Source organism: Haliotis asinina, chromosome 12 (genome assembly GCF_037392515.1).
Source record: "Haliotis asinina isolate JCU_RB_2024 chromosome 12, JCU_Hal_asi_v2, whole genome shotgun sequence".
NCBI lineage: Eukaryota > Metazoa > Mollusca > Gastropoda > Lepetellida > Haliotidae > Haliotis > Haliotis asinina.
In genome coordinates, this window is record NC_090291.1 from 36,045,325 (window position 1) to 36,182,947 (window position 137,623).

A 137,623-nucleotide genomic window follows, 5' to 3' on the forward strand; every position below is an offset into this window, starting at 1 on the left:
TTATGAGTGATGTAACGATCAACATCAACGATTTTCAACAACGTAAAACTGTCCTGTTCGCTTTTTGCTGCCTTTGATCACAAGCAACCGCTGCGAAACTAAAATTTACTTAACTGCAAGTGCCTATGCTTGAATTGGAATAAGGAGAGGCTGTCAATGCAGATAAAGATGCTATACATCCTTGTCTACAATCCGTGAAATTTGAAATCAGGATTAGTTAAAAAATCAAACAAATCGCAGGTGGATTATGTATTTATGGACCCTGTCTTCAAGTCAGTATGTCTTCAAGTCATTGTGTCTTCACGTCAGCGTGTCTTCAACACCGACGTGATTGCACCCAGGCAAAGGCACAAATCATCCTCTTAGTTCCTGTCGGCGCCTGTCCGTCTCACGCGCGATGACAGCAGGATAAACAGCTTTCTTCGTTAGAGATGAGAATAGAAAGGGAGAACCGTTTCAATTGAATAGAAATTGACGATCCCTAGTTTCATCATTCGTCAATAAATTATGCAGTGCTTCTCGCTTTTATAAGAAAACATGCTAGTACAAGTGAAATAGGATTTTCTTTGATCAGAAATTCCTTGCATTTCGGATAACGGGCTTTGGCGAGCAGCTGCTGCAGTTCTAACGAAATTCATTTGAAAGGGAAGTAATACCACTAGCTGACAGCTTTACGATACACTTCGGTGGAATCGGCAATGTAACCACCGGGTAGCATTATCTCCCTTTGTGCACACTAAACATTTGGTACTGCTCGGGTTTTCATGTAACAGTGACAGACGTACCGAGAGCTGTGTATTCCGAACGTTGATGTTACGTATGCTTTCATCGATTAACATAAGCTTGTGGAGTTCTTTATTTACAGGCTGATTACTTTCAGCGTTACATTTCACGTATGGCGTTAAGCCTATACCAGTCAGCTCTGTCAGGGCAGTGACTCATCCTGTCAACACACACTTGGCTGCTGGTTAAAACGTTCGCCTTTCATGCTGTAGACCGGGTTCGATTCCTCACATGGGTACGACGTGTGTATCCTATGTCCCCCACAGGGGCGATGTGATAGAATTGTGGTTAAAGCGTTCGCTTGTCATGCCGGAGACAGGGTTTCGAGTCCTCACTTGCGTATAATATGTGAAGCCTATTTCTGATGTCCCCACAGGGGCCGTTGGGTAGCCTTGTGGTTAAAACTTTTGCTTGTCATTCCGAAGACCCGGGTTCGATTCCTCACTTTGGGTACAACGTGTGAAGCCCATTTCTGGTGACCCCGCTGTGATGTTGGTGGAATAGTGTTAAGAGTGGAGAAAACCCAACTCACCCACTCACTGTTGTGTCTCCACTTGTGACATTGCAGGGCTCTTTCTGAAGCGGGATCAAACCGGACTCACTCATTCACTCCGGTACGGCGGTACAGTCAGTTGGTAACATCCGACAACAGCGTGCGAAGCATTTGCACGTGGTGGAAAACCATGTTATCTACCAGTGCATTATAGTTCCGCGTTGTCTTCTACCATTGCATCACTTAACCTTTTGGCGAGCACCTGGTGTCCTCAGAGTTTTTATGACCAATTCGTGTGATCTCTTTCGCTTTATACGTCTAATGTGTTTTGTCAGGCCTCTGAGATTAAGTATTCTCTTTCGTTGACATTTTATTATTTTTGTAATTTTGATGGCGGTGTACCCAATTATCAAATTACCATGCTTTCTTTCATCGAGGCTAGACCCGTGAACATCCGGGTTAGAATCGATTTTCAGTAACTCATGGTTGTCAGGCTCGTTGACGTGGTTGACACGTCATCTTATTCAAATTCTGTAGAACCATGCTCATTATGTTGATCGCTTGATTGTCTGTTGAATGCGGAGTAAAATCAAACTCACTCACTCATGGAGGCTTACTGTGCGGCATTCAAATCGATCAAGGGAACCAACTACGTGTTGTCCCTTAAACAATTGCCACAATTACTCTTGCCCACAAATCTAATTCTAAATATGTTTTTATCAAGGTATAACTTCAGCTTCTTCTTCATCAAAACTCGCAATAGTCTGTCTAAACACATCCCACATGTACAGTGTGTGAAGTCCCTGTCTGGTATGATATTACTGATATTACTTGAATATTGCTACACGCGGTGTGACAACCATACTTTCCGTCCCCTCCCCCCTCCCCCCCCCCTCTCTCTCTCACACACACACACTCATACAGACACACACTCACGTCTAAGTAGATATACACTTGGATAAAAATAGTTAGGGATATACGTAAATTTTGAAATATGAATAATATTTATTCATTGACACACTGATGAAATATCAATTATAAAAGTACCAATATCTCTGTCTTATTTAATTTTGTTCAGTATATAGTCTTGCCTTTAGTGTGTCATGAATATCAAAATATCAGTTACGTGCCAGTGTCCATTAAGGAATGTTCTGGTCCATAATGACATCATGTAACTTATCATACTTTCGGATGCGTTCATCGAAGAACCTGTAGGCCACCGTTGGTGAATGCAGGCATCAATATACAGTGACTCTGCTTCAGCAAAGCTTCAGCTTAACATATTCTTGCCAACCAAGCACTCGCTTTGCCTATTGCCCACCATATGAAGTACGAATCAAATCATTTGTATAAACTATTCTTGGCCGCCAAGACAGCAGCGGATCATGTTCCTTTTAATGGCGGCACTGAAGTGGTATCTTCTTATTCCTATTCCTGTCAGTGGATGTTTTGGAGTAACAAATTCATGTTCATCGACCAACAGAGTGAGTGAGTTTAGTTTAACGCCGCACTCAGCATGATTCCAGCTATACGGCGGCGGTCTGTAAATGGTCGAGTCTGGACCAGATAGTCGAGTGATTAACAGCTTGAACATCGATCTGCGCAAGTAGGAACCGGCGACATGTGTCAACTAAGTCAGCGAGCCTGGCCACTCGATCCCGTTAGTCGCCTCTTACGACAAGCATGGGTTACCGAAGGTCAGTTCTAATCCGTTTCTTTACGAGTATCGACCAACATACTACGATGGTCAATAGAGTACGATCTTATCTCCCAGCTGCGCACTATTGCCCACAGTCTCATCCAACCGGAACACACTACCATCTTAACAATGTAAACTCAAACATTACTAAACACCATTCTTGTCTCCGAAGACATAATTATCACATGCCATGTGGCATGATCTATTGACTGCCCAAGTGCCCACCAGAGGAGCTTGATCCACCAACAGCCTAAATACGAACATACTGAAACAAGAGTCTCATTAATCTATTCAGACAATGACCTACTTTTAAGCCGATCCGAATTTTCTCTTTTGAAAGTGAAATTAGACACCACAATTAACTCCGGTTACACTGAATTCCAATTTCTTGCTTCATAAAAAATGGTATTTACAAATGAATTTTAATTTAAGATTTTAATAACACCGTATTTTTATATTTTATGTCTTGGTTTAGGCAGGAAACCTTAACTAAGAAACCATAGACTGCCCCTGTTTGATGAGGTCGTAATATGATTCACAATGCATCTAGGTCACTGGTTACGCGTGTTTTGTGTGTGTGTGTGTGTGTGTGTGTGTGTGTGTGTGTGTGTGTGTGTGTGTGTGTGTGTGCGTGTGCGTGTGCGTGCGCGTGCGCGCGCACACACAGAATATACAACTGCTTACACGTATCAAATCCTACTGATTAACATTTATGTATCCTGTAAAATGTGTGTGAAACTTCTGGACTGCCTTTCGTACTAAATTGCGCGATAGAACGGAACCTAGTGAACAGGACACAAGACTGTCCTGTCGTCAATGGTTTGAAACGTGTACATGAACATATGTTACAGAAAAAAAGTAATAGAAAACATTATATGTAATGAAAAGGAGCCCTCAGACTTTTCTCATTTTTAGCCTGAAACTGAGGAAATCTAGACTAGCCATATTTTCTAAAGTTGCGTGGGCTTTCTTGGATATATTTGCTTTAGGGTCTGTACGTCAGAGTAGGGCCTCCAGGTGAATGGCATTTTACTGCTGCTGAAAACAAAATTGGGACAACTAATATGCGGATTTAATGACCGGTCACAAGCTGTGTTGAAAATGATGACAGCACTTTCTACTTAAGCTCGTAATTGAAACCAGCATAACGTTGTCAATGCAACGCGTATCCATTAACCTTGAGCACCAGGCAACGCATCTAACTGTTGACTTATTCATGCCGTTTTCTGGTAACAGAAATACATTTCAAAGTGTCCACTTACTAGCGATATTGGCCATGTGTGTTAACGTCATGATGAACAGACGTTTGGTATTTGTTCTCCAAACTACCAAGCAGTATTCATATATATGACGGAATGACCTCAGTTGAAGAGCAACGTTGATGCACGTACGTTTAGGCGCGCGCGCATGTGTGTGTGTTTGCTTGTAATAGGGCTGGGGCGGGTCAACATTTTCTACCCGGGTAACCACACCTATTAAACTACCCTACCCTGACATTAAATTTGAAAGAAATGACAATGCAGTCTTCAGGTTCGAGGACAGAATCTACATGATTTAAAGTTCAGTCTGACTTCGAAGACACCTGTCCCTGCTTCATCACCTTCATGCAGAATACCAAACTAGGTAACATCAAGTATCACCTTTAATTGCTCTGGTAATGCGACCAGGAATCGAACGACCGTCCTTTCACTAGACCATGGAGATCCCATGCAAACATGTCCCACTCTCATGAGGCTGAATCTGTATCCCCAGCAAACCCATCTCCCTGGGGCATCCAATAGTTTAGCAACCTGATCATGATACATTCTCACGGAACCTGTGAAGGTCCAGGATACAGTTTGTCCAAGGCAACCCATGGCTGTCGTAAGTGGCGACTAACGCAATGTGATTTAGTTGGCTGATGTAGTTGTATGCTGACTGCGCCCATTGATATTCATGATGCCAATCACTGGATTGTCTGCTACACTCCACTATCCACTCGACAATACAAACCGCCGTCAAAAAGCTGGATTGTTGTCGTCAATAATAAGTGCGTCATTAAACATTAATCAAAGTTTCTTGGAGTACGTTTTAATGTTTTTTACAAAGGGATCATGTAATGTCTGACTATTCAACGTTTGCTTCAAAGAGACAATATAATAGATTAATTGTTATATGGTCTCTGCTTCAACCCCCAACTCGCCCTGTCTCCTGACACAATTGAATGATGTATGTACACCCCGAAGGTAATACGTAGTCTAATCACAATCCCATTGTTTCTCACATGGTGCTAATTTCAACGTCTAGACCTTCACCAGCCATCAGCAGTTACTTCAAACCGACTGTAACAAGCCAGTCAAACCCAGACATGTACCTGTTAGGGTTACACAAACCCTTCAAAGACCATTTCCCAAGAGCATCAGACACGACAGTCATTGCTTCACATCCCACCACGAACTTCATTGTCCTTGTTCAGGGCCAAACAAACCTTCTCTCGAGCCCTACCCGAGGGGGTCATCAAACGCTGATCATAGAGAACGGCGACAGGAGGCCCCAAAGGAAAACGTCATCAAAGTGGCATCTGATATTGAAACAAAGGAGGATTAATGCTGACAAGGGAGATAGGGATGGATATTACGTGGCCCGTTGAGGTTTGTAGTGTCTAGACTCCCCAAAGTGGTCATCAACAGCTCATAGGCCCTCTCAACTGTCCCCAAATCCGCCGTGATTGAACTCAGGCCTGGCACCGACGTTGTCTTCTAATAAACACAGCTAATCTTATCTCGACTCTCAATAAACAACTCTCAAGAATAGAAGAAGCTAATTCTTCAGATATATCCATTTTGATGATTGGACGCCGATTGGTTGATCCCGAGAGTGTCAGCCATCTATACGTGTACACGTGTAGTACATGCGCATGCGCGAGGGCCGTTACGCACCTTCCGTTATATGTCTCAGGGGGTGATGGAGTGTGATTCCAAACATTAACTGAAATGACCAATTTGTCTGTTGCTAGTTATCGTCACTGGAGATAAATGGCTGTAAGCTGAACCTAATAAGGTTCCCTTCTTCAGACTCTTTCTGTGACACATGACTGTTAGCGGATCAGCGTTGTCCACTGGAAGCTTACAGTCACTGATTACTTCAATGTTGAAGTTTCCATACCGGAAATGTATGGCGTACGTGAGGCCTCGAGGAAACGGCAGATTTGTAACCCCATACCTCCACACACATCAACGTGCATCTAAATAACGGTGTAGATATTCAGTTAGGTTTGATTGTTGCCGCCACAGAGAACAGGCACATCCAGACGACTGAGTAAGTTTATTTTTACGCCGCTTTTAGCAGTATTCAATGAATATCACGACAGGGGACACCATAAATGGGTATCACTCATTGTACCAATGTGGGGAGTCGAACCCGTGTCTTCAGTGCGATGTGCAAACGCTTTAACCGATAAACTACCCCACCGGTCCCGACAAGAAAATGACCAGGTCCGCTCTAGTAACAAGGACTGGGAACTGGTAAAGACGGTCAAACAGTTCAGTATGGTATATCTAGATTTATTTCACAAATGTGAGTATCCAAATAAGCACGTCATTATTTCGAAAAAAAAATTATTGTAATTGTTAATCATAAACATCATCTACAGAGCCAAGGGAAAACAATATATGAGAAAATGAGTACTATATTGTTTTACGCCGCTTTGTTTTACGCAGCAGTATGAGTCTAGAGATGTCACATTGCACTCATGTCGATACATGACTCTGGTATGGTAAGTGAATGCACACTATAGGCTACACCATGGGCAGACATGCAGTTAACCTATTGTGTTCTCACGTTTGGGTAATAACAGAAATGGATTCGCGAGAAGTCACCGTAGCCATAGGGATGATCAGTTCAATTGAGTTTAAAAGACTCAGACTGTTGCTTAATGGCAAAGTATCTGATGCATCAAACTTGAAGGACTGTCCTCGCCGAAACGTCCCGTGGAGGATCCTGGCTGCTGGTTCGTGCCTTATGATGTAGGAATCTAAACTTCATGAAATTCATCTGGTGTGTAGTCGATAGACAAACCCTCTGGTTAGTTCAGTTTTACGCAATATCACGGCGTGGACACCCGAAATTGGCTTCGCACACTGTACCCTGTGGGTAATCGATCTCAGGTCTTGGGCGTGACGAGCGACCGCTTAAACCTTCAGGCTACCCATCGCCTAACATTTGAACGTAATGTGGCTCGATGCTCTTAATATCAACCAGTAGTTTCTCTGGTCTAGCTTTCGTAGCGTTACAGAGGCTGTGAGGTAAACCTGTGGTTATCGTTCGTTCGACAAGCAAAGAGCCGGGGTTGATACCCCCACAACTATGGTGTCCCCCACCGTGATATTGCTGACATATTGCTAAAAGCGGCGCAAAACCATAATCGTCCTAAGAGGCTACCAAGTCTCCGTGTATGTTATTACATCCCTGGGGTTACAAGTGCGCTTTGTGATCTGCGTGCAGGCAAACACTCTGCTCAACTTTTCACAGGTTTAATGTTTGTCACTTTGTCATTTGAAACACTACGAAACACACTCAGTTTTGTCTATCATTACAAGATAAATATTATCCCTCACAAAAATCGAGTCGCACAGGTCGTGGGGATACAGGTCATATCTGGCGCGGCGTTAAAGACGATTCTCTCGCTCACAACCATACGACGGTGGTTATACTATAAAGAAGAAGAGGACAGAATTACTTGGCTCTGTAATGGTGTGCATGAATAACAAGGAAATGATAGAAATTATGTCGCCTTAACTTGACAGCATCATCAACGTTATGGACAAATAAACAAACATAAATAATGTGAACACAAGCGTACTTTGTTGAACAACAGAAACAATCAGCGTATCTTCAACGAACGTATTGCACAAATTAAGGAAATAAATAGCACTGTAATTGCATTTTCTATAAACGAAACAAGTTCCCATGAATGGCGCTAATGTAGTTCATAACACTAACATAATATAAAACTGTTTTCCTCCGTTAGCTATCCTTTATCACTCGATCCCAAACGTCACTCAGGAACCAAACGGAAGTACACACTGCATTCGTCACCACTCGTTTAATTCCGGGAAAATCCGAACTTGTGTCCTGATTGGGAATATATCACACACTGGTTCCGTGTCTGATTCAAGCGGTAAAAGGATACAGGTTAATTGTGGAAGTGGTTGTGATTTGTCTTGTCGATTTTATATGCATATTGTCCAAAAAGTAGTTGCTCACGATGGAAGAAGAATTTGTTATACATTTCGTACATTTCTCAACGTTAACTGCTGGCTATCGTCTTTGTCTTCACTAAGATTTATAACGAAGTTTTTTTTTCTCTTTGCACATTAATCCTACACGTATGAGTATTCCCATTTCCAACAATGACTGTAAACGGATCTTTTTGTGGGTTACGGAAAGATGCGAGTGATTACGGAAAGGTGCGAGTGGTGGCGAACATCTCGCTGGTTGCTGTGACCTTGGACTCGGTCGTGTATAAGTACTGAACCTTCATCGAAAGCCACGGACAAAAACTCGATCCACCGTACAAATTATTTCCCACGCTTTCCTGTGCAAATCTATCTTGAGAACATTTGGGAGTGATTGGAAATAAATTGCTGATAGGTGATCTTAAAATACAATCGAACCCCAATGTCTCGAACTCGGTTGAGACGAATTCTCGGTTATGTCGAACTCATTTATCGGTCCCTTCCGATTCCCTTACATTTATCATTCTTTCAATACTGGCTTATGTGTCGAACACTCGGATAAGTCGAACTGTTCCCTTTGTCCCGACGAGTTCGACACAATGGGGGTTACCTGTATTTACAATTTCAATATGAAACAGACATTTTGATCTTGTAAACATGAGATGGTAAATAATTAGGTGACTGTGAATATGAAGGAGTAATAACCATTAAAAATACATGTATTCAACAGAGACTGAATAAACTACCGTTCCCTGATCTCCGTGCTGTGTAAACGGCTGACTTAACCCTACAGCGATTGATTCAGATCCCCTCGTCTCTTCCATGTTACATGGTACATGCAGTATCGAGCAATAATCTATATATCACGATCGTCTTCAAATTTAACGGTTATCTCATGGGCTTTCATTCAAAGGGCTCTATCCAAATTATCAAGATTCTAATTTTTAACATTGGGCAAATGTGATTCCCTTGATGACAGATACAACCAGTCGCATCAGTGAACAGCCTTTCAAACCCGCTTATCTGATTTATGCTAAAAGGATACGGGACTAACCATCTGATATTTTTGAAGAGGGGAGTATTGATTTTTTTTTAGACTACATAGTTTTACCTACAGTTAAAATCAGGATTCAAAGAATTACAGCTATGATCTTACATTTTTGTGCCAGACAACGGTTTTATGCACATGTTTCTGACAAACATTCTGGGTCAGTTGATTTTTCAGAAACAACTCCTATCGCTTCACCCCTCGCACACTGAATGATCCGTCTCTAAATTGCCTTAATGTCTTTGAATTGTCATTTTAAAATAATGAATGAGCTGTATCACCAATCTACCTTACGGCAAATGCAATAAGCATGAAACGTTCATGAAACATTTGTACAAAGCTGTCTGAGATAGAAACACAAAGTACAGATCTACGTGTATGAATTAAATGTGCTTGACGACACACAACTGGCCTTCTCATGCGATCTCTTGGCAAAGGAGGATTTGTAAGACAAAAATTTGATCCGTCCGACGACACCGAATTGTCGTACAAAATCTCCAAGTCTCACAATCTCAAAAACTTCGGCACAAGATCACAGCCGAACTGTGGAACAATCAGACGCCATATCACAGACATTGGGCGTGGAATGTTGGAGGAAACAGTGCAGTTGTCCCTTCACGAACAGAAGCCATCACAGAAAGAAATAATACTAAACACTGGTTCACAACATGTACAGATCCAGGACCAAGCGACACGAGAACGCGCTCCGAGCACATATCCAATGTTAGGCATTCCGTGACTCTATCTATCTCCAAGCCTCAGAATAAAGAATGTTATCGTGCAAACTTAAGACAACATCTGTGCGAATAGAAGAGTTAATTGAGTAGAAAGACTTGAATAGAATAAACTGTAGCTGAGGAGACGTGTTACACGTCTCGAAGAAAGATTTCAATGCACACAGGGCATTCTTCCGGCAAGCGTTGATTGGAATGTTTTTGTTGGTGGTTTATGTAATGCTGTCTCCCCTTCACTTTCTGGAATTCTTGAACTGACGCATGGCCACAATTTTATCCCTGTCTAATGTGGTCCGATATGAACGATGATTATGAAACGTCTCATTATGAGCTGTCGTACGACCGTATGATTTGTGACTCATATTGTACTATGCCGACGGGAAAGAACACTCATTTTGATGACGCGTTACACAAAGGGCGATGAAATATGAAATTATGACCCGTCGCAAGACCGTGTGATTTGTTACACGTGTACTATGCCGACAGGAAAGAACATACATTATGGTGACGTATTACACAAAGGGTGATGACGACCAAAGATACACATTTTGATGACATGTTACACAAAGGGTAGATTACTACCTCCCGAACGTCCTTTTACACGAGAAACTTTCGTCTTGGTCGCACATGAGTGTCTGGTGATAAAATACTTGTTGAGTTTCAGTGTTGTAAAGCTTAAAGTCCACACTGAATTCCATCTTACAACCACCGACACATTTTTTGTCTATTGATGGCATTGTATTGTTGAACCCTGCCAGGAATTGGTGACAATACACATCACTGTGCTTGTCAAACTCGCTCATCTCCTTTCGACGAGTGTCCGGGCCAATTTCACACAGTTTTGCCCGGGTACAGTTGTTATAGCAACAGGTGTCGTCACGTGTCACCTCAACCTCCATCTTAGTACCGAAGGCGCATGTGGCACAGACGCGCAAGATGTGATCCACGATCCCGCCCCGACTATCACCAGATGGAGCTGGGCCAATATATTTATGTCCCAGTACGAAACGCGTCACTTCCGGTGAGCTAGGACAGTTAATGCGAATCATATTTTGAAGAGTGCCTGGATTTGATTGGTTCAAATATATATGCTGCTGATAGGAAGAGAGTGGCAGGACAGAGGGACAATATGCTGTGACACCTACAACAAGACGTGAGCCACGTAAGACGCCGAGGGTGCTGCTTGTATTCATACACAGACTCTGGTAAATTTCAAGTTTTGATAGACGGAAGTCGTTGGTACTAACACCTTTGGAACCGGACACCTTGAGTGCTACACATGTTAGACGAATGGAATGAAAGATTTTAAAACAGCTGCCGTATATATGGTTATAAAGCACATCCCTCTCATTTTTCACCGTACGAGCGACCTCGGTGCAGATATCGTGGTCCAAAGTCGTATCTGATCCCTCGATCGATAAACACAAGTTTATAAACACATTTGTCCCACTTGAGCAAAAAGATTCCTTCATTTTTTCAACTGACACATTGGTACCTAAGGGAAGGGGTAGAAAATAGTTAGGCATCTCCTTCTGATTCTCGTGACAATTGTCCTGGGTGGTGGGCCAGGGCAGAGCGTCCATCATGACAGGTGCGCCACCGTCTGTTGTTAACGATCCCTGAATGAACGACCCGTGGTACGTGTACTGACCCCCACATTTGGTCACACGGAGGGGGAGACGCGAGTTGCACTCCTCACGTGTGACATTAGTCCGTGACTGAACGTGAGGTTTGATGAGTCCTTTAGAGATACGAAGAAACACTTCAGCATACGTCCCAAGAGGCAATGTCACAATGTGGGACAACGGAACCGACACATCGGCATCCGGTTTTGTCACTGAAAATACTTTACACTCCAGACTTTTAAACCCGTGTGTCCAGTCGTAACTAACAATCGTTCCATCGGGCAACATAACAGATGCGAAATTGTTTTCCCCTTTGAACTGAATATGAGTCAGGTCAGATCCCTTGGCATCTCCAACACTTATAGAGAACAATGAATGGAAACTCCCATCCATGCCCTTATGACCAAACGTCCGGAGTGTGGTTCCGTTACTGAATGTCACTTCAAAAATCTTGCTGCTGCTAGAATCCCTGAAAGACTGGAATTTCTGGATGTAAAGTTCCGGTGGTGGCTTGGGCGTGGGAGACGACGGCGATGGAGGCGGGACCACCAGAGAGGTGTTGATTGTTGTTGAGTTGAGCCACGTAGCAGGTCTCATTGCATTACCTTTGGAAACACTGAAAAACACTCCCACGAATACTGCAAGTATTAGGATCGCCACAAGGAATATTATGATCACTAAAATCCACCATTTTCGCCTTGGTCTCTTGAACACGGAGACTGATGTGGGCTTATCCAAGCCCCCGACTCCAAGGAAAGCTTCGCTTTCAGGCTGGATGTGTCCATTGCCATTGGCTAGACCGGCCTCGTTGGTTTCCGCTGACAGAAGACCTTCCTGTGAGGAGTCGAACGTGGGTCTGTCCGGATCACGTGACCGAATGCCTGTCAGCTCGATGTCCGCCATAGTCTGCAATATAGAATTCAATCAGTCAATCAACCAATAATTCTCATTAATTGATCATGATGGTACAATAATGACTGAAATACAGTTTGTCCAAGCATCAAGATGACCATAACCTTCATGGAATTATTTGGTTTCAACGAGCTAAAGAAAAATACGTGACATACTTTTGACTCATTCATACGTTTGTTTGTTGTTCAACATCGAACTACGTAACGTCTCATGAGTATGCCGGATGTCTCCAAATCATGAGTCTGAAACCCAATCACTCGGTTTCAATGACATGTGTCAGTCAAGTCAAAGATCATGACACCCCAAGCTCGTTAGGGACCTTGGGAAACGGGGCTTCCATGAGACCCAAGTGGGTGCGTACACACGTGTGAAGTTACTGACAAATTAAACCCTTTTCCCCCCTCTGTGTCCATTGGGTGGGCTCATAATAGTAACTGGCTATTTTAACCAGTAAACTTTTCTGTTTACACGATGCTATAAACATCAGCTGTTCAAAGCGGCGTTAAATGCGTGTGACTCACTCATGCTAAAAGACCCCCGTTAAGTAAACCTATGTCAAATCCGACATAACATCTGCTACTCAGGAGTATTGCTTCCAGAAAACGCAGCGAATCTTTGATAAAACAAGGGAAAAGTAAGGTTTGGTCTTCTTTGAGCTCTTTGGACTGTTGACTTTGAAGTCGCAATTACCAGGGTTGCGTGGCGAAATATTGCATTCAAAATGGTTGTGTTATAAGGCAGATAAAACACTTGGGAAAAAACATTATTTTTTTAGTTAAATATCATCAATTGATCCCAACTCTTCCTGGCGAGCGTTCGATCGCTGGAGCCTTCAGCTAAATGAATGACAAAGGGGTGCAATACAGCCACGGGAAGTAATTTCACTACTGCTAAATCATATTAACATTCTTGTAAACATTAATTTGATTTGCGGAAGCGATCCATTTCAGTTGGGCTTATGGCCACGACTGCAGCACGCTATTGATTGTAGCCATTACGTACAACGATCACGGTAAACACTCGACGTATGAAGACCCGTATCAAAGGGAATACTTCGTGGACGATTTCAGAAATGCACTTAAAATCGGGCAGAAAATTGTCATAAATTTTCATGATTGTAAAGGGGATTCCGGTATGACAGTAATTCTCAATATTCCGCCTTTGTCCTTTAAGGTGCATTAACATAAGGCGTTCGCAAGAAGCACCATTGATCTGCGCACACTCATAATGCGGGATAATCGTTTTTTTTCAAGAAGAGTATAGCTGCCATAATTGCACATATCTGGAAACCATAGTTCCTATAAAATAAAAATAGCCCTGTCGTTATGTAATTGACAATATTCCGCTGATGCCCAGAAGGCAATGCAGTTGAAATGATAGCGGGAAAAGCAGTATTTATTTTGATTCTTGCTGTGGAAGCTTTGATTTGTGACCATTCGCGGTCCAGCATGGCCTGGGTGGACACCTTCACCGTCCACAGAGATTTTAATCACATTTTGTGAGTGAGTGAATTGGATTTTCCACCGCTATGAGCCTTACAAAGAGGCAGAAACGATAGACGTTATATGATGGTGTTCGAAGACAGGTATTCGGCGTGAAGGGCCGGCCCCTAAAATATGCCCCGTTTTCGCCCATGTTATAGCCCCATGGTTGCGTAATAGTAACGACATTATATCAACTATTATATCATTATATCCGCTTTTAGCAATATTAAGGCCAAATAAGTGGGCTTCACACATTGTAGCCATGTGAGAAATCGAACCCGGCTATCTGGCGTGACGAGCGAACACTTTAAGCACCAGCACCCCACCGGCCGAGCGTACAGAGACTTGGAAAGAAACTGTAGGACCAGTACATTTACACGAAGGGGAACTAGTTGAATTTATGCAGTTATATTGTTTCCGGATACATAAATCAAAGAATTCCGTGAAGAAAAGGAGCAAAAATAAATTGAAATGACAAATTTACACACTGATCTAGAGAAATGAAACTCGAATGGATTCTTAAAAACATATTCACCTAAAACGCAGACGAGTGTTTCCATATCAAATTAAAAGTAAACGATTTGTAAAAGAAAATGACATTGTCCCTTGAGGACGTTCAACAACAATTACAGCATAATAAAAGTGTAGTCTAACAAAAGCCCAGCTCCAGTCAAATTCAGCATTGAGGACCAATATCATCAGCTGCTAACTTAAGTTCCCCATACACCGTTTATGTGACGCCCGTGTCAAATGAATTGAATTACCTAGCAACCGCATACAAAGTAAAGGTCAAGGCCACGGTTAAAGACACTTCCGCCAACGTCACGTGACAAGACTTTAACTGACGTGTGCCCGCACGGGAGGCCGTAATTGATTCAAATAATCAGAGCTGGGGAACCTCTGGGGATATTACACGGTGACTAAAGCTAATGTCGTCAGTCTCTGAAGCTGTAATTGCCGTTGATGAAGTTGCAATTGTCACTGATGAGAGATGCACAGAATGAACTCGTGAACAGATGAAAGGACTGATACATTTGAAAGAAATTATAGGTAGGTAGTGGAACAGCTGTGTCCCGTTACTATAATTGTTACCGTGAGTAAGCGAGTGAGTGTTACACCGCCTTTAACAATATTTCAGCAATGTGCTCGTGTGGGGAATCGAACCGGGTCTTGTACGCGAGGAGTAAAACCCTTTAACTACTTGGCTATGCCACCGTCCCTTTTTTAGCGTTGTCAATGTCTTGCCCCTTATGCAGTGATGGCTTTAGTTTAGCTTACTGCAAGAAAGTCTTACCTATGTTCACCGTTATATCGAGTTAATAGTTCCTGGAGGATTTCGTCAGTAATGCTATTGTTATGTCAGGGAGGTTTGGATTTAAGAGTTAGTTCAACTAAACCATGTAAATCTTCGACTTACGTCACAAAGACACGGATACATATATACAGACAGACGAAGGTAAGCACGCACAGACACGCACGCACAGACACGCACGCACGCACGCACGCGCATACATACACACACACACACACACACACACACACACACATACATACATACATACATACATACATACATACATACATACATACATACATACATTATGGGATGCCATACAATCAAAATTTCAACAGACATCTTTCCCATATCCTTTCAATGGCTTCTCCGTCCCGGCCAATTGGACGTCCACGCAGATTGTTTCAAATCATCGAAACACCATTTTTTGTCGGCTACTTCAGTTCTTTAAGACGAGTAACAATGTATCGGCTGACGATCTATCACCCAAAATACAGAGACATGCAATTAACCCACACCATCAGTTATAGCATTTCAACCAAAACCTGGAACGGGCAACAGACAGTGTATCCCAAGCCAGTTCCGAGTAGTGAATAGCCATGTCACTTTAAGCATGTTCTCTTCAGAATTTGATGTAAAACAGAACTCCAACAGAAAACTGGTTTTATGTGTGCACACGAACAACAGTCCGCTTCCGGAGACTCAGTTATTCCAATTTACCAAGAACAACTTATGCATTAGTGCTGATCCTAACTATCCGTTGTGGTCGTTCCACAAGGGACTCTCTGTACCCAGAATAAACTTGTGACGTTAATAACAGCGCGCTGTAACGCCATGGAATCATCAATCAGTTGGACATATCAAAACATCAGACTCGTTACTGTGATGAAGCGCAGAACAGAGTATTAATAAAGCAACCTTGATGTGTTCAGGCGAGAAAAGAAAAGTAGTTAAAGTGTTCTCTGCAAGAGCTCGTCATGTAAATACATGTGCTGGACGGGGTAGCCTAGTGGTTAAAGAGTTCGCTTGTGACACTGAAGACCTGGGTTCGATTCACAACATGGGTGCAATGTGCGAAGACCATTTGTTATGTCACATGGTGAGATTCTGATGGCTTATTGCTAAATGCGTCGTGAAATCTTACTCGCTCATTCCTTTAAATACTCCTATGTAAAACACGACACGCTTACGTCCAAGATATGAAAACCACCAACTGTTCACAAGAATCGGACTTCAGTTTGAGTCAGTGAGTGAGCGAGCGAGCGAGTTTGGAATATTGCCGATAATATTCCATTTATGTCATGGCTGAAATTCGTTTCAAACGATATACACATTCGGATAAAGGAGCCGAAATTGTTGCTGTGATGTGCGAACACTTCTCCACTGGGCTCCCTAAACGCCCTTAATACTATGGAGGACTGCCCGTCCTCTTTTAAATACACCCCCCAAAATAACGCAAATGGTCACAACGTTTTCTAAGGAAAAGGTGGTCACTCAACCACCAAGTACATTTCTACGGACAGCGGATAGTAAATCTTTCAATAATAGTGCAAAGACGCTGAAACAGACAATATATAATTTACCATTATTTCTTTTTATCTGTAGCCCCATGACAAAACATATCCGTCCTGATCCACAGTCGTGATTTTCGTCCAGGTTACCAAATCTCCAGGATATATCACGTCAGTGTATCCACGGAGGAGAAGGGAGGATTCGTTCAAACGAAGTAATAATGTATTATCTAGGGACTATGAACCCGTGCTTACTGGCTGCAAATTGTCGAGGGGTTGGATACAATTAAGTGGTACCAAACAGTCAATCACTAAATCTAGTGACACCAAATATGATAAGTGCGCTTATGAAATATGCTAGAATGTCATGGATATGCCAGTACTGCCCCTTCAAAGCCACATAGAACGCTGGCACAGAACATGCTAATGCGACATTTCATATAGGTTGCGTTCCAACAAGACTATAATACAAAACGATAGAGATGGATGCTTGAGGGGAAATTTAGCAATGTTGGTGTGATCAATACCTCGGACTAAAGTGGAGTGGTTCCATAACTGATTCAATTGCCACGGCGTGAGGTGGCATTTCAAACACCACACACAACCAGACAATAGAGGAGATAAAATAAAACAACCATGAATATACCTTGTGTCGGAAAAACATGTTGGCGGTAGTTGTGGAATAACCACTCCTTCTATAAATGGCCCCTTGACATAGTCTTCCAGACGCCGAAGAAATGGATGATTTGTCTTGAGCAGACGACACAGACGAAAGGGCTTACCACCCTTTGATGTACAGCTCTACCTCGTGCAGCTTATTAGAAGCAGACGACATCCAAAATATGACACGGGCAGACGACATCGAGCACATGAAACGACACCAGAGTGAGCAGACGACATTTGAATCTGACACCACTGATAGTAATTTCTTCGTGGATGTAGATTTCTTGCCATTGTTCTGTGTTACAGGCAGACGATGATGCCATGCAGCATGACGCTACTGAGAACGGGAGCTCTGGAACCAGAGCTAGCTTCCTAGGCAGGTGCATACAAATCGCCTCAAGCAGACGACACACATGCTCCTCGAATCTGAAACCGTGAGTTACGCATGCCCTCTAACTTCCGGTCAACAGATGCAACTGAGCGAGGTGTCTGCCAGCACGATTGACAGATCAAATATTAATACACGCAATGTGTCTAAACGCAGCAATTGACATGGTTTCGGAGGAGGTTGTTCCATATTCAAATGATACTGTGCACTTAGACACCACATCGATAGAGGATACCAGGCCACGGTGTCACAACTGCATTTTAATGAGGAATACAGAACAGCGTGAGAAGACTAGGCGATGCAAAGGATTTGCAGAAGCGGGCATGGTATGTTCAAATCAATGAAATGGCACCTCAACTATAAAGAATTGATGTATAACAGAAGAGGTAACCTACACCTACGAGATGCCGCTATCACATATAGAAGGTGCAACAACAGCACATCTCATCACGCTGACAAGTAGGCCAGTATAGTCTTGTCACTTAGGAACACCTCGAGTCGATACGACTTGTTTGTAACATACAGTAAGATGTATAAGTCCAGAGAGGGCATTCTGTGCTGTTTTGCTGAGGGTGTTGGTGAGTTGAACAGATAGCTCACCAACTTCGTTTCGGGGCCAAAGCTGCTACAGGGTTCAACTGTTCCTTTAACGTCAATGCTCTTTGTTAAAAGCAAGGTGATCAATGGCATATAAACTGAACAAACACCAAAATAGCTGAACGCAAAGCTTTTACTGTCGTCCATAGTCTATTAAAGAGTTAGTGGTGTTTAATGCACCTCTTAGTGCGTCTGCAGCAACTCAAGTCACCAGACATGACTGCCCACATTCTGTACTTAAATATTTCGGAGCGAGCAACAGAAGACAGTTTTTGTGCGCAAAGATCTGTCGCCCTGAGGTCGGCCTTTCAAAATTGTGTGTCATTTTTTGTAGCAGGTTCAAATTGCCCTTTTCAGAAGTAAATCCAGCATTTTAGGGTATTAGAACGTGAAATAACGAAAGTATGAAAGCAGATGGAATACACAGAAACTACACTTATCAACACAGAACAAAACGAGGATAATGAAATAATTTTGAAATCTATTGACTTTCGGAATTCGTTTAAATAATTTCAAATTGACATAAAACATTGGGAAAGTAAATATAAGTAACACAACCAAACATTCAGATTAAACTGTCAACAAAATGTGTTGTGTGTTTATGAAGAAGTTCTACACCATTGTAGGTGAAAATGGGTCTCAAACCAATGACGGGAATCAAACAGGTATTTGGCATTACGAGTGGACGCTTTGACCACAGGGCTAAGAAGACGGGGTTCTATTGCACATTGTATGCCAGGTCACACATTGCAGTCACGTGATTCAAACGCTTTCCATGATTCAAGGAGGGCCTATTCGGATCCAGAGTGAGTGAGTGTCGGTTTACACCGCCTTCAGAAATATTAAGTCCCAGGTAGTTATCTGTCTGTTATCGTATATATCGAAACCTGTATTTCTTGAAACACAGGCGCAGCCATCAACTTCATTTCGGTGATGATTCGTGAAATGTTTGTGTCTAAAGGCCTGTTTACGATGTGATTGTGTCTGAAGAGCCCCGTCTCAACCCACCCTCCTCCTTGACATGCTGCCTACAAGTCCACGCCTTAGACATCGGAACGCTGCAGTATAATGGTATTAACTGACGTTCACGTTATTCAGTGACATTACGGTTAATTACCATAGACAGAACCTTAGTCTACAGAGATGGTTAACTCCGTGTAACTTACGATTTCGAACACAATTATCACTATCTGATGGAGGAATTATCGCCAACAATGTCAAATTAGGATGTCACGTATAATAAAATAGACCTCAGTTACGTCATGAAATTAGAGGTCCTCTGACACACATATGCAGAGCTTCCTTTCGAAAATGGCACCAGATCGAAAGAGTGTAAAAGTCACCATCACAAGATTCTAACTAAAATATACACTACTACTGTCATGATATACCAATTGATTTTCAGATTTCCTAAAAAATCAATTACAATTTTTGGAATGGCAAATTGCCCATCGATACACAACACAACTCGTTTTGTCGACTCGCTCGAAGTTAGAGCACTTGAATGAACAGCCTGGTCGCATGGGGCTGCTGTGTAGTGTGGAGCATATAATCTGCAATGTGTTCTAGTGAGGTAGACTGCATTCATAACTGCTCGTGTCATTCCGGCAAGCCGGGAGGCGACTCGTACCCCGCTCATGGCCTTGTTCACGACTGGGCCTTATTTAAGCGCCAACGGGCACGGAGAAGAAAATAGTCTGGTGCTGTTTCCAACGGAGAGATAAATTTCCAAACATGGTCACTCCTAGGATATCCCATATCCCGTGGGCAAAACAGCTATATGGTCATTCCCTTCGTAAAGATAATTTAGTTTTGAAAGTTGTTGATCCTTTTGCTGTAACTTAGTTTACTTAGTTTAGCGGAGTTTCAAAGTTCGACGGTACCGTCCGTTACATGTTTCGAAATGCGTTTTACTGGGCGCGATTTGAATGGTTTGCCACGAATTTCGGCAACAATGAGCCCATGGACAAAACTGTACAGTCACTAAATTCGTAAAGATATTTTAGTGTCAAAAGTTTTTGATTAAATTGTGCTTTGCATAGTTTGGCGAAGTTTCATGGTTCGACGGTGCCGCCATTTTCCTGTTTCGAAATGCGTTTTACTACGCGCGACTTGGTTGGTTTACCGTGATTCTTCACAGCAATGGAGTACTACACCAGCACGAGTCTTCTTGCAAGTCATAATAAGAGGCGAGAAGTTAGTAATACGTATGAGGTAGATGTTTTCGATAGTCTGATGTCATGTATTCTTAGCGAGTGAATGTTGTTTTACGGCACAAACACCAATATTCAGTTACAGAACAACAATCCAAAACATTACGGAAATTGGAACAGGGAATTCGGTTTGGGCACAGAATCAGCAACAACAATCAACGCCTTCGAAGCACAAAGTTACACACTAAGAATATTTTCAACATGGAGAAAATGGACCAAAATATATTCATCAACAGGAAACAGCCGAAAGAAAACATATGAAAACCCCATCCTCAATCAAATATTTGCCAAATCACTCGTTTTCTCAAACTGCTCTAGTATGTCTCACAATTCCTGATCTATATTATTTTCCCTACAGCCTATCCTCAGGTCTGAATCTGTGGTCACCTTCGGACTCCTTTTCAGTTCAGATGGGTTTGTTTGATACTATCAAAATTATATACATTCAGAAACTAAGAATTAGTCTCAAACTGTTCCTACCCTGAATGTTCGCGTTGCTGTAACGCAACCTTGACGAGGAAACCCGTTCCCTGGCTGGCAGGAGATATTGATCAACACATACTAGCCTCTTCAAGCCAACAGAGTGCAACTCCGGTCTCTCATTGACTCACTAATATGTGATCTACAATGCTTCATCGTATGCAATTACAAACAATAGGAAGCAGATGAAAGGGCTTTGAGATGCATGTTTTCCTTCTCGCGAGAAAATCGCCTTGAGAAATAGTTAATGAAACTGTTACTGGAAGGGTGGATTTTTCCAACCCGTTTAGAATCTCAATGAGTGGCGTTTTGTTATAAACCAGTAGCTAGGCCAAATACTGTTAGCCAACAGTTACAGAGTTCCTGCTAAATTAGCCTGGCTTAACTGCCAGTATCATCAGCAAGACCCATTATAGGCTGTATTTGCAAAGGTTAAAAACCAACATAGGGAACTGAATGAGAAAGTGTAACTTAATTGTTGGTGGAGGAAAGTTGCACTGATGTATTCATCCTTTAAAGTTAACAAAGTTAAGACGAATTAGAGTTTGCCAAGAGGCTTGCTTGTCTCTGGTAAGAATGGGTGATGTAAGTCGGCGCGTGTGATGCTCTTAGGACACCAAGGCAGAGTGACCTCCAGGGGATCGAGATGCATAAGACACTGGCATGTTCTTCAGTAATCTTGTGCAGAAACTAACAGTCTGTGTCAGGTTGTCCAAAGCAAAGTACAGTATACCCTGGTCATAATGCCAGCGTGTGTCCATCATTTCCAGGGTGGTGTTGGAACCAGGTTGGACAGTTCAGCCCTATTCAGTCAACAAGGCGACTGAGCTGATGTCTCCTGTAATGAGCCTTGAATGACTGGATAATTCCAGCATCTATGGGCTGCTTGTTGAAGGTGACTTGTTGTAGATGGCAGGAAGTGTATTGTCACATGCGTTATCATATCTCGGAGTACAAGACTACTTAATTTACTTTATGCATTCATGGATTTGGTCAGTTAAGCAATTAAGGTGTATATATTGCATGAAGGCAGTGTAACTGGCATTATAACCATGGGAGGTGACTTTGAAAATTACTTTTGTTACAAAAACAGTTGGCAAATGGAATTATGTCCAGGTTGACATTATAACCAGGGTATTATATAAGCAGGAAATCCGTTCTGGCAAAACATAGCATTATACTGAGGGTGGCATTATCACCAAAGTGCACTGTATATTAATATACCGAGGCAATGATATGTATCGCTGTCCAGTGATGGACCTCATTTCTGTAGTCATTCTGTATTTGGGAAAAACTGTGATCAATATGTTGGTGGTAAAATCTTCGTATTGTATCGCAAGAAATATGAGCGGTTCTGTGGCGGGAAGGAACGTCAAATATACATGGCAATGCAATCAGTGGTTGTCAATATGGCCATGGACCGGGGAAGACATCAATGCTGACATTTGCGATCGTTTCTGAACATAGACAAACATGTCGAGCAGAACATTCTCAAACACGCTGAAACAGTGCAGACCACACTCAAAGAGATTCGCGTCAAAGCTCTTGATACTCTAGACACTGGTAGAGATTCGACGCAAACGCTATAGTAACAAGATTAGATATCGACTTCAAGATAATGATGACTAACTGACTTCAAGATGACGAAAGTAGATAACAGCTGCACAAATCAGGGTTTTTATATGCGCAATCAACATACAGTTTCAGAAGACACCAAGGCTTTTAACTGACACAGCGGAGGGTCTTGATGGTAGATATACTACAGTACCAGACTCAGCCACAATGCAAGGACTCCCACAAAACTTAACGCAACGGCGAGTCAAATTAGGATGTTAAAGTATAAATCAAACAAACGATAGTCGAAACTGCAAGGTCGCTCTCTCCTCCCCCTTGTAAAAAGCCGAAAATAACGCTGTGTACAGTGTACGGGATTTAAACCTGGCTATCTGTCATTCTCCTGCCACAACCAGCAATCTGGGTTTCTTTGCCTATTACAGTGACTGACTTGTGATTTTTCCAATTGCTACCACAATTACCCCAGAATCAGGAAGTCAGAAGAACCTGTGCGAGCCGATATCAACACAATTCCATTAAACTGACATTGGCGTAGAAAGTGTATTTTCTGTGATAGGCATGTGCTATTGATCGTACGTCTCAGTACAGGAACATTTTAACAACTCCGTCTGGTATATCTGCCGCATCTCGCGCTGACTCAAGGTGTTATCGCTTACAGGCCCGCATATCCAGCTCACAATATTAAAACAGGAACATGTCTCTTGCAGCATTTTCTGTGCGGGAAAAACGGCTATTTTTTGCCTAATGATGTAAAGCCTGACCCTGATCTCTCATAAGACTAAAAACTGGACACTTTCTAATTAAACTTCCAGAACCTGACACGAAGCAATTTAATAGCCGATGATCACCGTTGAAAAAAATAGCGCCTCTTTGAGTAGTTCTGTCAGTCAAGAGATGAAGTAAGTCTGGGTTCCAATGCTGCATCACGACAAGGCACGGGGGTAACGTCCTTTAGATGACGAGGTTCTGGTGCGGCTTCTCACAAGGCAGAGGGGCAACGTCCTTTAGATGACCAGGTCCTGATGCTGCTTCTCACAAGGCACGGGGAGTAACGTCCCCTAGGTGAAGAGGTAGTGGTGCTAAAGACAAAGAGACAATGTCATCCATGTAACAAGGAAGGTCCTCCTTCTACCTTACGACATAACCAGAGAAAATAGAAATCCTCCGCAATAAGTGATGAACTTCATTATTTACCAAGATGTAGTTACTTTAATGATCTTAGATTAAAGTATATTCCTTCGCAATGTCTTAAAAGGAATGTGTACAAAGAAAACAGTAGAAAGTTATCAATAAGTTTATTTAGCTAAGTTTATCAATAACACATTATAAATGTTAACTATGCCCCATTTTGTCATTGCTAATGTAACCTGATGCTTTTGTACTCTTGTATCACGCATGGGTGGTTGAAGGAGATTAAAGACGCTGATGACGTTGGTAAGGTCATCCATGTGGCAAGGAAGGTCCTTATGCTGCGTTACGACAAACGGTGAGGGGTAACTGATGCGATATAGAGATAGAAGGAACCACCTAGATGAAACCGCCATGTCCTCTTGTGTCTCGACAAGATATTGCGGTAGGATAGTTAACGTTAATCTTGTGACGGGATTCGCATGCATCATCAAGATACTGAGTGGAAATTAGGTCCTCAAAAGGACAAAGTCGCTCTGCTGAGTCACGACAAGAGAAGAACGAGGTTCGCATGCAGCGTCAAACGGTATGAAGTTAACATCCTATAGATAAGGGGATCCCAATGCAGCTGACTTCCTGGGGTAAGAGTAAGAGTATCTGCCGAGGTTCACGTCACGATACGGAATAGAAGCAGCGTCCATTAAACAAGTGAAGCCACGAAAGGAGATGGTCTTAACTTGTAGCTGAGGACGAGGTCCTCACGCTACGACAAGATACGGGATAGGGTAACGTCCCTCGGGTGACGAGGTCCTCACGATGAAGGATGAATGAAACACCCGCTAAATGACGATGGTGCGTCACAACAAAAGGAAGGGCAACGTCCTCTGAGGAACGAGGTCATACTGATGCATCACAACAAGGGATGGAGGTAAAGTCCTTCAGATGACAAGATAAACATTTTGAACCTTTTGAGAAGGACTGCAGGCAACAGAGGTGACGACGCAGAAGTATGGTTTTAAAAATGACAAGCTCAAAATGCCAACATTATCAGAAGGTTAGATGTAACGAGATCTTAATGCGAAGCAAAAGAGGTAGGAAACCTCTTAGTGATGAGGATAGCAGTGTGAACATTAGCGAGGCGATAAACAGTGACTACAGCATGAGAAGGATTGGAGATAAAGGTTTCCTGGGTGACAACACTTAACAGTTACTTAAGGCCAACGAATGGGGTTAGACAATATTAGGTTGTAAAGTTCAGTTAGTAGCACTAGACGGTTACACAAGGCCAACCCAGTCTACACCTGTCTTGTGAAGCTGAAACACTGATATGACGAGACAGGACAGGATGATTAACACATATAACGTAATAAGAACACTGCGATTGTGTAAAGTGTGTAAGTTCGATATGATTGAAGATGAATTTCACTTAGTTCATTATGATATGTCCAGCGTATAAAACCTTAAAAAGTAAATACCTACCGTTTACTTTACACCCTATGACATAATAACTAGTTTCACAAACCTAAAGGTATATATAATGATACAGACGTTACTATTTAGCTGCAGATGCATGTTCATTATGCACTACGTCTGAGACGCGAAAGGTTGTAACTTGCGTTTCCAACCTGCTGGTTGTATCACATGTATATAGGACAAGGGCCACAAATATTGATTAAATGTACTGAATTGATAAACAAATCTGAATATAACACACAATTACTGATTACAGAATATCAAGCCAAGTGTTAAAACACCTTCAACCCAAAGTAAATTGGCCCTCTATAAGAAAATCGTGAAGAAGTCGGTGCCAACATACTATTCTACCTTAACAGACTACCTGTTGCTTACCTATAGCGGAGCCAGGGCCACCTCAGCATCTCCATATATATGCACGTGTTTCTACCAAGAACACCCTGTGCAGAGCAGCACAGGTAACACTACATGGTTAGAAAGGAGTACGAACCTTGAATATCCTGACCGGGTTATACTTGGCCATTGTTCCGGCGTCAGATACAGTGTTGTATTGATCCACAGGAAATACGATGAAAAAGCCAGTTGCGATGTTCCTATCTTGTGGAAGAAGGGCACGTATCCACCCGCCACTGCCTTCCACAACACACACACACTCACACACATACACACTAACGAGGGGAGTCCCTCATGCGAGAAGAAAAGCCCACACCAGACGATCCAAGAGAATATTGATTGGAGTTGGTCTCCTCAAGACGCCGGGGAGGGTCGACATTTACCCTCGCGCGAGGCAGTCCTGAATTATACTACACTGCCACCACGTGGAGAAGTTACCAATTTTCTTGAAAATCACGTGACACATTAGATACATTTCGATCATGAATTCCCGGCAAACATGTTCAGGATCACAGTTGTCTAATCATCCACCACTTGCGACTTGCAATAGAGAGCGAAACTCATCACATAAACTCAGCAATCGGAAATTTCATTAAGATTGTAGACCCAGCATAAGCTGGCGGTATTCTCGCCCAAGCGAGGTAGGGGACAAACCACATGTAGCTGATCCGTCTATCAACCCAACACCCGTGCATCTCAGACACTACATCAGTGCATCCCAGACACCTCACCGGAGTAGCTGACGTATCAGACACATTTGCCTCCTCAGCTGCAGCTCTGATGCTGACATACTCCACATCGCTCATCAGCAGCGTCCACTACCATGTTAGCAATGAAGGAAAGGATCATATTTTCAAAATTCCAAATGCTTTTAAAAAGGCAGTAAGCTATTGGTTGTACATTGAACTGCTTGCTATTCGAGAGCCCCCGTTTCAAACAGAGGCTTATTGAGTAAGCAGCGCATCCTGCCAAACAACACGTTCGACGGAAGCGATGCTGGAAAACCAGGAAGAGATCACAGCAACAAGCCACGCGAGCAAAAACCGAATTATGTGTAGATTACAAATGTCATATGAGATCATACCTTGTCAGCAATACTATTGAATACATGGTATTTTATCATTGCATGCACACGATCGGGGCGGAATAGACGAATGCTGTATGGAAATAATGTATAATTATGATATAACACTGAACGTCTCTCCGTTTGGTGAAGAAATAGCATGTATTTGGATTTTCGTTCTTGAACCACTGCTTCCTGGAGGAGACTGCAGTCTTAAGGATGGATTTAAATTTGAACAAATATTTATAGCGGATGACTTGAATGGTCATCTTATATCAACGTAAATCTACTCCATCCTTCCGCCCTCAGTGAGCTTATATCATATTATTCGTTTTTCACACAAATATCACATGATGATGTTTCTTTCAGTTTCAGTATGTGAGCTAAAATGGTCACTTAAAACAAGAGGCATCTGTTTGGTTTCCGGAATCGAACATTCCCGATGCCCGCGCTGTATTTTTGCTGGAATATTGCTAAAAGCGGCGTAAAACGAAAACTCACTCACACCGTAATGAAATATATCCGCACAACCTATTCTGGCCTTTTTTTCAAAGTGGAATCGATGTTCTGGCTCCGTGATTGAGTTGCTGGCCACTCATCGTGTCCAGACAACTTTGATCGTTACTCATAGTATCGATCACTGGATTGTTGAGACTTGGTTACATACAGGTCGACGACATATGCTGGAATATTGCAGAGTGCAGCGTAAAACAACAAACTAGCACGTATCTGATAAACTGCAATGTAAACCTGGATATTGTTGACAAACGGCGCTGACTGAATTCAACAACAGACTTCACATAAGTACAAATCAAATCTGTCAACTTACTCACTGTGGTGGCAAACAAAAACAACAACAATTATCAGCAAAATCCCAGCCATAACACCAGATATGATTGGCAACCTATTACCATATGAACATTTTAACCCGGGCTTTGATTGACTTAACCATTGAGCTATTCAGTCACCCAAACCTGAATAAGGGACCTATAGGGCCAGGGGAAACATGCAATCTCACATTCATAAACTAGCGTCATAAAAGTGTTCATGGAAAATTATTACCGCGTCAACACAGCTCTCGGGCTTCGGTCGTGGAGTACAGTATACGATTACAGTATACAATGATTTGTTTGGAATCGAACAGGGTACTTTATGTAGTAGACTGAAAGACACACACACATACACACACACACACACACACACACACACACACACACACACACATATATATATATATATACATTTAGCCGCCTTGCTAACAAGCACCCAGGTGGTGGTTTCTAAAAATCCCTGCATGAACCACAATGCATCAGTATAATGTAAGACGGTCCTGTAACTCCCCATTTCTCATTAATGGACAGGGCGGTAGGTTAGCTAAATGGGTAATGTGTTCGCTCGTAACGTTGAACCCGGGTTCTATTGCCCACATAGGTAAAATATGTGAAGCCCATTTCTGGTGTCCCTTGCCATGACTTTGCTGCAATATTGCTAAAAGCGGCGTAAAACTAAACTAAACTAAACTCACTCACCCATCCACTCAGTCAAACTCAATATATAGTCTGGTTCATAATTATTGAGAATTTTTCTTCTTACTTTGAGCTATCCTAACACCTCAACTGATTCACTGATACTTAAAACTAAGTAATGGTATAAGGGAGGTAACTCATCTTCGCCTACTGAGTATAGTACAATTAGAGTTACCTCCCCTGAATTTGTAGCAGACGTCATTTTCCTCAGCACTGTCAACAATGTCTGCGGAAGATAAAAGAAGGTTGATTTTTGAGTTGTGTAATCAAGGAATTGATGATGTAAATACATTGGCACAGAGAACAGGAACTCCTCTTTCTACTGTGTATAGGATTAGGAAGAATTTTAAAGAGGGAAAGGATTTTGGGCACCAGAAAGGAGCAGGGAGACCCAGAAAATTGGACTTCTCAGATCGCGTCCGGCTGGGAATTTTAGCGTCTAAAAAGCAAAGGGCAAGCATCTCCAACATCAGGTATGAAATGATAGAAAGGGGATCAACAGTTGTATCAAAATCTACAGTTAGAAGAAATTTGATTGATCTTGGATGGGAGAAAAAGACTGGAATTCCTTCTCCTCTCATGAAACAAGAACATAAAGACAGGCGTGTTGAGTGGTGTTTGGCACATGAAAACTTTGACTGGGAAAATGTGATTTTTACTGATAAAAGCTCAATATGGGTATATCCCAATAATGTGAAAATATGGACAAAGTCTGCGTCAGCACCGTTGTATCGACGACCTAAATACAGCCCAAAGTTTCATGTATGGGGAGGGATATCCTTATTAGGAACGACCCCGCTGTGTGTGTTTGAGGGAAATCTGACAAGTCAACGCTACACTAACATATTAGATAATTTTCTCCTTCCAAGTGCACATGTGTTTTATGGAAATGATTGGATTTTGCAGCAAGATAATGATCCTAAACACACCGCAAAACATGCCAAGCAGTGGTTTCAGGAGAAAAATGTGACTGCATTACCATTTCCTGCATATAGTCCTGACTTAAATCCCATTGAGAACATTTGGGGGATGATGAAGGAATGTGTGAATCAAAAGGGGTTGACAAAAATTGAAGACATGAAGAGAGAAGTGGTCCGATACTGGGACAGCATAACTCACGAGACACTAACCTCTCTGATAGGAAGTATGCCTACCCGTCTTAGACTGTGCCGTGAAGCTCAAGGAGACTTGATAAAATATTAAATTGTTACCTACACAACATGAAAAGGTCAGTTCACTTTCGCAATACATTCAATTTCATCTGATTTGTTCTCGTTTAATAATATGAAACGCTTTAGCTATTCTCAATAATTTTGAACCATACTGTATGTCTTCTGGTGTCCGCGGTAACCCGGTAACTAATCCAGGTATTTCTGATCCTCCAAGTTTTAACTGGCCTTCAGCAATCGTAACAGTAACGGGATCGGTTGTTGGACTAGCTGACGTGATTGATGCATGTCACCTTATCTCTATGGCATCACTCACTGGATAGTCTGGTCCAGACTCTTATTCGCAAACCGCCCTCACATCACCGGAATATTGTTATGTTCAACAAATGAAACAACCCGGCTATGATTACAAACATGGAGGATGGAGGTATTGTCAGCTGTGGGATACCTGAGGGACAAAGATAACTATAGAAGAAATATTCCCATTTCAGAACGTATACCACAGAGCTCACGTCTTGACACTGATGATAGACGCCGTGCGTCGCTCCAGTTAACACCACGATCGAATGAACTCGGACAATTTGCAAAGACCGGTATTGACAACAGCACCAACAGAGAGCTTGTCCCCCAACACCAGGGTGTGTTGACCATATTGATGACGGAAATAACCCTGCTTGACACTAATTAGACCAGAAACGCATGAATACTATTATCACCAAGCAGTACCTTTCAAAGACTAAAATTAGTTTCTTTCGCCCTCTTAAGTCTAAATCAACACTCCTTCCTCGACCCAAGCCTTATCCGCGATTCAAACATGCAGGCCTTCAATATCGACCACAATGTTCCAAATTAATGTCACAATCTAATGAATACGGCAGATTACTGGACATGAGATCTGAGAGAGATGCCGGTCTGGGAGATGTCAGACAAGTGTTTCACAGAAAGTCAAGCGAGTGAGTGCATGTTGCTTAAAGCAACGTCGTCAAGACTCAGCTACCGTATGTGCCTCGTATGTTTTGTGTGTTTGGTGTCTTGCGCAGTATGTGATAATGTGTCCTTGCGTGCGTGCGTGCGTGCGTGCGTGCGTGTGCGTGTGTGTGTGTGTGTGTGTGTACATGCATGTGCATGGATATTGATCTTCGTAGGACCAGACAAAGAAGGAACACGAGTACCTCTTTCTGACAAGAAGTTTCAGATTTAGACAGACCTTTTCACGGGGCCTCAGAGAATAAGCATTATTTTCTCCTAGTGACAGTTTTCATTCATTCACATCAAATGTTACTCAGCCCATAAATCAACACATTATGTACACCAGACAGACTTAAAGCGGAACACAAAGATGGCGAATACCATCACAGTCCCGCAGCTATTACGACGGTTCGTTGTAACAACGAATCTCACCCGTACACCAAATTCCTATAAGCAAATATGATGAGACCAGATCCCTACATTACTGAGGACGAAACAATCTCAGGGATGTGCCATTGCTCTACAAGGCAACACCATGGAGCCGTAATTCGTCATCTCATAGAACGAATCCATTCAATTCAAGAGAATATCCCAGATGTTCAATAAGCAAACATCATAGAATCACAACCGATTCAAGACATCCAGCTTGTGGATACACATGCGATCTAAAAAAGACCCTGAGATTTGTTTTAAAATCACCAAAAGTCCGAAAGAGATTCAATTGCACCGAGGTATGATGTAATCATCTTGAAAACTGCAAAGGTCTCGTACACTGAAGTCGCTGTAGCACATCACATGCTGGAAGTAGTCGTGTTCCTGTGAAAAGGACGTGTCAGTCCAAGATTTGTTCAACACCGGCTCCCGAGGAGTCATGTACTTGACTGTTCTTGAGAGATGAAGCTCACTGGGGGCGGAAGGATGGAGTAGATTTACGCTGATTTTCGCAGGTTTGCTGTCATTTCAATGCGGACGAACACAACGACCTTATCAAATACGTGGCGGAGAATATACAAGTTTCATATAAGACAAATCAGCATGTTATTGACAGAGCCATGCCAAACCATTCCAGTACTGAAATTATTGAGTATCGGTTGAGCAACACGGCTCAAAAGATCTTCTGTACGTTTTGGAATTTTTAAAGTAAGACTGATCACAGGTTTAAACCAAAAAGATCAAGCCATTTGCAATATAGAAGTGAAAGACGAATTAGCGTTTAACATGATGGTGGGCAAATCCCGTTATAATCTGTGGTTGAGACCATTCACCAGATACTCAATTAGGCTGCCACTGGCCATTGCAAAATCAGTAATGCTAGGTACTGTTGGGATCATCCACACAAACGCCCATCTATAGACTGGTTTGGTTCCGGCGATAGACGGCTGGGCGACGGAGTAAAACCAGTCAGGGCTTTTATGAACATTGTATGTCCACTATGAATTATAGTGTTGCTTTAAAAGAACTTATCAAGGTCGCGTTACATGGATGTGTACCCTCTAAATAATCAACTGTCTGATTGTGACACTGGTTTTGCGCACAATGACAATTGATTTATTGCAACGGAGGGTGTGTATTTCGCCAATGAAATGTATTTAGCATTGTGTTAATCAATAAAACGCTATTAGGCGTACCATTCCCAGGAATATGATACAGATTCATTGCAGAAATTCGCATTTCATCACTTTATGAGAGATGACTCACCGTCCATACTGGGTGCTGGTGAGTATCACCATATACACTGTACACAAGCTGGAGTTTGAATGGTCATAGGCACCGTGGTCGACATGACATGACATGACAGGACTGGACAGGACAAGACACCCATGGTGATGTCATAAAGTCATTGTACACATGGTGATGCCGGAAAGACATCGTACACCTACATTCTGCAAGATTATTGAGCACATATTGAGACTGGGGATTGATACAATCTTGAGTTGCATTTTTTCAGTTGGTGAACTTGATCCAATCTAATTCCTCTCACATATACACATATATACATACACAGACGCTAGTACAAGGGCTGTGCTGTCTGGTGCACCGAATCCCCGTGCGGAGGCGTTGGGGGAAATATTTGACCACGGAGGTTAGAAACGAAGGCATCGCTGCCATTGTACAAATTGCTCAGACCATGCATCATTTTTGTGTGTCTTTGTAGGGCACTCGTGGGAGTACAACCAGGGATTACAGCAGGATAACAATGCATTTGTAGCGGAATGTGTTTACACTGGAACTAATACCCGCCGGTGAATTCTGCATCTGACGAGGCGATGTGTCTGATTGACGTGATAGCGAAACACTATGTTTTATTTATCCTGTAGAAACCAGCCTGTATATTATCTGCTACAGCAGTTTGTTTATGTAGGTTATTGAGGCGAGACACATATTACCTAAGAAACCATTTTATAGCTTTTATGAAAACGATGCTATCAAGTTCACAGTTCGAGTCATTTTTTCATACTCATACTACCTCCGCGGTGACGTGGATTGCCTGTCTGCCGGAGAACTGGCCGGAACGTAAGCAGATTCCTTTGGTTAGACGTTAAAAGATGGTGTTTGTTATTGGCCTGCCTGCGCTCGGCGTTAAAAAAGGGGCATGGCATGAATATAGGCTAGCACAGTAATAACGGCAGGACTTGTGAAGTTGGACACATACACACACACACACACACACACACACACACACACACACTGAAAATGCTGTGTACATGGCATAAGTACATTTTACCCAGTTTGTCTTGAACGACGTCTATGTCAGCCTGTGACACTGCCCTTCGATACACTTTGAGGACGTATATTAACAAATGGTTCTATAACCTCTGATGATTAATTCCTATACCGTGGCCATCTGTTCGGATACATAATATGAAACACTGGGACACTGTAGCCAATCACTCATCGTCACACAGCTGGGACAAAATGTATCAGTGCATGCTTGTGGTGAGACACGTCGTTGTGATATACGGACACTCCTTGGATATGGTTACATCTTCGTCCACAGCGTGAGCGCGATTGCTTGTGTGCGCGTGTGTTTGAGGAGATGTGTAGTTTGGGTTGTGCATGGGCTTTCCGGCGGTGTGAAGGGGAGAGAGCGGTATTGAAGCGGTCGACACGGGGATGCTACAGGTGGTCAAGTCGTCCCAGTCCCTTTAGGCGCACCAGAAACACACCTGAGAGCATCATCACTTTGGGTTTCCCTCCCACATGAAGCAGACACGCCGAGATATAACTGAAATATTGTACAAAATGGCGTTATATCCACCTCACTCACTATAGCCACGACAGTAAAACTAAGGTTGTGAAATAAACTATTTCATGAAGTGTTGACTTGATAATTATGAATATCTGAAACTGATACAAACCTCCAAACGTGCCCATATCACTTACAAGAAACACATATGAAACATGGCACATAGGATACTTCCGTTTCCGGCAAGTTACTCACATCCTTCATAGATAACAATACTTTGACGGAAACAGGTTCCAGATGCCGAAGTCGTCCGTTGAGGAACCTGTTTCGACATTTACAAACAACTCGTAGATTAATACCAGCTTTTTCTTTTTTCAACATAATCATTCAGAAAAGACTAAATCATCGTCAATATAAATCTTCTCAGAAGTATTTCCCAATCCTCTTTGTGGCACCATCACCTACTGTGCATGTGTAAGATATTGTTATATGTGGTCTGTGCACACATGTAATGCATTAGGACATTGTATTGACATTATACTCGTAACGTCACCATGTGATATTATTCACAGGCTGTAGTGATACTCGTGAGTAAACAGGGCCGAATAAAATAGTCCCGTCCGCCGACGCAATATCGCACTTGAAAGATATACTGCTTATCGATATTCCTAACAGTAACAATCTTTATGAGTTCTCTCCAAATATTTTGTCTGCACAAGCACTGACACTTATTGTCAGATATTGGTATCTGTGGGCATGGAGATTGTATTAGTTTCATTGGAAAATATTATTTTGGATTTAGATGCGCTTTCAAAAACATTGACACATTGGTGAGAAAGGAAACTGGCACTTGTGGCAATACAAACGTATTTTTGTGGTCTTACTATATGCAAAGAAACTGAACATTAAAAAAAACCCCAAACATCACGTACGTTTTAAAAACACGAATCTGAGAATAAATGAACATCACATGAGAGTATTCCATTGACGCCATAATATTGCTGCCAAGCAGAGAGAGTTTTGTTTCACAGACATTACTGTCAGATTAATATGCCATATTAAATGAAGAGATTATACACAATGACTAATCACCCAAGAGGCGAATACATCCTTATGCACCGTGGACATCTTGTTTATCTCAGAATGAACTCTAACTCTATTTTGCAAGGAAACATTGTGAATGTCACCAAAAGATCACAAGAACATCACGTGTGTGCACAAAGGATCAGTATGAACATCACATGGTTCACCAAAGGAACCTTATAACATAGCATGTCTTAGCAAGGAAATATCATGACCGTAGCATGTCTTAGCAAGGAAATATCATGACCGTAGCATGTCTTAGCAAGGAAATATCATGACCGTAGCATGTCTTAGCAAGGAAATATCATGACCGTAGCATGTCTTAGCAAGGAAATATCATGACCGTAGCATATCTTACCAAGGAAATATTATGAACATAGCATGTCTTACCAAGGAAATATTATGAAAGCATCATGTCTTACCAAGGAAATATTATGAAAGCATCATGTCTTACCAAGGAAATATTATGAACACAGCATGTCTTAGCAAGGAAATATTATGAACACAGCATGTCTTACCAAGGAAACATGAATATAACGTGTCTTACAAAGGAGAACTTATGAACATAACGTGCTTTACAAAGGAGAAATTATTAACATAACGTGTTTTACAAAGGAAACATTATGAACATAACGTGTCTTTCCAGGGAAACATAATGAACATCAGATGTATGCTTAAGCATCACAATAATCACCACGTGTGTCGTCAAAGGATCACTATGAACATCACGTTTGTCATCAAGAATACAATTTATGTCCATGTGATTTTCAGATACTTTTCACGCGTGTTTCAGGTATAGAACAACACCATCAAAGACAGAACACCTTAGATGTGAACCCCAAACCCAAATCAAACTCAAATGGTCAGTACAATAAGATAAGCATTACTACATCAGATGTGCATCAGATACACTCTACCCCGATCCCCATCATAATGCCGACACTACCCGGGTGTAAGACACATTGTACTGATTCCATAAGAAACAAAGCCCATTATGATCACTTCACACAGAAAGCAACAGTTGTATATCTGGTGCATGTAAGCAATACATATTGACAGAATGCGTACATCACGCAGAACATTGTACATTAACCAGATGTGTATAGAAGATAGAACATTAAGGACACAATGCCAACATCAGCGGAAACCTTCAAGACAACTTGTAATATCATAAACGAATAATGGACACCGTGTGTATTTCAGATGGAACGTTTTTAGCATAAATGAAAGCTAAACTTTGCTTTACATAAGCCCATTTAACTAGTCTTTGTCCTTCAGGCGTTAACAGCTGGGAATACTTTTAACGCGTTTTGCTACCTCTACACTGTTAACATTATCACAATTGCAACACTGTATCATACATGACCAAAAATATGTTACATTAAGAAATAATATTTACTCAGAAAGGGGTGATATTATGAAATAACACTGAAACACAATGCAGTTTCTTGCTTCAAAGGGATGATCGTTCTCCCTTATGACTCGGCTTTGGAGATGTTAGCAAAGTAAATATTTAGTTTGCTTTCATGACTGAATGTTTTTAGTGAATACTTTAACTCGAATGTACTGAAAATATTGGGTAGGTACACAATAGGCTGTTATACCCTGTTTCCTTGTAAGTAAAGAGGTTCCTGTGAAGTTTGTGATATTTATGGCGAAAGATGCTAGATATTTGGAGGAAAAGGTCTTACCATTTACATGCAAAAGCTGAGTTTACTTTTCATACATACTTCCAAATACTATCACCTATCGTCGTTGACGAGGGCGCGCGATGGGCTTTGACAAATAGCTTTTAGCCGTTACGTGACACGGGTAGGAAATCACTCAGATGCAGACAATCGACACAACATGTCACAAAAGAATGAAAAAAAACTATGTAATGATCTTCGGCTTTCTGGAACGTCCAGCTTACACCTCATTATGACTACCGTCTTGCAAGGTGATGTACTGGGTAAAGCATTTTTCTTCTGGCGAACGTGACTGGGAAAATACCACAACGTTTTCTTTCTACGCATAAGGTTTACCTCCTTCGGTGACGTTTACTTAAGAGCAGCATATCACCTTGTTAACGTGTTCCTGGGCCTCGTCCCGAATGTCATTGTAGTGACAGTAACGACCAGATTTCCAAAGTAAGGACAAAGAAGGCTCTGTCCAAACGTTGGGTTTTGGCTACGTTGATGTCTGACGTAAACAAGAGTGTGGAAATCAAGACTGAATATATTTACGTTGCAACGTCAAAAGTACGACGGTTGTGTTTTTCATGAAAGAGAGAGACAACCTGGGTTATCTGAGTTAGTGAGGGATGTTTACATAGCCTGCGGTAATCATAGCCGGGTTGTTTTATTTGCTGAACATAGCAATATTCCGGCAATGTGACGGCGGTCTGCGGACCAGACTATCCAGTGAGTGATGCCATAGAGATAAGGTGACATGCGTCAGTCACATCAGCTAATCCAACAACCCGATCCCTTTACTGTTACGGTTGCTGAAGGCCAGTTCAAACTGGGAGCCGACGGTCAGTAGCTGTGAAATACCTAGATTAGTCGCCGGGTCACCGCGGACCCAGAAGACATATGTTGCGATTGATTGATTGATTGCTTGAGTGAGTGAGTGAGTGAGTGAGTGAGTGAGTGAGTGAGCGAGTTTATAGTTTTAGGCTGCCTGCTTTTAGCAATATTCCAGCAATATCACGGCGGGGGACACCAGAAATTGGCTTCATACATTGGGCCCATGTGCGGAATCAAACCTGGGTCTTGAGACAAGAGGACGACTGAACCACTAGGCTACCCAGGCTAATGTTTGAACGATTGATATCAAACATGGATATTAGTATGGAAAAAGTGAAGAGATGTTATCGTGACGGGAGGACACGTTTAGCCTCCTTCAAACATCTCATGTTATCACTAATTTTCACGTCTAAAGAAATCTGTTTCGACTGATAATCGAGACTGGTTATTCTCTGGCCTTGACGTTTTGTATTCACTATTTCGCCACTTATAGAATCGAAGATTGTTTATTTACGTTGAAAGCGTTGTGTCACATTAAGTTTGAGGTATATTATAAATCGGTGAAAATTGGATTAGCTTGGTTAAAACCTTCCTGTATGTCTCCGAAAGTAAGGAACGAAACATATCTCGCGAACACAACCAGATTTAGAAGGGTTGGACGCACTTTGTCCTTCTGGGTCTGGCGTAGCTGATGACAGGGTCCTCATACATAAGTAAAGTCTGGTCAACTAACAGATTAGGCACCATCGTCCGTCGTTGGATTCCTGCTCGCTGGAGACAAGTCTTCCCCGGTGACTCATTGTCCTGTTGACAAGATCTGATTGACATCTGCAGGCGTCTACGGGCGCAAACCTCGATAGGAAGCGAGTGATGCGATTGATGGTGAGATGTTGCTTGGGATCAAAACCTTCAGCCAGGAAGTCATGTGGTTTTCTATATTGATCTAAGTCATACGCCACGGGCACCGATATGCCAATATGGCCTGGATATAAACTGGTCGGGTAAACCAGTGACTAAGACTATGAGCAACGTTCATCGGGTCACATTGACGTTGATCAATAGAATATGACTGCCTGAACCGATTTACTCGTCTTTCCCGTTTCGTACGTGCAACGGCCTTTTCTAACCCTTTCCTACAGCTTTGAACTCGAATGCAAACTCTGTGTGCTCATCCAACGTAATGGGTGCGTGAGTGAGTCTAATTTATATCCCCTCAGCAATAATCCTGCCATATGGCAGTGAGGATCACACAATCCAGTGATCAAAAGCATGGGCATTTACCTACGCAACTGGGATACTATGGCATACGAGTCTGACCAACCGATCCAGGATTTATTGATGTCAATCAGTCAATCTTTCCAGTAACGTCAAATACAGAACTTGTCAAACAAAAGCATCGCATGTTGTTTGAACACTGGAATTGTACTAAAGGATGCACAGAATATGCATTATACACTATGTGAATATTTCCTCACCTTTTGGGTCCCGTATGCCTAACGTGAAAAAACGACAAATGATGTTCAAGTAACAGTGTAGGAAAGATGTAGAAAATCTAGCCTGTCCCACACGACTGACTGGTCAAATCTTTTACCAGGCCTGCCCAAATCTAGCCTATCCTCTAAATATAAATGAAACACCATTTGAAGGCTTAAAACTGGTTTGTTTTATGTTAGGCTTTCATTTAATATGCACAAACAGATCGGACTGGTAAACTTCTCCTAGTATAATCATCTGGTTACAACATTACAGAACTAGTCTTCAGAGAAGTTATCAACAGTCATAGTCTGAATCCGCACCTTTGCCAGTTGTGTCACTAGTTTGCTAAAACGGACCGGACATGAGGACGGATTAGATTTTTTTAACCCGTCCTCCACAAAATTCCCCCGTCTCGGACGTCGGGACGGGATATGTTTCCTACACTGGTAGTAATGAACTATTTCCATGACATTTGAGCTACTCCGAACTTGAAAGAAACACTATTTCAGTTACCAAATGTAAACCCACCCTAAAAGCCAATGTAAGCAAATACACTATCGATCGCATAGAGCAAAGAATAGCAGTAGTTGTCTGGCTTGATTATACCTTAGTTACCTGTCACCTGTCATCTGTCATTTTGTATATGTCATGCAATGTGAAAATAACTGCTTCTTTTGTTGTTGAGAACTCCTAATCTGCCCGTGTTTGGTTCAACAATAGGACAGAAAGGTTTACGATAAGGAAACCAACAGGTAATTTGTATGGACAACAGGTCACTCAGTTGGACAAAACCGGGACCTCAGCTAGTGGTCATACCGCTCTCTATACCTGCCAAACAACTGACCAGGGAGGGTACAAACAAGCCTCATCCACAGTCAACCGTGGCGCCAGTTACTGTAACCGAACAAACTGCGATGGCATGTCCATTGAGAACACCTGCTGCTTGAAAATGTTAAACAAGTTCCAACCTCGTGGGTTTACATGAATCTTGCATTTGGCATAAAACTTATTTTTGCTTTTTAGCCTCTGTAAAAGTCTTAGGAAAAATCTCGTAGCTATTGTTTTGATTGGGGAAATTCTGAATGATTACAATTTACACCAAACATTTCATGAAAGATTATATATTGAAAAAAAAACACATATAAAATTCAAATTGTTGCGAAACAGCGTATTAGTGTGTGTGCCACGAGGCGATGTGAACATTCCAATGATTCAAGCCTAGATGCCATTTCATGCCAGGTTCCAGCAACCAATGCGTCGCTGGTGTCGTGAAAGCTAAAGGTCAACGACGACGGGTCATGAAAGTCTTTGATTCCATGAATGCAAAATACGATGAGATTGAAATCTTCGGAGGCACTTCAGTCAATGTAACTACAGACACGCTTTACAAAGATTTACAGTGGAGTAGTTGTGTGGTTATAGCTACATCATTCCGAAGACCTGGTTCGATTCCGGTTTAAATGTGAGCGCTTCTTTTATGGTTCCCCCCGATGTGATGTTGCTGGGATATTGCTAAAAGCGGCGTTAAACCACAATCACTCATTTTCATGGACACACAATTTTATTGCAGCATCTACTGAGCGTGAGAACCGTCGGGGACCCATAGAAACATGCCCCTAAGACACAACAGACATTAGGGTATTCTTCACCAGTGTCCAATTGAACGCACACACAAACCTTGGGAATTATGATTCGAGTGCGCTAGAAACCATCACGAATTATGGGTCCATTATCACAGGGACATGGCCAACCCAACAGACTTTATCGCTAAACTGAACAGTCAGGTCTCCAATCGAACACGCCTCGGTGACGAATCTATTGAAACTGATTGGCTGTGTATTAAAGCACACAAGGGAGATATAAGGATGGTATATTGACGAATAAACATCGGACATATGATAACCCGTGTCTGTGGGGCCTGAGACAGACAGGTCTTGTCAGGCAGCATACCCACAGTGGAAATCAAACACGCCTGGACGGGCCTCTATTCACACGTAAGGTAAAGTAATGAAGACAAGAGGATGGATCCATAATTCCATGACCTTGCTCGATTGGGAAGATTAAAAACGATACTTTCATCGGCCCCTATAATTGATCAGCTTCTACATATTGCGTGACCACAGCTAAGGGTCGCGTTGAGAGGACCTGGGTTGCATTAAGTTTATTCCTACACGACACTCAGACTAGGTAAGTAGATCTCCCCTCCACGCTTCCACTTGAGAAGTTGTGGCGAGTAGACGACGGAGTTGAGTGAACCCTGCGCCGTCGTGGACTGCCAGAAGGCTGCCAGCAACACCGGCGCTGGATGTTAATAGAAATGGCGGAGTGCTAATAGGCGAGACTACATTTTGTAATTTGTAGTTGATGGTTGGGAGGACTTTCTAACAGGATGCCGATTGATCCCGATTCCCAAATATCGAACCCTCGACGTGATGCAAGGATACTGTCAGTCGCATATCAGGCTATATATAGAACAGAAGCGGGCATTCGTTTGGATAATACTGAATAAGTACAATGTCAACGCGTTAATGTCATTAGCGTAGATTAATGTTATTTAGGGGTAACGGGTGCCGTTTGCACACCTTTCAGAAATATTCCAGCACTATCACGAGTTGGGACATCAGAAATACATGTGTTTGATGTCGGCGTCACAAACGAACGCATTCCTTCTGGGCTCCGTTTATAGCAAAATGTTTACGTGTTTGGTGAAGCTCTTCGGCACCTTTGGCGCCGACAGACCAATACTGATGTCTGAGGTTCAAACACGTTCTAAGCGGATCCGCCATGGCACTTAACGTGTCTGCCTTCCCCAAACAACTCGTCACGCCAGAGAATAATAAGAATAACCGATTATTCACAGACACAGTATCCATTGTGAAAAGGATATGCATTGATCATTGACAATCAATGGTGTTTACAATTGATTGATTGATAACCGTTTATGCATTTGGTCAAGTTCCATCACAAAAAGGAAGACAAAAAAGAACGAAAATAAACCCCCAAAACACCAAAACAAAACAACCTCATTTCATTGCAGACAGATTCTTGAAATCAGCGTGCGAAAGGGCAGCATACGAACATCAGCTAATAGGAACCAGTTCTATCTTTTTGCAGACGGACACTATACGTTTCTCCAGAATTAATCTACAAGCGTCGATGCCAAACGATCCCTTACTGTAGATTCCCACACCCCTTTATGCAATATCATCCTCATCCAAGTGCAAGACCACAACATTTGTACTAAACAAATTCCGAATGTTGCCGACGCAACTGCACAGCCAAACAAGGTGTCGAACACCACACGCATATAGATCTGGTACATTACCACGTTGGCTGGACGGATTCTGGTCAGGAAATCGCCCCATATCATTGCAAATACCAGACTATACATTTCAGTATCTGTATAGTTGAGACAGCGTTCAACACAAACTGGAGCCAAGAACCTCCGTGTACGTCGACATTTTACATTTTTCACCGAACCCTGCCGTCATATACTAGTATATACTGAAGAGCAAAAAGAAACGCAATTTGGAAGAAGTATCTCATAAAAGTAAGCGTTCATATTTATGTCTTCCATTTAAAACCTTGATAAAAAGCCAGAGTTGAGTTTCCTTTACGGGTCTGTATATTAATAACATACAGATCAGCCATTGTCATTACAATATCGTATCTCTGTTCCAACTCGGAGAGGAATCAATTAATACGGGTGACTGCTGAGGCAGGAACAACTATTGCTACCAACAACTATTGCTACCAACTATTGTTATATCTTTTCTCCTTGAATTGTCTCATTGGAAGTCATTTCCCAAATGAATGTATAGTGTATATGAAATAAACTCAAGCTAAAGTTTCTGTCACATTTAGTAAATGACAAGAAACTTAAAACCCAAATCACGTTGTTGAAGAGGAAACTCGAAACCAAAGTGAACGAATCTTCTTGTACTTTGTGCTGCGCATTATCAACGAATGTCAAATACTGAACTCTCGATAGTCACAAATACTATCGATGCACCAACGATTCTTCGTTTCTACCATCGATTAATTGCAATCGGGAGAGTCAACATATGCAATCCATAGACAGTTCTCTGCATTGTTACAGCCCTCCTAATTAACGAAAGCGACAATTAATTGATATGCAGACTGTAATCATTCCAGATTAACATGGGGACAAGTTCTGTCTAACTTGGCGTTATTGAAGTACGGCATGAAATGACGGTCAATACGCTAAGACCCAAATATGGTCTTACTATGACCAGGTACTACCTGACCTGCTGAGTTACTGTGAACCACGATGACCGATGTTACTGTTGGTGAAGCTGCGAGGTAAGCAGCATCATTACTACAGTAATATTTATAATTGACGGAATTACCACGAACAGTAACGTGAATCCATGCGACACCACCATGGACGTATGAATACACTGATGTGGAATATCACGATCAGAAGGGAATAGCAATGGAACTATTGCGTACCAAGGACAGAAACATAATGATACCACTCCTGTCTATTAATGTGGATAGTGAGAGAGTGTTAGCAATATTCAAATAACATCACGGCGGAGAACACAAGAAATGGGTTTCACACATTGTGCCCATGTGGGTAACCGAACCCGGGTCCTCCGCGTGACGAGCAAATACGTATCCACTAGTCTGCCCCTCCGCCCCAAATGTGGATAATGATGATGTTGATATGTATTACCTTGAAAAGAAACGTAATGATAAAACCTATGCATTACCATGAAAGGAAGTGAGTGGGTTTAGTTTTACGCCACCTTTAGCAACATTCCAGCAATATCAAGGTGAGTATGCCGTGATCCAGTACGAATATCGTCAAGGGTGTGCAAAATCTCCCTCACTCCTTCTGGTGATGGCACTGCGGGTTTCTGATTGCTTCCTTTGTCTAAGACTGATTCATGTCACAGTCACATTCCCAGCATGACATTTACACGCAGGCTCCTATATATCGAAGACCTTGGCAGGAGAATGCTGCTGTTTCCGCAGATTGCATAACATACATTAGCTTGCCACAGATGCCTCCCATTACCTCCCTTCCCCTCAACTCTTTGAGAATTGTTATTGGTCTCACGGATATGATTAACTACTTGATTATCACGCCATGCACATAAAACTATTGATCCGGATCGCTTGTACGATACCGGACGACCCATGCTTGTCGTAAGAGGCGGTTAACGGGCTCGGGTGGTTCGAGTTTCAGACTTGGTTGGCACATCCTAATATCGTAGATCACTGGAGTGTGTGGTCGAGGCTCGATTATTTACAGACCGAAGACATATAAGTGGAATATTGCTGGGTGCGGCGTAACCAACCATAAGCGTTATCGACATGTTACCTGGTTGAGTGAGTGAGTGAGTGAGTGAGTGAGTTTGGTTTTACGCAGCTTTTAGCAATGTTCCAGCAATATCACGGCGGGGAACACATGAAACGAGCATTTTGCCCATGTTGGGAATCGAACCCTGGTCTTCGGCGTGACAAGCGAACGCTTTAACCATTAGGCTACCCCGCCGCCCCTTACTAGGCTGAAAACACAACCCGTGTCAAACATAACTCTGCCGAATAAACATGTCTTGATAGCTTCATTCTTTATCACCTTTATCGCGGGGTATAGTTTTTTTGCCGGTAGTTGACTTCGTCAGGGGGTGACTGATGTTTGTTTAAGAGAGCATTTTGCGCTGTTATCAGCTACGTGGCAAACAGGTCCACGGCAATGCGTTAAATCTTCTCAGAGTGTGACTAATACTGTCACTTTGACACACACGACAGAAACCATATCACGAAAATTTACCTCGGCTGTCACCGTATCTGGATATTCAAACAGTTCCAGTGTGTCAGCTTAATAACACAAAGTCAAATGTGATTTGGTGAAACCACTAGCAGGGAAATGAAAAATCAGGGATCACAAAAAGAGTAAACCTGGGAATCGAACTCACGATCAAGAGATCAAACTATGCTACGTATGAAGTGACACGTCGCAATGGACGCTGTGAATGAGTGAATTTAGTTTTACTCCGCATTCAGCAATATTCCGGCTAGACGGCGTCAGTCTGTAAATAATCGAGTCTGGATCAGACAATCTATTGATCAACAACATGATCATCGATTTACGCAACTGAGGCACGATGACGTGTGTTAAAGAGTCAGCGAGTTTGGCCACCTGATCCCGTTGGTCGCCTCTTATGACAAGCATAGGTTGCTGAAGGGACATGAACTACCTGTCAGCAATTATATTTCCGATCGTTATCAAAGTTGTATCGATTTTTACTGGACATTCCACCATGGTTATCAACATAGGTAAATTGATTGATTACTGCTGCACAATATGGGGTTTGTTGTCCTGACTGTATATGTAACTAAAACCTCTTAACTTTATCATGTTTCTTCTGACAAATACCTCTTACCAATAAGCCAGAGGTCTGTCTGTTCAACATACCGCAACTCACGTGCTGGATGTCCAATGAAGATAGGGGCCGGAATAGTACCTCGGCAACTCGGGCTTATAGTAAGAAGCGAGTAACGAAAACGGGTGGTCAGGCTCGCTGACCTGGTTCTTAAATATCTTTTCCACCCGGCTAGATCGATAGTTATGAAGTCCTACGGGGGATTGTCGGGTCTAAAATTGATTATGTACAGACTGGAAATCATATATCTGCAATATACTGCGTCTCAAGAAACAACGAACGCTTGTCTGGCTTCGTGCGTAGTCAATCTGGATATTAAAGTCACATTTAAGTATACGTCTTTAACATGTCATGACATTGAGACTAACGGCGGCAACTGGATTTACACTCAGTTTGGCCCAGGAGTCAAAACGGTTATCGTGACATTAGATATGCTCTCGACATGCCGACGTTGCTGGGATGGGTAGCGCTGCGGACGTTGCTTCCTCAAACGACTCACCCACACGATGTCTGGAATACAAGCACTGATAGCTGCACACCTGGAGATGGCGGTATGCGGTATGCGGTATGCGGTATGCGGTATGTGTATGCACAGGTGTAACTAACACACCTGGCGAAAACTGAATACCTGTCCAGCATACTTAATTACAGATCCACTTTATTTTTCTTATACATGCTTCTAATGTTAATTGCATTCCTGTCTGTCGTTTACAATCGTCGAATCGTTTTTAACATGTTAACATGCTCTTTGGTGATATCAACATAGGGTCTGAATCAATAATTACCTCATGTACATCATGTGGAATATACTGCATAACATTCCTGACACTTTTATGACACTGTAATTCAAATAATTATTGATGCAAACCTATACAGCGAAAGCTGGAAGCATAGCAACTCTACAACCATTACTTGTACGTACATAGACTATTCAAATAACGTTCAAATAACACGGATACAGTGGAAGCTGCCAAAACAGGCATCTGTCTAATCCAGCAAGTTGTCATTACCGGCACAAAATCCAACTCCCTTCCATGGCTTATACATTTATCAGCAGCTCTCCAATCCGGCACACTGACTAAAGCGGATTATTTCCTCAGTCCCCATGAGTGCCGGATTAGAAAGCTTCCACTGTGTGTAAATTGTCCCATAACACCTTATCTCACATTTTAGTCAATCACTTTAACTAAAAGCTGCTGTCTTCGCTGACATCCAAATACGTTACATGCATACATGCAAGAAAAGAGCCACACAGAAATAATGATATGTACATAATATTTGATAATACGGTCATGTAATGTCCACAAGTTCTGTTCGAGTGGTACTGCAGCTATTGTAAATATGGCTGTTCTGGTAGCCATGTTTACAGACAATTTCAAACGTGATTCATATATTCATTATTGCTGAGAACAGGCATGCGAGGTCTCAGCTTAAGTTGTCCAGTGGTTTTTTGAGGCGAGGATGGTAACAGAAAAGGGTGAGTGAGTATGGTTTTACTCTGCGTGTAGCAATATTCTAGCAACATAACGACGGGGACACCAGAAATGGGCTTCACGCACTGCACCCATGTGGGGAATCGAACCCGGGGCTTCAGCTTGACGAGAGGACGCTTTAACCACTAGGCTACCCCACGTGTCATCATTGCTGGGTGCTATGACCTCTCGATGTTTCAGTGGCACTGGTTAGTTGGTTTGTCAATGTATCGTGTTTACAGAGTCAATCTGTCTAAAAACGAGATATGTGCTGAATCTACATTAATATGCAATTTCATCACATTTTCTTTGTCAAAACAATGATGACAATGAGAGGTTTCAGCTTCCGATTTAGTAGAAGGTCAAAGGTCAGACCAATGTCAGTTAAGATATTACCAAAATAAAACACATTTATACTGAGTCCCATTGCTTATGAACCAATTTTCACTACTTCTTGAGATATGATAGGGTAGCCTTATTATAACAGGCGAACAAAGAAAGCGAATCTACTGAGACAGTGAAGTAAGCCTTTATCAGAACTTGAACGTGATGTTTCAAGTATATTGGAATACAATTAGAATACATTGTCTCACAGTCCTACACCACATCATTGTCCCTACTGACTAGTCCTCTCTGCTATGCTAAAGCCCTAAATGAAGGGTACCAAATAAAGCAGGCCTCTAGTCTCCTTGGGTATCCTTTTCAATTTAAATGGGTTTGTTTGATCTATGAAAATCATATATATTCAGAGACTAAGCGTTAGTCTAGAAGAGATGTCTGCAGACTATCACGCCAAGATTTGACCAAGCCCAACATCGAGAGCTGAACATCCCAAAATAAACGCACATGTTCATACGGCTTCAACAACATTTGTATCCTGATCTTATTTAAAATATGGTTATAGTGGTAACATACTGGCCTTGTCGTTAGTGTTGCCGATACTTATAATAACGCACACCTCCTCGGCTGTTCCGTCTGACCAACCTGAACGAGCAGTGACGGCACGGAACATTACGCCAGGGAAAAATCAAGATAGGATATTGAGAGTCATGCATGCTGTTCCCGGGTTAATGACGACGTGAGACGCTATAAACACCTGGTAATGCAGCACATCAAATTGCGTGATGGGAATACGGGAGTTTATCACACCCAGGCCTAACTAGCCAGACCAGCACGTCAGTAGGTGTGCATTACAGACTCAAAGTGGGTGTCTTTAAACGTCGCATTTAATAACGTGTCAGACATATCAATACCTAGCACGACACCAAGTGAGTGAGGGAGTGTTCTTTTACGCCGCTTAACAATATTCCGGCAATATCATGGCTGACACCAGAAATGGTACCCTTGTGAGGATTCGAACCCGGCTCCTCAGCGTGACGCGCAAACGCTTTAACCACTAGGCCATCCCACCGCCGCTCACGACACCGACGGCCCCTGCAGTTACTCTGTACTTAACGGCGTCTCCTACAGTGACTCAATGGTAAAAGGTGGTTAATTACGTTTGGTCTCTTAGGCCGTAAGAACGAATGTCATATGACAACAAACATCAATTGTTACAAAACGCAATCTTACATTCAGTTCTGACGTGATTATTATACATGAACAAAAACATCTAGACACATTGATCAAAACGTACCTATTAATATATAAACAATGATAATAATGTTTCGGACATTAATTACCGCGAACATTTCACATCTCAATATAAAACCAATAACACATACTGTGTTTGATTTTGAGAGTTTATCGCTACAAAGGATTGAACAGCGGGCGAGCTGACATGAATACAACCAACATAGCACACATACCTTTCCACTGTTGTCGACTGAGCACGCCATAGCTACACAGCGACACACAGACACTCTAGACGCAGACACGTGGTCAGTCAGTGTGTAGGTACACTATCTCCAGGTATACCTGTCGTCAGTATATTAAACTGATACATATTTCCGACACTGGGCCTTACTGACCAAAGCCTGTCACTGAATAACCGTTCAATGCTGTTCTTTTTAGTTTCCTTTCAGAAAGGGCAAAGCGATAGTTATTCATGTTTTGTCCAGGTTTTCGAGGGCACTAGATGTATGGGCTAACACGGCCCCACCGAGCTAATTGCTGGTAATGATTCACGCCACAAAGAGGAAAAACCAGTCACAACGCGCTGGCGTAAGCCCGTTATATAAACGGTTTACATGCTCCGATATGGATTTTTCTCTCTCCACTCTTAAGGCTCTTATCAGGTGGATAGAGAAACGGAGATCAGAGGCGACAAAGGAGAGTTTTTCTCTCATCGTTCTTGACAGGAGGGGGTAAAACTGGGAGGATAAGAGGGGATTACTCTCAAAGAAAGGCTGAAGCACCACTGCGTATACCTGAGTAGAGATCTAAGGTTGATGTATCACTTTCCTTATATAGAATTTTATCACGGTATTGGTCTATATCGTGTACTCTTGGGTTTTTTCTTGTTCCTTTCTTTTACCACTCCCCCCCTCCCCCACCGCACCCCTAAACATGATCATAACTCACTTGATTGCAAAAGCTGGGAACAGTCTATAATTGAAATCTCAAATCGCGGATGGGACAATATATAACTTTACCTCATACTTTACCTACTACAGTGCTCTAGTCTATCACACGAGTGACTGTGGATAGGCATGCGCTGTAGGGTTTTCCTTAGTTTAGTGGTAGCGTTTCCTCGCACACGAAAGGGAGAGTATACAGCGGAGCAACGGAACTTTCCTCAGATGCATCAGCCTGTCGACTTTCGGGTAGAATTATATCCGTGACATATACTAGTCACGGGTAGCCTAGTGGTTAAAGCGTTCGCACGTCACGCTGCAGACTGGGGTTCGTTTCCTACATCGGTACAATGTGTGAAGCCCGTTTCTGGTGCCCCTGTCGTGCGTGATATTGCAGCCATGTTGCTAAAAGCGGTTTAAAACTACACTCACTATAACGAGTCAAATTAATTATGAAATTGAGAAGCAAATTATATTAGTAATCACAAGCAGTATGAAATTCGTAAGGCAACTTATCATCTCTACGCGATGAATCACTAGAGACCTTCTGAGCGACATAGCAACAACACAGCACAACCCACAGCACGTGGTTTGATCTCTGTTACGGAACGACCACGTTGTTGACATTCAACTCCATTAGTTTACCACCAGATGTGGACACAGTTCTATCAAAAGCGGTCATTGATTGTGCATTTTGGGCATATCCGGTAAACAGCTCAATTTTTTTATCTTCACCACAAGATATACCGCTCAATATCGCGCTCAAACGCCATCCTATCGTCTGGATAGTTGACACGCTAACGCTGCAGTAAGTGAAATATACACAGGAGATTACTAACATGAAAGATACCTTTTTTCCGGCTGTCAGCAGACGACATATTTGAAAGTGAAATAGGCAGTCGTCAGTTTAGGCAGACGACAGTTTAGGGATATTGGTGTAACTTCTTACCTCTCAGTAGTGACATCAATCACGAAATGAATCGCTCAGCCTGTTCATATTCCCCACTCCTCGTCAAAATCATTTCAACTATTTGAGCACACAACTGTTACAGAGAATGCAAGCAGACGACACCCGTAGCGCGTGCTCTATCCTCTTGCTGCTGACAAATCAGTGAATGAAAGCCGGCAGTCGGGGTCTCATTCATAACATTTCAGACGGGGCTTCCTGTCAAGCGTAAAACGGAAAAATATCCACTACTGCATACACGTTACGTAGGGCCTATATTGCTATCTGTTGGTGGCGTTATCACATGATTTGATAGTACAGCGATAAAGCTGCTACACCTCCACGGACTGGGTCACGCACAGGGAGATCTACACAGGCTGTGCAATCTGTTCATAATCGTGTGAAATAGATCCTGGGCAAATATTTCCATATTGACTAATGTCTGTTTTAAAACCGACCAGCTGAACGGACTCCTTTCAACACGGGCTGCCCGTGGACTAGGATCGGCCAGGGATTGTGACTTGAAAAGAAATATGACATCATGCAGTGAAGTTTTATTGTTGACGTTGCGTCTTTATGTGTCATGGTAATTTTAGCTGAATTATATTGAATTAGATTTCGGCTATTTGTGACTAATTCGATACACGATCGATAGTTGCTTCTCATGCGACTTCTGACGCTGGGACATCAAGCGTTAATCTTTGTGAAGCTTCATTAAGGCTGTTGAAAGCAGGTTTTCTTCAGAATTACATTATAGACGGTTTGCCAAGCAACTAAAGAAAGTTTTATACATGAAAGGTGAACCCCACTCGGCGTTTATTAAGCATTATAACACCTTAAACCAATAAACGTTTGACATTTCTGAGACAAACAAACGCCCCGTTCAATATGACAGCGTACGATAATATAGCGGCCTACAGGTTTACGTATAAAAGCACAGCTTGCACATAATAGCTATTCGCTAGAATACGAGTCGAGCTTGACTAACGCATAGTCTCTCAATGCACAGAATGTTGAGTGTAACAAATAAGCCCATTTAAATTGAAAAGGAGCCGTAGGGAAAACAGATGAATTTGCAGAAATCTAGACTTGCTTCAGTTACGGCTGTTGCTTCAACTTTAGTATTGCAGGGAGGTCTAGACTGAAGGTTGCACGGTAAATAATAACGTTCAGGGACTGTTAGACATACTAGTGTCAAGCGTTTGCCACGCAGCTGTGAGTGCTGTGAGTTTGTTTGGTCGATGTATCTGTGTATTGATGACTGCTGCAGCAACGACATTAATCTGTTAACACCGCCATGACTTACAGCGACTTCTACAACGATAAACGATATGTGTTCACATGTATCACTCACACAACGACCTGTGTTTGTAGTTTCATAGAACAGCAGTATATACAGGTAAGATTTAATCGCTACAATCAACTCTTGTCCTGAAAGGCAAGTAACAGTATCTGGTGGACAGGCATGGTTGAGGTATGTCATCGTAACCTGGTTGATACAGTCGATGCTCATTATATCGATCACTCAACTCACAGTTCCAGACTCGTTTATTAATTTTACACACTCCTGCCATATTGTTGGAATGTTGCTGGGAAATACACATAATCGTTTACAACGTCTGCTACAACGACTACATCAACCGCATCGTTTCCAACAACGTCTTCAGAGACAACAAAACAACGAAATGTGCACACCACGATTACACGGCCGATACAACGGTCACATAGACAAAGCGCCGATCGACCAACTGTCGCAGTATCCCATGATGCTCTCATTTGGGGCCGTTTCCATGCTGCAACAGCAGTGCTGTGGAGGACGTAATTATGCGCTTCATTATATCATTACGCTGTAATTGTATCATCTATTTGTGGCCAGGGCTCATCAACGGGACAAGGATGTTCTGCACGTGGCGAGGTCATACACCTCCACCACGCTCACACGGATTAACATTCTCGGTAGGGGCGCGATGAGGAGGCGCACGGCCCGTGTCGTAATCATGAGAGGAGAGTACATCTTGGTCTGAGTGTATAAATTTGACTATAAGTGCATTGCTGTTTAATGCATACTTTAACTCCCATTAACGCCAGGCAGGCAATACGAAGGGAGAGTTGATGGGTATTTTTTATGTTTTATAGCACTGTTACAATATTAAAATGAAGGACGACATCAAGAGTTAGTGAGTGAGTATGGTTGAACACTTTGTTGCTATCACATCATGTTCGCTGAATGCGGGGTGAGTGAATATGGTTTTGCGCCGCTTTTAGCAACATCCCAACAATATCGCGACGGGGACACAAGAAATGCATCACACATTGCACATATGTGGGGAATCGAACCCGGATCTTCGATGTGCAGAGAGAACGATTTAACCACTAGGCTACCCTAAGGTGGGGTGAAATTAATGAAGGTCTGTTCCGTTGATGAGTGAGTGAGTGAGTGTAGTTTGACACACATCTAGCAATATTCCAGCAACACCACGACTAGAATTGGGCTTCACACGTTGAAACTATGTAGGTAATCGAACCCGAGCTTTCGGAGTGACGAGCGAACTCCCATTCATGAAACGCAAATGCGTCAGAGGTGCAGTCAAACCTAGACAAATAATCAGGTCGAACTGGGACTCGAACCCACGACCAAACATTTCTTCCAAGAAGGACACAACTCACAGCGAATTTCACCAACCGCGCGAAGTCATTGTGACATTAAAGCTAAACGAAGGTTTCGACCATCACCAGAAAGACTACCCTTATTCCTTGAAAAATACATAATTTTGCGAAAAACAGCCAGCTCCATTTAGATTTAAAATGAACTCGAGTGAACTAGATATTCCGAACTTGATAAACGATGTAGAACATTTAGAGAGTTTGTACTGCAGACAGATTGGGAATGAGTTTGCTCCAGGGACAGCGAGAGAGGCTTACCTACCAGACAATCAATCTAGAAACATGTACCTAAAACCTTTGAACGTTCAATAAAAATATCCATTGCCCATTATGTAAATATACATAAAGGCTTTTTTACCTACAAGTGGTTTTACTCTACAAACAGTATTAACCCAAAGCAACCATTCCGTGTAGTTACTATATTCAGTATTTACAGACCTGTTATGGAAACAGTTTATGAGCTTCCAAGCGACGAGTCAGTATTCCCCAAAGATAAACACGGGCCAAGCTCGCCAATCACATCTGAAAGGTTTCCCTGTACGAGCAGTCATCTACCCACGACACTGTCTCCACAAAACCGACATTCCCTATTTACAGATCGAATTACATGTATTTCTTCTGCCAGTTGAGTAGCATCGACTCTCCTAGACGGTTTGTGTGCTCCTCAGATGACGGTTTATTGAAAGATGATTGCATATTGCGGCACTCAAACGTCATGCATTAATCCCAGTAAGATCGCAACAATTCAATCACTTGTCTGTCGTATTTTGGGAAAATGAAACAAACTGGTGGATCAATAATACTCGAAGCCAGTTGTGCTTCTGATGAAGATGAAAAGTTATTTGTCACCTAATCGGACACTGTCAAAACGAGCGGACCGGGAATCACATGGCTCACAAACTGCTTTTATCAGACATCTGTATAAGAAACTGTGTCTCAGATTACACAGAAAGGCACTGTAAGACAGCAAGACCTGTCACTAACTGTACAGCAAGGCCTGTAACCAATTATAGAGCAAGGCCTGTCACTAACTGCACCCACTACACAGTGAGGCCTGTTACCCAGTACGCAGTGAGGCATGTTACCCACTACACAATAAGGCCTGTTACCCATTCTACATTAAGGCCTGTTACCCACTACACAGTAAGGCCCGCCACCCACTACAAAGTAAGGTCCGTCACCCACTACACAGCAAGGTCCGTCACTCACTACACAGCAAGGTGCATCACTCACTACACAGTAAGGTCCGTCACTCACTACACAGTAAGGTGCGTCACTCACTACACAGCAAGGTGCGTCACCCACTACACAGCAAGGTCCGTCACTCACTACACAGTAAGGTCCGTCACCCACTACACAGTAAGGTCCGTCACTCACTACACAGCAAGGTGCGTCACTCACTACACAGTAAGGTCCGTCACTCACTACACAGTAAGGTGCGTCACTCACTACACAGTAAGGTCCGTCACCCACTACACAGTAAGGCTTGTAACCCACTACACAGTAAGGTCCGTCACCCACTACACGGTAAGGTCCGTCACCCACTACACAGTAAGGCATGTAACCCACTACACACTAAGGTCCGTCACCCACTACACAGTAAGGTCCGTCACTCACTACACAGTAAGGTCAACTATACACTACAAGTCTCGTCACCCACGACACAGTAAGTTTCTTCACCCTCAACAAAGTAGAAGTTTACAGGATTATGGATAAAACTTCGCTTATACACAATTAATTAATTACTCGGTTTCTTATTTAATATTTATATTATTAAAAACATGTTTATCTAATTATAAAAAAAACATATACCCGACAAAACACCTGTGTAGCAGGTGACGGACGTTAGAGGCTAGATGGTGAGAGACGTCACTAAACCCTGTGGCTGGGGCACAAGAGCTACTGTCAGCTTTAAGCCAGGCAAGCCCTGACAACGTTCCTCAGCAATCGATTGTGTGGCGGTATTCATGTCATAACTGAAGTGTAGTTGATTGAGTTACTGCCATAAGATGTCTCAAAAAGTATGCAGACGGCACATAGTTCCATGTCATTTTGTCACATACCACTGTTGCGCTGTAACCTAATTTTCTCAAAGGGAATTCTTCAGTGGAATGTTTTTCTTGCCGATACGTATCGCGTATAAGACAGACCATGCAAATTTCAGAGAGATTGTGCAATTAACAACGCTAAACAGTCTGTAATTACGGGCGTGGCAGTTTATCAGCTCCTATTTGTTGTATTACTTGTTTCTCGTTGTAAGCAAGTAAGAGTTGTGCTCATACAACAGAACGGGATATATTATGTATATATATATGCTGGCCATGTGACTCTCATTACAGCTGATCAGTCTGTTATCCGCCTAAACCCGTGGTTTAACACGTGCACAATATAGGTGACAGTCATTGTCAGTGAGTGAATTCCGTTTTACGTCCCTTAACAATAGTCCATCTATATCATGGCGAGGGACACCAGAAATGGGCTTTGCGCATTGCACGCATTCGAGGAATCGAACCCGGGGTTTCGGCGTGACGAACAAACGCTTTAACCAGTAGACTATTCCCATCGGTCCTGCAAAAATGAGCTAATCTGAGCAGAATATCATCAGCGTTAGTCTTGAACAGAGATATGAACATTCCAATCTTATATGAGTTGACATTAGGTGATCATATCAGAAATAAATGGTATTTATTCTCAAAAACTTGATCACAACAACTGCAGCAGTCTCATATCACAACATACCATCATTAAGAGGGACGGGTAGCTTTAACTAAGCAACGCAAATGAAAAAGACGTTCACAACTTCGGAAAAAGCCACGGGCTCAGTTCTGTTGCTGTGAGTCGAAGGACTATACTCGGATCCATCAGGGACTCGAGTTGAGTTCAGTACGGGTTTCTTGTATGCATGCTTGTCCCCGTTTAAACTTTCCCAGGCCGATAAACCTAGATCTATAGCATTTAACATGGACACGTGTCGATAACGTCAATGGGTATAAGTGTGACAGAGGATGTGACTAACGTGTCGTTTATATATCTGTATCACACTGCCAGTATGCCAATGACAACTGTTAAGAACAATGAAAATTGCAAGATAGAAGGTACTGGAAAAATCCTACCAAAACATCCGCATAAAGGCACACGTGCAATATATGAAGAGTGACAGTGACTCTGAGTGAGTGATTGAATGAGTGTGTGAGACTGAGAGAACTTGGGTTTTAAGGCGATTTTAACAATATTCAAGCGACAACACGGCGGGGAACACCATCAATGAGAATCTAACTTGGGTATTCGGCGTGACGTGCCAACGTTTTGACCAACAGACTACCCCAACTCCCCAGAGAGTCATTTTGGGTTTAAAATGACCCACTCCTACTCTTAAAAGTTGCAAATGTCTAAGTTTATGTCTTATATCTTCAGTTAACTAAACTGGCCATGACAAGCGTATTAACGGGTTAACGCTTTTCACACAACAGGAAGCTCGACAGATCCGCAGAAACGGCCATTCAGATTATTATTAGACCCCTACGTTTGATGTCCAGATACGTTGGATATCCAACCTTAAATATTGATTACACAGACTCGCTTCATTTCTAAATGGAAAGATTAACTATCCATTCGGGCCACCAGCGTTCGCCAGACCTTGTGTCTCTAAAAAATGGTTATGTCCAGTCAACGTCTGTTCTATGACATTCGCGTTGTGATTCCATGGCCCTGATACTGACAGTAATGAGCATCTTTAGAAGACATAACGTCACCAGATGTTCATTCCAATGTGTCTGACGTTCCAATATTTGTTACAACACTGTTACTGTTCATTGACAGATTCCTTAAATGACGATCCGCAGACGCCAAATGCAACTTCTCGTCCACAGAGGGCGTGCGTGCGAGACTACAGGGGTCTCGCGAGACGAGACAGGTATGCATGTAAGTTGCGTGCAAAGCGCCAGATGTGTGCCTCGCTGCCCATTCTGGAGCCCTCAATTTTGAGGGTATCGGCCCATCTGTCGATAGGTATTAACAAGCTTACCGGCTACGGTGACGATGTCGTATACAGATTCACCGGTGCTGAACTGACGCTGTGTAGTATCGTCGTGGACAGAGCGGAGAACATCAATCACACTATTACCAATTACCCCCGAACAAACATGGCTGGGGAATTTCACCGGAAGGGTATCTGTAAGGAAAAAAAACCTCCGATGGTTAAATTTGCTTTCTAAGATTAAGTTGCGAGTGGGTATGTTTCGAGGCTATGTGGTCATCTTGACAGTATGGAACTACGGCGTTTAATATCGTTGAGACAATACTCGATGCTATCCAGTAAATGACGCCAGGCCGTTAGTCTCTCAAGTATAATCGAACACGGACCCCATCTAAATACATAGTTGCATGCTTCCGCATGCCGACTTGGTTTTGTGGAATTAATTCTATCAGCTAAATCAGCGAACAAACCGTGCACAAATCCGTCAACAACATCACGGCATTCTGACCTGCATCGTAAATGTCTTCGTTTTAAGGCAATACATTCCAAGATGGAACGTGATGTTTTTATGAAAATACGAATTAGCCACGATTCCGTGGGCATTCCCATGGAGGTTGAAGCAGTTGCAGGAATGGAACCGGCATGGAACTGGCATGCAAGTTGGTTTTACAAACCTGATAGCAATGGGGGCCTACAAGGTTCTTCTTTATTGCAGACAGGCCGACAACAACGCCGTTTCCGGCCTTTTGAGGTGGCGGTCAGCTCTTTGATATGCAAGCCCTTATTTATTATCGATATTTTGCGTAATAACGATTCTATTTCCAAACCATTCTTTCTTCCAATTATCTGCCAGTTTAGGCTTTGACCCCTGGGAAATTGTAGAAGATTACAGCACGTGAATGTAACTCAGTTGTAGCAAAATAACTTTGATCGGTGATGATAGCAGAGAGAGGGGGCATGGAAAATAGCGATTGGGAGGGAGAGGGATGATGGGGGAGGGGGATAGGGGTGGATCTGGGATCAGTTGTTGCGCTCTTTCAGTGAGGGCAAGGACGACTTTACTACAGTTCAGATCGCTGTCCAGTTACATAGCACATGGTGCGCTTTACCAGACATTACCCATATTTAGAATTACAAATATTTTCTGTACCCACAGAGCATCTGTGGAATAAGAGGACTTGTTCCTGCAATGTATCCCGCACTGGCAGTTAGCGTGCCATTTTCTCTTAACATTTTGACAGGAGCTAATTTTCGTTCGTACGGATTTCTATTTCAGTACATAACGATCGAAGCATCGGTCTTGACTTGACACGTAAAAGCAAAACACATATTTTTATCATTGATTATTTTCAGTTCCTATCAAAAACAGAACATTTGGGTATTTTAAAGGTTTTAATGGCTGTATTTCTCTGAGCTTCTCACAAATCAAACTACCGGCACGTGTATGGCGTATGATGTTAAGAATACAATTCTCGAACTGTTTTCCGTAATCGTCCCCAAGTTTGAAACAAGGAATTGGAAACACTATTGACAGGTCATTCAACTTACAGTGAACCATCGTGAGCTTCAGTCTCATTTGTCTGGAAACACACCTTTCGTCCGATTAGTACTCGGAGCGCGTGAGTGCGTGAGTCCATGCGTAAATGAGTGAGTGAGTGAGTGAGTGAGAGTGAGTTTAAGGCCGCTTTACTGTATTTCAGTTACGTCATGGTTTGTCTGTCCCACATGCGATAAGCGTATAACATTTGAACAGTAGGCGCTGACAAACATAACAACATAATCACGGCGAATCTGTGATTCCAACCCTCGATCATAAGTTCCTGGTGTTCAAAGGGACGCAACTTCGCAAAACCAATTAAGGCGGCTTGGACGATTTTACCATGCATGCCTAGTGGTTGCTGACGGGAAAATTTACAAAAGTTCGATAAACATTAATACATATTCCTGATCCAGTATTCAGAAAAGACAATTCCCTTCATGTGTTCAGCTTCAATGTCCTGAAACATATCACCTAATCTCTTAGTTCTCAATAAGTATTAGGATCAGCTGATTCAAGAGCTACTCTCCAAACATAACTGACAGTTATTTCAGATGTTATAATATCAACAACACATGCATATACGACAGCAACGTCAACGTCCATGAATGTTTATTTAAGAATATCAGAGTAGATGTATGCATGTTGAACACACTTTGCCACATGAGAAGTAAAACATTTCATGGTGTCTACAACATACTACGTCTCCCGTTTAAGTACAAGCCAACAAAGTAGACCAAAATAGTTCACATGGCTATATGTAACTCGGTGGCAATAAGATAGAGCTGGTTTCTTTCTTCATTTGGGTAGTACAACTGAGTTTGTTACATAAACTAAACTGACGGGCAAAAGAAACTACACCAAATTTCGGATTCCAGTATTTTGAATATTTGAACTGGATTTTGTTTCCAGATTACATAAACATATCACAAAAATACTGCACACAACAATTTGAGCACGAGTTATATGAAAATGCACTGGTTCTTGCGAAAATCAGTTTTAGTGATGGAAAAAATGTAATGCACGAGCATCGCATGATGGAAATGGTAATGGGTATAAAGACCCTGCAGTCAGTATTCCAAGACCATAAACAAGAACATATGTCATATTTGGGATTTCACTTTCTTAGTAAAGTACAAATTCTAGTACTTTTTTCGGTTGAGTCCCATCCGGGATTCGAACCCGCACCCTCAGAGTCAGGCACCTAATAGCCAGCACACAAAGTCAGCCGCCTAGCCCGCTCAGCCACCGCGACTTCCACGGTGAGCGGGCTAGGCGGCTGACTTTGTGTGCTGGCTATTAGGTGCCTGAGTCTGAGGGTGCGGGTTCGAATCCCGGATGGGACTCAACCGAAAAAAGTACTAGAATTTGTACTTTACTAAGAAAGTGAAATCCCAAATATGACATATGTTGCATTTGACCACTTTCTAAATGGCATCGTGTAATCATAAACAAGAAGATTATTTCCACTAACATGCCGAGATTAACTGCAAAACAGCGTGAGAGGGCGATTAGAATGCTCCACCTAGGGGCCAGGCATGCTCACGTGGCAAGAATCTTTGGTTGCACAATAACAAGGCTGTAGACAAGACTGAGGCAAACAGGTAGCACTGCTGACAGGCCAAGGAGCGGCAGTCCACGAGTTACTACCGACAATGAAGACCGGTATCTGCGCATGTGTTTATTGCATCTTCGTAATCGCTTCATCATTGGGACGTCATCAGCAACAACATCGTTGAATCATGTGGTCAGTCGAAGAACAGTTACAAGACGACTGAGACATTATGGTATTCGTCTTATCGACCATTCCGTGGGATGACCTTGGCCCCTCGTCATCGACGTGACAGACTGAGGTGGGCCCGCACTGTGCAGTATTGGCAGAAACGGAATTGGCAACGAATTATGTTTACTGATGAAAACCGTTTTCAGTTATTCCGTGCAGATGGTCGGGTTCGAGTCTACCGCCGAAGGGGTGATAGAACAGCACCCTGCTGAATTCATGAGACGATTCCTCCTTTTGGTGGAGGGGGATTCATGGTTTGGGGCGGCATATGCAGAGATTTGACGACACAGCTGGTAGTTTTCGATGCAAACTTAACAGCCCAGCGTTAAACTGATGAAGTTTTGCGTCCTGTTGTGCTGCAATTCTTACAGCAACATCGGCGTGTCATGTCTCAGCAAGATAACGCCAGGCCCCATACTGCCAGGATTACACAGGACTTTCTCTAGCATAATAACGTGAATGTTCTGCCATGGCCAGTTCGATCCCCAGACCTCTCGCCGATTGAACATTTGCAGGGGTCACCTAGACAGACAAATTCGTTCACGTAACCCACCACCTGCAAATCGTCAAGACTTGGTAAATGCATGAAGAGTGGAGTGGCAGGCAATTGGAAACAACGTTATTCGACGATTGATTAACTCTGTTAGACGTCGTGTTCAAGCATGCATCGTTGCATATGGAGGACATACCCGTTCCTGACATTGAATTATGTCTGATAATGACTCCTCCAATCCTATCTGATCATTTCAACACGCTCCAAAAAGTCTCTTAACAAACTAACAAAATTTACAAATCACACCTTTTTCATTTAAACGTCCATACATTTCTACTGTCAACCGTAAATGCTGTAAATTTTATCAATATCCATTGACAAATGATTGGTTGAACATTGAATTACACAGCTTTTGACATATCTTCTTGTTATATTTTCCCAGAGACAAATTTGTATTGGTGTACTTTCTTTTGCCCGTGAGTTTATTTCACGTTCCTTTTCACAGGGCGGTGGGGTAGTCTACTGGTTCGATCGTCACGCCGAAGACTCGGGTTCGATTTCCCACATGGATACAGTGCGTGAAACCTGTTTATGTTGTACTGCTTGAATATTGCTACAAGCGGCGTAAACCAATACTCACTCATCTTGGTGTAGTTATTCTAGTAGCAATATGATGGCATCGGAACTTCCACCTTGGATACCGCCATATAGCTGGAATATTGCTGAGTGCGGCGTAAAACTAAACTCACTCACTCCAGCTTGGATAGTGCAACTGAACTGTTACCTATTTTACTTTCCAGTTTTATTAGGATTAGAATTATGTTACATGTTTTACCCGATTTCAATATCATTTCAGTGATTTAACGTCCGACAACTGGGGAAGATTCGCCCGAGGTGATACAGACATTAAACCTTTATCAATTTGGCGAAACCCGTGTGCAGAGCTATAATGCTGGCTAACCAACGGGGATAATCAGGGCTAAATCTTTGATTCGATTTACGACGGAAAGTAATATGTTTATCCAATTTACAATATTGACTGATTGAATTTGGTCTAACACCGTTTTGAAATAAACTCCACTTATGTCTAGACATGTCAGCTTGTGTGAAAATAAAGACGAAGATTCAAACCCACATATTTTGATTCCGGTGTTTCCAAGAGAGACAACTCTTTACAGTGAATTTCCCTGCGCTAAAACACTTGATTACTCGAGTTTGTACATCGCGATCGGTTTGTAGCCCGGTTAATAACACCCATTATTCCGCTGTCTCCGGAGTAATTACACCATGAATTAGATATTCATGTTACTACAAATCAACTAATGTCATATGCATCTGATCTTTCCATTCTATTCACATGCAAAGGCCAAGCTAACATTAAACAAGACACATGAAACATCACGTGGACTTTGAAGTGTAGTCTGTTTGCTGTGAAAACGGACCGACGAATTTCACTTCAAACCAAAACGTGATTCGAATACAAGTGAAGTTGTGGATCCTCATAATTTTAATCATAAGTTTAGGTCTAAGAGTTTCATTCAACCACGGATAAAAGCTGTTTAACAAACGATCACAGATTCAAATCGTCACCACTGGTTTGTATTAATTGTATCAAAGGGGTGAGGGCAGCAGTGAAACAAATGCACGTGCGGTACGTCATGAGCGCTAACTCAGACCAACCCCACATGACCTCGGTGTTTCATTTATTGTGCATGACCCTGTAGTACGAACAATAAAGCCATTTAAAACTATGATCCTTTGTTCAACAACTTTCATCTTAAGCTGAATACAGTTCTGAGATTTTTATGTTCAACTGGTAATGTAAAATTACGAAGATTCGCAATCTTAGTTTCACTTCATTCGATTTACGTTTTTGTTTAAAGTGAAATTCATCGGTTCGTTTTCACTGCAAATAGTCTATATGTAAGATCTCATATGACGTCTGTTTGAAGAAAGTCCACACGAGCTCGGCTATGAAGCCACGTTCCTTTCTATACAGTATTCTACATGGACAACATGTGCAGCGTTCGGGCTGACTTTCGTAGACCCACCCTGATAACGCCGACCGGAAATATAGACCGTTATGACTCATTTACGTAATATAAAGTGTCCAAAATTGTTGACGCATTATTTCGATGCCTGGAACACGATGTAATCATATGTCATTATGCGTTACAATTTTGACCTCATGGCAGGTGCGCGGTGTATATAACATAAACAGCCGTATTTTTGCAACACGAGTGAGCTGCAGCGTCAACCAATCCAACGGTCTTGAATGCCTGTTAGGCGTACAGAAGATTCCATGCTCTCGTGACATTTGATAATTTGTACATGTATCTTGTATTCAGACTGTAAAGTCTCATTAGGGGGATATCGTGTGCCCTATTGCCACGTGCATATAAATAGAAAATACACGTGACAAAATAGACTCCAAATCAATTACTCATATGTGTAGTCACTGATGACTTTGATAATGTCTGCCCGTCAGCGAATGAATATTGTTTAACACATCATTACTCTAATTCTGTTGATGTTTGTTTGTTTGTTCCCGTATTTTTGTAGGCAAACAACTGATTTGCCTTTGCATGCGTCTTTTACAATAGGCGGGACTTTGCAATCCATTCATTACAGTTTCATTGGGTTTCATACACACTGATTGATAACTTATTCCGAATCGTGCAATCGAGATTTGCATGAATATGTCATTTTTATTTTAGGATTGTGGTTCTTCTGGTACAGCATAGTTGTGGGTAGTACAACAATAGATGATAAACATTGCAGCTTATCAAAGTAACGGTAGCGCTTGGTCCGTTATCAGTCCGTTATCAGCCAGCTGGATGGTAATTCCCTTCCATGATCTACAAGCATTAATTCATCCAACCCAGAACTTGACCTAGAATCAACATAGAGACCAAGTCATTAAAACTAAGGGGAGATGATTCTGCAATTATGGCTGATTATTGGCCGACACGACGATCCTGGCAAGCAGTAATCAATATGAGATGAAAGGCGACGCGATCCTGACATTTATAGGGTTAAAAGAGGTGGCGATCTAGGAGGGGATAACTACATTCAACTCCATCACCTCAGCATCGACTTCACCTACACCATTACATCCTCTTCCAAGCCTCTGACGGCGTTAAACTCTGTCACCCCCGCTGCCCTCTCCCCTCATACTCCTCGGTGGCCCCACCACCGGAGTGAGACGCTGGGTCTAGTATCACTGTAGTTTATCTGGAGTTGGGTTATTCATCAAGTAATGAAGCAATCTCAAACTAATGCAAGGGAGGGTAGCCCCCCAACTGACGCACACTCCTGACGCCAGATCATCTACACAGAGGACTAAAACTTCATTGACATTAGGTCCTATTCATTTCAAATGGAACGGTTTTCGATGTTATTAATATACGTGTAATTGATGACTTGAATTACTTGGAGAACTTTTTTGATATATCACCTTTCTTTTTCAGCTCAGTTCTGTCAGATACTCGTGATGCATATCTGAGCATTGGAAATGTATTCAGATCGGATAACATCAGTATGACCAGACTGACACCGTGGAATGTTACCACATGGAATGGCGTTACCCTTGTGAAAATTAAGAACAGGGTTCTAGATTTTCGAAGCTCTCCCAGCGTTAAGATAGTCATAAGTTAATGTTCCTGTGTGGCACTTAGACTAACCCCGAGAGTTTCGAAAATGTAGGACCTTGTCTTCAGCAACTCAGACTTGGTGCAAGCGGCGACTAACGCAGGGGTCTAGCTCGGTCACATTTTTGTATCCAATTACTTAGAAGAATGCTCATGATGTCAGTCACCTGATCCTTTGCCTTCTTTTGGTTTATTTACAGATTGGTATCAATCTACAGGCACACTGCTGAGCGTTGCTCAAAACAACGAAACAAAACCTAACGTGACATTAAGAGGTGATAGTGATAAATGTGATTCCCATAGCACCGGAAGCTGGGACGCAGTTCCCATGCATTCAAACACAACATCTAAAGCCTCGAACGCCACTGATAAGATACTGCACTTGTGAAAAGAGTACCCGGAGTCTGGAATTGGATTCTATTTGGATCTGGAAGAAGATGGTACAGTAAATTATAGGCTGTCAATATCTAACACTTACCAGTAAAGACAACCCGTATTGTTGACGAATACTTAGCCTTGGGCTCTGACAACCAAGTCCCAGTTCCAAGAAGGGTGCAATTACGGAACGAACGAATCCACCTTTTGTAAGTCTACTATGAGTCACCCACTGGGACTTCAGTGTGTCCAACAAGCCCCTACGTCTCTGCTCAGATATTTAACACAATAGCGAAAAATGAAACTGTGACATGAATTGCTATTTGTTTACGCAAGCTTACCAGACATGGTAGGTATCAAAGAGACATGTTTTCTGTCATGTCTGTAGCCCAGACTGGATAAGGTGGGCGATATCCAGTGATGGAGGAGATTCACATCTTTCGCTTGTCAGTATCGATCCTGAAGACCATCCTGAGTGTTTACGTTATTCTCTGATAGCCGATGAGGACACAAAGGGTATACGCTTTGGTGTACATTGCTGACGTTTTGACGGGTCCGTGGCACCGTTGACTACACTCCTTCATCTGGAGATGTAGGCCCGCGGGTCAATGTTCGTTATTCTTTGCAAATACTGCGTTCAGCGTCTCTAGTGACCACTTGTTCCGTGTGTCCCTGCGAAACGGCGGTACATAATATACCGACACATAGCAACGCACGCCCCAGACTAAGACTGTCTGGGTATTACCACCTGTATTTCAATAACCAGCTGTATTCGTGCCTCTGCCTTCCCCATATATTGTAAATATTTTCCAGGACTAACGGGATCGGGTGGCCTGGCTTGCTGACTTGTTTGTCATTATATCTCAGATGCGTAGATTGATGCTCATGCTGATGATCACTGGGTTGTCTGATTGTGACTCAACAAACAAACAATAGTATTTTCGCAAATAGCTAGTGCCATCACACATTAATGTACTTTTAAATACACTTTTACTTTTTATGTCCAACGAATTCTGTTTCGGCTGCTGACCAAGTATTTATATTGTTATTCTTTGGCGCTAAGCGGTTCCCTCTGAATGTACGTATTTTGTTTCCAACCGTCATTCGTTACAAGGATCGACAATACAAAGTTTGCAGGTACTGCCATCTTTCCAAGTGCACGAGACAGATCGAGAAAATTACAGTTAGCTGCCCCTGGTAACCGTAATGACGAGGATGAGAATGCATATGTTATAAACTTCAGTGTTACAAAACCCACTTACGTAGAAGTAGAATTAGTCACATCTGGCCAATACGTAATACGTAATATGGCCGATTACATAAACCACGTTGATAAATATACATATTCTCAAGCCTTAGGTATCACAGTCTTCATCAGATACAATGCCTGGTTCAACATTCCATAACATTGATAAACGGTAGGAATTTCCCCAATTTGAAGTGAAACAAGACAAACCACTGGTCATTTTCATATATAATGTTGCCAGCCTTACGGAAGTCTAGATCCTGTGGTTGTGAACACAGTTTGACATCTATATCATTGTAAGTCAGCTTAACGGGGAATATGCCCGTGAAGATGGTCGGCTGTCAGCTTCCCGTGTTGGACAAAGTGACTTTATTGATGCATGTCGTTGTATTCCAGCTGCGTAGGCCTGTACAGATGATATCACTGGATTGTCGTCTTACACCAGTGAAAAAATAAACCAGAGGCCAGGGTCGAAAAGAACGAAATCATAATTCTGATAACGATCAGCGGACCCTTGGTCACTTAAGGGAGGTACAGACCGTATTGTGGCTCCATTGACATCTGAGTGAGGGTGAAGGTTTAGAACATATAGCGAACTACACAAGATGCACATAATCTACTGTGGCGGTTCTCGCTATAAACACTACAACAAAAGGTCTATAATCCTAAAGACTCTTGAGTTGAAAGGCAATCCTTCGTAACTCCTGGTCGAATTTCTTAGAGCAGCTGGGCCAAGCAAAGCTTTATTGTCAAGTACAGAGACCTAAGACAGTACTAATCCCTTTTCCGAAAGATGTCCAAATGGCCACATGATGCTTTATATCTCCAGCGTCTATCCTATCCCTTTCTTCACGACAATAAAAGAGCACAAGACGACACACCCATCTCTCCCTTCCCCTACCGGAAACACTCCCCTTTGATTGTGAAGTTTCGTTTGTTTTCATCGGCACACCCTTTGACCTTGGTACCAACATTCATGCAGAATAATACTGTCTGTTTCTTTCACAAAAATCGTTTTTATTCAAATTAGAGTGTGCATCAGTAGGATGTTATTTCCATGCGGCATCTCTGTGGCTTACAGGAATTCCTGTTTTTGGGTCTGAGCCAAAGTTCCTCGTCTGAACAAGACCAATAACAAACTCCTGAGACTCTCATGGCTGGTAATTGTTTGGTTGCGTGAATTTGGAATATATGTTTATGGAATAGATCGGCAGTATGCAATGCGGTCTGACTGTAGATTGCTACTACAAGGTGCGTAATGTGTGTAAATTGTCAGAAACATTGTTCACACAAGAGTAGCCTTTCCCTGGCTGCTTATTTCTATACTGTGTAGTGAGTGAGTGAGTAAGTGAGTGAGTGAGTGAGTGACGCTGCTTGGACATTATTTCCCTTTCAGCATGGCGTGTTAGTTGGATATGGATTACGTGGTTGGTTGATTGTCCAGCTATATCACAGCGGTCTGTGAATAATCGAGTCTAGACTAGACAATCCAGTGATCAACAGCATGAGCATCGATCTACGAATATGTTAAACGATGACATCTGTCAACCAGGTCAGCGAGCCTCTTGCGTCATGCTTAGGTTGCTGAAGACCAGTTCCAACCCGGATCTTTGCGCGTTCGTTCAAGACAAGTGGTTGACACTATGAGCAATCACCGATGTTGGCTTCCTCGACAAGCATCATGTGCATGGACCTATCCCTAGACAATGGTGACGTGGTTTCAGGGATTTACACTCTGGAGGTATAGGTGTGTTTACCTTTTAGCATCGGAAGGTTTTATAGACGAAATTTCCAAACTAGATGTTAGACCAATTTTAACCCTGATCGTCGCGGGTCAGGGGCTCTTTTTCACGAAGCAACCTTTACTAAGGTTACCCTGACCTTCTGTAACATGCATTAAGGTTACCGTAGTGACTAACCACCCGATTCCATAAGTCGCCTCTTTGGACATGCATAGTCGCTTTTTATGGCAAGCATGGGTTGCTGAAGGCCTATTCGATTCCGGATCTTCACAGGTCACACTTCCAACAGGCTATAATTCATGAAGCATATTTTACCAAACAAATATACAGTCAACTTTCCTTAACAGGATCAAAAACGTCCATACCTATACTATATCATATCTAAGTTATCTTTGATCGAAATAGGAAACCTGAATCGATTTTAATACACAAGATGGCGGTTTCGTTTTTCCTCGCTTGCTGTTGTATCAACTGGGATGCTGATCACAAATCCATGAAATACAACATCGAAAACTTGTAATTTGAATGGGTCATATAATGAATTTCTAAATACAGTGGCGGCGAAACTATCTTCGTAATACGAGAGCACCTCCATGTAGTCACGCTAAAGCCCAGTCTCCACCGTTAGAGTTACAAATCTCGGAATCTAGATCGGAAACGGACAATGACTCAACTTGATCAAATAACGGCCAATATATAAATTTTGTCAGGACTGGCACGGCTCGGCGCACGGAGACGAAAGAATGACTGACAATGGAATATATAATGTTTGGATTAATCCAGACAGTTTACTGAAGAGATGAAATGTGATATATTTGCTGAGAACGGAGTCACTCCGTGGCCGAATGAAATTGTGTATATCTATTACATTAGCTGATCCGGCTCGCCGTCAGCATTGTGCACACATTGAGTGTTGTGGCACAGGGGTTGGCTGAGGGAATGTAATGGCGTGGCTGTAAAGATATTATGTCCAATATACGTTCCCCTGTGCATACAGGGAGAGGAGATTGACTAGCAGTACTTTGCAATCACATCAAACACAGATGAATCTTTTCAAATGACGTGTTAGAGTGGGTGATATGTAGTGATATTCATGGTAGTGGAGTGTAAGAAGATCATCGGGCACATTATGAGGTTTTTCGTATTAAAAACATTGAGATCCGATTTGAATACGGTGCGAGAGCGGACGACAGGAGGACACATCACAGGGATGTTCTGGCCCCATGGGTCCTCACATGACGTAGGTGTATTCATATAGTTGATTGACAAGCTGGCGAGGCTCCATCACGTTTGTGTGAAGACGTTCTCAGGTGTAGCTTCGTTAGTTGGTCGTTGTTTAACGACACACTCGGCAATATTCCAGCTACATGGTTGCGGTCTGTAAATAATCGAGTCTGGGCCAGACAATCCAGTGATCTACGCAAACAGGATACGGTGACATGTGTCCAAGTCGACGAGTCTGACAACCCGATCCCGTTAGTCGCCTCCGACAAGCATTGGTTACTGAAGACCAGTTGTAACCCAATCAACATCCAGCCTACGGATGTGATGCAGAAAGACCAAGGAACCTGAAGAGTGAGTGAGTTTAATTTTACGCCGCACTCGGCAATATTCCAGCTATATGGCGGCGGTCTGTAAATAATCGAGTCTGGACCAGACAATCCAGTCACCAACAACATGAACATCGATCTGCGCAATTGGGGGATAACATGTATCAGCCAAGTCAGCCAGCCTGACCACTAAACACTTGATCCCGTACGTCGCCTCTTACGACAAGCATAGTAGCATGGGTTGCTGAAAGCCCATTCTACCCCTGGACCTTCACGGGTAAGGAGCCTGAAGACGTTTGTCAATACAAACATAACTTTACGTAAAAAAACAAGTGATTTCTTCAACATGGCGAATTCCCATCAGCTATCCTCAACGTCCACGTGTACGTCCAGTCACGAACATGATCCCGAAGGTAGCTTTTGAATCAACGCGGGACCTTCCAGGCCTTGGCAGCAGACGAACACACTCTTGACACAAATGCACGAAGATTGCGTCTTATCAGACTAAGTATACGGACGTACTCCGCGTGGAGAGAGGGACAAATTCATAAATGCAGTATTTACTTATCAAGTTGACCTCTCAGAGCTGTGTGCCCAGACTGGTCGATATGTGTGTTCAGTTATCTAAGTTAACACACGCATTGCACGGACGGCACGAGACCATCACGCGCTATTACTTCAGGATTACTGGTAAACATCGGATAATTTGCCCATGAGACACACCAATAACTGGGAGATGAAAAAAAGGATTTAATCATCTTTGAGGGGTGGGAGCCCTTTGATGAGATACTTTCTGTAACGACCATAATCTTTTGTTGATCGCCATTCTGTATGCAGGGACTTTCAGACATTACCACAACGCCCGAAGTGCTTCCTCTCAAATACTTTATAATCTGTCAAGCGAGGACAAAATGTATTCTAACAGCATTCCACTTGAGCTATTCATTGATTAGCGTATTGTGAAACAGTGTCATTGATAGAAAAGTGTTGATTCTTGTCTTGGTGGAAATGCTTTGGAGTAAATGCAAGGAATCAATGCCTGGGCCCTAATTCCTCGTTCCAACCACACCACCAAGTCCCTCATTGTAATTATATATACTGAACATCGACAACTGACTTTTTCCCTGCCACGTTCGCTCCATAACAGTCATTAACAATCTCGCTTATTTCAGCTTTCTACAAAATAACGGTTCAGAAACAGAAACAGGCACTTCTTTCTGTGATAAGCATGCATTAAAGAAGCAATATATCACCCACATGTGTCCAGAGATCATGTTGAGGCTGAGGCTCCAGTGCTTATAGGGACTACGAGTATTGGCGCAGAGACCATATCCCGCTTGGTCTATGGTCTCTGGATGGTGGGGTCTCATACTGGGTCGGTGGGCAGTCAGGCAAGCCTTCATGCACCTCATTGGCTCAATAAGTCGGTTCTTGGTGCCTCCTGCCATTACCGGAGTGGTGCCAACACTCACCAACATTGGATCAATGGGTGGTCAGATGCAGGCTGGATAGTGATGCAGAAGGTTCTGGCGTACTGGAACACATATTGTGGGCAATGTGATAGGAAATCAGGATTGTGGGCCATGTAATGTGCAGTCGGGATCGCGGTCAATGCGATATGAAATAACGGTCGTTGTTCACAATTTGAACCACGGGACTGTTTTGTTCAGGTTAGAAGTATTCTGCTGAGCGTCGTCGTAAACCTGTGATATTACGGAGAGTGGAATGAAACAAAACAACCCTAAACACTCACTATCCCCCAAACAGTTTCGATTCCCCACATGGGTACAATGTGTGAAGCCTATTTCTGGTGTCCCCTCCCCTGATATTGCTGGAATATTGCTAAAAGTGGCGCACAAATAAGCTCACCCACTCACAGACATCAGCTACAGACGAGTTTGCATTTATAGCGTTTGAATCGATATAATGAAGAGCACCACTTGGTACCCTCAATGACTCGTTCCTTTTGCGAGGCTGATTTTTGATAATCGTTTAGATCATAGCTTTTATCATGATGATAGAAATTTATGTTTGTATGCACTTAATTCTTTGATAATAAATACACAACAGATTCGGTCTTTGATATGTTTATATCATCCTCCTAATCAGGCAATGTCGTCACTCACTCGCGACCGGACAGGTTGGAGATAAACAGTTATATGATACAGTGATGGAGCGCACGCCACAAGGCATTTAATACAGACATGGTGATTGATCGTACAGTCGGTAAAACATTGCTTGTACAACTGTCAGCAGCCACAGATCCAACATCTTCATCCCGATAACCCACAGAAGTCTTTACACAACAAACATCCACCACCATGGAACAGGAAATGGTATTTGGAATCGGTCAAAGGCATCTCATACAAGAAATAGATATAAAAACGTCTGCAAAAGAAAAAAATGGCTATAAACTTCTATTACATGGAAATAGAATGTATACGTCAGCGGTAATGTCTTTCTTTGTGGTCGAAAGCGACATCGTAAAGGGGAAAGCAATTGCATGACATACTTAAAATGGAAGGCAAAAGGTTCTGAATTACGTTATGGATAGACCTAGCCAGTGTGTATTACCTCCCCATTAAACCACTCTTCTCGTTGGAGACGGTAAACTAACTGAAGACGCTCGATCCGGAACACCGACATCAGTCGAATAAAGCCGGCGAGTAAACAGTCATCAAGATATTTCATTGTACACATCTGTCGGTTGTCGTAATTATATTGTCGTTATTTCCAGTAGAAGGTCGCGGATGTTGTAGTTAATGGTAAGTTGAATCAGTTTCTGCCGAGGCGTTACTCAGTTGATCCTCATAACCCAGCCTCATTAAAACCCGATCTTGAACTCCTACAACATGCTTTCCTGACTCCAGTTCAGAGGACACAAGCAAGAGAGTTCGCGTCAGATGGACCTTTGATTGTCCAATCAAACTGAGGGATTTATGTGTTCTTGAACCAACTGTTTGTCAGCTTTTTAAAACAATTCTGTCGTATTTCTTTACCAGGAATTATCTCTGTACTTGACAACATTTAAGAAATACAATATAGCCCCAGAAATAAACCTATGGGCGTAAATCCGATGGCACAGAAACGACCGGATGTATAAACTTACCATAACAACATTTTTTTTCACATTCAGAATTCCTCGGTTATATTCGCGAACGTGCTACAGAAATCAGATGTATATGCCAGAATGTTTCCCCTGGGTTTTGGTCTACAAACTAGCTTCAATGTCATGACTTCATACAGGGAAGTACAATGTAAGAGCAAGGATGTTGTTTATTTGAGATTAGTTATGGCGTGACCTCGTTTCTCAATTCTGCATAGAACCTCATTTCTCATTTCTGCATGACACCTGTTTTCTCATTTCTGCATATGGAGCCTCATTTTTCAGTTCTGCATGGAACCTCGTTTATCAATTCTGCGTGGAACCTCATTTTTCAGTTCTGCATGGAACCTCATTTCTCGATTCTACATGGAACCTCATTTATCAATTCTGCATAGAGCCTTATCTCCCTGTTCTGAATGGAACCCTGTAATAACTAAAGATTTTTCGCCATGTTGTAAAGAGCACACTATTCAATATATAGAAATTAACCTGGACAAGAGTCCTTCCAGCAACGATATATTTTCCCTCAGTGTCATTGTTGTATCATAGAGATTCTGACTATTCTACACTTGATCATCTACTCTGGCAGCTAAAAGACAAAACTCTGCATTCTTGGTCTTGGAGCATGTCTCGTGTTGATTAGACAGTTTCATGTGTTTTAAAATATGTCTCTTATAAACCTGACTGTATTAAGACAACGGTGTTGGGTCTGACAAAATACGCGCAGTGTTATCAATTATGTGATGAATCTCGAACTAATTCGTCCATTGTTTAAGACAACCTGGGCAAACAATCCAATGATCGATGTGATGAACATCCCTCCACGCCGTTGCAGTACGACCACTCGCAAATAACCAAGCCAACAAATCTGACCACTTAACACAGGTTGCTGAGGACGTATTCTAATTTGGAATTCCACGGGGATCTCAAGCTGTTGCGTTTCATGCAGTTATAAAGTATGAATTATTCAGCGAGACAAATAATGCCAAATCCATGGTACCATATCCTGTTGTAGTGGAACCCTTGCTGCACAATATAAATGTAATGCAACACGTGGTGGACCATGTAAAACCATCAATAATTCACTGAAACCTTTTCATGCAGGAAAACACGTTCCTCGTCATCGGTGCAATCTCAACGCATCACTCGTTATAGACTAAGGCTTATTCTGAATAGATATAATTTTGATAGTAACAAACAAACCCATTTTAATGACATAGAAAAGGAGCCCCGGGGAGACCAGAGATTTAGCACTGCAGAGAATGCTTGGCAAAAAACTAGGCAAAATAATGTGGTCCAGGGACTGTGAGACAGGCAATACTCACTAGTACTCACGCAATTAGCAGTACTCTCGGTGTATGATGTTGGATACATCGGAGATTCAGTATCTGCGGGAATCTAGACTTGCTTTATTAGGGTTTTAGGGCAGATGGGAAGGGTGATTAATATCGGTTAGGGAATGTGCGACAGACTAGACGGTGTCCTGTAAACATCGAACACGTCAACCAGCCTGATTGTCAGATTCATTCACTGATTTGGGGTTTTAGGGCTGAAGGGAAGGGAGAATAATGTGTTTCAGGAAACGTGAGACAGACTAGACGGTGTCCTGTAAACATGTCAGTCTGTCTGATTGCCAGATTCATTAAACCGCCTTATACGGGGATAGTCGGGTTCTAACCTGGACACTCGATAGCACCATTGAGCAGCTGTCGGCTGTGTGTGAATATAGTCCTAAACTCAGTCAGACATCAGGGGTTAACAACTTCAAAATGTGAACAGGTCAAAATGAAGTTAACCAGACCAGGCAATCCAAAGAAAATAACTCAATTGTTAGTTCCAGAGAATAACATAATGAATCTGAGACATGTATTTACTGTCTAACATTATATTCACAACAGTCATTATGTTTTCTCAGATGCATGGAACATGCTATTTCAATTTTTTAACCAGACCGTCGGGCTGGCTAGCTTTAGACTATTTCATACACTGCCATTGGCACAGATGATACTAGATACTAGATTCTAGACACTGATGCAGTGAAAGCAGCGTTAAAATGCATGGGCATGGTGAATGTGGGGACTGTAGATCAGTTAATATTTTGGTGTAGTGAAACCCTGTTGGACACAGTCAAACACGTTGCAAACTGCCGTGCTGATGTGACATCTTGCAGAATTTCATTTGATTTAACGGTCACCATAGTCACGTGTCATTAATGTCAGATGAGTGAGTGAGTTTTGTTTTACGTCGCTTTTTCCAATATTCTATCAATATTCCAACGAAGGACACCAGAAATAGGCGTCACACATAGTACCCATTTGGGGAATGGAACTCGTGTCTTCGGCGTGACGAGCGAACGCTTTAACAACCGGACTACCCCATCCCTCCCTTTAACCCCGAAATAGGCTCACTTATTCCGTAGTAAGAGTATTAAGAGAGCCCAACGATGCTATTTTAAGATAGTATATGATAATCCAGAGAAATGCCGATGTAACAATCGACTGTATTCATGCAGTTCTGAAACTTCACCTCTAAACGTCCATGGCATGCAATGACTTGTCTACAGAGCATTACGCTTATAATCAGTTCTAACAAATAATAACACGCTTGACATTTTCTAAACAACAGTTATTCCCATTCCGTGTTCATCGGGAAAGAAATATATAATTTCAAACGGTTTCCCTGACAACGCCCCAAACCCACTAATTATCATACATGGCTACACAAATCTGCATATCGCGTTCAGACAGATTGTCAGATGATATGCCTCTCTCATAATATTTTCATGACAACTGCTTTTATCACTTAAACCATCTTGGCTACGGACATGCTGGGATTTATGAGAGCAGTTCGTGATACAATCTTCTGTCGTGATTAGAACACTAGCTCCAGCTGAAGAAACTCGGTTTCAGACACAATTATTTAGTTGGATCTTTGTTATGTGCTATTTGAAGGTTAAATTACGTTGAACGTCAAATCTCCATTGTGGCAAATCCTCGCTGCTATTACTCTCTAATGACTGACTTGAGAGTAGTTTGCATTCATATAGTATGCAAGGTATTTTTGGATTAGACACTGAATATTTAACAAGGCTTGTTCATAAGTAAGAAGTAATACACTGAGATACAATGAAATCGAACTTATTAGCATGTCTTGAAGCCACAGGGGTATTTGATATACCCACGCGGCTACAATGTCTTTGAAAAGAATCAAGTCACGGATTAAAATGCTAATTGCACCAAACTTCGAGGTCCTGAAGCTGTACTGAAACCAGAACTATTCTATTGATTCGTCTCGATGAGATACTTATATTACTTCTTTAAGACGGCAGACAAAACTAATGACTTCAGAAAAGCCGTTCTTGCTGTAATGTCCTCTATGTGTAAGTCTTGCCAGGACATGATGACGTTCAGTTGTTTCCGCCAAGGACTGGATTTCATTCGTCTGCCCTCGGCCAGTTCACGCCCACACGTCACGACTGTGAAAACTGTTATCATACGCACATCATTTTATTTCATACGTTCAGTAGAGTAAACCGTGTTTGTGATGAATGATGTATCTCAGGAAAACGCATGAGAACCTTGTTCTGTCAAAGGCCCACGGCTGAATTGCACGGGGCAATCTTAGCGCTACAATAATTGTAACTCCCATTCTTCAACATGGGCTTAAGAAAGTCGCAGCACTGAGATGGCTTTGTGCAAGTGGGTCCAGGAACCCTGTCCACAAAGGGTTCGTAGCACTATACCATTCTTAAGTCAGCGATGTTGTAAATAGGTCGTATCGTTACGAACGGTTTCTGGACCAGGATCCAGGACATGACATTGAATTCCGTTGCGAAACGAATGAAGTCCTTGATGTGCATATGTTTCCATGTTGATTCTCAAAGAAATAACTACTAGTCTTTATTTATAGGATGGTATGGGAACTCGGCCGATTAATGCCAGCCCGCCTCTTCAGTATGCAGTGATATTCATGCGATTCCCACATACAACAGCCGCATGCCAGTGTTGATCCACTACCATTGATATTTTCATTTCCGCTTCACAAGTGGATGTGACCCGATGTCAAAACCTTGAGCTCAAATGAATATGCAGGATGACTCTTTCACAGATGTTCTTCGCCCGGCTGTTCAGAACACACATCTTACTGCTGACCTTAATCAGGGCATTTTGAACAACCACGTTGTGCTTTTACGATTTCGACAGATATGATGGGTCTGTCTTACCAAATTCACAAGCAAACGGCAATCTAGAACTTCGGATGTTAGTTTTCTTCCCCTGAGCCGGTGTGGCTTTGCGTGCAAGGTTTTCTGATAACTATATTATCGGAAATCAAAGATGGCTGCTTTGTGGCCATATCAAATTTCAGGTTTGGTATCGTGGTCTAACTTTTAACCTCCTTTGACGAGACTGTGGAATGGGTTTTGCTGTTTCTATTTTCATCTCAGTCTATTTGGCACTACCAACCTAATCATTGCTGTTCAATCGTCAAACAATACGCAAGTATCAGATCAAGAGAGCGACAGACAGATCACGAGAGAGAGAGAGAGAGAGAGAGAGAGAGAGAGAGAGAGAGAGAGAGAGCATCCACCTTTCTCCATCGAGTCATCATAATTGTCACACAGTCTGTTCCCTTATACAGACTTCACAGAGCGCAACTAATAACACATAAATACGAGACATGTGAAGTAGCCACATCGTCATCGTACGTTCTATAGTGACAACAGAGTATTCACAGGACTGTATGACAAAAGGGACGACAAGTAGCAGTAAAAGTAGTCAAAGTTTCCTTGTGACTAACACAGTCCAGCAGTTCCAGCCTTTAGAGGTACAATCGAGCACATGCTGCCATACGACAAAGGCGTCAATTAGCGTCATACGTCTATTGTTCAGACGTTTTAAATCAGAGTTCCAGCATTTCAAGAGCTTAGTAAATCATTCCAAAACGTTTTATGGTACACATTTAACCCATCAGTTAGCAACAGAGGTTTTGATTAGTACCATAATATTACATTCCGGTGTTCCAGAACAATATTCTCCCTGTTCGTGACGCTACCACCCCCGATGAAGCAGCATACACGCCCACCATTTCACGAACACCTGGTACCATCATTATCTGACAATGTTCACATCAATACACTGGCGTTGATCTGGTCCGAATCGTTAAATAAACCCTGCTTTTAGCAGAGATTTCTTACAATCTTGGAAGGAATAACGTCGCTTATATTGACATCTTTTTAGATTTTTACCTTGCTTTAGTATCCACTTAACCTATTTATGGTTGTTTTGTAAGCTGTTCTGTCCATGCCATAACGCCCATATTCAGTTTACTGCTATCCATTTAATTATCCTCTCTGAAGCATACAGAATCAATGGCGTCAGCATAACGCAAGCGATAAAGATACCAGAGAAGCAAGAAGCGGACTACAATGTCCTCTGGGCAAAGCTGACTAGCTACTTTACATCGCAATGGGTGTATCACACGCCGTACAATTAATATACAAATAGCATTTATTGTAAAGGAATGTTCCTCCTGCGCTGAAAAAGCAATCTAATTTTCAAAACGAACGCCAAAGGACCGACGGTTACGTCTTCAAAAAAACCTATTACAATACTGAATGAAATGCAGAGCGGAGTTCAACAGAACACCCTATAAGGATATTGCTCCCACAATAAGGAAAGTGGAACAGAGAGATCATATTCAACACAGTATTTGAAATAGAGTTTCAGGGGGTATTACATAGAAACCGCTCAACCCTAATTTACCCGCTACGCAGGGGAAAATACATCATGCAGCAAAATAGGTTTCCGATCCTCCTGGGCTGGGTGTTCAGAAAACTGGCTACAGTCCCCAGTTTACATCACTATCAATGGCTGATTACATGGCGTTATGTTTTGCCGCAGGGCCAAGAAATGACATTGAATTTTGTTGAGACGTGGTTGAAATTAAACTGCTACTCTTGAAGTCATTGATATGCATACATTTCCGCGTTGCTTCTTAAAGAACTAAGTACTTTTCGCTCATGGTGTTTAATAATATGATAACGGAGTTCGAGTGTACAATGATTGAAACTCTTAACTGAAAATGTTTTTATACTAAACATATGCAATAAATAACATCTTGAAGGTTCCGTTACGCCATTGTTCACTTGGTCAAAAGATGGTGGTTCGTGCAGGTTTCACGCCAGCTGTATCAGGTGTCCATTGTTAACGCTAAATAGAAAGACAACTGTCCCATAGGTGTATACTGCCACTAAAACCATCAGCACAAATGTTTGTCCGTCATGATGTACCAGTCTTAGGTCTTGTTGTATGTGTCGGCTGATAAGCGAGTGCTTAGTCCAGACGCCATCTTGATTTATGAATGTCTCGGCGTCATAACATACATGTACGTGTCCACCAGACGGACTCCATCACCGAAATGATGTCACAATGAACACTCGTTACTTTTTCTTGTCATAAATCAATAATAATTCCCCCGTCAAGTGGATTAATATTGCACGGGCTAATATTTGAAATTTAGATGGAACTCCGAAAATAAACTTCTTGGAGCGTGGCGTAATTTGGTATTCTGCTTCACTGAAATTCCTCAGGATTATCAGATACTCCGCTGACCTTCTGAAAATACGATCTGCTGACAGTGGGCGCTGCACCAAGGCAATTATATATCGCCGCCAATAGAAACATAGGAAGGAAAGTATAATATTTTGCTTTGCTGAATTTGGTGCCATAAACGCTAGACCAGAATTGTGTTCCACCAACTCGACGAATACGCTTTTTAATACGACAGCAGATGATGAAGGATAATTTGATTTAGGTGATAGAATGTCCCAGAAATGTGAGCCCAGGTGACACCGTTCTTTCTGAATCTTCCGCGAATAACGCATTCTCTTTGCATTGTTGAAGTAATCTCACTATCCCCATTCCTCGAAAATGTTGTTGTATTACTCAGTTTTTGCAAGGGATGCTGAGACATTTGATTTTGTGTAAGGACAGAGAATGGCCAGTCTCAATTATCCGACGAAACTGATTCAAAATAGCGGTGAAAATATATGAATGAATCTTTGAAACATAGTGTGAAGTCCATTTCTGGTCTCCATCTCCGTGATATTGCTGGAATGTTGCTAAAAGCGGCGTAAAATCAAATCCACTCACTGGCGAAAACGTTAGCATATCCTGCTGCAAAGCCCACGGGAGAACCTGTCCGAATCTGTCCTCATATTTCCGTGGAGAAGAGGGGAGCTATGTGGTTAAAGATTTTTCAGTTCATGTCGAAGGTTTGAATCCTCATGTGATTTACGACCCGTGAAGATCAGGCACAGTCTTTGCAAACCGTGCTTATAGTTCAAAAATGACTAACGAAATCAGGCCGTAAGGTTAGCTGACGTGATTGTCATCATATCAATGCTCATGATGTCAATCATTGGATTGTTTATCGAGACTCGAACATTTCCAGAAGACAGAATATTGCTCAGTACTTCGAATCATATCGGTTTTATCCGTCGTCTCGATATATTTCTGGAGTGTTAATTTAACTGACGAAATACACATCATTCACCATAAACGGACATTGGTGGAATGACGATAACTGTACATGTCATGGAATTCTAAACAGTAAGATAAAATGACCAAAGCAGGGATAATTTTGGTATACGGATGTTCTGAATCTTTATTCTAATACTCAAACATTACACACTACCCATCAAAAGTTTAAACTCACCTAAAGCACTCACGGTATGCTAAGCACACACACATGGTTACATGGAACATGACTTTCTCCACTATCTTGGGAGAACTAACAGGACTATGCATCAAATTGAATCCCATGTGATGAATCAAAAACCAGGGCCTTGGGCGTGACATGCCAACGCTTTATTTGAAATTTAACCACTAAGTTATCACTCCACCCCAATAAGATTTAAAAGTAATGATGATGGGGCGATGAGGTAGTCTTATGGATAACGCGTTCGCTCGTCACGCCGAAGATCCGGGTTCGAATCCCCACATGGGTACAATGCGTGAAGCCCATTTCTGGTGTCCCCCGACGTGATGTTGCTGGAATATAGATAAAAGCAGTGTAAAACTAAACTCACCCACTTAGGGAAAGACATTCAGATTACTAGTCAGTAGTACATGTATATGCAACACGCAGCTGATGACGTAAAATACCGTCGTTCCTTGAGCCCCGCGAATACCTTCAGGCACAAAACGTCTTGTTTGCCATCGTGTTTACAGAAACATTCTCTGTTGGAGGTTTGTGTTTCATTTCCGTCTTTCTCCTAGTCGCGTATATAAATAGAGGCTCAGACATACCTATGGCAGGCTTTGCTAGGTGATAATTGTACTCCAATATAAATCCAATCAACGCCACATTCTAGTAATAGCGGTTGACGTTAGGATGTGCATTCTGACGTGCTCTAAGGTGAATCTTAACGTCTGTTCCTGCCCTAGGACCTTTTACTGTCGAAAATGACGCTTTTGTCGGACAGCTGCTTGCGCTTTGTCGTTGTAGAGAGTTAGATACGAGTGAATGAGTTTGGGTCTACGCCGGTCTTTAACAATATTCCAGCATTATCACGACGAGGGATACAAGTAATGGTCTTCACACATTGTATCCAACCCGGGTCTTCGGCGTGACGAGCAAACGCTTTAGCCACTAGACTACCTCACCGCCCCTGGGCAAGGAATATCAAAGTACTGAATATTTAGAAATATCACGGCGGAGAACACAAGAAATGATCTTCACTTATTTGGACACAAGGTTTTTGGAGACGCAGTTAGCTGTACGGAGTTACCTCCCTTGTATATGCCAGGATATCTTATCATATGATCGAGTCAGAAGTTCGAAATGTTTACGATCAATAAACGTTTTGTGACATTTGTCCGTTTAAGTTTTCCGCTTATATTGTCGTGATGAATTATTGATTAAACTCGAGTTATTAAGTCTAATTTCAAGTGGTAGTATACCCCAATAAAAAAGCGTTTGATTGCCATAATAAGTCTGGGTTCGAATCTCCATGGTTGTATATCTACGTGCGCGCGCGTGTATGTGAAATGATGCAAGAATGTTAGAACGTGACATTGTCTCGAGGTATTGCTAAACTCTCGTGATATACCAGAAGGATAAATTGCGATAAAATCCCCAGCACTCGTTCAAATCGAAACTTTGTTATCACTTCACTAAAACTACCAGATCACAAAGGCTATTATACACATTTGTTCTACTGAACCGATAATGAGTGAACATGGATACATGTAAGACCGAATGTCACGTCTCTGTGTTAATGATACGTGTTCACCTCCCCCGGCCTTCACGCCCGTTGATATTAACGCAGCTGTGCCGAGGAGCGGAAACACAGGTGTGAGAGATGACGTCACCCGCAGGTATCACCTACATTTGCATTTACCCGTATGTGCTTTGATGTTTGACTGCTGCCGAGATACCGTCCTCGTGAAATGTGATGTTGTTTCAGGATCACATCTAGAAGACTACAACGTTTCTCTGATTCGCAAAAGAAACCTAACTAACGCACCTGCATACTGACCCTGTGAGGGTTTTGGCGACCAATAGCAGGTAATACGGGGTTTACTGGAGGGATTAACGGGGGACAGCTGACGGTCAGTACCTGTGTACTACCTGGATTAGTAGCCCGGTCACCGCGGACCCCAGAAACCATACACTATGGGATATGTTGTGGGACATATTGTGTGTGAGTGAGTGGGTGAGGGAGGGAGGGAGAGAGGGGGCTCTACACCGCTTGTAGCAATATTCCAACACCATCACGACTGGGGACACAGAAATGGGTATCACACATTCCACCCATGTGGGAAATGGAACCATTGTCTTCGGTGTAAAAAGCGCAGGTTTTAACCATTAGGCTACCCTGTAAGCTGCCTCTTGTGACAAGCATGGTTTGCTGAACAGCACTTTTGACCCGAATCTCCATATTAAATATTGATGGAACTGGTAAAGTGTAATAGGACACTACAGGGTCATAACGACTCAGTCCAGTCATGTAGTGTTTGACAACTAGCTGAGCTTCCTGCGTATCCCAGATGTTAGTCTGTCGTACAGACCCTGAAGTAAATATATCCAAGAAAGCCCACGCAAGTCTAGAAAATGTGGCAAGTCTAGATTTCCTTAGCTTCAGGAAAATGAAGGAAGTCTCAGGGCTCCATTTCATTATATTATTTTTTTTCACTATGAACGTTTTTTTCCAGTAAATTATGTTCCTTTCAGAGACTATTTGTTAGTCTACCCAGATGTTCAAGAAAGCTGTTATAAGACGGGTACTTTCGAACATGGCGATAAGATTTCATTACTCTCTCATGTATCCGTTGTCTGCTTAAGCAGTAGCCGCTACTTAACCTGCACTTAAAGCTGAGATACCCGATATCTCTGATCTTTTTCTTAATGTTTATGAGGGATAAAACGAAACTCTACATTAGTGAAGTGGCCTAGCTGTTGTGTAGTGAGTAGCTGCATTTTGTTAAGGGTCTTTTGTATATCGAAATGGATACCACAGTCTACACTGCAGGTACGGCTTGTTTAGAAGAGGGGTGGAGAGAGAGAGAGAGAGAGAGAGAGAGAGAGAGAGAGAGAGAGAGAGAGAAAGAGAGAGAGAGAGGGAGAGAGAGAGAGAAAGAGAGAGAGAGAGAGAGAGAGAGAGGGAGAGAGAGAGAGAGAAAGAGAGAGAGAGAGAGAGGGAGAGAGAGAGAGGGAGAGAGAGAGCCCCTCTGGATCCGCCTATTTGTAAGTGTATAGACTCGCGTTTTATGGTGTGAAACAGAAACAAAAGAGTGCTCGTGATTTATGATTTATAACCATAACCGTATTTGGACTGAACGTTTACATTTTTACCCAGTGACTGTTTTCAGTCTTGAGTCGTTTTGGTAACATTTGTAATTCTTTTATATGTTTAGCCAATTTGTTGCCGTGCAGCTGTGTTGCAGCTCATTGTGAGAACAAAACCCAAACCGTTGTTGTTCGTTTCATTACGCTGCAATCAACAACTTTCTATGTATATGACGGCGGTATGTACGGTATGTAAATAATCTGGATTGTCAGATATCATCAGCATCGACCTACGGATTCGAATATAATGGCATACATCAAGCAAGTCGTCGAGGCTGATGTAGGATGTTTATCGCTGCATGTCGTGTCACAATCCTCAGGTACCTCAATCGCTTTGGAGTGAAACGGATAATGGGAAAGAAGCATTACGAGGGCCACCATACGATGTTCCCGACTTTCCAAAGTGGCGTAACTCTGAAGGCATTAGAGAAGACTCGGCCATTCATCTCGTGCACTATTACCTCAATTTTTTTGGCTGTATTATAAACAAATTGACGTATTTTCAACGCCCCTTTGTTATGAACAAAATTTCACGCGCCCTTGAATTTCGGTGACCGGGGAACTGTTATTGTAAATTAATGAAGAAGTTCATTTTAAATACTGCACAATCCATACACAATAACTAGTCATCAAATACAACCGATTTCGATCAGTCGTCCTGTCAGATGCATTGGTCAGCTGCGCTAGCGACCGTGCGCTGTAATCAATAGTGAAGCGAGAGACAGAAATCCGTCGGACGGTAAATCTCTAGTATGGCGACAACAACCGATAAGGGCCTGATACAGCCCCTTATACCATGATAGTCATTACGACAGGCGGAAGATAGTGTCAAGGTAGTGGATTAAATGTCAAAGTCCGGATAATTGCTACCATTTTTATCAGCTCTGTGTTTATATACCGAACGATGCAGGATCAGCGCTATCGGTTGACAAACAAATAGAAGGCAGTAGGAGGACTGCTAAGAAGTCTAGATAGGTCAATTAGAGACATACTATGTGCATTAATCAAAGAGTAAATGCCACTTAATGTATATCGAAATGCCATGTGTATAAGCATACACAGATAATTCAAAATTCAACATGGTTACAAGCTGTCATATAAAGATTAAACGTGTAGCCATTTTAGAGCAATGGGAAGTAGCCTGGCTTATTACGCCTGGGTTTTACTCCGATTTTAGCAATATTCCAGCAATATCACGGCAGGGGACACCAGAAATGGGATTCATACATTGTACCCATGAGGTGAATTGAACCCGGACCTTCAGCGCGACGAGCGAACGATTTAACCACTAGACTACCCCATCGCTCCCATTACGGATGGGTATCAGAGTTCATTGTTACTACAAATGTTGTAAAAACAACAGTTGAAAGGATTCTAATTTACCAGTGTTATCAATCTTGGAGTGCAACAGAAAATGCTGCTTCATGAGACACATATTACAAACGTTTTTGACAAGAAAAATCATTTGGATTCTTATCTTTCGGAACGACTCCAAATCCTGGAACATGGCAAATCCGCTTTAGAACAGCTAATCAAAAATTACCCATGGAAACTGGAAGAATGAGAAGCAATGGTAGATCTAAGACACAATATACCTTTTGTAATAAGCACTGGAGAATGAATATCACGTCCATTTGACATTCCCAAGTCGAGCAGCCCGTAGAATAAATATCTTCCTGAACAGTTTGTAATAGTTCCACAGAAGAAACCTTAATTCAAATCTGAAATCGACTTGTGTACCACTTACTTTAAAATCAGTCAAAGGTATCAAGAAATCTATCACCTACGTACACATATGCTTGTATCTTCTTCGTTGTTGTACAAAACAGGAGCAGTGGGGTAGCCTGATGGTCAAAGCGTTTGCTTGTTACGTTGATGACCCGGGATCGATTCCCAACATGGGTACAAAGGCCATTTCTGGTATCCCCGCCTTGTTTTTGTTGGAATATTGCTAAAAGCGGTGTAAAACTAAACTCACTCGCTCGTAAAATACACAAATAGCTATGTTATCCGTGTCACGATATGTGATGTATGAGAATAACGTCTTTCTTCGACAGATCGCTCGTAGGTGAACTCACGTGTAATGTCTCGCGTGCTTCGGATACATCCATCATATCACGCATGCCACTGGACGTGCACCATCAACGTGAAGAGTCTTATAGCGAGACACAGAGCCCTGATGTTACGCGTGAAAAGCGAACGAAGCATATGGTATCCGATCGGCTGCAGAAACTAATTTACCTGTAGAAAGCAAATCAAATTCAGATTACCGGGACAAAATGTGAAGTAGCCACAATACCTGTTCTACGCCTCGGTCACCATCCTCCTCTGTCAGTAGAGAACTACACTAGCTCGCAACTAACATCACCACTAATATGATCACGCTGAGTGTGAGCGCCCATCATACTATAGTGATCACCTCGGTGTATCCTCAACTAATGAGCTTCTCACTCCATCACATACAGACAGTCTTTTCCACACGCTCGGGTACACACACCATCCTTTGTCAACCTTATCAGGCGAAACATCTCCCTTTATTTTTGCCTGGGTAATTTGGAAAGCAATTTTATAATTACGCGGTAGTCCTAAAGGGTAGTCACTGCATATAAACACGATGTTACCTCGCCCCATTAACTTCATATGCAACAGAGCGTGACTATGTGAATGAAATATTAAATATTGATATTCCTTAGCGCGTGTTCGGGTGTTTAGCTGTTACTGTTTTACGACAGACGCGTTCAGGCGGCGACATGGCGAACGCGCGTTCTAACCATCAAGGATTGGAGTTTTGATATTCTTTGTGTGTTAATTGCCTGTTAGAAGGTGTTTGGTATTCCATAGGCGGGTGGTTGAAATGTTTTGAGCTTTGTTGCTAACTACTTTTCTCCCTTTAAGGTCCATACAGACCGTTTACGAAGTAAGGGGATCTCCATGATGGAGAAGGCTTCCTGCCGTCGGCGTGTGAAATTTCACAAGACGTAAATGACGTCATCATCATTTGCATAATGCTTGCCATTTCGTCACTTCCGGAGGTGGAAGTATGACGGTGAATATGGTAAGTGAATATGTTTTATGCCGCTTTTAGCAATATTCAAGCAACATTAGGGCGGGGAGAACAGAAATGGGCTCCACACATTGTAATCACGAGGGGAATCGAACTCGGACCTTTGGCGTGAAGAGAGTACGCTTTAGCCACTGGGCTACCCCACCACCCCGAGTGCATTGTGTTTTTCTGTATATCTTTATAACACAGGGCAACCAATATCGCTTCATGTTAACAGGATTTTCTGTTATGTGTAAATCAATACACATTATTATTTATCCCCCACTCTCGTCTACGGATGTCTCTTGCACAGCTGTTTAAATAAGGTCGCGTTAATGAACGTCCTAGCACATCATTCTGCTACAAAAAAGTAATGCTTGACCTCGCTTAGGATCGATATGTTTTACAATCTCCTGTAAAACAACACTTAAAATACAATTTCGGTTTTATGTTACTATTTTAATTCAATTTCGAATTACCCAGTTTAGTTCATTTTCTTTGCCTCTTAAAGTGAGCACTTATTCAGAGGTTTTACGTCGCTCATATTCTTCATACAGGGAAATCAGGAAGTCCATTTGCGTGAAGACCGAAAGTTTGCATTCAACAGGAATGGCAAAACCAAACTGTCCCTGGTCGACACTAAGTGAGTGTGTGGGTAAGTTTGAGACGGCGCATTTAGCAATATTCCAGCTATATCACGACGGGGGACACCTGAAATGGGCGTCACACATTGTACCGGTGTGGGGGTGTCGAACCCGGGCCTTTGGCGTGACGAGCGAACCGTTTAATTACTAGGCTATGCTATCGCTCCTCAGCACTAAGTGTCAAATGTTTAAATGTTTGAGAGGCGATGGATTCGCTCTTCACATCGAAGACGCAGGTTAAATTAAAACCCCACCCCACCCACCCCCGTGGTACTGCACTGCGGGAATATTGCTAAAACAATTTTTAGCAGCATCAAAAATACCTCCCACACGTCCACACTCTGCCTTCGTTTCTGGACAGCGCACATCTGTGCTCATGTAGTCGACCGATGGATTTCCTGGGAGAGGGAGTTATTTACTGCGATACCACAGGGACATCACCTAACTCTCTGTAATTTAACACTTGAATATGTGCAGCTCTGAGCTGAAATAACGGTAATAACTGACTACTAGTATGTGCCCCATCCACACCCAGCGCCCTCTCGGTATGAACGGTATGTTAAGTACGACCGCTTCCCATAAAATTACCCCTCAATCCGATAGCACATCAAATCTGAATCTTTTAATTCTTCATAAACTACCAACGGTGGTACGCGAGTTAATGCGAACAACACCCCAGATTATTTAACGTCAGTAATAGGGGAAATATAACGCGTGGTTTGTCGTAATTAAAATGTTCACGTCGCACGACTAGTGTTGTTTGACAGGCCCTACGTATGAGATAAGTATATTTTTAGACTGCGTACGCAGCCATCAATCTCAGGGCAGTAATAAAGCTGCCTATAGATGCAAACATTCTAAATAGCCTACATAAAATATAGTGTGTCAGGTTTTGTTGGATGGCCGAGCTACTTTATTACTCTCCGACACGAAGTAGGAAGTCCCATTGAGGGACAAGGGACACTTTTGAAGGTCTTTGCTTTGCAAAGCAAAATCTGCTTTGTTTTTACACGTGTTCCGGTAGTACGTATTGGATGTTTTCCTGAGCGGAACAGTCGCGTGCGAGAAGGTTTCAGGCTGAGCACCTGGTGCCCTCGTTGCCACCATTAAAATTCAACACCTGCTACATGGTGATACGTTTGAATTTACGAGCGTATGCAGAAAGTGTTGACACCACTGACATAGATGTGGAGGTTATATTTTTCAAACATCCGGTTCAGAATTGATCTTGAGGAACCCATGGTTGTCGTGAGAGGCGACTAAAGGGATCGGGTGGTCAGGCTCGCTGACTTGGTTGACACATGTCATCGCATCCTAAATGCGCAGATAGATGCTCATGATGTTTATTACCCGATTATCTGGTCCAGACTTGATTATTTACAGGCCATCGCCATATAGCTTGAATATTATCGATTGTGGCGTTTAAAAACATCCAAAACGTTTCAAAACAAAGCATATAGTGTATGTGGGTCATTAATGTGATATGCCCCACTTCAACATCCCTCGCCCCAGCCATATTTCAGTTACAAGGTCAGTCATCATAAACAGACTTGAATCATAGGTACAATCAGCGATCACGATTTGTTAGATAGATGTGTTTCACGTGGTGTGCACTATAACAAGGAGACTGTTGTGTTTGATTTGGTTCACATGAAACGCTAGGTCAGATATGCACTAGAAAACATGCAAAAAAACCCCCAGATTTGTTTGACGTGGTATGCACTATAAACATATATACATCGGTCGACTAGATGTGTTTGAAGTGGTATGCGCTGTAATGCATGAGGGTCGATGCGTTTGATTTGCTTGACGTGCATGTGGTATGGACTATAACACATAGAGCCTGATGTACAAGGTGCGTTTGACATGGTATGCACTATAACACATAGAGCCTGATGTACAAAATGCGTTTGACATGGTATGCACTATAGCACATAGAGCCTGATGTACAAGGTGCGTTTGACATGGTATGCAATATAACACATAGAGCCTGATGTACAAGATGCGTTTGACATGGTATGCACCACAACACAGAGAGACTGGAGGACATGATGAGTTGGACGTGGTTTAGGAGATAAGCATACAGAGATAGGTAGGTCAGATGTGTTATGCGTGGTATGCGCTCTATTCCTACTGGAGGGTCAGATTAGCTTGGCGTGTTTCAAGCTAATTAAACTAATATACCACCTAGCTATCTAATATACCACCAATCTGCATGCATTTACATGTCTGACAGTCTGCTTTTTTAACCGTTTAGCAGTTTTAGACGACAAAAGTATGACAAATGGTCTAACCCACTGAGATTGCACTGCAATGGAAGACTGATACATTTTTAATACGGGAGTGGACAAAACATTAACAAACATTTATATGAAACACTCTGCAAACACGGCGTTCCAAGGTAAGTCATGACATTCACATAAAATACATTTTAATCGGATAACCTGTTCTTACTTGTGTCATGTTTCGCCACTATCAATTCTCAGTGTTTAGTTTCTGTTGCCTGGTAGAAGGATGTGTTACTTTGGCTTCTATATGGAATGAGTGAGTTTAGTTCATCGCTTTTAGCAATATTCCATCAATATCACGGCGACGGACACCAGATATAGACTTCACTTTGTACCCAAGTGGGGAATCGAACCCGGTCCTTAAGCGTGACAAACGAACGCTTTAACCACTGGGTTACCCAAACGTCCCTCTAAATGGAGCATAGTTTCTGTAACGTCAAGATGGGTGATGACTGAGTGTTTACGTTTAATTCGCAGCACCGCAGCAAGTAGGATCGGCTTAACAAATGGTTCATATGATGAGAATCGAACCCTCATTTTCAACCGCTTGCAAATAGACGCATCAACCACCAGCTCAAACTACCGCCTTGATCGAAATGGCAGTGATGCCTGTAATTATGATAAAGAGCTAACAGCATTTGCGTCTCCTCATTGAAAGAGGTTGGAAGGGTTAAACTGACTTTAGCACTAGTTTCTGCTGACATCGTTAACAGCTGATTCTTGCTTGTCTAACAAAACGGCTGCATGCACATAAAAGATGAGTCTTAATCATTTCGACAACAATGGCGTCGATCAGCCATAGTATATCACAATCCATTGCAACTTTCCGTCCTTGAAAAGTTCTACTCTTATTAAAGGTCTCGAGGAACTAACTGTCAGATATCGAAGTCTATGCTGAACGTTTGTATCTCTGCATGAAATCCATTGTGTATGTCCATTTACAAAATCACAAATGGCTAAATTTGCCCCAGGCTAGAAGGGAATTCCTAGAGCCATTTTAACAGAGTATGGTGAATATTGATAAAATCGACAATCACAAAACGCGCTGCACGCCGTATTTAACCAGGCTTTCAGTGATAGCCATACCTGAGAGGTGCCATTGATCGGGCGAAGTCAAGCTTAATGGCGCATAATAGTATCTTCAGTGTTCGAGCCAGTTAGCATGATGCTGTGTTCACGCTGTCAGGAGTATAAGGAAGGTATGCCAATCTCAATCTCCCAGATATATCTCTAGGTTATCACAGCTGTCAGTATCAATAAAAGATGTAATTTGTTAAATTACTTACCGCCTATCGAACTACGCTTTATCTCTTCAACAACACGTTCAACGCAGTATCCATCACTGTGTCGTCTGCTTCAACTGCGATTGTCGTCTGTCGTCAGGTATTAACTTCCGGGTGATCCTGGTTGAGATAAAAACGGAAGGAGGTGACAAATCTTTACATATGTAATCCATACGTGGTTTAAACAACGTGTAGAAGTAGGGTATAGGCATCAGCTGTCCGCAACGCGCAGACAAGGGTGAATGAGTACAAGGCCAGGTGTGATGTGAGTCACGACGGTTACCTGAGTCTCTTTACAGCGTCCAGCGACGAGGTGATACACAATAGAATGTCACACGCTCTCTCAAGTATACATGCGTGGGTGGATCGCTGAACTGTCTCGAACCAAACTATACGCCTTCCCATCAATGTTTGCCGAACGTGCTGATAAACCCTCCACTCGCTCCGGACACGGGTCAAGGTGTCAGTCAGCCCAACGGGCTCTCCATCCTCCGATAAGCTGGTCTCAGCGATAATCCACACTTCCTATAATCCACGTGTTTACAAAGACGATATATTCATATCCTCAGATCTCCTGACCGCTGTCCGTCACAGCATCGAGGTGGCCTGGAGCACCTAGCCCGCCTTCAATTATGCTGCGAATGTAAATAGTCCGGTTTGAGCGGGCTCGTGAAGGCCAATTATTAGCTATGTGGAGTCCGACAACACTGACGGTACAGAGGCGCTGTTTAGATTGTGTCGGCAATAACACACCTGGTACACAACGACTTCACAGCATGTAGAGACTCCTAGCATTACCTGAATCCCGAGTCTTTGTTCGGCTTGCTAATAAAGCCATGGTAATAATCGCTATAAGGAGGTTGAGATTCCGATCCATTGAACGATATCAGCGATATAAAGAGGTATGATTTGTTGACTGGGGAGGAATTTCAATCCTCATTTATTAACCAAATAAAATTGATCATGTATGTTTCATTTTCTTTTTTGGGTTGAGCATATTTCACCATGGTGATTTGAACAAACTGTGAATAATACCGTTACATGCATGCGTGCGTGAACGGTGTTTAACGTCAGTTTCGAAAATATATTAGTCAAACTTAAACCTTGTCCTGGGATATTCAATCGTTGAATAGATTTTTATGGAGATTAAGGATTGATTTATCCCATGAGTAAACAGATTTTTCGCTTTGGCTGGTATTAAATTCAATACCAATAGTTTTACTGCATCGGTAGTGATACTGTGAAGAAACGTCTTAAAACAGCTTTCTTGACCAGCTGGGACAACGGGAAACCTAGTGACCAAAGAAGATATAACTAAATCGGTATGACCCTGTAGTGCCCTGTTATAGCTTACTAATCCCATAAATGTTTAAGATGGAGACCTGGGTTAAAATTGCTCTTCAGCAAGCCATGCTTGTCAAAAGAGGCAACTAACGGGGTGTGCAGGGTAAGCCTCAATGAAGTTGATCATATCAACGTAATATCATTCCGATTAAGTAGATCGACATGAGTTCAATCTTTGTCTTGTCAGCCTCGGCTGCTTACAATATAAAGAAGGCCAAAGTGTTGATGCGGCGTAAAACAACAACACAAAACTTAATATGGTAGTAGCACATGTTGTTCATGACAGAAACCTAATGTTTAAGATGAATTAAAAATAATATTTTTTTTAATAATTGCTGTAGAATTTTAAAACATATTTTAAAAAATGTAAACATCATGTGTAAATAATGGAGAGACCAGAAGTTAACGGCGCTGTAAATATTTCACTCACAACATGTTGGTCGACATCAAGACTGGGCGTGGACGCAACTACCGGGAGAAGGATATAGATATAATGGCGGAACGAGTATAATGTAAAAAGACACTGGATACAGAGCATGCCCTCCCATCCCACTCACTATACTCAAACATACATCAACACATGACAAGATCAATTAAATATAGCAACAATTGCTCTGCGGATTAACTGCAACAATCTAAACAGGGTATTCTGATCCATACGTAATGAATTCCGATTTTAAGCGAATGCCGTATCTGAGTGAGTGAGTTTAGTTTTACGCCGCTTTTAGCAATATTCCAGCCATATCACTCCGGGGGACCCCAGAAAATGGGCTTCACACATTGTACCCAAGTGGGGAATCGAACCCGGGTCTTCGGCGTGACGAGCGAACGCTTTAACCACTAGGCTAACCCACCGCCCCGATCGCCGTATCTACGTTTGAAGTGGATATTATTGAGCTCGAGGTAACTTCAGACCAGGTCATGCTTCGTATGTCCACACTGTTCAATCTTGGTGTGCCCCGACACGTAAATTCCATTCACGCCTTAAACCCGCTGTTTCGAAACATGTTTCGAACTCCGGGTGTCACGAACTTAAAGGATTCACGAATAATGTTGTGTCTCCATAAAACTACATCCTTCCAACCACCGTACTCGGATAGAGGGAGAGGGAGTTGGAGTTCAATGCCCTATCCTACCATTGCCTCTTGTGGCCCTTGACTTGATTATCCTGTTTGTTCACAAGCCGCCGGTCCAGACAGGTAAACGGCATCTCGGCGTCAAGTAACAAACAGGCGCTTACTTTTTTCAAGCAACTGGGTTATTCGAGAGTGCTACCGCAGAGCAGGACATGCTTACCTTTTTCGCAAACACCGGTTTTCATCACTGATTTTCAGCAGTCTAGTTATTTAATTCTGTTATGCCTTTTACGTAGAAAGGAATCACTTTCGGCGACTAACTGTGAGTTGTTATCCTTGTTTTACATACAAGTATTATTTGGTTGAACAACGCGAACAGTATTTCCGTTATCAAGGAATGTCAGCTGATCTAGCTGAATGAATGAGTGAGAGAGTGAGTGGGTTTATTTTTACGCCGCCTTTAGCAATATTCCGGCAATATCACGGTGGGGAACCCCACACATGGGCTTCATTGTACACGTGTGGGGAAACGAACCCTGGTATTAGGTATAAGACGTCCCCCAGTTCGTCGAATCAAAGAACATGATGCTGACACCCTTAAAATACACAAAAAAGGAAACAAAACACAACAAGAAGAAAACATAACCATTGTTAAAAAAGAGGAAACTAATATAACAAGAAGGTGAAGAAACCATCCACACCATGGTGAGGGCGAATCACGGATTTAAATCCACGTTCTTAGGCTCCTAGTTCTCCAATACGACGCCATAGACGTTCTCCAATACGACGCCATAGAATACAGATGACTAGAATACATTATACTAACTATGAATGTGCATACAAAATAGAGGCGGTGGGGTAGCCTAGTGGTTAAACCGTCCGCTCGTCAAGCCGAAGACTTGGGTTTGATTCCCCACATGGGTACAATGTGTGAAGCCCATTTCCGGTGTCCTCCGTCGTGACTTAGCTGTAATATTGCTAAAAGCGGCGTAAATCACAACTCACTCATACGATATGGAGAGATTAATAACGCTCCGTGAGAATACAACAAGCAGTCTATTTGATAACTCTTGAATCCACCACAGCCAAGACTAGACATAAGACAATGGTTGTGCCAAACACCACCAATGACACTACACCATTGAACCATTCTACGTGACCAAATTTCATTATCTGAAACATCAGTTCCTCGCTAATGCAAGAATGCTTTCTCCGACACAGCAGGAAGTGGGTTCCTGCTGCCAGATAGAGGACAACCATTTGCGTCAAGAAGCTCTAACTATTATATCAGTTGCGGAAACAGCACCGTTCGGTCATTTGTGTCGAAGCTAGAACTGCAGTTATACGGATAGTGTTATAGACCGGGGCACTTTCTTCGGATCAGGTAATGTGATTAGGGCCGTATCCTTGGATGATCGTTCTGGCAAATGCCAACAATAATAGAGGACTTTGTCTTTGCGTTAGGATTGGTCCGAATTGGCAATATATTTACTGGGAATCACACGTATTCGTATTAGACACATACTGCCTAAGTTTGATTCCACTAAGCCCGACACAAAAACCAGTGACTAAAGGAACGGTAGAAAAACCAATACAGTCAGATCACAGCTCCTAACCACCCGATCCGTGAAGGTCAGGGGTAAAATAGGCCTTCAGCAACCCATGCTTGCCATAAAAGGCGACTATGCTTGTCGTAAAAGGCGACTAACGGGATCGGGTGGTTCACACATGTCATCGGTTCCCAAATCCGCAGATCGATGCCCATGCTGTTGATCACTGGATTGTCTGGTCCAGATTCGATTATTTACAGACCGCCGCCAAATAGCTGGGATATTGCTGAGTGCGGCGTAAAACCAAACTCACTCAGTCACCCTAATCATCCAATCCACCTGTGTCATTTCATATGAAGTACTGTTACCCGGTCTACCCAGGCTTGGAACCTAGCATTCTAAGGAATCCATAGATAGGTGGGGTGTAGCCCATAGATCACATCAGGATCTAAACCTTAATAGAGATCCACTTTCTAAGGGAGACAGCTTAATAGGGTTTCGCTTTCTAAGGGAGACAACTCAATGGCGGTGGGTTTAGAAAACTGGCCTGGCGACCCGTTTTTTCTCACCGCTAGTGCAACCTACAATTATACATGGCTTCCATTGGCGGGTAATTAGCATAAAATAGAAATTGAAAAAATGTAAATCCTTAGCTTACTAACCTATACCTCCTCAGACTTTAGTCTTTCACAAGTTCCATTACCGTAAGACGTTTTGACGTACCCAAACTCAAGATGCCTTTTAACTTGGGCTGTTTTGTATTCATGTGTTTAGATGATCCATGTATATGTCTGACATTATATGACATTTTTATGCAAATTAGACTTGTCGGAAATGTTCTTCTTCAGATCTTTCTGCAGGTTTAATCTCTTGCAATATGTGGACCAGGATATAAAGAACAAATGCTGAGATATATAGATAACTTCCGGTGATTATGTTACACTGTAAATGCTAGGTCTGCATGCAGTGGCTTTGTCGTGGCTGGCTGGCCATATATGGAATTACCTACCTCACACATAAATGGCGTTTTCTTGTTTGCTAGGCGCTCTTCTGTTATTTTCAATGTACCCCACTTACAAGCGGGGTACATTTCCATGCCGCCAACTCATTCGGTACTTTTTGATAGCACTTCTTTATTGCGAATAACATTGAATCGTGCATGATGCACGGAAATTACCGATGTTTTGCGAATGCAAATCGATGGCAGGGAGAACTCGTCTGCAACATCTAGCGATGGCTACGAAATTATTTGCCACGCATTCCAATAAATTGATTTTTACAATGTAGTCCAATGTAGTCCCTGTGAACATTAAGAAGGGGAATTACACCGCAGGGACTAAGACAATACTTGCGGGAATGATAGACAAGATACAAGATTCGAGTCGTTTGATTCACACAGGTTGGCTGAAGTGTACGATCCAATTCCCACACTTGAAAGAGTTCAAAATTAACATTGAGGTGTTCGGTAAGATAAATAGGTTGTTCACTCGTCCCTTGGGGCCCATGGGTTGATATACCCTCGATGTTTAAGTTCCCTGAGCCCGAAGTGAACAATGTATTTCTCTTACAGAACACCTCCGTTTTGAACTGCTTGACGCATAGGTATCGCATCGTTCACATCACCTCCCGCAGGTATTGTCTTAGTGAAGCAGAACTGTGAACAGGTAAAGGATGTTGGGGTCAGCAGTAGTCTGTCTCACAGACCCTGGACCACGTTATTTTCCACAATGCCGAGCCCTCCCTGCAGTGCTGAAGTCATACATGAAGAAAGTCTACATTTCCTCTGTTTCGGGTCATGAATCTTCGACCTCACGGGGGCTCCTTTTCAATTTAAGTGCGTTTATTTATTACTATCAAACTTATATATATTAAGGGACTAAGCATTAGTCCAGGGGTCCCGAGGAAAGGGGTTCTGAGCACATCCCAAGGGGAGCTCTCTTTAGACCACAGTTTGGACCGTCCTTCGGTTAAGGCGCACCCCCTCCGATGTACAGCCGGCGGCGGTTACACTGTTAGCATGTAAACGTGTCTGCAAAGATCAGTGTTAGCGGTGGCACAACTGCTTGGGGATATTGTTGTCAGTCACATCACGGGTAACTGTGTGTGATACTCATGGAATGTGACAACATGACTGATGGAATCCAGTCCTGTACTATACCTTTACACACAGACACATAGTTCTATACTACATCAGTATCTAGTGCGTAAGACTACTACTACTACTACTACTACTACTACTACTACTACTGCTGCTGCTTCTACTGCTACTCCTACTACTACTCCTACTACTACTGCTGCTGCTACTGCTACTACTACTACTGCTACTACTACTGCTGCTGCTGCTACTGCTACTACTACTGCTGCTGCTACTACTACTACTGCTGCTGCTTCTACTGCTACTCCTACTACTACTGCTGCTGCTGCTACTACTACTACTGCTGCTGCTGCTACTGCTACTCCTACTACTACTCCTACTACTACTGCTGCTACTACTACTACTACTGCTGCTGCTTCTACTGCTACTCCTACTACTACTACTACTGCTGCTGCTACTGCTACTACTACTACTGCTACTACTACTGCTGCTGCTACTGCTACTACTGCTACTACTACTACTGCTGCTGCTACTGCTACTACTACTGCTACTACTACTACTGCTGCTGCTTCTACTGCTACTCCTACTACTACTCCTACTGCTGCTGCTGCTTCTACTGCTACTACTACTACTACTGCTGCTGCTGCTACTACTACTACTGCTGCTGCTGCTGCTGCTACTGCTACTACTACTACTACTGCTGCTGCTGCTGCTGCTACTACTACTACTACTACTACTGCTGCTGCTGCTACTACTACTACTATAGACTAAAGATTAGTGCCAGAGTATATAATTGTATGCAAATATGTATATATCGAATTGACATGTAGATCTTGAGTTCAACGTTTCTCAGTTTTCGCAAACACAAACAATTGACGTACCTATCGTTTAAGTGTACAACAGGTCAACTACATTCGTATTTAATTCATCAGCAATGTTACAGCAAAATATCTTCCGGCCAACACAACATCAGTTCTCCAACCTCTTGACCAGGCAATGATTTGAGCCTCCAGGCATCAATACAGGAAATCGAACCGGGGTCTTCGGCGTGACGAGCGAACCTTTACCCTACCGTGTTAGGCCTAAATAAACAATCTTTAATATTTAGCGTCCATGTCTATCCAAGCTTTCATCTAGAGTGTTATACAACATATGCCAGGGGTCATTCGGACATGAGAGAAAATGTTTCTTGTTACCGATGTCATGTTGTGTACTCTCCTAGCATGACATTCCACAGATAGAGATGTTGCCATGAGGCAATCTTCAAGTCTTGTCATCTCTGACATGGCGTGCATGATCACACTGTGTGAAATACATCCCGCAGATTCCAACAAAGACAGAGTACGGGCTCGGATTCCAGAGCTCACAGGGTCTTCTTTATCAACATAATTAGCCAGGAAATCGTATCCAACATCAGATATTTGAAAAAACATGTTCTCCGTGAGAAAGAGGTGAAATTACGTTTCTTGAGAGCGATGCCATCTTTGTATGCCATGATATGTGACAGCCGACCGCACCCCAGCGGGGGATGACGTCATCGTCCTCGCCCCTCCCCCCACCCCCTGCATCATAGTAGGTCTAGAATCCCCCAGGTTCTGAATCACCCTTCTCACTGAGGCACATGGTCAGTTTGAAAGGAATTGTTTGTTTCTATATAATTATGTATTCAGAACTGTTTGGTTTTGGAAAGTCCACGAGTCGAACATACTGAAAGCCATAGTTTAAAACTGAATTATTTGAAAATTACACTAGTTTTCTTTGCTGACTTCAGCCTCTTGAGAGACATTGTTTGAAATATAATTATTTCAAAATTATGCTTTTCTTTGCTGATTCCATTTTTAATACCATTTTAAAGAATTTGCCATTCCATCTCTTTTTCACTTAACAACGGAGTAGATTAATTAGACTGAGTCGGTTAACTGCACTTGCCTAATAGAAGAGATACTGGCTGTCAGCGATGAGGTTGACAAATGTCCGTTGGTACGTGCGTGCGTGCGTGCGTGAGTTCGTGTATGATAACCTGCAGCCGGAAGGTAGACTAACATCATTTCTCTGAAATGAAATTTCTCTAAAGAAATTTAACAAAAAAATGAAACAGTTGACAAACCATATTAATAAAACCAACTGGCATATTTTTCTGAAACTGCATTTATCTGGACTTTCCAATTATCATAGACTTGCACAGGCTGTTCTGGATATATTTGTGTGAGGATCCGCATGACAGAAACCATGTGATTGATAAAATGCTCGCTAAGGCCCCAGAGGCTATAAATCCGATTTTTCTGTTTTGGAGAAGGGACGAGATTAAAATGGATCAGTCGTATGGTTTTCTTTGATGAACCTCCAGAAAAATGGATTTCCACGGGTTTCGATATTACGATGTCTGTTCTTGGTTCCCCATTACAGTTATACATATAAAAAACTACCTGTCATACATGCCGCGTTCCAACATACCAAATCCGATGGTTATTGATGGGAACACTTGCACAAGCATCTCACTACTGCACAACAGACATATGCCAAGCTTGACATACCGGAACAATCACCTAGCTATAGTAGCCGTGTTAGAACGGAGACAGTATGTATGTATTTCATCTGGGACATGGTTGATATATGCGTGTCTGCATATTGAGGTACATTGTCAAGTCGCCTATGTAGTTGGTATGCTTGAAATGACCTGTTCATGATCCGGTTTATCTAATGTCGACAAAGTTTTCAGAGAGAGTGAGTGAGTGGGTTTTTACGCCGCTCTTAGCAGTATTCCAGCAACATCACGGCAGGGAAAACCAGAAACATCATGTGAGGAATCGAACCCGGGTCTTTGGTGAGAGGAGCGTCTCAAAGGAGTCCCCTTGGTCTGTCTCAAAGTCCTAGAATCGCATTTATATTTTGAAGTACTGATGTCATAAATGAAGCAAGTCCAGATCTTCTGAATCTCCCTCCACACTTGACCTCCTGTTCAATTTTAAAGGAATCATTTGTGTCTATCAATATTATTATATCCAAGACTAAGCGAGAGTACGTATTTCATCTAATTCTGAAAGTACTTAGTTGATAGACCCATGTACTGGTCCGCTCACTGAATGAAGCACATTGTAAAATAGCCGTTGAAATTGCCTATAATAGCCATTGCTTGATAGCCAAGACTTTGATTCAATGCCCTATGCATGCATCTGTGTCTATAGTGTGGACAAAGACCCTCTCCCTTCAGCTGTCTATACAATCTGATTGTGCTAGCGGTGTGAGCTGGATTACTGTGAAAACATATCTATTGTTGACGAGGGCTGGGGACACCACTCAGGCTCATGACTAAGATGCCCCCAGCCAAATTCTCCCTCTGCCCAGTGATACGCTCCTTTCATACTACGCAGTCAGGCTTTTCCATCTGCTTTAATAACCCACACAACAGGTAAATTGGTTATTCATTTCATCTACTTTCATCAGGGCCCAGGTAAAAGGTGTTAAGTACCTGTCTGATGTGTATCTGTGTAATTGGGGTTCATATTGGCAATAAGTAAAATGCCATCTGTGAATTGAGGTGGAAGATTTATGCTATGCGCTCCCTGAAAACCCATTGTTGGGTAGCCCAGTAACACATAATTCGAAACAGAGTTGCGGCCCTTACCAGTGTCAGTATCTGTACCTGACAGAGGTACCTGACAAACAACCCATGTAGTGTTATACTGTGTTAACAACATCAAAGTCAGTTGCTAAACATTTGGGTATAACTGTCATTTCTGTCACAGTGAGGTAAAACAATTTGGGTGACACGAGTTTCTACAGTCTGCCTCTCAATCCCTGAACCACATTACCTTTCCTACTGCCTAGACCTCCTTCCAATGCTGAAGAACTAAAAGAAGTAAGTCTAGATTTCCCCAGATTCATCTGGTCTCCGTGACGCTCCTTTCTTATTTAAATGAGTTTATTGAGTACTATAAAGATTCTATATACACAGTGACAAGGCGTTTGTCTTGAGTTTTTATTTTACCATAAGTGGGATCAAACCTGGACCGTCTCTCTGCTGTCTCAACATACTTACTATTACGCCCACTACACAGACATTCCTATTCCGCCTCACAGTCTCTGAACCACATTATTTTCCCTACTGCCAATCGCTCTCTGCAATGCTAAAGCATTGCTAAAGCAAGTCTAAATTCCCAGAATCTCTGGTCTCTAAGGAGTTCCTTTTCAATTTATATGAGACTGTTTGTTACAGTCAAAATTATATACATGTATATGTTAAGAGACTAAGCGTTAGTCTCGGACCTTCCCACAAAGGGAAGGATGAACGAAGTTCAACTGACCTTACCCCGGGGAGAGATGTACAGAATTCTTCCGTCGGGGTGATGCTGTTAGTTCACGAGCCCAGAACCAGATGAGGACCCCCGATACTCGACCCCGTACACAGCTGTTGGCAGCAGTGAACCGTAGCCCTGAGAGCTTGTCGGCTTTCAGTATTAAAGGAAGGCGAACTCAAATTCGTATGGGGTCATTCCTATACGATATGCGGCGGTGGGGTAGCCTAATGGTTAAAGCGTCCGCTCGTCACACTGAAGACCCAGGTTCTATTCCCAAATGCAAATGGGTACAATGTGTGAAGCGAATCTCTGGAGTCCCCCGCTGAAACTGGTGTAAAACCATATTCACTCACTCGTACACGAAATATGAACCCTGAATTATAAGTCTAAATGTATACGAGGGTATACACTTTCTAAAGCAACTCGGCGTCTGTATTGAAAGCGAGTAAATACTTAATGTTTCACGCCACTTTGCCCAATCTAACAGTTGTATCAGAGCAAGAAACGTTCACGTATTTGTGAAACCGACAAGGAGGATAATCAAATAGCGATCTTAAGTTTAGAAGTGTAAATATATAGATATATCCTTAGCATAAGTGTTATTTTACAAACACGTCATGTTATAAGATATGTTTGGGATACTAGAATTATCATAACACGTTCTCGAATACACGAACTATATACTTTGAATGTTGGTTAAAGAATTACCTATAGCATAAATCGTGTGTCCGTGTGTGTTAATGACCATATAGAATAATACCATTTAGTCTTTTTTGCAGACTTCAGACTACCATGACGATCAGGGTTAGAGATGGCCCTTGTTCTTCGTATACCAAGATGCTCACGATGTCAATCACTGGAGTATCTGGTCCAAACTCGAATATGTACAGACCGCCATTATATAGCTGTTGCGTATAGCGTCATATAACAATAAAAAAACAAACAGACCGTAGAGCGTTATTACATGAAACATTCACTCCTATTCCACACTTATCCAGTTCTCAGTTCTTGTCTATTATTGTGAGATACGACGTATCGCCTCATGAAAATAAATTGATTTATTCTACAAAACAGGCCCTAGATTTCCAAAGCTGTCCTAGCGTTGAGATAGTCGTAAGTTAATGTTAATGTATGGTACATACGACTATCTTAGCGCTATGAGACTTTCCAAAATCTAGGCCCTGCAGACTCCATGTGAGGTTTCGTTTGTGTGAAATCAAGTAATATATCCTACGAGATATCACTACAAAGTAATTCCATGTCTTGCAAATCACTGTGACGTCATCGGTTACTCTGATGTCACATTCAGATGACGTATATAACCTCTCTCTATTATTGAAGAGGACTGTACCATTCACCTACTGTCCAAGATTTTCGAAGCTCTCTTAGCGCTAAGATAGTCGTAAGTTAATGTTAATGTATGGTACATACGACTATTCTAACAGTGAAAACGCTTCGCTATGAGACTTTCCAAAATCTAGGCCCTGCAGACTCCATGTGAGGTTTCGTTTGTGTGAAATCAAGTAATATATCCTACGAGATATCACTACAAAGTAATTCCATGTCTTGCAAATCACTGTGACGTCATCGGTTACTCTGATGTCACATTCAGATGACGTATATAACCTCTCTCTATTATTGAAGAGGATTGTACCATTCACCTACTGTCCAAGATTTTCGAAGCTCTCTTAGCGCTAAGATAGTCGTAAGTTAATGTTAATGTATGGTACATACGACTATTTTAACAGTGAAAACGCTTCGAAAATGTAGGCCCTCATTATTACTATTACAAACTGAAAAAGAAGGAGGAACTTTGATGATACATGGAAACGTAGAATCGTTACGTTGATCTATCTATCTGTCTGTCTTAAATCGCCGACACCCAGGAACATGCTGCTCAAAGCCATTTTATTGAACAAACCAATCGGGTTAAATTTGTCATGTACAATCCTGTATCAATGTAGAAAATCGAACCTGCAACATGTCATATCGACCATCGAATCTCCCTTTCCACATTCCCCCGACGTAAGGTGATGTTAGTATTGCCAGATATCCTGATATCCTAACACCCTGGCTAACCATCAGTAAGCTGTCCACGATGTGTCCATGATGTGATTAGTGTTCCTCACCCTCACAGACATGAATCAGATCCGGTCAAACTAACGCATGGACGACGAGGCGCCATACCATCTCTGGTGGTTAGCGCCAGTGTACATGGCTTTGTTGAGATCGAGGTGATGAAAGACCGGAAAGATGATTTTAATTTTTGAAATGACTTGGTAATCCCTGAAAGTGCCAGAACGTGACAATCGAGACAGACTGATGAGCCAACACGAGGCATCACGTTTTCGACTCCCAACATCGGACGTCAAACAGAAACATCAGCCGTTGGCAACACGGGGCATGCCTACCGTCTACTTGTTTCAATCATTAATACAACAATGCACTTGTGAAATTAACGCTTTGCTGTCAAGTCCTTTTTCAAATTAATTCCTTTGCGTTGAGGGATGTGTGTTGTTGGAATTTGGTGTTGGGTTGATCTATTAAACCCACCAGCGTTTTGACAATGAAAATATTTGAAGTGGAAAACATTTTTATTCTAATACAAAATCAATTTCAATTCTGACTGAATTAGGAGACCTGAACAGGGCAATAAATTACTTAACTGCCTGTACACATGAGTGCATCATCTGCATTCATGGGAAATGCTCAGGGATCAAGTTCACATTCGAAACATAAGCCAGGGCTGAATATTTCACAGACGGACCCATGAGATTTCCGGGACAATATAAATCCAGAGCAACTAATTCTTGTCTCTTCATTGGAATTCTGGAGGTCAGTCGTTACCAAACACCACATCTGAAGATCCTGGTTAAACTGGTCTTCAGCAATCCATGTTTGCATCTGGATTGGGCAGTCAGACTCGGCTGACATATGTCATTGCATCTAATTGCGTTCATCATAAAAGCTGTTTCATAGCAAATATTAACGTAGAGAGAGTGAGTGACTTTAGCCTTACGCCACATCGTCAGTGATATCACTTTTTTATCAGTGACACCAGAAATGAGCTTCACAAATTGTATCCATGAGGAGAATCGAACTCAGGTCTTTGGCAACGAGCTACCCCTCCGCCTCTTACAGTTAACCAACTTTCACTGACTACATGACTGCAACTAGGAACTTTATTTATAGTACTCAGTAACCGAGTCCATACTGGAAACATAGCTCGTGTTCCCTTCACTGACTGTCTATTGTGACAAGTTTGACTCTCCCCTGAATCCACCATCTTAGTACACCTGTACAAAGGACAGGGTTGACTCCCATTATATTTTCTCAATCTAAAACATCCACCCTGAAAGACTTATTCAGGACAGATGCATAATAATATAGTTCTTTGTTACCGAACACAAACGATGACTGTTGGCAACCAATGGGACACAAAGAAGACCTAAGGAGGAACTGTCGACTTACTGGACAGGAACAGACGTAAGATTTTGACGCTATTCAAACGGCTTTAATGGAGGTTTACTTTATTACCTACAGTCGTTCAGATTACAATAGAGCCAGGATGTTATTACGGTGGGAGTGTTGTGGGATTCGAGTGGATCCACTGGACCACAACGTCATGTGACTCTGGCAGCAGAGGCTTTAATGCACGACAGTTCATTTAACATCATTCAGTAAGAACGTTCTCATAAGAACGACACCTTCTGAACAAATACCCTATGAACCTTATCGTCTTTTGGCTTCTTTTTGACTCACACGCGATTCAGTGTCGGGTTCCTCGTAACTGCTGGAGAGCGGGGGGTAACCCAATGGTTAAGGTGAAGACCCGGTTCGATTGCCCATTTGGGTACAATGTATAAAACCCTTTCCTGGCATTCCCCCCATTATATTGATGTACTATTGCTAAAGAGGAGTAAAACCCAACTCTCTCACTCACTAACTAACACTCATAGCTCGGCCAGTCCTAATCCTGGAATAACCGTATCCCATCATACAGTCTTCATTTTCACTATTTTGTGTCTATCTATCACAACCAGGAGTTCCATTAGAACAGACAGTGTATGTTATTGGAGCTTGTCACGATGCTGCTATGAGCACAGGACTGTGTCTGCAGCAACAATTCGAACGCAGGCCGCCTCATACCGAAAGACATTTAGCTATATTTGAATGTTGGTACACAACACGGCAAATACACACTTCTGTTCTAAGCACACAGGCGCTCGATATACAGATGCATAATTATCACAGGCCACATCATTGTTTTCAGCTGAAATTACGCACATGCGCACATGCAAACACAATCGTGCACAAACATAAATACACACTAATATGTGTACCTCGGTAGATGTACTCCAAGGCTAAGCCTATGTAGGTGTAGTAATTCTATCCTTCAAAGAGGTAAGTCTAGATTAGCTTACAGACAATAGCTCGTTATGTATATTTTAGAACTATAATTTAAACTATTAATTAATACTTGAGAGACTTGTGTGGATGGTCCACGAGTGGACCTTCCGCAATGAGAGAAGAATCATTACAGTTACAATTCTAGGTTTCCACCCCGCGATAAGCGAATCCTGACAACAAAGGGACGCAACCCTGTGGCAATGTAAACACCGTGAAAGCATGAGCAAATCAGACTAAGGGAACTAGTATCAAGATAAGAGTTGACAGAAGACCTTGGATCGCTTTGGGGGGAAAACTGATTCGGGATTCGTGGTCCCTCAGATCTCAATTGGGCAACATCCTCCCCTATGGTTGGAAACGGGAGACAATCAGATTATACAATTATCCCCTCCTACACATATACAAAATTGATCTTTTGGGTGATTTTGTGAAATATTCAAATGCAAAACAAATGCATGTGTATAACGAGGGTGGTGGTGATGTGAAATAAATATATAATCAGCATGGGTATCAACATCACATCATGAACTCTGCAACATTGCATCCCTGTCCGCTTTCTTGAACCATATAGTCTAGACTAGCGCCTAAACTCTCAATATATCTAACTGTGATAGTAACAAATACTCCCGTTTAAACTGAAAAGGAGCCCCAGTGAGATGAAACACCCTAGACTTGAGGAAATCTAGACTTGCTTAATTTTGGGCTTTAGCATTGCGAGGAGGGCTAGACCTTATGGAGTGAGTGAGTTTAGGTTTACGCCGCACTCAGCAATATTCCAGCTATATGGCGGCGGTCTGTAAATAATCAAGTCTGGACCAGACAATCCAGTGATCAACAACATGAGCATCAATCTGTGCACTTGGGAACCGATGACGTGTCAACCAATTCAGAGTGCCTGACCACCCGATCCCGTTAGTCGCCTCTTACGACAAGCATGGGTTGCTGAAGACTTATTCTACCCGAGACCTTCACGGGTCTAGACCTTACTGAGGCTCAGGGACTGTGAGATTGCATAATCCTGTGGATGCCGTTTTTGTCTGGCCACCATGGGAGCAGGAAACAGGTCTCTTAATACGTGCATGGAGGTAGTTGGTCCGTCTTCCATTCTGACATGGCTGCAATATTGGGAAACATGGCGTGAACCACGACGACCACACACGTCCCATAACTTCCGGTTCAAGATGTCTTCGATGCCAGAAAGCCATACCAACAATTTGATCGATGGGCTGCAGCCCTCCTCATGGTCCCAAGTACCCCCTTTCCCCATCCCACTTAATCCTTGGTGCATCGTCAGTAGTTCTTCTGTTAAAACGTTTAACACATTACCGACTTTTCTGCTGTTAGAGAGACTCACAGGAAAGAATGGTAGGCAAGAGAGATTTAATCGGGATTACATGTCATAGAAGTCCACTGTAATTGCAAATCAATTTCAAAGAATTAACGAACGCAAGGGATGTTCTTTCAATAACGAAAAGACGCTGATCTCGTTGGATCGCTGCGACGAATCAATCACCAGATAAAATATACTGCAGAAAATAAACTTGGAATGGTGGAAAAAGGTATTATCTTGTGGCAATGTTAACTCTGACAGATGTAAGTGCTGTTGAAATAGGACCCATCTGACACCGACATAAAGCAACATTAGCTCTGCCAAATGTCACAGGAGCTTGGTCGCCCAAGGGTCATTAATTTGTTTCTCTAATGAAACGCGGACAGAGAGGCGCCGTTGAATTCGTACAGAATAAGTACTTAGATGTCATTTAAGGTTTCTCGTTTGTGTATATGTCTTTGGGAGATCTTCTGCTGTCCAGGACACACAGACTGACGCCAGTAACAAAATATATTAATCCACAGCATGATCCTCTCATTTGTACTGGAGTGAGTGGATATGTTTTTTCAACGCTTTTAGGAATACTCTATTTCTGATGTGAATCTCATTTGTGACGCATCTCGCTGACATACTGACAAATACGGCGTAAAACCTTATTCACTCACTCACTATGTACATGTCCAACTTTTACTTGCATGCATCATAAATTTCACAATATGGCTGAAACTTGCTAATGCGACGCTAATTATAAACTCACTATCCTATAAAATATAACGACACTATTTCGGGTTTTGGTTTGGTTGTGGTTTAAAGACAATTCAGCAATATTCTAGCAATATGGCGGTGGTCTGGAAATAATCAGTCTGCATCAGATAGTCCTGGGGTCAACAGCATGAGCATCGATATAGACAAATTGAATGCGATGACGTGTTAACCTAGTCAGTGAGACTGACCACCAGGTCCCATTAGTCACCTCTTACGACAAGTACGGGTTATTGAAGACAATCCTAACCTTCACGGGTTTATTTCATCAAAGTGATGGCATAGTGATATGGTAATTGCATGCTGATATACGGGATAAGATTTGTACTAAATGAACAGTACCAGTACGTCAACGTTAAAGAGATTATTCAGTCTGAGATTGCTGGTTTCAGACATACCGCGGGTGCTGACAGCTTCATCGAGGGATGAACATCGGGTCAAATGACATCATTGTCATGCGCATTCGCCTGACACATTAAGGCAGAGAAGGTGGAGATGGCGAGACAATAGATTTCACTCCTAATCTCCACAATGACCGGTGGGCTGGCTTATATGACTGTCAAGCTAGGGTAAAGCTAATCTTTCCAAGATGGCGGCTTTTGTCGTCTGCTGAATAGAGTAATGGTGGTAATGAATGATGGAGTTCAGGCACGCGACAGACGACAGCAAGGGTGCATTAAGTTACTTCCAATGATGAAGTATCGTGTGTCAAAAGTTTGAAGCACCAATCTCACCCCTGTGTGGACTAATTGATGATGTTAAGTAGTTTTACAAGCCTGTGAATTCATCATAGTCTTCTTTGCGGATTAAATTAGTTCCATGCATAAAAACAACATCTCGAGGATTTTGCGTGATAGCATTTGCCTTTAGATCATGTCATGGCTTCAGTTTTAACGCCCATGATGTATCCCGTGTTTGTGCCTATAACGAAATTTGTACAATGGCTATATCAGTAATAACGTGTTGTCCTTTAGATGAGAGAGTGAGTGAGTATTTGTGTCTTTCTCTATTAATCAGATTTTATTCAGGTATTTACATATCTCCACCGTTTGTGTTCAAATAGTTCGGATGTGTCGAAGTGCGTATTTGGTGTGTCCCAGCGCGACAAATCTATGCGTCACAACCTGGTCAATGACCGAGTCGCGGCACAGTTCTGGAAACTCCTTGTGGTGAGTGAGTATAGTCTTACGCCACATTTATCAATATGCCATGACAGGAGACACCGGAAATGGGCACCACATGTTGTACCCATGTAGGGAATCGAACCCGGATCTTTAGTGTGATGAGCGAACTATTTTACCACTAGGCTACCACACTGTCCTTGAAACCACTTGCCTGGCCTAATTATTGCATTGTCGCCGTCCTGACACATTTTTCGCGTTAACAGTACAGAGAAATATCAGCCACCATTTCATCGCAAATCCCTTCTGCTGTAAACTGGACGATACTTCAACTGTTTTCGGATAACGAGTTTAAGTCATTTCAGATGACGTCTGAAATAATGAATGTGTTATGCTCTCAGATATATTCTGATTACCCAGAGACTACTTGACGACCAGCCAGTTGAATACTTACACATTGTCGAGGGATATTTTTTGGGCAATTACTGCCTAGAAGCCAGACATTAACGAAAACAAGATACATTTCGGGCGAGACGGGGCTGCTAATTGATTCAAAACAGACCCAGTGTTCCTTATACGCTTACGCTGAACAGTTGTCGATAACTTTTATCAGTAGGAAGGGATCACGTTGAGAAATTGGGCGGAAACATTAAAGTGAAAAGGACACTTAAAAGGGATGTGGAGGTGTAAATGTTGGGAAACGAGCGTGGTGACTCACTATCGCGAGTGGATGTGGAAACAAGATACCGGAAGACGAATCTCTCAAGATTATGCCAAGGCAACACGCTGCTGTGCGATGACAGCGCTTATCAGCCATTGATTCTAACTATGACGGTAACTGGGAGGTCGCCGGGCTCCATAAGCTGCGAGAACAATTCCTGAGCTGAAAGTTGGGATTTGGCTTGATCCACAAGCTGCCAGAACAAGTCCTGTAACTGAAAGCTGGGTTTGATCCACAGGCTACTAGAATAAGTCCTGCAACTGAGAGTTGGCTTGATCCACAAGCTGCGAGAACAAGTCCTGTAACTGAAAGTTGGGTTTGATCCACAAGCTGCGAGAACAAGTCCTGTCACAGAGTTGGGTGGACTCCACAGGCTGTGAGAAAAAGAAATCATGTAACTGAGAGTTGGGTTGGATACACAAGCTTCGAGAACAAATCCTTTTACAGAGTTGGGTTTGTCTGCCTGACGGTCCCTGAACGATATTGTTTTCCCTACAGTCTTGCCTTCTCTGCAGTACTAAAACCCTAGACGAAACAAGTCCAGATTTCCCCAGGTACTGAATCTCATATCTTCCAGGGGCGCATGAGAGTTGGGTGGGATCCACAAACTGAGAACACGTCATGTAACTGAGTGAGTGAGTGAATGAGTACGCTTTTATAGTTTTCTAAGGAATTATTGAGAATATCTTTGGTTACCGAGTTAAAAAAATAATAGGTGTTACGTTATGGAATGAGGTGCTCATAATGGGAGATAACTTTGGTTGACGTGGCAGAATTGACAGCAGTTCAGAATAGGTTCTAGCTGGTTCTAGATGATTGTTGAAAAGTGGTGTGACTAATTTCAAAATAATTAGCTGGAAGACACGACTTGCTCTGTTTACAGTGTACAGAACATTAAAGAATATACGGTTAGGGGTTGGGATTGAGCACACGACAGGGACAGTGAGGCCAAGGAAGTTCAGTACTGCCGGCGCCTTGTAACATTGTGAGTAGGACAAAACTGGAAAGAATTGAGAGTATCAAAAAGGAGATGATTAAAAGAGAAAGTCCTCATGTATGTAATGAAACCATTAAACAAGAATTACAAAGAATTGAATAGTGAAAAAGAGCAATTCCCTCACCAGTGATGAAAGATACTCAGTAAGAAAGACGTTTAAAGGGCACGTGTGGTTAAGGGCACACGGAAATCAAGCTGGGATAATGTTTTCGTTTCTGGTGAAGGTTCTGTTTGGCTTTTTAGTCGAACTGTGCGAAAACTTGGGCAAAGGAATCCTATCCACTAAAGCCCAAAACGTAATATATACAGGTAGATATCATCACGTGGAGTGACGTCGTTGTGTATTTTCACCCGAACCTGAATGAAGGAACAACATTTTGACATATTAAATGGCCATTTCCTTCCAACGGCCCGAACATTGTATGAAGATAGCTGGATTGTCCAGCATGTTAAGAACCCAAAACACACTACACAAAACAGTGGTTGTCGGACTGACTCAGCACCAGCCCAGATCCTAACCCTTTAAACGTGTGGGGAGTACGAAAGACAGAGCACACCAAAAAGGGCAAAAGAAATATTGAGGATATGAAGAAAGAGGTGGTCGAATACTGGGATACGCCGTCACACGATTTCCTACAAACTTTTATCGGTACAGTACCTGAGCGCATTCAGTTGTTATTGCAAGTCAAGGAGGTCTCACAAAGTACTGAAAAGACACTTTAACTGTAAGAGAATCATACCTCAACATATTCATTTAATAACATTTTTATAGTTCATATAAATGCATTAGGTATTGCCGAAGCAACTTTCAGGGAATACTATACACCTTTTCTTTTGCAACATTTCAGCAATATCAGGGCAAAGTGTAGTCGTCATCAACGATATTGATAATGTCAGCAGTGGGCAATACCGTATTCAACCTGAAGAGAGAGAGTTTTAGTTTATCCTGCTTTTATCAATTTTCGAGCAATATCAGAACGGGGAATACCAGAAATTAACTTCACACATTGCACCCACGAGGAGAAGTGAACCCTGGTCTTAGGCGTGACAAGAGAACGCTTTAACCACTACGATGCCACATCACCCCTATCCAACCTGGATCTCTTATCAGTTCAGATATCGTCATCGTAACATCTGTTTCTTGACTGCTTGCATTACATTAATTATTAACAACATCCCTTATAAGCATAACATCACGGCAGCAATGTTAGTAGTGTTAGTAGTGGACAATACCACGAGTAGTTGCCAACAATATATCTCACTTGTCCCGGGGCGATCGGATAGTCTAGAGGTTAAAGCTTTCGCTCGTCACTCCTAATACTTGGGTTCAGTTCCCTACACGCATAAAATTGTGAAGTTTTCTGCTGTGCCCGGTCGTGATATTGCTGAAATATTGCTGAGACTATATCACTTACTCTGATTCGCGACACTGTCGGCCACAGCTCAAATACAAGTCACAGTATAAATAATATAACTGTATACAATATAATTATAAGTATAAGCCACTCCAGTGTTCTCTCTTCTACCCCAAACAGATCCAAGTAAGTGTCTACCCTCTTCCAGGGAAGGGCTCATTAGCTGTCAGTATCAAGTCATCGTATTCACAGAACGTGTTAAAGATTCCAATAAGGCCGTACCTGTGCAGCCGCTGTCAGACATCAATAATTGGATCCTATTTAGGTCTACACAGTATGGACAAACTATGTTTGCAGAGTTATAATTAATCCCCCAGACTCTTGATAAACCTCAAGCTGTAGTCAAATAGGGAACTTGGGTGTTCGTTTACAGAAGAATGATGAGGAGTTCTATGTTACAGCCGTGTGTGTAGGAGACGTCAGTCCTGCCCCACAACGAAGCACACGTGATACATGAGGTCTCACCTTGGGCAAGAGAGGTTGTACAAAATTGACTCTGCTCACAAGCAGAAAATGGGTACCCGATGGAAAAAGTCGTGACTTTTAACCTTCTAGTGCATCGCAGGCAGCTTGGGTTATCTGGGTTAAAAATGTGCTTTGCTTGACTGTTTGTGCTATGAGCATTCACCTAGTGAATGGAGTTTAGCGCATTATAAATACACTTATTTACCTACAGGCATTCAAACCTCCTCCCAGTATTCACAACTAACAACACATTTCAGAATGTGACGCCAAAGCCAGGCGTTTAAATCAAGAAAGCATTTTTCTCTTAATGCGATTAAATAGTATCACGAGCCATCCAACTCGCTACGTCATGCGGAATTGCTGATAAGTACCGATTTTTATGGTGTAAGTCTTGTCGGAGAACTTAAGTATGAAATCACAAGGGACAAGCCATTACGCCGTGGATGGCGTCATTTAAATCAAAGTAATGCGGGTGATGACGACATGTCATCAATTATTTAAGACTTTACGTTGCTACGGGACCTTCAGAAAATAACTAAACAATGTTGCCAACAAGTCCATCACCATAAAACTAATATATTATTTAGGAGATCGTGACAGAGTTTAGTTTTACGCCTCTTGTAGCAGTATTCCTGCAATATCACAGCGAGAACCTGAGAAATGGTACCAGCGGGGAGTCGAACCTCCGGCGTGACGAGCGCTTTAACCACTAGGCTACCCCATGCCATAGTGATCTCTGTTTGTATCAGACATGTCTAAACATTTTTTCTATCCTCGTCTACTCTCTCATACGTGACAGAGGCCAGATCACAATAAGTTACAGTAACCAAATTTAAATTCCAGGACAGACAGAGAAATCCAGACGGAAACAGAAGTCAACCATACAGGAAAATATTAGTAGGCACTCCTGAAACCTTTACCGGTCAGGAAACAGCCACTGAACATTACTACATCTTCCAGCACTTGAAAGGACGGTATTTCTTCCAATACTTCAAATGGTGGTATTTCTTCCAATACTTCAAAGAATGGTATTTCCTTACTCATCAGACACATCAGTATAGGATCACAGATCAGGACATCCAGTCATGGTTCTACTGTTATCCCATAATGCAATATCCCGGGTGTAGCTGTCAAGGTTATAATGATGGACGTCCAGCTCTGTGAACGATGTTTTGAACATGGCGTCTCGGATGTCAAATGATTCTACACTGAACGTCTAAGCAAAGTATTAATTCATTCAGATCAAATTAAGAGCAGATTATTTCATATATTTCATTCCTTAGACTGAGTAAGGTAATGAAGATTGTTCAGGAAGTGAAAGCAGGATGTGTTGACTTTCGATATAGCATAACTGTATAAAAATATAGCATTATCTGGAACGAGACAGGAATTATGTTGTATCAGTGAAAGCCTATGAACGTTTCCTTACAGTCTGCTGTGAGGAATAAAGTACACACATAAATAGTTCACCTACGGCCTGCCAAAATCCACGTGTCCAATCAACCTTCTGTTATGAGGGCTTGTCGTCAGACCCTCAGTCATTGAGGACAGAACTTGTTAACATGTTCGGATTCAAGCCTCTCGGAACATGATTGACTTTATCTACCGTGAACAGCAAGCAGGATACAGAGACATGTCGCTAAGTCGGTATGTTAAATGGTGTTTCAATAACTTCACACAATGTTGTCACCTCAGATGACCATGACATATTTGGCATTTGGCAAGTGTTGTTTCATGCCGATTTTGGCAACATTCAATCGATTTCACTCCGGGATCGCCATCAAGAGACTCATCCCACACCACCAAATAGGGAATCGAACGGAAGCGAGCCAGATCTAACAACTTTTCTCAAAGATGTTTTTGTCTACAGTTGGGTTACTGAGCTCTTAAGATGTTAAAGAGAGTAAATATAAAAAAATCCCTACAAATAAAGCGGAAACAAACAAACAAAAAAAAAAAAAAAGCAAAACAAAAAGGAAAACATAAATGAAACCAATTCTTCGGCTGAATGAAAAAAGACCATGAAATTTATCGCAAGCCTTGTACAACCTGACGTGGCACCGGCGTTTACAGGGGCAACGATCACAGATTGTACTACAGACTTGTCTCATATGCCTCACAGTCCATATGTTTTGCCAAGTTAAAGTGTAATGATACCCACAGTACCTGAAGGGAACCATTTCCCCTTCTGCCCAGCCTTCTGCAATGTTAAGACCCGAAAGGACAGAGGTCTAGATTTCTTCTTGTTCTGAATCTCCCACCTCACATGGGCCCCTTTACTATTCAAAAAAGAAGTTATTTAGAAATTACTGGGCGGTGTAGCCTAGTGGTTAAGGCGTTCGATGGGTACGCCGAAGACCCGGGTTCGATTCTCAACATGGGTACAATGTGTGGTGTCAATTTATGGCGTCAGTTGTCGTGAAATTGCTGGAATATTGCTAAATGTGGCGTAAAACTAAACTCACTCACTAGAAGAAATTATTTGTTTGTTTGTTATTATATCAAAATAATGTATATCCAGTGACTAGTCCAGGGCACCGATCACATTCTTCGTCTTCCAGCTTCCAACAGTAAGTTAGCTTCCAGCAATAGGTTAGCTTCACGAGCCAACAGTAGAAAACGTCTAAGCATCTAAGGTAGAAACATCTGTGACGTCACAGACCATCGAACTCGGTATTTGAAATGCTAATGCAAAGCATTATTCAGCTACAGTTTGCGTGTTTACAGTCGGGGTCGCGCATTCTAACATGTCTTTAATGAACGAGTGCATACACACTTGCTTTTGAATAATTAACAAGGAGGTTTTTATTGACAAAGGGAAACCCAAAGCTCAATGAATTCCTCGTGGACCTTCTCTTATTTGAGGACCAATAAAATACGTACAGCGTATAATTTGTGTGGCTATTTCCATACAGGACTGGCTGCACAGATTTGACGGGAAAACACAATGGCTGCCTTCAACGGCAGGTGTGACGGGTTACCTCGTGGAGAACACTTATCAAAAATGAATCCGGGTACCGCTGGTACCATTCACGCACTGGTTATATATGTGTCAGCAGCTGATTTGCGTCCTTGGAGTCCAATCAATTTAATGTTTCATACCCCCTTTCTTGTTCCAAGTTAGGATATCTCTTTTGTTGACGTCAGACCTCAGAGGCATATAGGCACGACGGTAAATACGAACGCTCATTATGTTGTCAAAGGTAATTAGAAAAAGCGCCTCGCGAGTGAAAAATGTTGAATTATAAAAAACACATCACAATAAAACGGTCCCTGTTTGAGAACGTACATGGTACTTAGGGTAAATCATGATAAATTACGTCTTAAAATACATTCTAAGCATCTGACATCTATTACCTCTGGGACTCGGCCTTATGCGCCCTGTGATAAATTCGTGAATAACAGAAACCCTTTTTATTGATTGTCCTACATGTCGGCTGAACAGAGAAGCGGCCCAGCTTAAATTAACAACAGAATGTGGTTGCTCAGTCATAACATTAAATGAGAGTCACATCTAGTGTATCCGGAAATGTGATGGAGGAGGGAATTACTACCTTCTTCATCAGCTGAGCGCGCGAGGACAGCGTTCTGCAGACGTCCCTAACTGACAAATATAGGTCTGTATTTGCATTTTTTCTGTAACCAAGGATTCAGTTGAGAACTCGACTCGGCTTTGCTCTGAGCTCAATGCGTCTCTCACAGGCAGAGCTGGCTGTTGGCACGTGACATGTCACGTGACATGTCACGTGAAAGATATGCAAATGCGTTGCTGCTGTCACAAGCAGGTAACCGTTGTCTGTGTTAAACATGTATTACTTGAATAGTGAGTGTGTTGTTTTGCTGGGAGGATGACACGTTTATATCACGTAACAACAAAATAAATAATACATGACCTTATGGCAACAGCACAATAACAACAGTTGCAATCAAACAATCAGGGGTGACGTTTGTTATTTGGCAAAAGACTGCGAAAGGACTGGAGATACATACAGCTATAACGGAAACAAAGGGCGATATACATGCAAGGCTATATCATTTATCTAACACCAATCACACTACTGGAGTGAGTGAGTATGGTTTTACGCCGCTTTCAGCATTATTCCAGCAATATCACGAAGGGGTCACCAGAAATGGACTTCACACATTGTACCCATTTGGGAAATCGAACCCGGATCTTCATCGTGACGGGCAGACGCCTTAACTATCAGCCTACCCCATCGTACCATTGGATATGTGGAACTGTATTATCACACTTCATCTCACATTGTTGTGTCCTGGATAATATTCGTAGAATATTGGGGATAGTGCGCGTGTAGAAGTACCTTAATGTTTGTATTTGCTTTCTTCTCAGTCATGTGAGAAAACACAGCAGTGAAAATATAATGGACAGTCCTAAATATAAAATAGCATGGGTCATGGAGAATGAATTTTCGCAAATCTAGACTTTCCAAAAGTATTGACGATTTGCTGGATATTTTCTTTACATGTTCTGTCAGAACTGCAAGAATACATTTGCCCTGTCTTCGACCTGGATGTCTGCTGATTCATCCCTTGCTCAAACCCAAGCGAACCAGGTTAGAAGTGATCTTCAGCAACCTAGTATATATGCTTGTCGTAAGAGACGACTGACAGGATCGGGTGGTGAAGATTGCTGACTTTGATATCATCCTTTCCAAACTGCGTATATCGATGCTCATGCTGGTGACCACTAATGTATCTGGACCAGATTCGATTAACTACTGACCGCCCCTCTATAGCTGGAATATTGCTGAGTGCGGTGTAAAACAACAAACAAATAAATCGCGCCTTCGTGTCTTATCGTGAGTCTCACTCAATCATTCAGGATACTACTTTGCCGCCTATTACCGTTCAAGAGTGAGTGAGTTTAGTTTTACGCCGCACTCAGCAATATTCCAGCTATATGGCGGACCGTCCAAGAACTCATAATGGCATCAGTTCTGTCTTTGGCGACAATGTTTCATATACATGTCTTTATCAGTGATGTGTATCAACCTATTTTACCTTTTTACCTGTATTTGCAGGAACAGTGTCGAATTAGCCGCTTCCTATACAAGTTCCAGATGACTGGGGCGCAAAAAGATAACGCTCTCGGCACGATTTGCATTCTAACATATCAAAACGATACTGAGTCTCTTTATGATTCGCTATATCAAACGAGTGGCGATACCAGGTGTGCGCGAAAAAACATTGTTCCCCAAACTATTTTTAGCTTTAATAAGATACTTGGCCCGTGGACCTTAAATGTTTCCAATGCCCCTAAATAGTTTTCTTGGTTTTGAACACCACATGTTTTTAAAGGTTCAAAGGAGAATATGATGGCAACTTCTTGATATAGTTTCCAGACACGCGTCTGACGTGAACATTAAATAGTTGTCCAGTGAAGGTGTGTGGCGCCAGTCGCAAACAAATCAATTCAAATGTTGCCCTGAACAAACACGGGAACATGTGATATAAGGCGGAATTGGGAATTTAGTCACCCATACGTGAAATTTGAATTTCTCCAAATGTCTACCAAATTACTCTTTGAGAGCATACTGAAACTTTGAATGTTGTAATTCTGATGAAATCTTTCATAGCAAGAGCCGTATAACTGCCTTTGAAAGCTTCGCACAAAGAATACGCTCGATTGTATTTATATTCACTACCTGAAAGTTGTGAGTGTCTGTAATAGTGGTCACACAATGTAAAGTTGACGAATGGAAAGCTCATTGAGACTCAGCTGGTCAACGCTCCCAATCTTTTTGCATGGTCACTGAGATTTAGTGAAAACATACAGTCAATAAATAAGAGTAATGAATTTCTGCATCTATTCTGTCGACTTTCTCAGTATCCCAACAGTGTGGTGGGTCCATTCTTAAGGCCAGAATGTCACGCTTTTTCGACAATATTTAGGCCTATATTTTATATGTCGGATAAATATACCTTGGCTTCCTATTGATGCAATAAAAAACTTATAATCACATACGACTTGTCTGAAATAGATAATTGAAGCTCCGGGGCGAACACCCTCAAAACAGAAACAATGTATGGAATGTAAATATGGTGGTCCTTACATCGAAAACTGTTGCAGAGCTGGCATCACAAGTTGCGTTATTGGATATTCGTAAAGAGCGCTTCAAAGGACATAGTTGTGGGGTTGACTTGAAATAATAATCGGCCAGTAGAAGGCGCGAGAGTCGATCAGGTACAGCTTTGCATTATTCATTCGAACTCTTTAATTTAATATTGCAAACTAAATACGCACTTTTTGTTTGAATAAATAAGATGGTACCTTGAGTGGAGGCTGATAGTAGTAGTATTGAGATAAGTCCATTATGTAATTTTAGCGAAATATGATATGAAATTTTGCTGTTACGAGAGGGTATTTTCTGTGAATTGTATTATTGATTAGGTGACAATTATTTTTGGGTCACAATGTTTAGAGTTTTGAGTGATAGTTATTATGGGTCCTAATTCGTATCACAAATGTTCAGTGCTATTAGTATTTTAGCGGCAGATCTTTAAGGTAGTGCTCTACAGTTGCCTCCCTTGACTAGTTGTGTGTACTTCCGGGAGACTGCGACAATGTTCTAGGTTGGTGGCGATGTGGTCGCAAAGTGCTCGAATCAGTGACTGTGTATATATAAGACTGGTTATTATGTCCATGACACATAGACACGGATTTACTGGAGTTGTCATCATTCCGCCTATCTACACCTGTTTGCCTCGTCGTCTGATTGTCAGCATCGACCTACATCCAGCACTGACGGCTCACTGTGTAGCATTCACTGATTCAGTATAACCGTTTCTCACTATAAACCAAGACTTTGGTGAGTTGATATGATATTTGTACGCGAGTGATTGAGTTTAGCTTTACGCCACTTTAGTCTACCTTAGAATAGTGGGTCACGGCTTCGTGAGTGAGTTTGGGTGGGTGAGTGAGTGAGTGAGTGAGTGGGTGAGTTGTGTTTTAAGTGTCCTTTATAGCAATATGCCCAATATTCCAGCAATATCACTGCGGTGGACATCATGAATGTGCTTCGTCCATTGTACCCATGTGGGATATGAACCCGGGTCTTCGGCGTGAACGCTTTAACCACTAGACTATCCTACCGCCGCTGTACCCTGAGATACAAAGTGAAAAGGTATATTATCTTATGAAAATAAAGAATCTTTACTTCTTTTATTCTTTGATACAATGTTTCTGGTTCTGTTCCGCCCCCATCATCAAGTAACAGTAATACGCTGTTAACTGTCTATGACGTCACACTGCTTATGACGTCATAGTAGGAAGCAATAGGAGAAGATCTTCATCAAATATCTTCTAAAACGCCAATCAAGCATATTCTCGTACGTCGCTTCAACAACTGTTAATAAATGTAATTCAACAATCAAAAACAGTTACTTTTGTTAATCAAGCAATCATACAAAGCCTTTAAGTCAATGTAAATATAACCAGGTCTTACCCTCACAGCCACACTCTTCCAGCTTCCAGGGGATTTCAAGTGTCTCCTTTCCGTACTGTTGTCTTTTATATCTGTGATGCAAGTTCTCCATCCATCTTTTACTCAGAGGTTGAAGAAATTAGTCTTCTGACACTGATCTGATGAACCAAACCGCCATTATTTAGAAACAGACTGGTGGCAATGCCGTGGTCTCAGGATGAGAAAACAACAGAGCGAGAATTACCCCACCATGATGTTTTTGTATGTGACAGTCGAGGGCAAGCGTATCAATCGTTGTTCACAAGCACGTTGACAGGTTATATGTCCTATCAACACTTCCCGTTCTCAGTGTAGGGCAACAACATCAACAACAACAAAATAATTGCTTCTTACAGTGTCAACAATGTGTGTTGCGCAAGAGAAAAATGGACGTGCATTATGCACTACCGAGAGCTATTGTTATTCAACACGCGCTGCAAGGTGCGCGAACGATTCTTTCAAGTCAGCCGTGTTTTTTTACATATTCACATTCGGTCGTTATGGTAACCACCTGTGCGAAATTTGCAAGGTGTATTATCCAGTGTCTGGCTAGTGCATGAATCATTCACGATAATTTACATACAACATCAAGGGGGCTGTAGGCGTCGATGTACACGGCCATGAAGATAACAGACTGAACCAGTTGTGACGCAGGTGTAACTGCTAACATGCTGACACTTTAGAAGATGTGTGAACACCAAGTGTTTGCAGAAAACCGATACGAGAGGGAATAATTGAGTGATTTCTTGGATAACGTAATAATTGTGTGAAAATGTTTTCTTTTTAACACAGTTTATAAACCAGGAACACCTATTTGCTGTGTGTTTCTCCCCGCGTGGCCCAAGGCTTGTGCCCCGGTGTGTAAGTGTGAGGCCGCCGCCATTTCTCGATAATAACAATGGTGAGATGTACACTCACTGGTACAGCGGAGGTGTGGACCTGCACACGTTTTGGGCACTTTGGTGCCGATATTTTGTTATTTGTGTGTGCGATCGGTTACGTGATACTCTGCTACTCCCTAATTAGCTATTACCTCAAATTTAAAGTAGAATATTTATATTCGCGACTTTCCTGGCTTCATAGTCACAGCACTTTAATTTAGTCACATTCTTACTTCCACGCAAACTCGCCTGTCTAGGAAGAGACCACGTGTATCAAGGTGCCAAACACCAAACCGAGGACTGTTCGCGACCAACATTGCTTAACTTCAACTGATTAAGCTGAGTCATATGCGCAGGACCAGCTGCCACCGCCAATAATATTACTTCTATAGTCTTTCTACAGTTACGACGCCTTCCTTCATCAGAACTACTATTACAATAACTGCGTCTTCACTGCTTCCTCCATAAACACCGTTCGCTACGCCGAAGAAACAGGCTCGATTCCCCTCATGGGTACACATTTGTGAAGCCCATTTCTTGTGTCCCCGGCGGTGATGTTGCTGGAATATTGCTAACGACGGCGTAAAGCCATGCTCACTCACTTTCAATTATCGATGCTGCATCTCCAGCGGCTATTAGCTCCCAATCAGCTAGTTCATCTACAACTGTTGCTTCAGATACGTGTCAATTAGTGTTTCAAATTATCTGTACGTCACGATGAAGATCCGGGTTCGATTCCCTACATGGGTACAATTCGTGAAGTTTATTTTTTGTGTCCACTGCCTTGCTGTTACTGAAATACCACAAAAAGCGACGTAAAACTGAACTCACTCGCTAAAATTACCTATACACTGAAATCATTGACCCCAAAAAGGATTTTCTATTATGTACCGAACTGTGGGCTCTTTAGTTGAATAAACCTGAGCTTGCCGCTTCGTTTTTTCATACTTGATTGGTAACACTGCCCATAAACTTTCTTAATATCAATATTGATTTAGAAACTGCAAGGTCTCGTGCTTATCCAATATTTTCAACATTAGATTTAATATTCTATCAAACAGAGTCAGCATCAAGCGGTTCGAGTCGTCAGTGCATGCACAACATTCTGAATAGTGGCTTAAATCCCATATAGTCTGGTAGTTTTACACGCGGATGCAAACATGTTATTCCAGCTGTTCAATAAGCCGTGCATAAATATTTCCTGAGATGTCCGCAAAGGGGAGACAACCCACATTAATGGCCTTGTAGCACGCGAGTGAGGCCGCTCTTTACGTATTACTCGGGCATTAAGCGAGCAATTGTTCTTTAAATGAGAAGACGTGCTGTTGATTATATTCGTTTTTGCTCACGAAATAAATAATGTAAGTCTGTGTTCGTGACCAGAAGTCGAGCACAAAGCCATTAGATTAAGGCAGCTGCAAGGTGGATGTATTGTGGATTTGTGGATGATTAGGTGAAAAACGCAAGACTCTATATTTGAATGTCACGAGGACCATCCCTTCAGCTGTCGACATATATCACTGTACCAAAGGCTTGTTGGTAATGCTGGTTTACTTTATAAGGGATGATAGCTAACACGGCGACTTAGTAATGACTGCATCTGCGCAGATGGTTGAGTTGACAGATGAGTTTACGCTTAATGAAAATTAATGAGTTTACAAAAGGTACTGCAAGTTCCACGGAATGGTGGTTACATTCACACTGTTGTTTAACTCGCATTGAGTCAAAGTATCCAGTTAAATAAACAGGACCAGACAAGCCAGTGATCAACAACATGATCTAGCAACTGCGCCTGTATTCTTGAAACGTTCGTGGGCCTAAGAATTCTTAACTTTGACCGTAGCAAAGTGTTAAAGTGCGCTTACGAAGTTCGTAGGGTTACGAACGTTTCGAGAATAGATAGCCTGGGATATGTAGATGTGTCCACTATGTCCGTGAGTCTGTCCACCGACCCCGTAAGTCGCCTGTTGTATGGGTTAATGAAGATCCGTTCTAACGCATATTTTAACGGGTTAATGTTTTCACTGATTCGTAGTTTAGTATTGAAGTGAAAAATGGTGGCAATACCATGTTAGCAGAGGAAGAAGATAAAGTGATCTTAGTGCTACGGCTATCTTTAGCCTATGGTGGAGAATGGGAGTTTCAATCACTGTAGCGCTAAGATCACTTAGTGAAAGTAGGATCTTTATGGTGCCTGCGCATTCATCAGTATTATAAAATCTGGACGTGACATCTTAACACACCATCATTCCTGTTTTGCACTAGCTTGGTTGGAGTGCTTGGTGATAAAGAACTGACACATAAACAGATTTGTGTAGGATTTCAAAGCTCCGTAAAAGCCGCACAAAGGGAGATATTTCTGGATTCACAAAATGCACTTCCGAATCATTGTCTTATAGATTAACCTCAATCTCCAAAACATTCAAGAAAGGACTTTCTTCATGTTGGCTGAACATATTTGAGGGGAAATTAGTAACGTGGATTAGAAATATAAAAACAAATCCGAAGATTTGCTTGATTTTAATTGTCAGAAATGAAACAAGTTAAATTCTATCAAAAACATTTAATTTTGCAACCCGTGAAGGTCCCGGGGTAGAATAGGCCTTCAGCAACCCATGCTTGCCATAGAAGGCGACTCAGCTTGTCGCAAGAGGCGACTAACGGGATCGGATGGTCAGGCTCGCTGACTTGGTTGACACATGTCATCGGTTCCCAATTGCGCAGATCGATGCTCATGTTGTTGATCACTGGATTGTCTGGTCCAGACTCGATTATTTACAGACCGCCGCCATATAGCTGGAATATTGCTGAGTGCGGCGTAAAACTCAACTCACTCACTCACTCACTCACTCATTTAATTTTGCAACGTTGTACTCCACCAACCCGAGTGAAAAACACAAGGCAAAAGTGTGGCACCTATAGCTTCAGTTACATACTGTTGCGAGAGTGTATTTTCTATAATTTGTATTGTTATTGATTAAGTTGTGGTTATTACTGGGTCACAATGTTTAGTGATATTTTAAAGTGATATTCATTATGGGCCACATTTCGTATCATCGGTAGTACTGTTTTAGCGTCACGTCCTTAAGGTAACGCCATGGAGTTGTCTCCCTTTGGTTTGTTTTGGCTGATCGCGCATCTTACTCATCGATACTTTGCTGGAATACGCAAGAATCAGTGACGGTGTATATATAAGGCTGGATACACACGGACGAACACACACAGTTTACGACCTCCGGCAATCTGATTGGTTAGCACTTTTGTGTACAAAACACACTCCAGTTTTTTCACCTATGCGAAGCTGTAGTTTGCATTATTAACCAATCAGATTGCCGGAGGTCGTAAAGCCCGTCGCTGACGACCTAGTTTTGTATACTTCCGGCACAGCAACGCGGTCTTTCTTGCGATTTAATAAAACACAAATGCATCCCCTCGAAAGGCCTGTGTACATGCCTCCCACACACCGGAAATGTGGACAGAAGCTTTTGATACTCGTGAGACTTTTAAAACACAGTCTAAGTAAACTTATCCTCAGTACTTTTCGTTACACTTCACTACTGAGTACTACTCACTACAAAACCTTATGGGAGGTCGCGTCAGGTGCGTAACCTTTCAGATTGACCAATCAGAACACAGCTTACCAAATCGCGAAAGTGGACATTCGCACATACCTTTTGAACTTTTTATCTCGAAAAGGTTCGTACCCGAACGATTCCGAATGCTATATATCGTACTCTGGCTTCCATGTGATGCACACGGCGTACTTACAACCATGACAACGGTGAGTAAACAGTCACTGAAAATGGTGTTTTTGGCAATATTCAAGGATGTCATCTTGTGGAAATATTAGCTAATGGTAACCATTTCAACAGAAACCCCAAAGCGTATATACTGCAGGTCAAATAAATGTGTTATATGCGGACTTTTGTTTGTGGAGAGAGGTTTTGTTATGTTAGACTCAGTGGTGGAGTGTAAGGAAATACACTGAGACTAAGTTTACTTAGACAGTTTAAAATACGATATATTCAATGACGAGTTCCTAATTGCCCGGTTTTCGATCACGTCGCCGTGATTTCGTGATTCACCTTTACAGGTTATATAGTAAGGTGGTTGGATAGTAAACCGGGACATCATGGATGCAACCAACCATAAAAAGAATTGTTTTAGCGGGTCTGCGTTTTGGGAGCCCTTACAGAGTCGGAGTGATGAATCAGCATCCGTAGACTGTGAGCGGGTGGGTTTATAGGTAACTTGAGTGAGTGAGTATGGGTTTACGCTGCTTTCAGCAATATTCCACCAATATCTGCTGACACCCAAAATATGCTTCACATATTGTACCGATATGGAGAATGTACCGATATGGATAGGTGTTCAGGGTGACGAGCGGACGCTTTAACCACTCGGTTACTCCGCCTCCCGCTGTAAGATGTTTAACAAGGAGGTTGACTCTACATTTCCTGTTGTTACCTTTTTTCTTTATTGGTGTTTTCACAAATATGTAAGTACAAGCAACCATGCTATTTCTACCAAGATTTCAAAGAGCGTCACACGATTCCTGCCCAGAAGCTGTTTTATCACGGCTGTGAGCTTTCAAAACGTCTTGAGGTGGACACGTGGAACAGAGTTTTAAATTTGACCCGTCAGTGACAGAAAGTATGTGTAAATCTCCTATTTTGATTTGTACCAAAAATGTCCTTAGTGTTTTTTGGTGAATGGTTGATTTGCCGTTGCATGTGTTTGTGCCATCCGTCTTAAGCAACAGGTTGTCATCAACTGCTATTTAACCGACAGAGCGTCGATCCCGTTAGAGAGTAAGTCCAAAACTTCGTAAGGTTCCGATAGTTTCAAGTAGTAAATGTTTACCACATCGACTTGTCTCTCGGGGAAATGGTAACTGGTGACGACCAGCTTCCGGTTGAGTATGGAGGGAGCTTACCCCATGTTTTAGCATAGCCTGTTATCATCATTTGACAGCTCACGACACGATCGTCCACAAGACTCTTGGGTGAAATTGAGGGAATAGTTCTGACGAATATGGGAAGGGTTTTGTCGATTTACCCTCTGGCAGTTGAGTTTACACCGAATGATGCTGAGAATTCTTCTGAGTGGTGACTGAGTTTACAATGAAGTTTTCTTTCACATTGCTCCAGTTGAGTGTTTCGCGAATGAACGTGGGTTTACATTGTATGCATGGATGAAGGTCGAGTCATGGACGTTGCGCTGAACAGGGGTTATGAATAGGGGTAGTTAAGGGAAGAAGCCTAACCCAAGGCCAGATAAGACACAATATATCAGTGTCTCAGAATGTCAAAACACGAATTCCTCCTCTCCATTCCACTCCTGTCCACCCCGACTATATTTGCCTATTAAGGGGATATCACGCATCTAAACTTACCGCAGGGGCGGTTGGATAGCCCAGTGGTTAAAGTGTTCGCTCGTCACTCCAAGGACCCATGTTCGATTCCCCACAATGTGTGAAGCCCATTTCTGGTGTCCCTGGAATATTGCTAAAAGCGGCGTAAAACTACTCACTCACTCACTAAACTACGTGCACTGAAATGGATAGGCTGCGATGAGGTTCATTAATTTTATAAAATCACTTTACTGTAAATATCACGTATAAAACAAAATATATTGATCTGGATGTGTCTGTGTGTAAGATCTATATGTCCGCTGGCATTTGCTGGGAAAGGTAATTTGGCCATTACAACATTTTCCACTAGATATATATTGCAGGGGTGATTCTTTTCAATTTAAAAAAAACCCACCTCACTTAATTAGGTATTGGGTAAGTAAGCGGATTGTCAGATATAGAAAGCCCTCTTTCGTGAGGAAGACTTCGGTCTAACCCAGTCAGTAGTTTCGTCTATAAGGAAAAAAAACCCGTCAAACCTATGGTACTACTTACGTTGCAGCTAATTGATTATTAACTCGCAGCGGGAGGATGGACGTGAAGCGGATTTTCCATACGGCTAATAACATACTCTGACCGAGCAAACCTAACAGGATAGGAGTACTATCTCCCAAACAACTAATTGCCCAATGCATCAACCTGTCACTTGAAATGAACCTCTTTTGATCTTGCGGTACAGCATCGTCTGCTCCAGTAACCGATGCATCTGATTGGTAGGAAGTCTCTCAGGGGCTGTATCAACACCAAAGAAGAACCTGTATACACAGACTTGTTCGAACCGCTTGAAAGGAGAGAGCTGAAACCAATCAACACGGATGTCAACATTTTCAAAGTTCTTCGATTGTTGAAATTACGCCGAGCGCAGAGCAGATGGTTAGATCCTTTAAACAAACAGGGTCCGATTGCCAAACTGAGACTAATGAAGTTTGTATGGTTAAACAACTTTAATTAGAATCTTTGTTTTTCGATGGTAGCAATACGCTGCCTTCATCAAGGCAGTTGGGGACCCGTGAAGATCAGATTAGAATAGGAACCCTTGCTTGTCGCAAGAGGCGACTAACGGGATCGGGTGGTCAAGTTCGCTGACTTGGCTGACATATGTCATCGGTTCCCAATTGCGCAGATCGATGCTCATGTTGTTGGTCACTGGATTGTCTGGTCCAGACTCAATTATTTCCCGACCGCTGTCATATAGCTGTCATATTGCTGAGTGCGGCGTAAAACTAAACTCACTCACTCATGCTCATGGTGCTGGCATATTGCTGACTGCGGCATCAAACAACAAACATGTAAACAACACAACGATTGGCAATTGGGGCTGTCTAGTCGATCGTCACACTGAAAAACCAGGGTGGTATATATACTCTACATGCACACCCCCCTCACCCAAACACCCACTCCTTCACACAGACACCCATGCTCTCACCCAGACACCCACTCATTCATTTACTCACCCTGAGACCCACCAATTCAATCACTCACCCAGACGCCCACTCACTTCAACAAGACACCCACTCATTCACTTACTCACCCAGACGTCCACCAATTCACTTACTCTCCCAGACGTCCACCAATTCACTTACTCTCCCAGACACCCACCCATTCACTTCCTCACCCAGACACCCACTCACATACTCACCCAGACACCCATTGATTCACTTTCTCACCTAGACACCCACTCATGTAGTCACCCAGACGCCTACCCATTCACTTTCTCACCTAGACACCCACACATTTAGTCACCCATACACCCACTCATTCACTTTCTCACCCAGACACCCACTCATTCACTTTCTCACCTAGACACCCACTCATTTAGTCACCCAGACACTCACCCATTCACTTACTCACCAGGCCCCCACTCACTTCATCCAGGCACCCACTCACTTCCTCACTCAGACACCCAACCACTCACCCACCTACTAACACAGATGAAGTCACTGAACTCTTACCACAAATGTATATGTACATGTACATGATATAGTCAATCTAGCAACCCCTGAGCATATTATTTCCCCATCTGGCTCTTATACAATAATGTTATGTATTTAAATGTAAAAACAACCCCAGATTTTCTAAAAGTCCCTCTGGAGCTCCTTTTCAAATTTGAGTTCTATAAAAACATCTTTTTGCCGAAATTAAGCCTTAGTCTAGGCACGATAGAGCTATCGATGGAATTGTCAGCATTGACAGAATAATATCAACAAGCTGAAATATTTATAGCGGACTTCAGTACCGCGCGAGACATTCCCCAAACATAATGGACAGAAACGTACAAGTAAGATCTCTTCTGAATACTTCAGAGCCGAAATAGGAAAATTTACATGCTGGTCAATCTAAAGTCAGAACCACCTCACTTCACATTCTGATGCGTAAAGATCCATGTTAGAATTGATCCTCAGCAACCCATGATTGTTGTAAGAGGCGACTAACACCATCGACATACAGCTCGAATATCGAGTGAGGCAATTAAATAACAAACGAACAAACAAAACTTCCAAATATTCACATTTTATCGGGTCTGTTACTAAGATAGGGCACCTGTGAATTAAGATCCGTCCTCAGCAGCCCATCGGTCCTGAGGATTTAGGGGACTATCACGATCTTGTGGTTAGGTCCGCAGAGTTGTGTCACAAATGAAATAACTGACTGTGTTGCCGCTTACTGCTTGACAAGTATTAGACGAGCCAGCGCAGTGAACGCGTTTGTGACAAGCAGTCGGGTCAAGTAATCTGGACGAATACACTTGGATTAAGCACGTGCAATACATGCTGACCGTAGCGTGAAATCAATGCCGCTGCTGTTTAACACGTGTCTCGTAGTGACGATTTAGTTCAGCAAAACACCATCACGACACAATTCGCTGGAGGAAATGGAACTTTTCAATATTTAAACCACAACCTGTTTCCCTCTTGTTTCAAATGGAATGTTCTGGAGGGCGTTCCCATATATGCAAATTGGGATCATTTGTCAGGTCGTGGCTCATCTAATACTTTTTCCCATTTCTTTATTACACCCAGTGGATTCCAGAATGGAAGTACTTTCAAAGTAGGGTACAATATTAATCCAGGCGCAGCAGCTCTAGCTGATAAATCGGCACCTGTACTAGGACAAGCATTGACAGTGGTAGTAACAGCTTATATATAAGCTAGGCTGAGCTAAACCTATAAAATTGGCAGTAAAGATGGAAGCTAACACTTGCTCTAGGTACAATTTTCGCAAAAATATCATGCAAAAATTTAATGATTTACAGTATTTAAAGCATGTTTTGTAATACATTCCATTTTCTGTTGAAAAGACAGATGCTATCATTTTTAATAGCAATGTATTTTTCTACTGTGAAGACCTCTTTGTATATGTACATACATGGTTTATGTCTTTTGATATTCATAACATATATATGTCGTTTGGCTAGAATGATCATATGAGTTAATAAACTATCAGCACATAAAGAAAATACAATATCATGGTTTGTTATTTCAATATGTTTTCCAAATATTAAAGCAACATAGTTGTTTAAACTCTCCCAAAAGGATTTGACGCACGGGCATTGTATGTACACGTGGTCAATATTTTCGCTGACCAATTTCATTTTTAGTAGTCCCTTTTTGGTGTATATTCTTTTATGTAAGAACGTGTATTGGCTCATCTAATACTTGTCAAGCAGTATGATGTCAGTCTTGATCTGCATTAGCTGGTCCAGATTTGATTACTCAGAGACCGCCGCCATATAGCAGGAATATTCCTGAGTATGGCACATAAAAACCAACATCAATGAAAATGACAGAGGCATCAAATCAAACTAAAACATAAAAAAACAAACAAAAAAGATTGGAAGATATACCTGCTATAACTATCGCAATATTGCTAAAAAGAGAAAAACAACAGCCTTTTCAAAACTATAGTTCTGTTTTTGAGACCAAGTACAATGTATATTGTTACTATCCATGTTAACCCTCAGATGCTGATCGTGAATTGAATTGATCCCTAAAAAGTAATTAAAGTGCCCCGACTGACGTAGTAACATTATTTGAAAGAAACTTCTATACCCACTTGAAATTGAGTTCTACGTTTTGAGACTTCCCCCAATATTTCAAACACAGAAAAAGATGTTTGCTACAGTCAAGAGAGCGGCAGAGCCTGTAGGTTGACACTTGTAATTAATTACAAGATTGAACAGTTTTTACACAGTCCGTCTCCAGTATTCCAAACTGCAGTTACACCAGTCGGACGAACGCTAGCTGGTAGAATACCACATACCTGACTGGTATATATTGAGGCTGCAGCTTCAGGTCACAAATTAAAATCTCTTTTTTCTCATAACATTCTTCTTAAAAGGGAAGATAGATCGAATTTTATGCCAATTTTCTATTTTCTCATTCAATCCAACGCCCTCTAAAATCTCCACGCATTGCCTAAACTGATCATGAGATCCTGCATCGTCAGCTATGAGGGCCTGTGACACCCAGCAGTCAAATAATATTGGTATAGAAGTTTAGTAAGACAATAAATTTACCTTTTACCTTTATAGTAAAGTATTAATTTGATGAGGTCGTGCAAGTATGCCTTGCTCAATAAATCAATGAGTGGGTGAGTTTAGTTCTACATAGCGCTCAGCAATATTCCAGTCACTAGTATATGACGGTGGTCTAGATATAATAGAGGCTGGACCAGACAATCATGTGATCAACAACATGAGCATCTGTCTGCGCCATTGGGATACGGTGACTCATGTCAACCAAGTCGGTGAGTCTAACCACCCCATCCCGTCAGTCGCCTCTTACACAGGTTACTGTAGATCAATCCACACCCGGATCTTCACGGGTATTGCTCCATACAGGAAAGTTAGATCAGAAAAGAAAGATGTTTAAAAAATATGTCTGAGCAAAACTGTTATTTCGTATGAGCGGACATTCTCAGTTATTGCCAGGAATCACCAGGAAGAAAACCAGCTGAAATCGATTAGGTATCTCCGACCCCTAATAGCAACCATCTACATGGACTGTGTGCTTGTCAGGTCCTCGCATTGGTACCACAAATAGGGTGTATGTGTTTGCGTGGTCAAGTATCATATAAAGCCATGTTTTGTCAAGGGAGAAGCATGCATATAAATGGTTCTGCAGATAACCGGATATTTTCCCAACAACGGGTCTATTTGCCATGCGTTTTGTTGAATATTTCATTCATTATTTAGTTACAGAACAACCAGATCGGTTACGTTTTGTGCATAGCTCGTGCAGCTCAGTAATTGTATCACAGACCCGTTGAACTAAGCGAAGTTAGTTCGATACGGTTGTGATATGTCCATGTTGGTTATGGTAATGTGAGAGAGAGTGAGTGTGTTTTACGCGGGTTTTAGCAATATTGCAGCAAAATCACGACAAGGGACGCCGGAAATGGACTTCACACACTGTATACCTATGTAGGGAATCGAACCCAGGACTTCGGTAACGAGCGGAAGCTTTAACCACTAGGCTACACCGGTAGTGTGAGAAACGTCAGTAGTAACTGTGAACTACCTGTATAACGTACATGCTTACAGCGAAAAGACAGCTTTAGCGTACTCATTTGTGGACCGCGTGTTCCGTCAACGACACTCAGCTACGAATACGCATAGAACAAAAAGACACATTTAACGTACTCACTTTACGGTTCTACGTGTCCTCTGGCACCGGCAAACACCTACGGATACGCTTAGAACAAAAAGACAAATTAATTTAGCGTACTCATTTGACGTCCACGCGTACTCTGTCACCGACAAGCAGCAACGAATATGCTTAGGACAAAAAGACAGGTACTCAAGCGTACTCAGAATCTGGCCCCACATCTTCTGTGTCGCCGACAATCAACTACGAACATGTTTACATGTGTAACAGTTGTAACATACCCCCTTTGTGGTCTTATATGTCCTCGGCCAACGACAATTAACTGGGTTAAGTTCTCACTCGTTTCATTTGAATAAGAGGACTGAAATGTTGGGATGTGAACTGTGGGCAATATGACAGATGGACTGGGACATGTTTCTGGAGACAAGAACAGCGATTATTCTTTGCAAGTGGAATGGTTGTGTATAATGACATGAGGTATAGCCATCTATGAAGACATGACGTCGAATGTGCTTCAGTGTAGCAGCCCTAGACGCCTATCCAACTTCTAATCGAAAACGACGTTGCTTAACTAGTCACAACATGAAGATATGGCGTGTGTGTAAGGCTGCAGCCTCATGAAAATAGCAAAAGATTTATCATATTTTCCTTCAGTGATATACTGCCTTTTGAAATATTCATTCCCACCCAGCGTCATGTTTAATAAGCCGTTAGTATACATGTATATGAATGGGACACATATCTGTTGTTTGAAGCTTTCCCATCAGTTAAATATAGATGCAGGAATAGCGAGTGAGCTCTGTTTTACGCCGTTTTAAGCAACATTCCAGATAATATATCACTGCAGGGGTCACCAGATATTCTCTATACACATTGTACCTATATTGGGGAATGGAACCTGGGACGACGAGCGAATCCATATGGATTGTCCTTATTAGTAATCATCCCCTTATAGATGACAACGCCAGCTACATCGCGCACGCGCAGACATTGATTGCCTGCATCAAGAAGCCATTACCACCCTTTCATGGAATGGCAGAAGCCCTGATTTGAAACCTGTAGAGCATGCTTGGGTTATTCTGGGAGTAAGGTACGTCAGAGAGATCCGCCACTGGGGTCAAGAAGAGTTCAAAGAGTGGGGAAATCGTTACCTGTAAAAACGTGTCGTGTTTCCATGTTTTACTAACACTTTTATGGATAAAAACTTCTTATATTTGTGAGTGTTACGATACAGATTCTTGTACCGTTGTCCTGCAGGACTGCAACATGAAGAGAGGTAAATGCACAGATCGTCATGTTCGACATGACCTGTCCAACGACCTTTGTTGACACGTTTCAGACGAAAGCCGGTGTTTGATGTTTGATACTGGCGGAAGGACGTGTGGATGGCGACAGAGGAACATGTCACATGCCCAAATGAACATGCTGGAAGACTTCCATTCGGCGAGGGTCCTTGATGCATGTCGTATAACTGCAAACTTCAGCCTGTCACAATGAAAGGAAATCTGAATACCAAGAGGACATAGCGAGGGGGCGTTGAGTGCCTCATTTTGATAAACATCCCGTATCAACAAGGTCAGTCTTTATAGATGACAACGCCAGGCTACACTGCGCACGCGCAGTCATTGATTTCCTGCATCAAGCCATTACCACCCTTCTATAGCCGACCAGAAGCTTTAATTTGAACCCTATCGTTAATGTTTGGGGCATTCTGAGCGTAAGGTTCGACAGAATCCGCCAGAATATTGCTGAATTAGAACACATATTGCACCAAGAATGAAACAAATTGCCCCAACGTCGGATTCAGCGTTTTGTGCACTCATTGAGGACGAGGGTTCGAAACGCCATTACGACTATCCGTAGTGTTACCCGTCTGATATCGCCATACCTTCTGACACATTATGTTATCTTAATTTCACTTTTATTACAGGACTCATGTTTAATCATATTATACGAGCCCGATTCTTTATTGCTGCCTTTTGTATACATGAAAAGTCTTTTTAGCATTTTGGGTAAAAAATGATTATATAAACTGTGAATAAATAAAGGTCCCGTCATAAAACTTCAGTGTTGCATTATTTTTTTCGAACTGTATAGTTACAACAACTGTTAAATGAGGCACCTGCTGAAAGGAACGCCTATTTTTTAACTAAACGGGTCCAACGGTAAGCAGAAAAACCTGATCACCCCTTGCACACCGAACATCTTTGACCAACAAACGTCTCTCATCTCTCCTGATTTAACCAACCATAAACACTAGCAAAGAACGAAACGACTATTTTAAACGGTTCTTTAGACACAACGGAAATTCTGTTTTATCTACGCGTTTGCGATTCTACTAAAGAACCAAATGGAAGTTAATTCCCTAAGTCTTCTGTGAAATGAAACCACACCCAAGGGCTGTAACTCTGCCTTGTCAAGTTGAAGCAGATTGTTTGATTGCTGAACACTAATTCCCCCTCAGTCTACGAGCTGGATCAAAGAGAATGATTGCCTCTTTCAAAGCCAATCCGCAGTTAAACCTAATGCACATTTAGTCGCTAAAATGTTTCAGAAGTTGATACTGGTCTCTGAAGGCGAATTTCAAGTTCGAGACAAGCTTGTTAAAAGGGTTTCTTGTTTAACGCTGATGAAACACCGCCTGTGTCTGATTCGGAGTGGAATAACGACCTCTGTTTCAAGTGAATCGTTGAACATCAGTTTCTGTTCAATAATTCAACATATTTTACACCTTGTTTTGACATGATTTAAGCTATTTGTGAGTCATGATGAGGTCGCCAGTGCTCTCGCTTCCGGTGAAGGATCGGTGAACGTTCTCCCTCTACGAACAGCGGAACATTGACAAATTCGAGGGTCAGACTTTATGTCAGATGTCAAGAGTTGATATGTTTTGATAATATTAAAAATGGGAATACAGTTCAGTATCAACCTGCTAAACTGGGTTTTTCACAAAGCGATCATAGCTCTACGACTTTCGTAAATCTATGTTAAAGTGTGGGAGTTACGAGCAGCTTCGCAGCTTGAAATGGGGACCTCGTCCCAGATTTGTGAAGTTATCTTAAAGCTAAGACAGTCGTAAGTTAATGTTAATGTATGACACTTATGACCATCTTACCACTACGAGATCTTCGAAAATCTAGGCCCTGGACTGTACTGTATGGTGTTGTCCATAAAGCGTAGAGACGTTGTCTAAACAATGGCTATTTTCACGCTGAAGATACTTCAGGGTTTGTCAGCACTCGCTGGTTTCTGAACGTAGTAAGTGATGCAGCCCTGTGTGAAGATTCGGGTAGAGGTGTGACTAACGAGATCGGGTGGTCAGGCTCGCTGACTTATTTAACACATGCCATCGCGTTTCAGTTGCGTAGATCGATGCTCATGCTGTTGGTCACTGGATTGCCTTGTCCAGACTCGATTGTTTCCCGACCGCTGCCACATAGCTGGGATGTTGCTGAGTGTGGCGTTAAACCACCCTAGGTAGGGTGGGTGGGTAGGTAGGGGCGCACCCCCCTCTGGATCAACCCCTGCTATCTTAACCAAAAGGAGAGAATCGATGCTTATGATGTCAGTCATTGGATTGTCCTGCTGACGTAACACTGCTAAGTCAATCTGGGCTCTACGCTCTCACGCATCCCGCTAAATATCGTCATCAAATGTCGGTTCAAGCCCATATCAGAATACGACACATCTGTAGTATTTACCTTACAACCCTCAAAAGCAATAAACACAGTTTGTGAGACTACCTCCTCCTCAAAACACCACAAAAGATGAGAGACGTCCCACCCTTGTCTCTTTAAACTCGTCTCCGATATTAAGAGGAAGTCATTAACCTGGCTTTTCCCGAGAACACAATCACTCTTACGCGCCTCGCACAAGCCAGATCGACGCGCCAAATCTGGGTCCTATTAATACCAAACAAAGCCACTTGTAAGTTTTTATGTTAAAATCCTGACCTATACATGCTACATGCCCTGCTGAGAAGTTTATTGTTCCAGTTTCTTTGAGGTTAAAAAGTTGTCTGTCATTGACTGTCAGTGTAAGCTATAAATCCGTACTTGACTCCTGCGTGAACCGTGCGAGAAATGGCCGGTAAAATTACCTGAAATTGGCAATTACAGAAGCGTTTTGGCGAATGCATTCCGGTTGTATTGGTTCTGTTAAGTAAATTGTTAAAGTGCTACACAAATCAGTTGTGTTGCTAGTTCCATCAAACGCACCCAGTTCTTGCAAGACGTTCGTCTTCGTAAATATTGGCGTGACTGTTTGTTACATTGTGAAAAAAGGAAGACTCGGGGTGACTGTTCATACAAGTAGGCCCTGTCTTCAGAATCGTTCATCCCTATGATTTGTTAATGGGCTCTTCTGCGTAAGTGACAATACGCACGTGTCCAGAGTCGGTGAGCTGGGTCCCGTCTCCCAAAACAAACGTGCGCACGCACAAACAGGGAACCAGCTCACAGAATCAGCAGACGACACACACTGTAGTATTTTACGTCGCTTCACTGAGAAAGGAATATTCATCGAATATACAACACTGATCTTATTCTGCTATCTGATAAGGTATGATTAATCGAAAGAAGGAACATCGCCACGTGATAATATAACGTGCAAAATTTCAGTGTCCGTTTGCAACATCTTCGAAATATCTCAACTTCGGAGCTGGGGCCTGTTTCACAAAACGATCGTAGGACTTTGATGATCGCAATTCTCATGTTTTACACTAGACTTACGACCGTCGTAGCGCTACGATCTCCCTCTGGAACGAGGTCATAGATATGAAATATATTTGAGCAGAGCCGAATGCTTTCTTTACCCAGGCATACTCTACAACACTCTACCTCTGTATAGGCGCCCTGCTTTACCACATCGTACTTCCAACCGAAATTTCTGAGAAAAATGTATGTGCGTGCGTGCGTGCGTGCGTGCGTGCGTGTGCGCACGCTTCATATTCTTGCGTTATTCACGAGAGTTTCAATGTCCATTGAATAAACTTTCAGGACAAAAGAGGGGTAGCACATCTCACCTCTGGATCCGGCTCCCAAATAACAGTCAGCCGAAACCCCAATTCATAGCTATCCATCCACCACATCCTGCGGAATCCCTCAGTTCTTATGTGGGTGGAGTTAATATCTAACTTCATCTGACAGGTGAGTGGCATTTAATATTTAAATGAAGTGGTTGTTGTGTTGTTCAGTATATGCCTATATCTATAACATTATTTTCTCATATTCATATTATTTGACAAAGCACATGATCTTCGAAATACATTGACTGTCTTTTCCAGCTGAATTAATATACCTGAGGTCAGTTGCATGTCACAAATGTCAGCAGAATCAAAGTGAAACTCCACGCTAACTACTTCCTCGTGTTTCTCTTGTATTCTGCCTCCCTTCATGTCGAGGGACTCTACATCCGAGACTTGTTATGTTGTGTCCAGAGTTAAAACGTTGTGTCCCTCTTAGGTGTTCTAGAAACCAATAGCAACAGGTTCGCATCCAGTTTATCCCTGAATGTGTGTGTAGGTGTTTTAGTACCATTTCGATATTGACTTAACGGCAATGCTGTGCACAAACTATGCCATGAAAAATTGTTTAGGTGAAATGAAATTCAAAGTTATGTTAACATGATTACACTTAAACAACCACATTGATTCATGTTTGGGTTTATGTGTGTAACTTGTCCATGTGTTTGTGCATGTCTCATCCCACGAATGCAATGTGCCAGGCAGGGAAACAACAAGAATATCTTTTACCATATTGTTGTAAGATCAACCAGGATCAAAACGCCCATCTTCTGCTCTCAAACCACAAGAAAAAAATATGCACAACAAGATCAAAACCAATGCACAACAAAACCAAAGCACAAGATCAAAAACTATACACACCAAGATCAAAACCAATTATCAAAACCTATACACAACATGATCAAAATCTACACACCAAGATCAAAACCAAAGCACGCCAAGATCAAAGATCAAAACCAATGCACACCAAGATCAAAACCAACACAAGAACAAAAACATGCACAAGAACGAAACTAATAGACAAAACCAAACCAACACACAAGAACAAAACTTATACACAAATACTTTATTTACATCACTGTCTATAGAGCATATGATACAGTATATACAGCAAACATAGCACCTGTTGATGTAACATCAATATGTGAAGGGTTAATCCAGAGTCTCTGGATATATATTCTCATATTGAAAGGAAGCAGTTTAAAGTAAAATCACAATTACATACAAGATCACTTGAAGTTGATAATATCATGGTGCATCTATTAGTCTGTTAGCATGGTGTTCACTGAAGAATATCATTTCCACTGCTTTTATTCATTAATATTTATAATTTTTTTCCAAATACACTAATATATTGCAAGT

The 137,623-nt window shown here is 42.2% G+C and overlaps 1 protein-coding gene across 3 annotated transcripts; it reads right to left on the bottom strand.

Moving 5' to 3' along the window:
- Nucleotides 1–6,501: 6,501 nt before the first annotated feature.
- On the bottom strand, nt 6,502–90,390 carry LOC137258332 (uncharacterized). Of its 3 annotated transcripts, XM_067795971.1 has the most exons (3): nt 90,274–90,390; nt 56,728–56,874; nt 8,310–12,504 (listed from the first exon to the last, which is right to left on the bottom strand). In XM_067795971.1, exon 3 carries the CDS (start codon nt 12,499–12,501, stop codon nt 10,552–10,554), a length of 1,950 nt encoding a protein of 649 aa, XP_067652072.1. In that variant the 5' UTR covers nt 12,502–12,504; nt 56,728–56,874; nt 90,274–90,390; the 3' UTR covers nt 8,310–10,551. The 3 variants fall into 3 exon arrangements, 2 of the variants coding, with proteins under 2 accessions (XP_067652071.1, XP_067652072.1); XM_067795970.1 differs by lacking the exons at nt 56,728–56,874; nt 90,274–90,390 and adding an exon at nt 48,386–48,432 and having other exon boundaries at nt 6,502–12,504; XR_010954626.1 differs by lacking the exons at nt 8,310–12,504; nt 56,728–56,874 and adding an exon at nt 70,557–70,589 and having other exon boundaries at nt 90,274–90,339.
- Nucleotides 90,391–137,623: the final 47,233 nt, after the last annotated feature.

Excerpts from the sequence above, each read along its gene's own strand:
- LOC137258332 (XM_067795970.1), bottom strand. The coding sequence starts at position 48,415 with ATGGCGTGCTCAGTCGACAACAGTGGAAAG. Across the intron at positions 12,505-48,385 it reads CAGTCGACAACAGTGGAAAG|ACTATGGCGGACATCGAGCT; the intron begins GTATGTGTGCTA and ends TCTATATTGCAG.